This window comes from Aethalodelphis obliquidens, unplaced genomic scaffold, assembly GCF_003676395.1.
Source record: "Aethalodelphis obliquidens isolate GAN/ISIS:26980383/991018 unplaced genomic scaffold, ASM367639v1 scaffold128, whole genome shotgun sequence".
NCBI classification, from domain to species: domain Eukaryota; kingdom Metazoa; phylum Chordata; class Mammalia; order Artiodactyla; family Delphinidae; genus Aethalodelphis; species Aethalodelphis obliquidens.
Window position 1 is genome coordinate 47,223 of NW_020838072.1, and position 128,423 is coordinate 175,645.

At 40.6% G+C, this 128,423-nt stretch overlaps 5 protein-coding genes and 2 pseudogenes across 12 annotated transcripts in view; 4 read left to right on the plus strand and 3 right to left on the minus strand.

Annotated features, from left to right (window-relative positions):
• LOC113615974 (putative ALMS1-like protein) overlaps window positions 1–10,864 on the plus strand; it is a 28,046-nt gene extending 17,182 nt beyond the window's left edge. The window contains exons 3-6 of the mRNA XM_027099068.1: window positions 1,072–1,301; window positions 2,357–2,540; window positions 4,696–4,759; window positions 10,750–10,864. Of these exons, the coding sequence (XP_026954869.1) occupies window positions 1,072–1,301; window positions 2,357–2,540; window positions 4,696–4,759; window positions 10,750–10,864 (593 nt within the window). The remainder of the gene's footprint in view (window positions 1–1,071; window positions 1,302–2,356; window positions 2,541–4,695; window positions 4,760–10,749) is intronic.
• Window positions 10,865–13,398: 2,534 nt separating this feature from the next.
• On the minus strand, window positions 13,399–14,047 carry LOC113615999 (putative N-acetyltransferase 8B; annotated as a pseudogene).
• A 7,486-nt stretch (window positions 14,048–21,533) lies between these two features.
• Window positions 21,534–29,041, minus strand: TPRKB (TP53RK binding protein). Of its 4 annotated transcripts, none has more exons than XM_027099129.1 (5): window positions 28,913–29,041; window positions 26,588–26,747; window positions 25,558–25,680; window positions 24,038–24,214; window positions 21,534–23,127 (listed from the first exon to the last, which is right to left on the minus strand). In XM_027099129.1, the coding sequence occupies exons 2-5, from the start codon at window positions 26,726–26,728 to the stop codon at window positions 23,041–23,043; spliced, it is 528 nt and encodes a 175-aa protein (XP_026954930.1). In that variant the 5' UTR covers window positions 26,729–26,747; window positions 28,913–29,041; the 3' UTR covers window positions 21,534–23,040. The 4 variants fall into 4 exon arrangements, with proteins under 4 accessions (XP_026954930.1, XP_026954927.1, XP_026954929.1 ...); XM_027099126.1 differs by lacking the exon at window positions 28,913–29,041 and adding an exon at window positions 26,952–28,872; XM_027099128.1 differs by lacking the exon at window positions 28,913–29,041 and adding an exon at window positions 28,642–28,871.
• Window positions 29,042–37,667: 8,626 nt separating this feature from the next.
• LOC113616003 (RNA/RNP complex-1-interacting phosphatase-like) lies at window positions 37,668–64,918 on the minus strand. 2 transcript variants are annotated; one of them, XM_027099124.1, is made up of 9 exons: window positions 64,700–64,918; window positions 63,231–63,306; window positions 62,136–62,267; window positions 59,025–59,148; window positions 55,569–55,629; window positions 49,309–49,355; window positions 48,618–48,693; window positions 48,207–48,395; window positions 37,668–38,159 (listed from the first exon to the last, which is right to left on the minus strand). In XM_027099124.1, exons 1-9 carry the CDS (start codon window positions 64,798–64,800, stop codon window positions 37,964–37,966), a joined length of 1,002 nt encoding a protein of 333 aa, XP_026954925.1. In that variant the 5' UTR covers window positions 64,801–64,918; the 3' UTR covers window positions 37,668–37,963. The 2 variants fall into 2 exon arrangements, with proteins under 2 accessions (XP_026954925.1, XP_026954926.1); XM_027099125.1 differs by having other exon boundaries at window positions 48,207–48,389; window positions 64,700–64,916.
• Window positions 51,887–53,073, plus strand: LOC113616006 (RING finger protein 11-like; annotated as a pseudogene).
• A 7,515-nt stretch (window positions 64,919–72,433) lies between the features above and the next one.
• CUNH2orf78 (chromosome unknown C2orf78 homolog) lies at window positions 72,434–76,486 on the plus strand (the record flags this gene model as incomplete). Its single annotated transcript, XM_027099121.1, is given in 7 exon segments — window positions 72,434–73,117; window positions 73,119–73,170; window positions 74,459–74,737; window positions 74,740–75,108; window positions 75,111–75,599; window positions 75,602–75,961; window positions 75,964–76,486. Coding segments are annotated over 7 exon segments (2,727 nt in total), but the record flags the coding sequence as incomplete, so codon positions are not given.
• A 10,690-nt stretch (window positions 76,487–87,176) lies between these two features.
• STAMBP (STAM binding protein) lies at window positions 87,177–121,562 on the plus strand. Of its 4 annotated transcripts, none has more exons than XM_027099150.1 (10): window positions 87,177–87,217; window positions 89,084–89,301; window positions 108,972–109,047; window positions 109,360–109,455; window positions 110,618–110,981; window positions 112,028–112,152; window positions 113,035–113,172; window positions 118,530–118,642; window positions 119,241–119,340; window positions 120,900–121,562. In XM_027099150.1, the coding sequence occupies exons 2-10, from the start codon at window positions 89,099–89,101 to the stop codon at window positions 120,954–120,956; spliced, it is 1,272 nt and encodes a 423-aa protein (XP_026954951.1). In that variant the 5' UTR covers window positions 87,177–87,217; window positions 89,084–89,098; the 3' UTR covers window positions 120,957–121,562. The 4 variants fall into 4 exon arrangements, with proteins under 4 accessions (XP_026954951.1, XP_026954950.1, XP_026954953.1 ...); XM_027099149.1 differs by having other exon boundaries at window positions 87,209–87,291; XM_027099151.1 differs by lacking the exon at window positions 87,177–87,217 and adding an exon at window positions 87,311–88,954.
• Window positions 121,563–128,423: the final 6,861 nt, after the last annotated feature.

Below are 128,423 nucleotides of genomic sequence, written 5' to 3' on the forward strand. Positions count from 1 at the left end.
CCTTTCATCTCTGCTTGCGTTGTCTTTTGCATTCATTCAGAGCACTATCTTCAACAAATATTTTTACATAACGATACTTGTTAAAAATGTGTCTCAATGATGGTTTTGAATATTTTACCAGATTTATTTATTTATTTATTTATTTTGCCACACTGCACGGCACGTGGGATCTTCGTTCCCCGACCAGGGATCGAACCTGTGCCCCCTGCAGTGGAAGTGTGGAATCCTAACCACAGGACCACCAGGAATTCCCTATTTTATCAGATATAGATATGAAAATTATAGATCTTCTCAATTCGTTTTCTTTGCAGAATAGAAAATAAATTATTAATTTTTTTTAAGTTTTCATTTACTGACTTGAATATACCTGTCAATCGAGTCTCAAGGCTCTTCCCAGAGATAGTTGTGATCGTTTCCCTTAGGTATCTTGGAGATTGTGAATGGTGTCAGAAAACACACTCGAGATGTTGGAATGACTTTCCCAACTCCAAGTTCTAGCGAGGCTACAGTAGAAGAGGACAGTGATGTGACTTCTTGGTCAGAAGAAAAGATAGAAGAGAAAAGCCTCCTTACCAGTTATCCTGGGGAGAGAAAGTTAAGGAAGAATAAGCAGAACTGCTGGGAAGGTCAGTTTCTAATTCTGCTTTCTTAGTAGAAAAACTAGTGAATTTCAAGTCTTTTGCAAAGCTAAGATTCTTTGTTTCTAAAGGATTTAATGTTGACCCTATCTTTCCCCAGCACCACCTTGGCAAATTTTGAAAGTACAGTCATCCCTCCGTATCTGCAGGGGATTGGTTCCGGGACCACTCATGGATACCAGAATCCATGGATGCTCAAGTCCTTTATGTAAGATGGCATAGTACTGCCTCCTGAACCCAAGGATTCTGTGTACATGGATACAGAGGGCTGACTGCATCCAACACTACAATTCCTGAGTCACACCTGCAGTTAAGCAGACTCCAGGGCCTCCTGGTGGCCGCTGACAGCTGAGTCCCTGAGAGCCTATATTATGCACGTCTCTGATGAAAAAAGTGAAAAATCTTCTTTTTTTCTTAAAAATAATTCCTATAGGAGTTTCATGGTTTGTTCCTGTGGAAAATGTGAAGTCTGGTCCTAAGAAGGAAAACCTGCCCAAGTTTCATGGCCCTTGTGTCTCCTGGTTTGTACCAGTAACCAACACCACACCTTGGAGGGAGCCACTACAGGAAAAGAACTGGCAAGGACAGCACATGGACAGCCACAGTTCACTAGCAGGCCCAGGCAGAGATCCACTGAAGCCATTTGTGAGAGCAACCCTACAGGTACAATGACATTGAGTTAATTTTAGCCATATGTTTAAGAAGGAAGAAGGGGCAAGATACAAAAGAGTTAAACCTGTGACTTGGCTTTCTGAAGTATAGTCAACTGATCCTCGTTTCTAGCACCTCCACAGTTCATCTGTTCTCACACTCATTAATCAAAGGCTGCCTTACTGTTAGCCGTTATAAATTGTGCATCACCCTCAGTATCTGGGGCAAGGCACTAGAAGGGAGGATGTTGTGTAGCTGCTCATTCGGTTTGTATATACACAGCAGCTCGTGGAGTGCAGTAGAGGCCTGATGTTTGCGTCAGCCTTATATTTGTTCCTGCATTTACATAACTCCTATTTCTGCTTAACACAGGGTTTTAAAGGCACCAGCTCTCTTCTTTATAAATACCTGGGGAGCTAAAGGAAATGTTTTTGTTTTGTTTTTAAATTTCATTTATTTATTTATTTAATTTTTGGCCGCATTGGTTCTTCACTGCTGTGCGCAGGCTTCCTCTAGTTACGGCGAGTGGAGGCTACTCTTCCTTGCTGTACACAGGCTTCTCATTACGGTGGCTTCTCTTGTTGCAGAGCACAGGCTCTAGGCGCGCGGGCTTCAGTAGTTGTGGCACAAGGGCTTAGTTGCTCCACAGCCTGTAGGATCTTCCCGGACCAGGGATTGAACCTGTGTCCCCTGCATTGGCAGGGGGATTCTTAACCACTGCATCACCAGGGAAGTCCAGAAAATGTTTTTTTTTAATGACGTATTTCTTTGAAGGGAAATTAAAAATAGCACAACGGGCCAAGGTTTATCCCATCAACACTGGGGAGAGTTGTCATTGCCACAGTCTTAGTTCTTGGCTTATTCCAAAGGCATTTCTCTGATCCCTCTGATTTTCCTACTGGAGCTTTCCCGCACAGGGAGTTGTTAGATAATTCTTCAACTCTAGATATTTTCTATAAGTTACAAACAGGCTTTCCAAACCTGTTAGGCAGGTACTGTTTTTTCTAGGCCCTTGGAGAAAAGCCTATATCATTAATGTGAGGTTGGGGGCTTTTTCTCCTCCTCAGGAATCACTGCAACTTCACAGACCTGACTTCATCTCCCGCTCTGGGGAACGGATAAAGCGCCTGAAGTTAATAGTCCAGGAGAGGAAGCTGCAGAACATGTTACAGAGTGAACGGGAGGCACTGTTCAACACTGTGCAAGAATGGCAGGGCCACCGGGACGCCATGCACCTGCTCCCTAAGAGAGGTATACTCTTCCTGTTCACTTTCCTATGACTTGGTAGAGAGGGCAAGGTCTGCTTCATGCAAGGCAGCACTGCTCAGTGCCAGGTTAGTTACAGGTCAGAAAGTGACCTTTTGCTTGTTGAGACTCAAATCTCCTTAGGTAGCAGAACTTACCCAATTTAGCTCTCAGCATTTTCACAATCCAAATAAGCCCAGTTACTCTTGCCCTGTCACTACACTTTAAAAGTGAGAGTGTGCAGTGAGAATGGTGTTTGGGTTTGTTTTTGTTTGGGGGGTGCCACGTGGCTTGTGGAATCTTAGTTCCCTGACCAGGGATTGAACCCGGGCCCTCAGCAGTGAAAGCACAGAGTCCTAACCACTGTACCGCCAGGGAATTGCCAAGAATGGTGTTTTTAAAAACCAGCTCTGTCACCATGAGCAAGTTAGTTCCAAACGTATAATGTTTTGAGGGGCTTGGGGCTGATTCCAGGCTTGCCTTCCTCATAGGGTAGCAATAATAATAATAATAAATACTTATATAGCCCTTATGTTTTGTCCAGACATTGTTCTTGTTTAATGCTTCCAGAACCTCTCTGAGGTGATACTATGAATATCCCTATTTCACAGATGAGAAAACTGGGCCAAAGAGAGATTAAGTACCTTGCCCAAGATTTACACACCTGTTAAACTGGGATTTGAACCCTGGTGTGCTGGTGCTAGAGTCTATTCTCTTAACAATTACGCTAGATGTAAGATCTCAATAAAATAATATGTGAAATCCATGAAAACTATAAAGTACTACCTAATGCTTTCATCACAGCCTTACCTGTAAACTGGTCAGTGTTTCAATGCACACTGTCTAGTCTGTGCCACAGTGTTGTGTCTTCAGAAGCCTCAAGCTGCTATCATAGTCATCATAGTCTAACCCTGGCCTTGGCCTTGGCCATTACTCACCACCCAGCACTGCCAACTCAGGGTAGGGGTGCAAAGTCCCAGCAGCTCCCTCTCACAGTTCTTGAGCAACACAGCCTTCCTTATTAAGGCACAATCCCCTGTTACTGATCCCCTAAGTGTCGGGGACCCCTCAATGGGTCCTCTGCCTAGAGTCACAAATGTCAATTGGATGAGACCAGGTTCGACATAGCAGAGCATAGACTTTATTCATTGATCAAGGAATGGAGAAAGGAGAGCTCATGTTCTAAAGATACTTTCTCCCTGAAGGGAGCAGAGTAAGGGATTTTAAGGGTTAGGAGGCAGATAGGTCATTAGGGCTTGAGGAAAGGGGTGGAGATTTTCAGGGGCAGCCGGGGGCAGCCAGGGCATGCACAGTCTTCCATGGTCCTTTGCACGTGGCACAGATTGCGCCTAGCAGAGTACAAATGCCCCCTTTGAGCAGAGATCATAGCATGGTAACGAAGCAAAGGTAACTTTTGGACACTTCCAGGTTTCATCCGCGCACGCTTATTGTTATGGTCAAGTCAGAACTGGTTTGGGGGAGTTCACCACTATATATCTCTCAAAGCATGTATCTTTCAAAGTACAGCTGCAAAACACCTCTGCCAAATGCCAGGTACTTTTGAAACGAACACAAAGATAAATCAGGGCAAGTGTCCTTCAGCTCTCAGGGGCTGGTATGGAAACAGAGAGATAAATCAAGTCACAGGTCCTTCAGTTTTTAGGGGCTGGTATGGGTGACACCACCACTGCTACTCAGCCATAAAAAAGAATGAAATTTTGCCACTTGCAACAGCATGGATTAACCTGGAGGGTATTATGCTTAGTGAAATAAGTCAGAGAGAGAAAGACAAATACTGTATTACATCACTTATATGTGGAATCTAAAAAATACAACAAACCAGTAAATATAACAAAAAGAAATAGACACACAGATATTGAGGACAAACTAGTGGTTACCAGTGGGGAAAGGGAAGGGGGGAGGGCCAAGATAGGGGTAGGGGATTCAGAGATAAAATAAATAAGCTACAAGGACATATATTGTACAGCATAGGGAGTATAGCGAATATTTTACAATAACTATAAATGGAGTATAGCCTTTAAAATTGTGAATCACTATGTTGTACACCTGAAACTTATGTAATATTGTAAATCAACTATACCTCAATTAAAAAAAAAAAGACACAGTCCATTAAAAAAAACCCTCTTCTTCTTTTGCTTAGACTTCCTGGCTGCCCAAAAGAAAAGGCCTGTTGGAAAGAAGGAAATGATTCAGCGGTCTAAATGGTATGGCCAAAAGAATAAGTAACTATAAAAGTATAAATCAGGCCACCAAATGGTCAGGAGCTATAGCTTGGCCCCAGAATAAAGGCATTATGCTCTAGGTAAAACATTATGAGAGATAAAAAAAACAAAAAACAATACATTATGAGAAAATTAGTTATAAAAATAGTTTCTCACTTATGGCACTAAAAAAGAAATGAAAAATAGGAGATCATGGTATGGATGCCTCATATATAAAAAAGACAAAGAATCGCCACTAATTTGTTTGCCTTAATCAGGCTTGTGTTTGTTAGAAACAAATATAAATAAAAAATATTTTTAAATAAAAGTAAATATCTGGGGCCTTACATCTAGGCAATCCTTTTACTAGGAATTGTATCCAGTACAATGAGAGATAGGGGAATAGTTTCCAAGACACAGTAAATTAGGCTTAAAAAAAATCAAGTTTCAGAAGCATGTGTACGCTGCCACCATTTGTATAGTCTTTAATAAAAAAGTATTTGTGCTTACATAGATGCATATACTTGTATATGCATAGACTATCTCTGGAAGGATACCCAAAAAATTGGTAATAGTTGTTGCCTTTGGGACAAGGAACTGAGTGACTGGGGTACAGAGGTTGGAGAAAGACTAATTTTTTACTTTTTTAAATTTTGTGCCTTTGCATTTATTAGCAATTAATTAATTAGAGATATGCATATATTGCTCATGAGACTGCCATAGAATAACTAAGTTAATGGTTGGTTACCTCTTAGGGGGTCATTGGAGACTTCCTTTAATAAGAACAGTTTTATAGTTGGCATAGTGCTTGAAAACAATTTATCTTAGGTAATTAAAGCATTCCTCTTGAAGTCTTTTTACTCTCCATTTAGTAAACCATTTCCTTATAGGTATTTCAAAGGGATGCTTTAATCAAGTGGTTCTCAAAGTGTGGTCCATGGGCCTCTGGAAGTGGCTGAGGCCCTTTCAGGGAATTTGCCAGGTCAAAACAAATTTCAAAATACTACTAGGATATTATGTGTCTTTTTAACTGTATTGACATTTGTACAGATGATGCAAAAGTAATGAAGGGAGGACTAAAACTGCTGATGCCTTAGCACTATTTGGGACAGTGGACCAAACTGCTAGTCTAGTTGGCATTTTATTCTTCACAGCCACATGGCAGCAGTGTAATGGAAGTACACATAAAGCACTTCTGCTGCATACCAAGATACGATGATTGGTTCAAGGAAAAGCCTTGGTTTGTGTACTGAGCTGAACTAGCTGCCTTTTTCATGGAACTAGGTTTTACTTGAAAGAATGACTGATAAACTAATTATTCCAAATTTGGTATATGACAGATATTTTCTTGAAAATGAGGAAGTGAATCTGTCACTTCTCCAGGAAAACAGCTGACAGTATTTATTGCCAAAGAGAAAATCTGAGCTTTCAAGCAAAGACTAGAATTCTAGAAAACTTGTGTCTACTAATATGAGATTGACTATCTCCCAGTACTTAGACTTTTCTGATGAGATCAGCAGTGACATAAATAATTGTAATATTTTTCATATTATATAAGTAAATATGTCAACATTTAAACTACCACTTGTCAAGATTTGGTATAGTATCAAGAAAATCAGGGAATTCCCTGGTGGTCCAGTGGTTAAGATGACGCTTTCATTGCTGAGGGCGCAGTTTCAGTCCCTGGTCGGGAAACTAAGATCCTGCATCCCGAAAGCTGAGCGGCCAAAAAAAAAAGAAAATCAGCAATTATCTGAAAAGAATATTAAAATACTCTTTTCTTTTCCAATGACATATGTGTGTAAACTGGATTTTTTTAATGTACACTTTAACCAGAACAACATATAACAGCAAACTTAATACAGAAGCAAATATAAGAATTCAGCTGTCTTCTGTTAAACCAGACATTAAAGAGATTTACAAAATATGTATAACATGCCACTCTTCTTATTTTTGTTTTGAAAAGTATATTTATTTTATATGTTAGCATGTAACAGGCTTATTTTTTAATAAATTAAGAAAAAAGTTTTTTTATTGAAGTATAGTTGACTTACAATATTAGTTTCAGGCATAAAACATAGTGATTCAATATTTTTATAGGTTATACTCCATTTAAAATTATTACAAATAGTGGCTATGTTTCCACATGCTATACAATATATCTTTGTTGCTTATTTATTTTATACATAGTTTGTATCTCCTAATCCTATACCCCTATTTTGCCCCTCCCTCCTTCCTTCTCCCCACTAGTAACCAGTGGTTTGTTCTCTGTATTTGTGAGTCTGTTTCTGTTTTGTTATATACATTCATTTGTTTTATTTTCTGGACTCCACACATCAGTGATGTAATACAGTATTTGTCTTTGACTTGTTTCACTAAGCATAATACCTTCTAGGTCCATCCATGTTGTTGCAAATGGCAGAATTTCATTCTTTTTATGGCTGAGTAGTATTCCATTGTATATACATACCACACCTTTATCCATTCATCTGTTGATGGACACTTAGGTTGTGAAATAAGTATTTTTTAAATTCTTTTTAAATGTTTTAATTTCTAATACAGTAAGTATCAATAGATAAAGTCCACATTCACCAAAATTGCCCTCAATTTTTAGGAGTATAAAGGTGTCAAAAGTCCAAAAACTTTGAGAATTATTGCTTCATTCTGAATGTCACAAAATTTAATTAATGGACATTACATAGTGTTCATTGTGTGGCAGCTAATAACACTCTCACCTCAGCAAGAGGAGTCCTTGCTATATGGGACTATGAAGCTTGCCTGCAAGAAGGTAGGGCATCTTCTGAAAGGTATCTGTGCTTTAAAATATAAGTATAGTTGTAGGGGTGGATTAAGTACCCATCTTCTAGGAAGAGACATATTTTAAATTGATACATTTTCATTAGAGTACTTCTGTTCCATTTTATTTCTGATATGGCCCCCTTTCAAAGACGCCATCTACTTCCATGTGAGAATCATAGAGTTGAATGGGATCTTAAAGATCATCTAGTCTACCTTTAACTTTTAGGAAACTGTAACCCAGAGAGAGGTTGCCAGGAAGTCAGGGCCAGAGCTGGGGTTAGAGTCCGGCAGCAGGCTCCCCACCCAGTACTCCTTCAACTGTATCATGTGGCGGACTTGGAGCTCTGGAGCTCTGTGTTACTCATCATCTTTTCCCAACACCTACCTCTACCAAAGATGTTTAAATGTTTCTGATAAGAGAAAAGATTTGGAGAAGAGAGAACCTGACTCTCTTAACTTGAAGCATTTCTTCCAGTGTGTCCTTTAAGAGAAGTGTTTTCACTAACTTATTAATGCGTATATTTGGGTATGCGCCAGGCACTGGACTAGGTACTACAAATGAAAGATAGTTGACTCCAGACCATGAGCAGACAGACAGTTCCAATAGTATGTAGTAATTGCTTTCAAGGATCCATTTACAAAATGCAATTTCTGGCTACTCTGATTAGCCCGACTCCCAGCTTTCCAGCCCTAGAATACAACCTTTACTGGCCCAAGCGGATTTTCTCTTCACATCACATGTTCTCCTTGGGATAACTTGTCTTTTTCCAATGGACTTTGTTATCCCTTCTCTCACCGTGACTTTTTTTCCAGCTTTACTGTGATATAATTGATATTTAACATTGTATAAACTTAAGCTATGTAATGTGATGATTTGACATACATGTGTATTGCAAAATGTTTACCACAATAAAGTTAGTTAACACATCCTTCACCTCACATAATTACCATTTTATTTTTCTTGTTGTTGTTATAGTGAGAACATTAAAGCTCTACTGTCATAGCAACTTTCAAGTATACAATGCAGTGTTGTTAACTGCAGTCACTGTGCTGCATATTTGCTCCCCAGAACTTATTCATCATAAAACTGGAAGTTTGTACTCTTTGACCAGTATCTCTCCATTCCCCCATCCCTCAGGTCCTGGCAACCACCATTCTGTTCTCTGTTTCTATGAGTTTGATGTTTTTAGATTCCACATATAAGTGAGATCATACAGTTTTGTCTTTCTCTGTCTGACTTATTTCATTTAGCACATTGCCTTCACGGTCCATATATGTCGTTGCAAATGGCAGGATCTTTTTCTTTTCTTATGGCTATTCCATTATATGTATATATATCACATTTTCCATTATATATATTCCATTATATGTATGTTCCATTATATGTAGATATATATATATCACATTTTCTTTATCCATTCATCCGTCGATGGACACGTACGTTTCCATGCCTTCACTATCGTAAATAGTGCTGCAATGAACATGGGGGTGCAGATATCTTTTTGAGATCATGATTTCATCTCCTTCAGCTATGTACCCACAAGTGGGATTGCTGGATCATACGGCAGTTCTATTTTTAATGTTTTGAGGAACCTCCACACTGTTTTCCATAGTGGCTGCACCAGTTTACATTCCCACCAACGGAGCACATTCTCACCTCCTCACCAGCATTTGTTATCTCTTATTTTTTTGATAATAGCCATTCTAACAGATGTGATGTGCTATCTCATTGTGGTTTTCATCAACAGTGACTTTTTAAAATATATGTTTGTTCTTCTTTGATCTCTTTCCTGACCTCCACTTTTGTGTTTTCATTTAGTGATTATCCTCACTGTGTCCAAAGTGGAACTGCCCATTTTCCTCTCCCACACTTACTTGGGCCACCCACTCACCCACTGGAAAAGCTGGGGAGCTATTGCCTCCAGCTCCGTGACCCCGCACTGTACGTGCAGCCGGCTAGTGCATCCTGGAGACTCGCCTTCATGATCGCTCTGGAACCCATTCTCCTCACTGCCTTGATGCGGGCTTAGCCTCCTTTCTTGGAGGACTGCTCTTCTCCCCCTTCTGCTCTTTATCTTCTCTAATCTCTTTTCCACAGAGCCGCTACATCATTATCAATGATTTCTTTTTCAGATTATAGAAAACTTTGGAAAATATAGAAAAAATCAGAAAGAAGAAAATAAATGTCATTCATAATTCTTCCATCTAAACATAACTAACACTAGTCCTGTTTCTATGGGGATTTTGCAGAGACCTGTGTTAACACACTTCTTTCTCCCCAGATTGTTTATCATACTATATATACAGGTTTGTAGCCTGCTTTATTTTGCTTAACATTGTATTGTGAACGTTTTCCCATAGCATAAAAACTATTTGAAACATTTTATGCTTTGTAATAATTTTATTATAGCCCATAATTTGTTTAACTATTCTTTTGTTGGAGATTTACATTATTTCCAGTTAGAGTGTATTTATCAAATGAATGTTTGATCATGTTCCTCCCTACTTAAAATCAGTGGCATCCAGTCCCTGATAGGACAAAGCCCAAGGTTTTCACATGGCTATGAGACCTTCACCCCATCTGCTTCCCTCCTGTTCCCCTACACTATCTCCGTGAAGCCTTGACTCCATTCTTACCAACACTCCCTTCTCCCCACCTCCCCTTTCTGTTCCTAACTATTCTTCAAGACCTACCTCAAGCTTAGTCTCTTCTCTGGTCTTCCTTGACCTCCTTCAATCAGAATAAGTTCTGTTTCTTTTCCTATAACTCTATGTAGCATTTTGTAGATATGATGATTATTGTATTTTCTTTTCCATTATTTTTCATGCTTAAAAATATGGTAGTAATACGAAGTCATTATCTTATATTGAAACCATACATTTTTCCATATAGAGTGAAAAGAAGTTCATCTCCACCCCTCATTCCACTTCTTTCCCATAAGTAACCACTATTAGCAGGATTTTATTATGTTTTTTTCTGTATCCCTTTTCAGATCATGAGCACTCCAGGCCAGGGTTCTTTGTGTCCAAGTGTCTAACAAGAAGCTGGGCACACAACAGGCCCACAGCCTGTCTGAGGGACTGAGTGCCTGGAGAGCAGTAGAGCTTAGGGAGATGTGGGGAGGAGTGATCGTGTGCCTCTGTGGTCAGGTGGCCTCACTGCTTTCTGTCTTTCCATCGGTGCCATTTCTAAGGATTTATGAACAGCTTCCAGAAGTACAGAACAAGAGAGAAGAGGAAAAGTGGAGATTGGAATATAAGCCATACAGGCTGCAAGCCCAGCTATATAAAAAGGTCAGTCAGTCCTAGAGCAGGATTGATGAGATTTATCAGGGGAAAGAGAAATTGAGAAAAACACATCTGACCTGCTTGAATTAACCACATTTGGAGAGTGAACTTAAGCTCATAACGCATTACACCACTACTAAAATTTAGAAGATAAAAGCACCTGTAACTAGAGTTCAAATCCAAAAATCTAGAAAGGCAAATCTGAAAAAGGCATCTTCCAGGGACTTCCGTGGTAGTCCAGTGGTTAAGACTCAATGCTTCCACTGCAGGGGGCACAGGTTTGATCCCTGGCCAGAGAACTAAGATCCCACATGCCGCATGGCACGGCCCCCCCAAAAAATTGTTTTAATGTTTTAAAATTGTTTAATAAATAAATAAATAAGGCACCTTCCAGGCATACATTTGGAATGAAACCAAATTTCATACTTGGGTGTCAGTTTAGACGCCATGCTGGAAATGCCCACACCTTTCAGAACTAATGAGTTTTCATCCAGAGTCCCAAATGATAGTTTTATGCCCCTTATGGGTGAATCATACACCACTAGAACTTTTTAAATAAATTGGAAAATGTCCAAGTGTAGCATACAAGTTGGCAGTTTGGGTATTCAGAGCCTTGAAGCCACTACCATTTCCTGCCCACAGCCCCAGTAGAATCAGTGGTATTGCAAGTTTTAGAACCTCACAGGCCAGGGGACTTGCTACCAATTAATTCCTTGAGAAAGCAGATGGGCCACTATGCCTGAAGGTCCAGATCCTTCAGTGTTCTCATTTCTTTCCCAGCCCCCTCACTTCACCCCCAGAGGACTCTGAAAGTCAGAAACCAAGAGACGAGTTCATACCAGACTGATGTGGGATTGGAGAGCTGCTTCTGGAGCACATACTGCAGCTCAGGCTGGGCTCCCTCAAGTGAGGACACCCCAGGCACTACATGGCCTGTCTGGTGTGTCAGCATCACAAGGCCAGGCCTCTTATTGTGCTTGTGTGTTTGTGAACTGATGGATGGATTAGTCTATTAGGATTATATTAATATTATATTTCTGTATAGACTATAATAGACTACAGATCATCTTCGCTAAACACTTCAGGAAGTATTTTTTGTATAATTACCATAGTTTCTGTAGCTGGGAAAGAGAAACAAGATTTGGGGAGAACGACACTGGTCTCTTCAGCAACATGTCTGGGGTGAGGAGTGGCTGTCTGCCTCTAGTGGCAAGAGTATCTAACCTCTTTCCTGCCTTTCTTTTCTTCCACAGAAAGTGACCAATCAATTCTTGGGGAGAAAAGTTCCTTGGAACTGACATAAGTATTTTCCTCAGAGCCTTGGAATTATATTTTATCAGCCTGGAGGAGCACAATCCTTACTTTTATGAGTCTGGTTTAATAAAACTTACCTTGTTGTCCATGTGTAATTTAGAAGTAGTAACCTTCTGAAGAGTCTTGGGTAGAATGATGACTAAGATTATTAATGGTTTAGGAGCAATACTTTCTCCACAGTGGCCTTGCCCACAGGGATGTTTGTTTCAATGGTATTATCTTAATTCTAGGCAAGAGTAAGTCCCTTTTTGTTTGTGTTTTTATAGAAAATAACTTCTGATTGACTCATAGTAAAGCAAGCAGCAGAGGGTTATTTATTTCCCATCTGTAGAGGTGCAGGGAGCTATGCAGTGTCTCCCTGAGGTGTGTGGGGAACTTCAATCTAAAAGCACCAGTCAAGGAAAAGAAATACAGCATAACACGGTGAGAGCCCTTTTGTTGACTTGGTGTCAGACAGTGTCTGGTTAGGGTAGCCATCAGGTGGGCCCAGAGACTCTCAGCAGACACAGGTGCCTTGGGTCCAGAGATACCGCCTAGCCTCATTCCAGCTTCCTTCGGGAACATTAGCCTTTAGTAGACACAACTCAAGAGGCAACAGAAGCTTGACTTAAATCATGACCTGGCCCTGGCCAGTGGGATGTGGGTTGTGCCACTTCTAGGTCTAGTCCATGTCAAATCCCACACTCTGCCCCTGGCTGCCTTTCTTGCCCTTCAGCAGCGACCTTGGGGGCCATAGCAGACTGATGGCATCATTGGCCCTGATCCTTCTCACGTGGATTCTTCTCACACTCCTTCTCCACGCCCTTTCCACATGACTTCGCATTTCCTCTCACTGAAGAGGCAGGGCATGACACCTGGAGATCTAAGGGGCGGCCCAGCTGAGCTCAGCCTAAGCTGCTGACCCACAGACTCATGAGCTAAAAAAATGTTTATCATTATTTTGTGGTGGTTTTTTATGCAGCATTCTCGTGGCACTAGATAAATGAAACAGTAGCAACCCCAAAAACTGAATGGAGCAGAGCCACCCCACCACCAAGGCCATCGGGTTCCAATGTGAGCAAGCAGTAAGCTTTTACTGTGTCGTCGCACTGAGACTTCAGGGTTTGCTTATTACTGCAGCAGAGCCGATCCCTCCTAACTAATCCACAACGACACAGATCATAGGCCCCCTTCTTGCTCCAGTGCCTGAGAGACCTGAGCAGAGGGGAGACGGTAGATAAATTGAATTGCAGGGACAGCAACTAGCCTATAGCTTGTGGAGAAGAAAAACTAGCCCATCTTCCAGAAGCCGAGGCGCTGGTAAAGGGCCAGGGCAGAGTACTGCAGTGTGCTGGTGCTGTAGCCCTGGTGCCACACAGACTCAGACAGTCTTGACCAGGGCTTTTACTTATCACCTGACCACGGTGCTCCAGGGCCACACGTAGGTGAAGCAGCTGCAACTGCTCATTCCACAGGGTGGCCTTCTTAACAGGTAGTGCTCCCACCATGCCCACCACCTGCCCCCCAGACTCAACCACCCAGAAGCAGGAGCCACTCTCACTGAAGTAGGATTTGGTGATGTCAGACATGTCTGTGTGCAAAGACATGACCTCAAACTGGATCCAGGGGTGTTCGGCAAGAAACCTCAGGGCAAAAAGGAGGGCGGGGCTGGCCACGAAGTCCAGGACCCAGGAGCGAGAGACCAGGAATAGGGCAAGGGGCCCCCGCAAGCAAGAGCACAAGGGTTCGGGGCAGCTTTAGGATGTTGTGGAAGGTGGTGGGAAGGTGCTCGGTCATCACCTTGGAGGACAAACCCACGACCCATTTGCGATAATTTTCCTGGTATTTGTGGATTTGATAAGGAGCCATGGAAGACTTCTGTGTCTGGATCTCAAAGTTCAAGAGAGAGGTAGGAGTCCCTGTATGACTTCCTGGCAGCCCTGGGGGAGAGAGAAGAAGCCATGTGAGTGGCTTATCCTCCCACCCCCCAGAACCGGGGATGACCCTGCTCAAGGATGTGTCTTTCTGCTTCTACCCAAGAGGAAATAGGCCACAACCACTGGGAGAAGGTGTAGAGTCAGCAGAAAGGTCTGCATTTGGTCCTGTCTCCATGTGTGACCTTGGGCATGTTCCATAATCTTCTCCAAGAACCTGCCTTCTGAAGTTGTTTAGAGGACTTAATAACATATACAAATCTCTGGTTATGAAGTACCCTCCCCTCTCCCTCTTTCCCCTTTCCCTGGCTCTCAGCTTCTCCATACATTGGGGTGGCACCATGCAGCAGCCAAGCATGTGTCCCTCTCCCAGGGACCATACACTGCAGTGGTCCTGTGTTTCCAAGTACAAGTTTCAACAAAGGCTTCTTCCCACTTGTTTGCAAATTTTCAGGCTGCTGAGGTAGCATAAGAGCCAAACACCAAAAATAGACCAGCCTTGAGAACCAGAGGAGGGTCCAGAGCTCCAGGCCACACCTAAGAACACTGTCCTTCCACCCATAGCCTCTCACCTGCTACCACAAGAGCCTTGAGTGTCCAGGGCAGCCGCTGCCCTCAGCCTCCAGCTGGCATCCAGGAGAGACTGCAAGGGCACACTCCACTTCCAGGCCCTGGATGGTACCTCATTGGCCAGCTCCTGGATATTCGTTCATCATAAATCCCAGGCTCAAGTAGCTGGGCTATGATGGAGCAGGGAGTCCATTCTGCACTCTCTGATCACTGGGGAATCAGCCTGGAGGGGGCACGCAGAGTCTGGAACAGCTCAGGAATCCTTGCCCTTGTGGACGGCCTACACCCCACACCATGGCAGTTCACCCAGCACCTTGGTGCTCCCTGATGTCCACCCTCAGCCCCTCCACACAGCTGCTATGACCCTGGGGAATTTGCCCCTCACCCTGTGCTCTGTCATCACAGACCAGAGTCCAAGTCCCCTGGCTCAGCACACAAGGTGCTTCACAGCTGGATGAGGGCAGCAGGGACCTGGCTATGCAGGGCCTATCATCCAGGTTAGGAAGTTTGGACTCTATTCCAAGAACACCAGGAGGCCATTGCTATGTTTTTAGCTGGGGAGTAACATAACCAGAGGTAGGGGTGGGGTGTGTGGGGTGTGTCTATTACTCTGGCTACATGTGGAAAATGGATTGGAAGAGCCAGGAATGGAAGCATATATCCCCCTGCCCCCAGAGGCTAGCACAGCAGTCCAGGCAAAAGAAGGGCCTCCAGATACAGATATGCAGGCTGCTCGCTGTAAAAGAGCACCTCGCCCAAGAAGGCTAGTGGGAACTAAAGTCCATGAGCCCTGGCACAGAGCTGAGCCTGACCAAAGGAAAAGGCACCTTTTTCTTATTTGCTCAAAGGTGTCGCTGCTCACTGAACTGTGTTCCCAATAGGTTGTGTCTTTGTGAAAGGGGTGCCTTGTTCTATGTTCACAAAGGAGCCATCTAGGCTAGCAGGGGTCCTACGAGAGAAAGCAGTGACTTGGACTGGAGTTGGGCCATGGGTGTGACCTGGCCCACTTGGAGGTGCACTTTGGGGGCAGAAATGGCAGGAGTGGATGATCTGAGGATGAAGAAGTGGTCAGAGATGACAGCCAGATTTCTGGCGAGAGCATCTAGGAAGACGCTGGAGAGAGACCAGACTTGGAGAGACAGATCATGACCACCCCAAAGGTGCCATCCTGGCAGCTGGAATCCAGGGCTGGTGACGGAGACTGCTGAGGCCCAGATCTTTGGCACGCAAAAAGCCCACAAGGGTTTAACTAACATGAAGGGAGGGTGGTGAGCCATGGGTGTGTTACATTGTTTTCAGTACATTTTAATATTTTTTTAAATGTTAAGCAAAACTTGAAGTAAGAATCAAAAGAGAATAGAAGGCTCCAAAATACAGCTGAGTATCCCTAATGAGTCTATCTAATAACAACTAGTCAGAAACCTAATAGTCCAGCTGAGGGGCCAGAGGTCCTTGATCTGTCCCTGCCCTCTCTTTCCTGTATTCTCACCAGCTTCTGTGGCTTCCTCAACACCCAATGGCCTTGGTTTACATTCAAGCTTTTCAACCTTCCTCATAGCCATGAATAATGAGGAGGATTTATTGACATGAAAAATAATTGTCAAAATATAGCACCAACCTATAAAGGTTATAAAACAGTATGTTTTCATTCATTTTTGGAAAAATATAACAAAAGTAACTTATACACACAAGCATGCAGAGAGAAAAGTCTGAATGGTTACACCAAACATTGGCAGCATTTGTCTCTGGATAGAGGAATTATGGGTAATTCTCTGTGTAAGAAATGAAGTCTGGAAGTCTCAGCACATTCCAGACTCTTGGCCCTGCATGCAGATGATGAAACTGAGGCTTGGGAATCTACCTGTCTGCCTCAGCCAACTTCTTTATTTTATTTTAAATTTATTTTATTGAACTATAGTTGATTTACAATGTGTTAATTTCTGCTGTGCAGCAAAGTGATTCAGTTATACATATATGTACATTCTTTTCCAGATTTTTTTCTACTATGGTTTATCATAGAATACTGTATATAGTTCCCTGTGCTATACATTAGGACCTTGTTGTTTATCCATCCTATATATAACAGTTTGCATCTGCCCATCCCAAACTCCCAATCCATCCCTCCCCCACGCCCCCTCCCCCTTAGCAACCACAAGTCTGTTCTCTATGTCTGTGAGTCTGTTTCTGTTTCGTAGATGAGTTCATTTGTGTCATATTTTAGATTCCACATATAAGTGATATCATATGGTGTTTGTCTTTCTCTTTCTGACTTCACTTAGCATGATAATCTCTAGGTCCATCCATGTTGCTGCAAATGTGCCTCAGCCAACTCTTTTTTAAAAAATATTTATTTATTTTTGGCTGCATCGGGTCTTAGTTGCGGCACGTGGAATCTTTTGTTGCAGCGCACCGGCTTCTCTCCAGCTGTGGTGCACAGGCTCAGTAGTTGTGGCGCAGACTTAGTTGCCCCACGGCATGTGGGATCTTAGTTCCCTGACCAGGGATCGAACCCTTGTCCCCTGCATTGGAAGGTGGATTCTTAACCACTGGACCACCAGGGAAGTTCCCTCAGCCAACTCTTAAGAGTCTAAAGAGACCCAGCTAAGATTGTGAACTCCTAAAGGTAAGGCGGGTGTGTTATTTTATTCTATTATTTTAATTAACCATTTAAATGTGTACAATTCAGTGGCATTTAGTACATTCACAATGTTGTGTAACTACCACCTCTATCTAGTTCCAAAGCATTTTCTTTACCCCAAAAGGAGACCTGTTAGTCAGTAGGTAGTCACTCCCTATTTCCACCGCTCCCGAGCCCCTGGAAACCACTAACCTGCTTTCTGTCTCTATGGATTTACCTATTCTTGATGTTTCATTTAAATGGAAACACGTAATATGTGAACTTTGACGTTCAGCCTCTTTCACTTTTGTTCTCAAAGTTGACCCATGTCCTAGCATGTATCAGTTCTTCACTGCTTTTCACGGCTGAATAATGTTGCATGGTATGGACAGACCACATCTGTTCATCCAGTCATCCACTGATGGACACTTGAATTGTTTCCGCCTTTTGGCTATTGTGAATAGTGCTGCTATGAACATTCTGCACAAGTGGTTGTTTCAACGACTGTTTTCAATTCCTTTGGTATATACCTAGGAGTGGAATTGCCGGGCCATATGGTAAGTCTATTTTAACATTTTGAGGAGCTGCCAAACTGTTGTCCAGAGTTTTCCTTTCCCACCAGCAGTGAGTCTTATTTGGTTTTACTATCTGCCTCGGCACTATGCAGGTACATACAGGGAAGGAGAGACAGCCGTTATTCACTGAGATATTAGATGCCTGGCACTGTGAGAAAGCACTTTTCCTACGCTGTACTATTTGATATTGGCAGCAACCTAAGAGCTAAGGTTGATACTGTTTCCATTTTACAAATGGGAAACCGAAGCCCACAAGCCTGAGACATCCAACCCACAACCCCATAGAAAATGGCAGGGTGGGACCCAAGCCTTGGCTGCTCTGACTTGAAGGCCTGAACATTTTGCTTTTTCAGTACCACAGGCTGACCCCATCAGGCAGCTATCTGACAAGTGAATTATTAAGTGGTGTAAAGCACTGTATTCCAGGAGAACCAGCTCTGTCTGCTGGGATGCAAGAGTCACCTACAAGCCTCATTACGCCCCTATCACCAGCGGTCAGACCATACTTGACCAAATTCCAATACGTGACTAAGGCTCTGTTCTTTCTTCAAGATCCAGTTTAGTGCTACCTTCTCCATCAAGACTTCTGACCCCTCCCAAGCAGATGGATCTTGTATCTGCTCCCTCTTTGAAGCCTTTGCACTTCTCATTAAGCACTTATATCACTGTAAATTTGTTACTTGCTTAACAAGTAACTGTTAACTTATTACAGTTAAACAGTTACAAGTAACTGGATAAATTATTTTATTTTTATATTGCCTATAGGAGCCTGATTATAATAGGTAATTATATTTTTGAAATCACTGTTATTCCCAGAGTTGTGGGACCTGAGAGCAGCATGTCAATGAAATCCCATGCTTGCATTTATGAAGAACACTTGCCTAATAGACCAGCTCAGTCCAGAAATGGGCCAATGAAATGGAAGGTAGACAAGACTCATAGTGTTTTAGAAGCCTCAGAAAGAGAAGGAAAATGACCTGGAAAGAACATCATCTCCCCTGATCTCTCATCGGGGCTCCCAATAACCTAGCCTCAGGTCAATGCCCTGGTCTCCCACTGAGAACTCATAACTTAGACAAATGAGAGGAAATAACAGCAAATTATTTCAAGGGGAACGAAAGTGGACTAATAGGTCCTTGGCAGGATGTTCAGAAATCCTAGAACAATGATGCAGATCTACAGAAATGTTTCTAATCTAACCTAACCTTTTAACAAATTTAGCAAAAGGGAGATGCTATCAGCACTCAAATTAGGATAACTCGAGCTGATTTTACAGATATAGATCACCAGAGGGCCAAATTATGAAGGTGTGGATGGGTAGAGGGGAACCAGACGTGTTATTGCTCAGAGGCCTGAAGTGAGGCGGAGGGAGAGGTGACAGGAGCCTGACCCAGGAGTTGAGTAGCACAGACCGCCCTGAGAGGTTCAGGGCCAAAGCCAGCCTAGGGGTCCTTGCAGGGAGGGGCCAGGAGAATAAATACCCTGGCCTCGTTCTCCTGCTAGCCTCCCCCCTTCACACACACTGGCCAAACCCAAGTAGAAGCCATGGGGAAGGGAGGACCTCTTGCTGGGTACATGGTAAGTCAGCCTCCAGGGCAGAGAGAAGAGTGGAGAAAGATGAAGGGTTACCTGGAGGGAACAATGGGAGACTACTGGCACAGAGGATATGAAAACAAGAACAGGCAAATTTGGTGAATACAAACTTTGCTCATTGCACCCAATCAACCTAGAGATCTGTGCTTTACTCAATATTGTAACATGGAGTACAGATGGCATGTCAGTCAGCAAAACAAAGCCAGGAGCAGAGAAGCAGCTGCAAACCCAGCACAGGTTCCAGGGCAGAGGAATTGACTACTGTAGTTTGCAGACAAGTGGAAAGGTCATCAAGGGGAAAAGCAGAATGAGAATGGCAAAAGGAGGCCTGAAATAACCTGTGAGCCATGAGGCTCCTTCTAAAAAGAAGGTGCAGGGCTTGGGAGCAGTTCTTGTAGTTCTTCTGAGTGTGTGGTGGGGAGGGGAATAGGGGATTAAAGACGATTTCACTGTAGTTACAGCCTTAGTTGTTCCCAAGACTGGGGAGATGGGGAGCAACAATGATTGCCTGGGTAACAGAGCCCCCTTCCCTCACCTTATCCCAGAAACAGCTGGCTTTTTACTTTAATATGTAACGCTTGACTAGGGAGCCAGATAAGGGTGTCCTACCAAACTGCATCCCTTTTCTGCCAGCACCAAAGTCCCTATAATTACAGCTTGCTTTTGCTGGGGAGCCTTTAGGCTCTGAAGCAACCTGGTTAATTTAGGAACAAAGAACGTTGTTCCTAAATTGCATCAATTATTTTAGAGAAAAAGCTTACGTTACCTTCTTTCCCAGGAAATGGCATTACTTTTTCTTCTTTCTTTTTCAGCCAAAGGCTCACAAAGAGTTGAAAACATTATAAATAGTTACAGAAATAACTATTTATAACACTTTCAAAACACTCTTCATAACAAACTAATAAACAGTTCAACTTCACCAGTAGTCTGACAACTCAAAATGGTGAAAGTGTTGAAAGGTTAAAAGGCATTGTTGGCGAGTCTGCTGAGACTGGCACACTTGTGCCAACTACAAGTGCAAAATTGCACCTTTCTGGTATTAAAAAATTTATATCCTCTTCCCTAATAACTCCACTTCAGGGAAGCTATCCTAAAGAAAGAGATGTGTACAGAGATTTATTTGCAAAAGCGAAGTGAAAAATTGAAAGCAATGTCATTGTATAAAAATAGAATTACATATGTGATGTTTCACATGGATAAAAACATGTTTGAGAGTGATGGCACGGGAAGAAGCAGTGTGATGGAGTCATTAGGAGCATAGAATCAGGGGTCACTCAGATCTGAGTTTTAATTTTGACCACAAGCACTTTGAGCTTTACAGCAGCTTTGACTCCCTAAGCTTCAGGGGAAAAGATGCCTTCATAATGGAGAGGTCCGGCAGGGGGTGGGGACCACCTTAATGAAGTGACCAAACTGTTATCACCAATGATGAGGCCAACTGACATGATGTGCCTCCCAACAATACACAACTGGAAGGACACGAAATCTATCTACTATCATTCCCCCAAATTTTTAAACTGACTCGAATCATGAACAAACTCATTCTGAAATTCTGAAACACGTCTAGGGTACTCGTCAAAGAATGTCAACATCACTTAAAAAAAGAAAGAAAGAAAGAAAGATTGTTCTATGGGACTTCCCTGGCGTCCAGTGGTTAAGACTTTTCCTTCCAATGCAAGGGGTGCAGATCTGATCCCTGGTCGGGGAGCTAAGATCCCACATGCCTTGTGGCCAATAAACCAAAACATAAAACACAAGCAATACTGTAACAAATTCAATAAAGACCTTAAAAATGGTCCACATCGGGACTTCCCTGGCGGCACAGTGGTTAAGACTCTGTGCTCCCAATGCAGGGGGCCCACGTTTGATCCCTGGTCAGGGAACTAGATCCCACAGGCATGCTGCAACTAAGGAGCCTAAGTGCCACAATTAAGGAGCCCACCAGCTGCAACTAAGACCCGGCACGACCAAATTAAATAAATATTTAAAAAAATAAAAATACTTATGAATAAATATTTATAAAAAATGGTCCACATCAAAAAAAATCTTTAAAAAAAAGATTGTTTTAGATTAAAGGAGACTAAGAGACATAACAACTAAACACAATGTAGGGTGAAGTGCCATGAGGTCTGCAATTTACTTTCAAATATTTCAGAAAAGCAAACAAATGTAGCAAAATGTTAACAAATAGTGAAATCACATGAAAGTCACATGGATGTTCATTGTATTATTTTCAGTTGTTCTGTAGGTTTGAAACCTTTTGAAATAGAGTTCAGAGACTAAATTTGCTTCCTTGAAGGTGGTAAAATCTCTTAGGGTTGTAGAGAGGACTATATGAGGCAGTGCATATAAAGAGCTTAGCGCAGCACATGCAAGAAACGCTAACGATGTGCTTTGGTACCTTATTATTTATGAGCACAATGGAAATACATGTTTGGCCCCTAAGGATTTCTACCTCTCCATTCTCTATCATGGTGCAGGATCGCACTCCCCCACCCCTTTTGATGTTGGCATGGCCATGTGACTGGACAGTGAAACATGAGATAAGCGATATCTGTCACTTCCACATGGGAGCTTTAAGAGCCACCATGTAACTCACAGCGTAACTTCCAGCTGCGCAGTGACCCACAGAGCACATGCTGACATAAAGCCTTTGGCTGACTGGATTCCTGAGTCACTGCAATGAGTCTTCCTACTGATTCACAGTGGCTATGTGGAGTGAGCAAGACAATCTTTTGTCGTATGAAACCAATGAGCTTTAGGGACCCTAAATTACAGCCCAATCTAACCTAGGAGTCCAGAAACTACTGCCCTCTGGTCAAATCTTGCCCATCACTTATTTTTGTAAATAAAGTTTTACTGGGATACAGCTGTGTGTATCATTTATATACTGTCTGTGGATGCTTCAGCGCTACAACAGCAAGAGCTGAGTAGGTGCAACAGACAACATATGGCCTGTAGAACCGGAAATACGTACTACCTTGTCCTTAACAGAAAAGTTTGCTGACCCCTAACCTACTCTATCTTGACTGACACAATCATATTTTAAGACAAAATAGAAAAAAAAAACCAAAAAACCAAAGCATTTATAAAACATGACTTTTAGCTGTAAAACCTCGGGCAAGTTATTTATTACTTCTACAACCTTTTAGTTGCCTTTGTGTAAAATGGGAGTATTAACAGTATCTACCTCATATGATGCTGTGATAATTAAATGAATTCTTGCATGTAAAAACTTGGAACCAGGAGGCTTGGAACAGCAATGCTGGAGTAGCCAGAAGGAAGTGCAGGAATATGAGCTGAGGGATATAAAGTCATGAAAACAAGAACTCAGTACATTGTAGACACCCAATAAATGTTAGCAATTATTCCACTTACATAAAAATAAAATATATTTGAACAGAAACAGAAGACTAGAAGGCAGTAACAAATAACAGTAACCATGGTTATCTTTTAAAATATTAAGAGATAGGATCAGGAATGGTTTTATTTTTTTTCCTTTGTTACCATTCTGTGCTTTAAATTTTTCTACAACAAACATAATAGATTTTATAATCCGGAAAAAATAATGAATGGTTTTTATAATTGCTGAAAATTTTTAATATTTCTGTCATTTCACAAAACATCTTTTGTTGACATCCTACAAATGATACCATCCAATAACGTCCCAATTCTTTCTTCTTGTGAAGATAGTTTATATATCTGTAAAAATAAAAGACAGATTATGACATGCTGACATATTCATGTACTACTAATTTTCATTACACGAGCATGTATATGTGAATTAACTTATTACTCAATTATTGGGATAATGGTGTAAAATCACAATGTGTTTAAAGTTTGGAAAATAGATGACAATTCATCACTTACATCAAAAGTTTCAATTGCAGTTATGGTGATAACTCTCTAAACATAGAAATACATTTGTACCAGTTTTAAAAGCATACATCTAGACATTAACTTCATACTACATTGTGTAAGATATAGATATTTAAATGTACTGTGTAAGATATAGATATTTAAAATTATCTATTCTTTTAAAAAGAATGCATTGGGCTTCCCTGGTGGCACAGTGGTTAAGAATCCGCCTGCCAATGCAGGAGACACGGGTTCGAGCCCTGGCCCGGGAAGATCCCACATGCTGCTAAGCAAATAAGCCCGTGAGCCACAACTACTAAAGCCTGTGCTCTAGAGCCCACGAGCCACAACTACTGAGCCCGTGTGCCACAACTACTGAAGCCCGCGTGCCTAGAGCCCGTGCTTGGCAACAAGAGAAGCCACCATAATGAGAAGCCTGCGCACTGCAACGAAGAGTAGCCCCCGCTTGCCGCAACTAGAGAAAGCCCGTGCGCAGCAATGAAGACCCAACGTAGCCACAAATAAATAAATAAAATTATATATATACATAAAGAATGCATCAACTAAGTTTTTAATTATGTTACATAAACCTGCATTTCCAATTCTTTGCATCTATAATTATTTTTCAAGTAACTTTTAATTATATTAACCTTTCTTAAAAGTTAAAAATATATATAGAAGCATTGGCGTTCAGTAAACAAACAGTATTATTCCACATCTATCATGCTCTTTCTAAAAATACAGGCTTACAAACCTTTTTGACTTCCGTAATATTTGTTATTTCAGGGAGATTTCTGAGAGAAACTTGATGACCTTCTACCTGAGATATTAGGTATTCTTGATTTATTTGTTTTTCTCCCTCTTCAATATAAGCAATCAGAACTGAAGTGTCATTTGCCGAGATACCAAACTTTTTCAAGGCCTCTGAAATCTAAGGGGGAAAAAAAGACAATAAAACCAGTAGTTTCAACATCTGAAATCTCTCCCCATTTGTGCTCTTTCCTGGTCAGATTCTTATTTTTCATATCCTAATGGTTTTCTCTGTCTACAGTTTTTCAACAATCCCTTCCTAATATCTACCAGCTCTGCCTCTTGAGTACTCCCTGCTCAAAGCTGCACTTCATTCCCATAGAGTCAAGCCTGGACTTGGCATGGCGCACAAACACCCACTCCCCCTGGACCTAAGTGACCCTCTAGCCATGCACTCCTGCCCTCTAGCCAGTCGGGACTGTTTGGGGCTCCCGTCATTTCATACTTTTTTGCCTGGGCTCACACTTTGCCCTCTGCCTGGAGTGCCCTCATCTTTCAAGGTCCAGTTCAAATGTCACTCCCCTTGCACTTTCCTCCTTACAGAATGAATTGCTTCTTTGTTCCCACAGATTTGCATTATTATTCCCATTATATCAATTATCTTAGGGCATTTGGACTTTGTCTTGTTCATCTGCCTTCCTCAGAAACATATTTGTTTCTTCTGCCCCTACAGCTGGAACAGACACAAGCTCAACAGATGTTTATGAATTGTACAGTCTCCTGAGTTATTTCAGTGATCTCAAAGAAACAATAGTAACCCAGTAATTTTCCCCCAGGTACTGGGGAATTCTATCACCACACATTTTATAAACTTTTCAAACATCTGTATTTGAAACTATGCCATGGGTTTCCTAACTTTTCTCTTGATGTCAGCACTTGATTGTGTTGTTAATAGTAGTAGTAATACTAAAACTTTGTCAGCAAAATTACATTTTTTTTCAAATGTGCCCCAGGTAGAATATTTTAAACTCAGTAACTTTGATTACTATCAGTATCTCAAACCACAAACTCTTCCTATGCACTGGGTGTGTGAGCATGTGTTAAAGGGCTGTTCTAGGTCCCAGGCAGACTTCTGGTGTATGGAAAAGACATGGGTTCTATCCTCAAAGAGTTTATGGGGAGAACGAAAGATACACATGATAACACACAAATATCCATGCCTAATTTTTATCATTAGATTTAAATATCACTTAGAGTGATCTTCCTGACTCTATATGGTCAGGAAGGACAAATAAAACTATCCTCACTTAATTTAGCTAAACTTTAGTTTACTCATATGTGAAGTGACTCCAAAGCTTATTTGTCTAGTAAGAGGCAATACTAAACCTCAACTCTCTGTCCAGCATTCTTTCTTCACTATTATTTTTGTTTGTTACTAACAACAGGCTCCAACCCAACAATAAGTACAAAGGCTACCATGACAAGGTCAAAAGATATAAAGTAAGTAAATTCCATATTAATTACATTGTTATTTGGGGAAAGATTGAAAATAATTTCAGTAGATAGAGTTCTTGTCTTCATTTTTCCCAGTTTGTAGAGGTGAACTGCTTTGCTTGCTGCCACAAGTATCTGAAATGGATCGACAATCTATCAAAGAGAACAAAAAGAATTACATACAGAGAATCTGGAGTACTCTGAAGACATATGCCCTATATCATGGTAACTCCAGTGTCAGGCTGTTTTACTTCATCACAATTCCTACGGACTACATTTTCAAAATTTTCAAAATCTCAAGGGCCTACGGTGTTTAGAAAATCACAGAATTTTACAGCTGCAAGCAACTTAGGTAAATAGTAAAAAGTTTTAAAACAACACTTATTGAGGGCTATTATTATGGGAAAGGCCATATTCTCAACATTTTACCTTCATTTTCTATACTTCTCAAAACGACCCTATGATATCTTTATCATTATTCACATGCAATAGATGAGGAAACCAAGGCAAAGGATGAGTTGGAATTCCAGTTCTGTCACTTACCACCGAGGGAACCTGGGCAAATTCCTTAGTGTTTTATCTGTAGAAGCAGATAATCACCATACTTACTTCACAGGGTTGTTATGAAGATTAAGTGAGTTAGCGGTATATGTAAAGAACTTAGAACAATGCCAGGAACCAAATTAGCACTATATAAAGGTTGGCTACCACTTGCTCAAAGTCATAATAAATGGCATATCTGGGATTTAAGTCCTGCTGATTCTACCACTATGCAATGTCTCCTTTACAGAGATTTTCTAGTTCAGAAGAGAAGATGGAGATCCAGGCATCTGCCATCACATCAGAGCTAGACTACCTTTCACATCTCCAAGGGCAGGCCCTGGCACTTCGGCTTCTAGTCACTGTTAAATTCAAGGCTGGCCAAATCCGATTCCACTCTACAGCTTGGACAAGAACTTTTTACCTGAAGATAACAATTTTAGGCTAACCTATAACGTCATGAAAAATCATCATATTCTTAAACTCCCCATGTAGTTCACTCATTCCCACGAGTACTTACCACTGTAGGATTTATTAATGAGCCATCAATGGCACCTTCCATGGCCTTTTTTCTCAAGTCTCCAGCATTTTTTACATCTTTAAATAACAGAAGGGTCACCCTGTATTCGGGAAATAGGTCCAGCTGATGTGTTAACTGCATTTCATCGATAAGCAAGATTCTATTGCACAAGACCAAAAGACCAAAAGTTAACAACTGTAAGTCACTAACAAACAAATATCCTTACTAACAATTAAATATATTAAAGTAACTTGAATAATGAGATGTAGAACTGTTAAACTAGAAAAATCCACCCCAAAACATTTGGCATTCTCATGAGACACTGTCTTCCTAACCCTGCTGAGCTGTTTCTAGCTTCCTTTACCATTCCTGGGAAAGGATCAAGGTTGACACCTGGCCCCCTGGCTGTGCAGATAAGGCAGGCTCTGATGCATGGAAGAAGGGCAGCTTCCCAACAGACAACTAGGAGCAGAAAACCAAAAATTGTTTAGACCACAGGTTACTTATAGCATTAAGGAAACCTCACTCTAACTTGGTCTTTTTAGCTTTCTGATCTCACCATTTGTTTATATTTTAGCAGAACCTAGACACAAATATAAAGAAAATAATCTTATAGAAGAAAGTATGACACAACTCAAAGATATTCATTTCACACATGGGAATTTAGCCACGAGGGTACAATTCTTAAATAATAATACTGACCCTTTATAGACGTAAATTTAACAAGGACATAAAATACAAATAACTGGAAAGACATAATCTATCTTTGAAATGGAAAAACTAAGCACTGCAAAAATCTGATCTTTAAAACAATTTCAATTACAGTCCCAATGAGATATTTGGGTGAGGCAATTTTATAGGTTCATTTTATCCTTTCACCTAGGTTCCATTGCTAGCATTTTTCTTAAGGAATAAATTGGCAATCTGAAGATTTATGTAATAAGATGTCCTTCTCATCATCCTAAGAGTAAAAAGTTGAAAACCTACCTAACTAGTAACAGGGGATTGGTTTTTACTAAACAACCACTAAAAACTAGTCTTGAAGAGTAGTTAAGGATGTGTAAATATAGCAATAAATAACATTAAGTACTTCACATCTGATTGGAAAACAAAACACAAAATGTGACACAAATTGTGGGGTTTTTTAAAAGGTACACAAAAAGAAAAAATATTGAAAGAAAAATACAACAAAAAGTTATCCTTGACTTGCTGGAATTACATCTGATCTTTTCTGTTACAATCAGGAAAGAATAAAATTTGTGAATAACGTCCTAGCACACAGCAGTTCAACCTTTATTATCATGATAATGTCCAATGGAAAAAAAAATAGATACAGACAGAATGTATACCCAATTATATAAAAAGATGCACTCAGAAAGCAAAAACATAAAGGAAGCACACCAAAGTACGGCCATCTTGGATAGCAGAATTGCAGGTAATTTTTATTGTTTTCTATAAAAAATATTTTTGTGTGTATGTTCTGAATTTTCTGCAGTGTGCACACAAAATATAATGAGTACATATAACTAGGGAGGAAAAATCTTTTGTGGTTTTTGTTTTTACACTAGGGGAAAAAGGCCCCCTAGCAAACGTCAAATTGGTTTGTTTTGTTTTATATAATTCACTCAGGTCAGAAACTTCGAATCATCGTTGGATACTAACCTCTCACTCAAATCCCATATCTAATCCAAAAGTCTTGTCAATTTTTAATTATCATCTCGACAGCTCCAATTTTCTCCTATACCCACTGCCACCACCGTAGGCCACCATCTCTCATCTACATCTGTGACCTCCTAGAAGTGGTCGCCTCACCATTCCTGCCCTCCTACCATCCAACCTCCACCCACGGGCGTTCCAAACTCTATGATCTGAACCCTTCCTCCCTCTTCGGCTTCCTAGCGCACCCCTCCCCTGATCGCGCTTATTCCGCCACCGCCGCACTTGACTTCTCAGCTTCAATTCACCAAGATCCCGCCCCCACGCGCCCTCTAGGACAGGCAGTTCCCCTGATGCAATCCTCCCTCCCTTCAACTCGCCGGTAAGAGCCCATTTACCAGCACGCCCAGAACCCAGGACTAGCTCCCTATTCTACGAGCTCCTCTGTCACAACTCTGATGAGTCGCGGCCTTATCAGGATGATGTATCGTCAGCTGATACATCAGGGAGAGACTACGCAGATCATTGCCGGGCTGCATCCTAGGGCCGGGCCTCGGGAGGCGCTCGATAAACGAGGAAGCCGAGGATCACACCCGTTGTCTAGAAAATGGGTGCCGGGACTGCGTCTTCCGTTCCCGCCCGGCCAGCTCTTGCTCGGCGAGGACTCACCGTCGCGTCCCTGTTCGTCTCGTAAGATCTTCCCCACGGAAACAATGCCCTGAACTTCCGGAAGATCGCCCTCAGCTGCGCCCCTTCTCCGCCCTCCCGGCACACCCTTCTTCCCTGGCTTGAATCGCATCAGCGGACGCGAAGGAGAGCCGGGGCTCCGTCCACCACTTCCGGCGAGGGAGGAGGCGAGACTCCTCCGGCAGGGCCGGAAGCTGGGGGATCTGTGGGCTCCGCCCGGTCCTTAAGCACCTTGACTTTGGACGAGACGTCCTCAGTTTCTTCCTGTGCAAAGAAAAGTATTGGCTTCAATGAGCTCTACGTACGTCTCCGCTGCTCGAGATTCAACAGTTTTTCGAGGCAGGCGGGATTTAGTTTGCTTCTTGTTCTGGGTACGCTCACTGGGGAAGGATCTCCTGGAGCCGAACGCAGTCGGCGACCTACCTGAGGTACTTCAGAGAGAGGTGACAGTACGTTAATGGAGTCAACCTCTTCATCCAGCAGGCTCACAGATTTGACTTGTCATCCTTAAGTGTATCAGCCTCTAAAAGAGGAGGTAATCCGCTGAACAGGCTGTAGAGAATTATTTTCCATGTTTTTTATGCTTGGGGCTCATGTTGGTCAATACTTTTCTTTAAACAAAAAGACAGGTAAATAACAAATAGGGTGGATATATGCTATGGAGAAAAAACCAGAGGAAATGAGGTAATGTCAGGCCGTGGGTATTACTATTTTAAATAGGATGGTTAAGAAAGATCTCACCGAAAAGGGCCATTTGAACAGTGACTGGAGGAGGTCTGGAAGGAAGTTCTGTGTGTATTTGAAGAGCAGCATTCCAGGCAACAAAGAGTGTTCAAAGGCTGAGACAGATACGGCCTTAGCCTATTTAAGAAAGAGCAAAGAACCTTGTGGCTTGAGCACAGTGGGAATGTATATGAAAAAAAAATTGTTCTGACAGAAGACTGGAATCCAGATTATGTGAAGAACTCCAACTCAAAAATTATGAGCCAACCTAATTAAGAATAGGAGACATTTTTGAACACACTTCACAAAAGATATATGAAAGGCCAATAAAAACTTGAAAAAATGCTCAACATCATTATTCATCAGGGAAATACAAATTAAAAACATAATGAGATACTATTACATACCCGTAAGATGACTAAAATTTAAAAGACCTTAAAATTTTTAAATACCAAGTGTTGTCAGACATGCAGAACTAGAACCCTCACATGTTGCTAGTCCGAGTATAAAATAGTATAACCACTTTGGAGAAGAGTTTGGCAGCTTCTTAAAAAATTAAATGTGTTCTTACCATACCCAGCAGTTTCACTCCTTGGTATTTACCCAGAAGTGAAAATGTGTCCACACAAAGGCTTGAACGTGAATGTTCATAGTAACTTGACTCATAATAGCCCCAAACTGGAAACAACCCAGTGCCCAACAACACATCAATAGATAAACAAATTGTGGTAAATTAATGTCATGAAATACTATTCAGTAATAAAAGAAATGAACATACTTGCAACAATACTTGCAACATGGATGAATCTAAAAACATGCTCAGCAAAAAAGCAAGAAACTAAAATTATGTTACTGTATGATTCCATTTCTATAACTATAGGAATTGCAAATTTATTCTAGAGTGAATGAAAGCAAATTAGTGGTTGCTAGGAATGGGCAAGTGGGAGACACTGAAAAGAACCCCCAAGGGAACCTTTGCATTCACATGAAGCCAATGTTCTGTATCTTTTTTTTTTTTTTTTTTTTTTTTGCGGTATGTGGGCCTCTCACTGTTGTGGCCTCTCCCGTTGCAGAGCACAGGCTCCGGACGCGCAGGCTCAGCGGTCATGGCTCACGGGCCCAGCCACTCCACGGCATGTGGGATCTTTCCGGACCGGGGCACGAACCCATGTCCCCTGCATCGGCAGGCGGACTCCCAACCACTGCGCCACCAGGGAAACCCCAATGTTCTATATCTTGATGTGGTGTTAGTTAAAAGGGAGTATGAATTTGTCAAAATTCATTAAATTATGTACTTTTAAAGAGTACATTTTATAAAATTATGCCCCAGTAAAGTCAATTAAAAAATAGACATAGAAAAAAAAAGTTGTCCCAGTTCAGTGACTTGTCTGTGACCACCAAAAGCTGGAAATGACCCAAATGTTCATCAAGTGAATGGACAAACTGTATATCCATACAATGGAATACAACTTGGCAGTAAAAAGGAAATCAACTATTGCTACATAAAATAACATGGATAAATCTCAAAATAGTCATGCTGAAAGAAAAAAGCCAGACATAAAAATAGTGTATACTGTATGACTCCATTTATATAAAACTAATTTATAGTGACAAAGCAAATCACCAGTGGCTTGGGTAGGGGGCCTGGGGTGGAAAAGGAGAATTACAAAGGGGCACTAGGAATCTTTGGGGTAATATCAATAGATGTGTTCTATCTTAATTGTGGTAATGGTCTCATGGATGTATACATGTCAAATTTATCAACCTGTTCACTTTAACAGTTGTACAGTGTATCATATGTCAATTATATTTCTAAAGCTGTTTTAAAAATCACAACACTACATCTGTATTAGAATAGCTCAAAGAAATGAAAAAACTGACAATATAAGTGCTGGTAAGAATGTGAGCAACTGGAACCATTCCTGTGTCATGTGAAAATAACCCCCCAAATGAAACTGTATTTCTTGATAAACTGTTACTTGATGTCTCTGTATTCCTAAAAGGTATAAATATTTGTAGGATCTCAATGTCAAGTCAGTGGAAGAGCTCTGGTACTTCTTGGTCTCATATGTGTGGTTGAAAAATTAATAGCTATGACTGCCAGATTTATTAACAAATAATAAATTTATGAATTTTATTATTTTAAAATTTTATTTATTTACTTTTGGCTGCATTGGGTCTTTATTGCTGTGCACAGGCTTTCTCTAGTTGTGGCTTGCAGATGCTACTTTTTGTTGCAGTGTACGTGTTTCTCATTGCACTGGATTCTCTTGTTGTAAAGCACGGGCTTTAGGTGCACGGGCTTCAGTAGTTGTGGCTCACAGGCTCTAGAGTGCAGGCTCAGTAGTTGTGGCGTACGGGCTTAGTTGCTCCATGACACGTGGGATCTTCCTGAACCAGGGCTCGAACCTGTGTCCCCTGCATTGGCAGGTGGATTCTTAACCACTGTGCCACCAGGGAAGTCCCTACATTTATGAATTTTAAATGTGTTACATTTGTCTTGCTGAGGTCCTCTAGAAAGCAGAACCTGAGGCAAGGATTAAAATGCTGGTATTTTATTTGGGGTATGTAGGAACAGAGTTGTGAGGGTGAGGAACAGGCTTCACAATGAGACAAAAAGCCACACAGTTGTTTGGTATATGTGTTCACTCAGCAGGCTGGACTTTCTTTGGGAGGCTTGAAAGGAAAAACCATTCCTGAGAGTAATCCACAGAAGGGAGAAAGAAGCGGGAATTTGCCTGCCAGGCTTCCTCCTGTCTTACACGTCTCATTAATCAAGGCTCCTTCCATGGGAGCCAACTCCTCTACACTTCTGTTCATCATCTCACCCTTCTCTGGCAGCTCAGAAAGCCAGAGTTGTGGCCTGATATGTAGCATTTCCTCCAACTCTAACATGGAGGGATGGCTGAGAATGGAGAGGGCTTGGTATGGAGGCCCAGAGTTTAACTTGGGCTCTAGTCAGCTTAGAGAGTGTTAATTAGGTTTGCTGGCAAAGGCAAGACCAGGGAGTGTGGTCCAGGTGGCAGATGGCATCTTCAAGGAGGAGGAGGAGGTTGAGGGAATCTGAGACCATTCTTAGAACCTGTGTTTCACATAACAGGAGATATAAATGAAATAAATGCTAAATAGTGATACAAGGTACCTTGTAGAAAAAGAGCATAATCCAGTAGGGGGGTAGGGCTGGGAGAGAAGGCTTTACTGAGGAGAGGGGGCTTCAAGAATGATTTGTTCACAGAGGCTGTAGGAGAGCCATTATAGCCAAGGGAACAACCTGAAAGACAAAGATACCGTGGCATAAACATGTACAATGTTGTGGTCAAGAAACGGCTGGCACACTGAAGAATGGAGTGGAACACAGCAGAGGCTTTGAAAAGTCAGCTGGGAGGCAGATCACACAGGGCTCTGACAAGGAGTTGGAAATGGATTCTGAAGGCCGTGAGCCATCAAAGGTTTCCAAGAGGGGAATAACATTAATGAGCTTGTTTTAGGACATAATTCTGGGGCAGTTGTTAGAATTACATTAGAAAGGTGGCTCAGACAGGATCTAGATAGGGCCTACCTCCATAGCAGGAGTGTTTGTAGTTGATTTTGTGGGTCCAAATCATGACTTAGGGCACTGAATGGCCTACACTCCTGGGACATGAGGCATAAAAATCAAGCTTACCAGACTAAGGTTAAACCCAAAACCAACTTAAGTGGCAAAGTCTCATTACACTGGCTAGATTGAACTCATGCCTGTATCTCTACTTTTTACTTAAACCCTACCAAGAAGATAAGACTCCTAAAGATTAAGAACTCACAAGAGGATGGGAGGGATGATGAATGGTAGACAGAGAGAGAGAGAGAGAGCAATAAAAATTTCAAATATATTAACTCTCAGAATGGAGAAAAATAAAACCTAATTGTGTGCAGCAAGGGGAAGCTAAACAAAAGTCAAGGTGACTGACCACCTTATTACAAGTCTACCATACACTTCCATCAGCTCTGAGTGCCTCAATCGTAAGTACTAAATGACAGGCAAAGATCACCAGATATTTCAAGATCACATCTAACAGGAGAGAAAGGCATCAACAAACAGGAAAAAACAAAAAACAAAAACAGCTGACACAGGGAACAGAAGAAACTTAAAAATTGATAACTTCAGAGAGAGAAAAGATAATGCATTCATTTAAAAAATAAAAGAATGAAGTGCCTGGGAAAAAAAACACTCAGAAAAGAAGAGCTAGCTCTTGGAGATTAAAAACATATAGCAGGGGGCTTCCCTGGTGGCGCCGTGGTTAAGAATCCGCCTGCCAATGCAGGAGACACAGGTTCGAGCTCTGGTCCGGGAAGATCCCACATGCCGTGGAGCAACTAAGCCCATGCTGAGCCTGCACTCTAGAGCCCACGAGCCACAACTACTGAGCCTGCGAGCCACAACTACTACTGAGCCCACGCGCCACAACTACTGAAGCCCGCGCGCCCTAGAGCCTGTGCTCGGCAACAAGAGAAGCCACCACAATGAGAAGCCCGCATGCCGCAACGCAGAGGAGCCCCCGCTCCCTGCAACTAGAGAAAGCCCATGTGCAGCAACAAAGACCCAGTGCAGCCAAAAATAAATAAATAAATTTATTTAAAAAAAAACATATAGTAGAAAAAATATGTATATAATATGTAGCAGAAAACCTAAACAATCAACAGAAGGGTGGACATAAAGCTGATAAAATTCTTGTGATTTAAAAAAAAAAGAAGGAAAGATTAAAAATGGAAAAAATATATATATATAATTAACTTAGAGGTACATTTCAGAAAATCCAATAGTCAACTAATAGAAGTTTCCCAAAAAGAAAATAGAGAAGATAAAGTGAAAAGAAAATTTCCCAGAACTGATGCACATAGCCTGCCAGACTGGAAGACCTCACTTAGTATCTAGCATTATGAATTTAAAAAATACCCACACTAAGTCCTATCATGAACTTTCAGGACACCTGAAACAAAGATCCTAAAGCTTGCAGAAAGAAAAATTACAGGTCACAAATAAAAGTTCTGGAATCAGAATAGCACAAGGCTTCAAACAGCAACAATGAACTATGGAAAACAATGAATAAATGCATTTTAAAGTGCTTACCTACAACTGTACATTCTATCAAACTATCAGTGCAGTGGAAGAATAAAATAAACCCATTTCAGACATGCAAAAGCCTCAAAAAATTTACATCCCATTAATCCTTGGGAAACCATGGAAGGATATGCTCCACCAAACAGGGAAGTAAACCATGAACGCAGCAGCTGTGGATCCAGGAAACAGAAGAGGGGTATAAGAAAGGACCAGGGTGAAGGCAAAGAGAAATCTCAGGGCAAGAGCTATGCCCCAGGTGTAGAGAACAACCAACGTGCCTGTCATGTGTTGAGCTGTGCTCCCGCAAAGTCATATGTTGAAGTTGTCCTAACCACCTGGACTTCAGAATGTGACTGTACTTGGAGATGGCGTCTTTAAAGAGGTAAGTTTAAATGAGGTCATTAGGGTGGGCACTAATCCAATATGACTGGTATCCTTATAAGAAAAGGAAATCTGGACGTAGACACAGAGGGAAGACCATGTGAAGACCAAGGGAGAAGATGGCCATTTACAAGTCAAGGAGAGAGGCCTCAGAAGAAACCAACCCTGCCAACAGCTTGACCTTGGACTTCTGGCCTCCAGAAGTGAGAAAATAAACATCTGTTGTTTAAGCCACCCAGTCCGTGGTACTTTTTTATGGCAGCCCTGGCAAACTAAAAACAGTGCCCAACCTAGAACAGGTCAAGAACAAGTCCAATCAATCCAGGAAAGATTTCAAACAAAAAAGAATCTGATGTGTTTACCCTATCCACACTGAGAAATGTTACAGAGATCTGGAGGATGAATTAGTGATAGGTTCATAGGAAAAGACACAAACAAAAATGAAGGGGACAAAATGGTGTAAGAATGGAAACATACTCGTACACGATGGTTCAGAGGTGAATGATACTTACCTAGCAAATAACATAAACTTAGAATATTGATTTAACCAAAAGTTGGGAAATAACTATCCTGAAAAGATGAGGGGAACAGAAGTGTGTATGTGGACAGATGATGTGAAAGAGCTAAGTTCTCATCTTCCACAGTAGGAAGTCAATAGATAGTATCAGAAACTGAAAAATCAAGACGTGGTAATATACGCCTAGTATTTAAATATGGAGGCAAATATTAGAAAATAATGCTAAAATATTTTAAGTGGTTGCCTTTGGGTAGAAAATAATGCAAAAATACTTAAAGTGATTGCCCTTGGGGAGTGACAATCAGGGGATAGGGCAGGGGTGCTGATGGGAAGACTACTCTTTTTCATAGAAATCTCGGTAGAACTATTTGAATTTTAAACTATTGGGTTGGCCAAAAAGTTCGTTTGGGTTTTCCGTAACATCCTGCAGAAAAACCCAAACGAACTTTTTGGCCAACCCAATACTTACCTGTGTTTTTTTAATAAAAATAAAAAATTTAAAAGCTTAAACAGACCACTAAAGACCTTTAAAAAAGGTTGCTCGTCCCTTTACCCAGAGGACTTTCAGTGGTGTGATGTGAGCAGAAGCCGGGAAAACAGTGTGTTGAAGAATAAATGAGACACGAGATAGCAAAAGGAGACTGGTTTTCAATAAGCTGTGTTGATAAATGAAATGGGATGGGGACAGAGAGGACAACACGATCAAAGAAGTTTTTCAAAGGTGGCAGTGCTTAAGATGACACTTCTGCTGGCAATGTCCTCCTCAGAAACTGCTTGCCAAGGAACTCCTTAAAACTATTAGATTAGCTGGACTCTGGTGGTTCTTTTTTTTGCCTCACCAGTTGTCTTGCTGCGCCAGTATCTTTCCAAGGGAGAGTTCACGATGTATGCGAAGGAACAAATTCCACAGAGCAGCCTTCTGGCAAGAAGAACTCTTGTATCTCTGTTAAATGTGGCTGGCAGAAAAAAACTTTCTGAGCCACCGCCTAGATGAAAGGTAGCAACCTGACTGAGCTCATCAGACACAGACCAGGGAGTAGCTGAGTTAGAGAACTTCATTAGGGTCAGGTTCCACATGATGTTCATTTATAACACAGAACAGAGAAAACAACTATCATATGCAGTATCAGACTTTCCACGATACAATGCTTCAAAATCAGAGACTTAAAAAACGAAGCCAATTTGCCCAAGTATTCATCAAATATTTACCAAGGCTTATGATGTCATGACAGTTAGACCCTTTCTTGAGCAAACAAAGGTTTCTGGCTTCCTCTGCAACTAAAAATAATTAACACCTCCCACATGATCCAGCTGTGTGTTCCAGAGGTAAACTAGCAGAAGGGGCAACTTAGAAAAAGTCAAGGTCAAGACACCATTCCACCGTGAGAGGCAAGTGGAGAAAGACTGCAGCAGGTTACGTTCAACAAAGAAGCAACAACACAAGGAGCTATGCAAGTCTCCCCAGATATTCCAGGCTTTAAATGTCGCACCCTATTCTGTTCATCAAGCAACATTTATAGTCTATAAAAGTTTTCAAGTTTTCTGAGTAGCTCCACACAGTTGATAACAATTACCCTGTCAGGTAAATTACCCAGCATTTAGCATTTACGCTTATCAGTTTGTCTCTCCTGCTCAATTGACAATCAATCCCTAAAAGTTTATCCAGTGTTAGATGGCGTATCTGACAATTCAGTGAAAGGAAATTGGTCAAATCCAACAATAGACTGCCAAAAGAAAGAAATGTCTAATCACAAAAATACTACAACTAATTACAGATAGTGATTAGGTTCTAAAGAGATTATCTCCTAGGTAGATTTTAATAGAAATCTTGAACAGTTTGGGGCCGGGGTGGTGGGGGGGAGATACCCTGATGATTGGGTAATAACAGAACATGACAAAAACACTATAAATTTTCTGCACACACACACATACATACACACACACATACACACACACACACACACACACACACTAACATTACAAGTCTAGTCAGAAGGAAATACACCAGAAAAGGAAGATAGAATTTTTAAAAATAATTTACAAGGGATGTTCTTTATTACTTTTACCAGTTCTAAAATATCATCCTCCTTTAAAAAAATTTAAGACTGGAATGACAGATTATTTCCTTCACTGTTGTAAATACTGCAAATTTATCAGCGGAGCTAAGTATCAATATAATTTTTCCTTAAGCTTGAACACATAAGGGAGCACTAAAATAGATTGTAAACCTCATTTGACCTGATTTTATAAAAAGTCACTCTGGCTGTCTTCGGTCCTGTTCTGTCTCCAGGTAGATTTCCAGGGTAGGCTTGTGTCACTTGGTCCATCTATAATAGGTCGGATAGGGTAGTCTGTAGTAACTGCCAGGATACCACCTTCTGTTCTGCGCTGCTTGACTGCCATTTGGCTTTACATTCCAAGAGTACCTCCTGTGTAAACAGTCCTCTCCGTGGGGACCAGGAGGAGGAATATGGCCTCTCTGGTAAATGTTCTGATTCTGTGAAAATTTTCTTAAACAAAACAAAAGTAATACACCATTATTAGTTTAATAAATATGTATAATAAGCTTTATAAAATTATACATAGATACTCTGGTTCTACTGTTTTCTACCTGCGTGATTTTAGCAGATAAAATTGCTTAATCTTTGGATTTTGTAGTTCTTTATAAAATAGAGCTAATAATACCTTCCATCTTCATGGATTGTTTTGAAGGTAAATTAAGATGATATACTTCAATTACCCACCACAATGCCTTGGCACACTGTAGGTTCCCAGAAGCCTTTCCATCTTTCCCTATAAATGCCCATACTATTCTAATCAGATACATTCTCTCCAAGTGTGGCAGGGTTGACATGAAACAGAATAAGCTATTTATTTTTGAAACCAGGAACCTACTTTCACTTCATAAGTAAATACATATATAAATTAATTATAAAATGTAGAAATTCTAACCTTGGCACATGCAGCAAATTTGGAAAATTAAAATTTAATTGTTTCAAAAGCAACATCAGTAAATCTAATACAATCATACAAAAGAAAATTTGGAAATCTGAGAAAAGCAAACACCCCCCAAAACCCCTCAATCCCACTTAATCTAAGTAAACTGGTTAATATTTACTTTTGGTCTTTTTCCCCCTAGCATCTTTTTTTGACTGCTGAATCATAACCTATTATTTTCACTTATCATAAGTAAGCTATCACTTTCAATGGTTTTATAAAATATCATAGTATGGATATAATAATTTACTTAGCTATTCTTCATCATTAGAAATGCAAGCTGCTACCAATTTTTCCACTACTGTAAATAATGCTGGGATTAACATCCCAGAACACATACAACTGTATCCTAAGCATCTAGTCCAGAGTCTGATACATAGTAGGGAGTTTGAGAAATGTGCTGAATGATTAAATGCACGTAGATTTTTCCATATTTTTAAGTATTTCTGTAACCTCATGGTGGAATTACCAGGTATGAACATTTTTATGGCTATTACAGTTATGTTTCAAAAGGGCTATACCATTTTTTAGTGCCCTGGCAATACAAGCAACCTTTTTGAAATGTTTACATCTGCTAAAAATGCCAAAATATCTTTTTGAAAACTGAAAGTTTACAATGTGCTAAAGTACTTTATTAACTCATGTAATAATCTACAACAATCCCAAGGTATATGTTATTAAAATTTTATTTATAATATTATTAAAATTTCCATCTAACTGATAATAAAATAGGAATTTAGAGATCTTACTCAAGAGCATATACAGGGGGGCTTCTGGGAAGATGGCGGAAGAGTAAGACGCGGAGATCACCTTCCTCCCCACAGATACACCAGAAATACATCTACACGTGGAACAACTCCTAAAGAACACCTACTGAACGCTGGCAGAAGACCTCAGACCTCCCAAAAGGCAAGAAACCCCCCACATACCTGGGTAGGGCAAAAGAAAAAAGAATAAACAGAGACAAAAGGATAGGGATGGGACCTGCACCGGTGGGAGGGAGCTGTGAAAGAGGAAAGGTTTCCACACCCGAGGAAGTCCCTTCGTGGGTGGAGACTGCGTGTGGCGGAGGGGGGAGCTTCGGAGCCACGGAGGAGAGCACAGCAACAGGGGTGTGGAAGGCAAAGCGGGGAGATTCCCGCACAGAGGATCAGGGCCGACCGGCACTCACCAGCCCAAGAGGCTTGTCTGCTCACCCGCCGGGGCAGGCGGGGCTGAGAGTTGAGGCTCGGGCTTCGGTCAGAGCGAGGGGAGAGGACTGGGGTTGGCAGCGTGAACACAGCCTGCAGGGGGTTAGTGCACCACGGCTAGCTGGGAGGGAGTCCGGGTAAAAGTCTGGAGCTGCCGAAGAGGCAAGAGACTTTTTCTTCCCTCTTTGTTTCCTGGTGCACGAGGAGAGGGGATTAAGAGCGCTGCTTAAAGGAGCTCCAGAGATGGGCGCAAGCCGAGGCTAAAAGCGTGGGCCCCAGAGACTGGCATGAGACGCTAAGGCTGCTGCTGCCGCCACCAAGAAGCCTGTGTGCGAGCACAGGTCACTATCCACACCCCACTTCCGGGGAGACTGTACAGCCCGCCACTGCCAGGGTCCTGGGATCCAGCGACAACCCCCCCCCCCCACCCCGGGAGAACGCACGGCACGCCTCAGGCTGGTGCAACGTCACGCTGGCCTCTGCCGCCGCAGGCTCGCCCCGCACTCCGTGCCCCTCCCTCCCCCCAGCCTGAGTGAGCCAGAGCCCCCGATTCAGCGGCTCCTTTAACCCCATCCTGTCTGAGCGAAGAACAGACGCCCTACAGCGACCTACACACAGAGGCAGGGCCAAATCCAAAGCTGAGCGCTTGCCAGCTGTGAGAACAAAGAAGAGAAAGGGAAATCTCTCCCAGCAGCCTCAGAAGCAGCAGATTAAAGCTCCACAATCAACCTGATGGACCCTGCATCTGTGGAATACACGAATAGACAACGAATCATCCCAAATTGAGGAGGTGGACTTTGAGAGCAAGATTTATGATTTTTTCCCCTTTTCCTCTTTTTGTGATCGTGTAGGAGTATGCGTCTGTGAGAAATTTTGTCTGTATAGCTTTGCTTCCACCATTTGTCCTAGGGTTCTATCCGTCCGTTTTTTCTTTTCTTCTCTTAATTATTTTTTTATTTTTATAACTTTATTATATTTTATCTTACTTTATTTTATTGTATTTATTTTATTGTATTTATTGTATTATTTTATTTATTGTATTATCTTCTTTCTTTCTTTTCTTCCTTCCTTCCCTCCTCCCTCCCTCCCTTCTTTCTTTCTACTTTTTCTCCCTTTTATTCTGAGCTGTGTGGGTAAAAGGCTCTTGGTGCTCCAGCCAGGAGTCAGTGCTGTGCCTCTGAGGTGGGAGAGCCAACTTCAGGACACTGGTCCACAAGAGACCTCCCAGCTCCACATAATATCAAACGGCGAAAATCTCCCAAATATCTCCATCTCAACACCAGCACCCAGCTTCACTCAACGACCAACAAGGTACAGTGCTAGACATCCTATGCCAAACAACTAGCAAGACAGGAACACAACCCCACCCATTAGCAGAGAGGCTGCCTAAAATCATAGTAAGTCCACAGACACCCCAAAACACACCACCAGACGTGGACCTGCCCACCAGAAAGACAAGATCCAGCCTCATCCACCAGAACACAGGCACTAGTCCCCTCCATCAGGAAGCCTACACAACCCACTGAATCAACCTTAGCCACTGGGGACAGACACAAAAAACAATGGGAACTACGAACCTGCAGCCTGCAAAAAGGAGACCCCAAACACAGCAAGATAAGCAAAATGAGAAGACAGAAAAACACAGCAGATGAAGGAGCAAGATAAAAACACACCAGACCTAACAAATGAAGAGGAAATAGGCAATCTACCTGAAAAAGAATTCAGAATAATGATAGTAAAGATGATCCAAAATCTTGGAAATAGAACAGACAAAATGCAAGAAACATTTAACAAGGACCTAGAAGAACTAAAGAGGAAACAAACAATGATGAGCAACAAAATAAATGAAATGAAAAATACTCTACATGGGATCAATAGCAGAATAACTGAGGCAGAAGAACGGATAAGTGACCTGGAAGATAAAATAGTGGAAATAACTACTGCAGAGCAGAATAAAGAAAAAAGAATGAAAAGACATGAGGACAGTCTCAGAGACCTCTGGGACAACATTAAATGCACCAACATTCGAATTATAGGGGATCCAGAAGAAGAAGAGAAAAAGAAAGGGACTGAGAAAATATTTGAAGAGATTATAGTTGAAAATTTCCCTAATATGGGAAAGGAAATAGTTAATGAAGTCCAGGAAGCACAGAGAGTCCCATACAGGATAAATCCAAGGAGAAATACGCCAAGACATATATTAATCAAACTCTCAAAAATTAAATACAAAGAAAACATATTAAAAGCAGCAAGGGAAAAACAACAAATAACACACAAGCAAATCCCCATAAGGTTAACAGCTGATCTTTCAGCAGAAACTCTGCAAGCCAGAAGGGACTGGCAGGACATATTTAAAGTGATGAAGGAGAAGAACCTGCAACCAAGATTACTCTACCCAGCAAGGATCTCATTCAGATTGGATGGAGAAATTAAAAGCTTTACAGACAAGCAAAAGCTGAGAGAGTTCAGCACCACCAAACCAGCTTTACAACAACTACTAAATGAACTTCTCTAGGCAAGAAACACAAGAGAAGGAAAAGACCTACAATAACAAACCCAAAACAATTAAGAAAATGGGAATAGGAACATACATATCGATAATTACCTTAAATGTAAATGGACTAAATGCTCCCACCAAAAGACACAGATTGCCTGAATGGATAACAAAAACAAGACCCATATATTTGCTGGGTACAAGAGGTGCACTTCAGACCTAGAGACACATACAGACTGAAAGTAAGGGGATGGAAAAAGATATTCCATGCAAATGGAAACCAAAAGAAAGCTGGAGTAGCAATTCTCATATCAGACAAAATAGACTTTAAAATAAAGACTATTACAAGAGACAAAGAAGAACACTACATAATGATCAAGAGATTGATCCAAGAAGAACATATAACAATTGTAAATATTTACGCACCCAACATAGGATCACCTCAATACATAAGGCAAATACTAACAGCCATAAAAGGGGAAATCGACAGTAACACATTCATAGTAGGAGACTTTAATACCCCACTTTCAACAATGGACAGATCATCCAAAATGAAAATAAATAAGGAAACACAAGCTTTAAATGATACATTAAACAAGATGGACTTAATTGATATTTATAGGACATTCCATCCAAAAACAACAGAATACACATTTTTCTCAAGTGCTCATGGACCATTCTACAGGATAGATCATATCTTGGGTCAAAAATCAAGCCTTGGTAAATTTAAGAAAATTGAAATTGTATCAAGTATCTTTTTCGACCACAACGCTATGAGACTAGATATCAATTACAGGAAAAGATCTGTACAAAATACAAACACATGGAGGCTAAACAATACACTACTTAATAACGAGGTGATCACAGAAGAAATCAAAGAGGAAATTAAAAAATACCTAGAAACAAATGTCAATGGAGACACGATGACCCAAAATCTATGGGATGCAGCAAAAGCAGTTCTAAGAGAGAAGTTTATAGCAATGCAATCCTACCTTAAGAAACAGGAAACATCTCGAATAAACAACCTAACCTTGCACCTAAAGCAATTAGAGAAAGAAGAACAAGAAGAACCCCAAAGTTAGCAGAAGGAAAGAAATCATGAAGATCAGATCAGAAATAAATGAAAAAGAAATGAAGGAAACGACTGCAAAGTTCAATAAAACTAAAAGCTGGTTCTTTGAGAAGATAAACCAAATTGATAAACCATTAGCCAGACTCATCAAGAAAAAAAGGGAGAAGACTCAAATCAATAGAATTAGAAATGAAAAAGGAGAAGTAACAACTGACACTGCAGAAATACAAAAGATCATGAGAGATTACTACAAGTAACTCTATGCCAATAAAATGGAAAACCTGGAAGAAATGGACAAATTCTTAGAAATGCACAACCTGACAAGACTGAATCAGGAAGAAATAGAAAATATGAACAGACCAATCACAAGCACTGAAATTGAAACTGTGATTAAAAATCTTCCAACAAACAAAAGCCCAGGACCAGATGGCTTCACAGGCGAATTATATCAAACATTTAGAGAAGAGCTAACACCTATCCTTCTCAAACTCTTCCAAAATATAGCAGAGGGAGGAACACTCCCAAATTCCTTCTACGAGGCCACCATCACCTTGATACCAAACCAGACAAGGATGTCACAAAGAAAGAAAACTACAGGCCAATATCACTGATGAACATAGATGCAAAAATCCTCAACAAAATACTAGCAAACAGAATCCAACAGCACATTAAAAGGATCATACACCATGATCAAGTGGGGTTTATTCCAGGAATGCAAGGATTCTTCAATATACACAAATCTATCAATGTGATAAACCATATTAACAAGTTGAAGGAGAAAAACCATATGATCATCTTAATAGATGCAGAGAAAGCTTTTGACAAAATTCAACACCCATTTATGATAAACACCCTGCAGAAAGTAGGCATAGAGGGAACTTTCCTCAACATAATAAAGGCCATATATGACAAGCCCACAGCCAACATCGTCCTCAATGGTGAAAAACTGAAAGCATTTCCACTAAGATCAGGAACAAGACAAGGTTGCCCACTCTCACCACTCTTATTCAACATAGTTTTGGAAGTTTTAGCCACAGCAGTCAGAGAAGAAAAGGAAAAAAAAGGAATCCAAATTGGAAAAGAAGTAAAGCTGTCACTGTTTGCAGATGACATGATACTATACATAGAGAATCCTAAAGATGCTACCAGAAAACTACTAGAGCTAATCAATGAATTTGGTGAAGCAGCAGGATACAAAATTAATGCACACAAATCTCTGGCATTCCTATACACTAATGATGAAAAATCTGAAAGTGAAATCAAGAAAACACTCCCATTTACCACTGCAACAAAAAGAATAAAATATTTAAGAATAAACCTACCTAAGGAGACAAAAGACCTGTATGCAGAAAATTATAAAACACTGATGAAAGAAATTAAAGATGATACAAATAGATGGAGACATACACCATGTTCTTGGATTGGAAGAATCAACATTGTGAAAATAACTCTACTACCCAAAGCAATCTACAGATTTAATGCAATCCCTATCAAACTACCCTGGCATTTTTCACAGAACTAGAACAAAAAATTTCACAATTTGTATGGAAACACCAAAGACCGCGAATAGCCAAAGCAATCTTGAGAATGAAAAACGGAGGTGGAGGAATCAGGCTCCCTGACTTCAGACTCTACTACAAAGCTACAGTAATCAAGACAGTATGGTACTGGCACAAAAACAGAAAGATAGATCAATGGAACAGGATAGAAAGCCCAGAGATAAACGCACGCACATATGGTCACCTTATCTTTGATAAAGGAGGCAGGAATGTACAGTGGAGAAAGGACAGCCGCTTCAATAAGTGGTGCTGGGAAAACTGGACAGGTACAATTAAAAGAATGAGATTAGGGCTTCCCTGGTGGCGCAGTGGTTGAGAATCTGCCTGCCGATGCGGGGGACATGGGTTCGTGCCCCAGTCTGGGAAGATCCCACATGCCGCGGAGCGGCTAGGCCTGTGAGCCATGGCCGCCTAGCCTGCGCGTCTGGAGCCTGTGCTCCGCAACAGGAGAGGCCACAACAGTGAGAGGCCCGTGTACCCCAAAAAAAAAAAAAAAAAAAAGTATGAGATTAGATCAAATCCCTAACACCATACACAAAAATAAGCTCAAAATGGATTAAAGACCTAAATCTAAGGCCAGAAACTATCAAACTCTTAGAGGAAAACATAGGCAAAACACTCTATGACCTAAATCACAGCAAGATCCTTTCTGACCCACCTCCTATAGAAATGGAAATAAAAACAAAAATTTAAAAATGGGAACTAATGTAACTTCAAAGCTCCTGCACAGCAAAGGAAACCATAAACAAGACCAAAAGACAACCCTCAGAATGGGAGAAAATATTTGCAAATGAAGCAATTGACAAAGGATTAATCCCCAAAATTTATAAGCAGCTCATGCAGCTCAATAACAAAAAAACAAACAACCCAATCCAAAAATGGATAGAAGACCTAAATAGACATTTCTCCAAAGAAGATATACAGACTGCCACCAAACACATGAAAGAATGCTCAACTTCATTAATCATTAGAGAAATGCAAATCAAAACTACAATGAGATATCATCTCACACCAGTCAGAATGGCCATCATCAAAAAATCTAGAAACAATAAATGCTGGAGAGGGTGTGGAGAAAAGGGAACCCTCTTGCACTGTTGGTGGGAATGTGAATTGATACAGCCACTGTGGAGAACAGTATGGAGGTTCCTTAAAAAACTACAAATAGCGGCTTCCCTGGTGGCGCAGTGGTTGAGAGCCCGCCTGCCGATGCAGGGGACACGGGTTCATGTCCCAGTCTGGGAAGATCCCACATGCCGTGGAGCGGCTGGGCCTATGAGCCATGGCCGCTGAGCCTGCACGTCCGGAGCCTGTGCTCTGCAACGGGAGAGGCCATAACAGTGAGAGGCCCTTGTATCACAAAAATAAAAAATAAAAAAATAAAAAAATAAAAAATAAAAAACTACAAATAGAACTACCATATGATCCTGCAATCCCACTACTGGGCATATACCCTGAGAAAACCATAATTCAAAAAGAGTCATGTACCAAAATGTTCATTGCAGCTCTATTTGCAATAGCCCGGAGATGGAAACAACCTATGTGTCCATCATCAGATGAATGGATAAAGAAGATGTGGCACATATATACAATGGAATATTACTCAGCCATAAAAAGAAGCGAAATTGAGCTATTTGTAATGAGGTGGATAGACCTAGAGTCTGTCATACAGAGTGAAGTAAGTCAGAAAGAGAAAGACAAATACCGTATGCTAACACATATATATGGAATTGAAGAGAAAAAAATGTCATGAAAAACCTAGAGGTAAGACAGGAATAAAGACACAGACCTACTAGAGAATGGACTTGAGGATATGGGGAGGGGGAGGGGTAAGCTGTGACAAAGTGAGAGAGAGGCATGGACATATATACACTACCAAACGTAAGGTAGATAGCTTGTGGGAAGCAGCTGCATAGCACAGGGAGATCAAGCTCAGTGCTTTGTGACTGCCTGAAGGGGTGGGGTAGGGAGGGTGGGAGGGAGGGAGACGTAAGAGGGAAGAGATATGGAAACATATGTATATGTATAACTGATTCACTTTGTTATAAAGCAGAAACTAATACACCATTGTAAAGCAACTGTAGTCCAATAAAGATGTAACAAAAAAGAAAAAAAAAAAAAGACCAAAAGACAACCCTTAGAATGGGAGAAAATATTTGCAAATGAAGCAACTGACAAAGGATTAATCTCCAAAATTTATAAGCAGCTCATGCAGCGCAATAAGAAAAAAACAACCCAATCCAAAATTGGGTAGAAGACCTAAATAGACATTTCTCCAAAGATATACAGACTTGCCAACAAACACATGAAAGAATGCTCAACATCACTAATCATTAGAGAAATGCAAATCAAAACTACAATGAGATATCATCTCACACTGGTCAGAATGGCCATCATCAAAAAATCTAGAAACAATTAAATGCTGGAGAGGGTGTGGAGAAAAGGGAACACTCTTGCACTGCTGGTGGGAGTGTGAATTGGTACAGCCACTATGGAGAACAGTATGGAGGTTCCTTAAAAAACTACAAAGAGATCTACCCTATGACCCAGCAATCCCACTACTGGGCATATACCCTGAGAAAACCATAATTCAAAAAGAGTCGTGTACCAGAATGTTCATTGCAGCAATTATACTCCAATAAAGATGTTAAAAAAAAAAAAAAGATCACATACAGGGTGAACAGCAGAGCCAGGATGCAAACCCAAGTCCGGCCTGACAATCAATACACTGGACTACCTTGTCAAAAACTTGCTAAATTAATAGCAAAATAGCAAAAAGTATTGTTTAATTGTACTGAGGTTTTTCCTGTTTCCCATGTAAAAGTATGTTTGTGATTTATATGTTCAACCCCTTTGCAAGTTTCTCTACTGGAATTTTACCATTTTCCCTATAATTTGTATTTACTCTTTAAATAAAGCAACCTTCTTTATTCTGAAAACTATACCACTATTACTGCAGCCTAAGAATGTAAGATCCTTTCTGACACTCACATCAAATTATTGGCTTAAACTAAGTTTAAGAATCAATGAAAATTTCTAAGTCCTCTTCCCAACTGCCTCTGAAAAATCACCTATTCCCCCTCCTGTACTTGATTTTCCAGCCCTAAATGCAAAATATGGAACAAACAATACCTCCTGGTTGACACTGATCAGCAAGAAAACACCAGTTCTTCACATTATAATGTGTTTGCACTAATTTATAATATTAATTTCTATTTCAATTCTAGAAAAAGGGAAAGCAGAGATACCTTTCTGATTGCTGCGAATCTTGGGTCTGGGTACGGAAATGCCGAGATGTTGGGTAACCTGGGGTCTGACGTAGGTTATACTTCAGTCCTTGGTTAACAGACTTATTAGCTGTGTGAACTGGTTCCATCATACGCGCTGAGCCTTCAAAACCACTTGTTCTGGATACACTGGAATCCCGATTCCTCAAACAGAATGTTTCCACAAAATATTACTGGTCTGCAAATTCAGTAGCCAATTTAGTGACTATATTTTGGCCCGTGAAAATAACAATTCCATCCTCCCCCCATTCCTATTTGTTTAGGCTTCCTCGAGCAAGTAAACAAGCTATAAGAAGAAGGGATATGTGCAGCTTAAATTATATAAAAATAGATCTTCCTAACCACAAATATCACATATAAAATGCAACTTACTTTCTGATGGGACCATTCCGAAGGTCTTCAATGTAGTTTTGTCTTTCTAAGCAATGTCCACGGCTCCTATTGAATACTGAGGAACGGATGAATTGTTAGAGATAACTGTACAAAAAGCAAATCTTTCCCAGAGAAAGCAGATTAAAGATGAAATCCAGGGACTTCCCTGGTTGCACGGTGGTTAAGAATCAACCTGCCAATGCAGTGGACAGGGGTTCGAGCCCTGGTCTGGGAAGATCCCACATGCCACGGAGCAACTAAGCCCATGCACCACAACTACTGAAGCCCACGTGCCACAACTACTGAAGCCTGTGTGCCTAGAGCCCATACTCCTCAACGAGAAGCCACTACAATGAGAGGCCCGCGTACCGCAACAAAGAGTAGCCCCCGCTCGCTGCAACTAGAGAAAGCCCGCACAGCAACGAAGACCCAATGCAGCCAAAAATAAATAAATTAATTAAATAAATTAAAAAAAGAAAAAAAATGCTGAAATCCACTGACTAATTATTCAGGCTGTTATATCTCGCTATTTCCAGATACATCCCTTTCAAAACTTTTGGTAAACGGTTATCTTATGTCTGAACAAATGAATTACAAACTTTTCTCTTTTTCCAAAACTTAAGAAATTCCCCTACACTTCTACCTTCAAATTTTATAAAAACGGAAAAGTAGTGACAACCCTTATACTTACATTCAATTGCATCATCTGGCCACATGCCTTCTACATCAATCAAATATCTACAAAACAACAAAATTCGAGTCATTTGTAAATAAAAAGAAAAGAAAATCAAGGTTTTGCAAAAAAGGTCCAATTTCGCTTTACAAATATAGATATAAAAATCCTAAGAAAGTATCAGCACATCTAATCAATAATTATTAAAGAATGATATATACCATGATTACAAAAAGGCTTTATTCCAAGGATGCAAGGATAACACAACTTTAGAAAATCTATTAATATAATTATTTACATTAATACAATAATTTAATTAATAAATGAAAGAGAATAAAATACATGACCAAACTGGCAGATGTTAAAAAGTTATCTGATAACATACAACACTCAGTTTTGTTTTTTTTTTTAACACTCAGTTTTGATCAAAATGCTTTGTACACTCAAAACAGGAGACTTAATATGACAGAGTATTCATCAAGAACCAACAAATAACAAAAGACAAATTAGGATAAATATTAACATCATATCTAAAAAACCCTATCTAACCAACCATAGGAGCCAGAAACTTAGGAATCACCATCACTGACAGCTATTTCTCCCTCGCCCTCATCCTCAACCCACCACCAGTGCTAACAAGGATACTGCCTACATACCTCTAGAATCTGTCCACATCTTTCCACCAAAATGACCACCATACCCTGGTCCAAGCCACCATTATGCCCAATTTCTACAAAAGTCTCCTAACTTGTTTCCTCGCTTCCACTTTCTCCCTGCGGTGTATTCTCCACTCGGTAGCAAAATGATAGGTTGAAAATGCAATTGGGTATGTTCCACACACTCACCTTCAACAAAAAAAGTTCAATGGTTTTCTATTAAAGTCTGAAACCTTAAACATAAGCCTGCACAATCGAGCTCCTGCCCACACTTGTAGCTCCATTATAATCACATGCTCCCCCAACAGCCCCACCTTCCTGGCCAGTTCCTCCAACACACCATATGCTTTCCTCTTATAGGGTCTTTTGCTATTCCTTATGCTCAGAAATCTCTCTCCAACGTCCCTATCTGCTTAATACCTACTCATCCTTCAGATATCAGCTGAAACATCCCTAAATAAACCTTCTCTAATCTCCATGATGAGATCAAATCCTCCCTAAAATATGCTCTCATGGTACCATGTTCCTCTCCTTGGCACTTGTCAGAGTTGTAATTCTACATGCAGAGTATGATTCTTGAATATCTATTCCCTCTCTGGACTGTTAGAATTCACAAAGGGCAGGTCAAGTCTCTTTACTCACAAAATGTCACAAGTCTTTTTGCTAGCACCCAGCACAGTGCTTAAACATAACACATGCTCAATAAGTATTTCCTGCATGAACAACCATAAATTGGTACAGTGTAGCAACAACCACAAAAAGCATAAGGGCACCAACTCTTTGATGCAGAAGTCCCATTCTGAGTGAAGTTAACTGAGACAAAGCATATATATTCAAAGGTGTTCACACAGCAAGGTTCATTACTTTGATGTTTTATAATATCAAAAACTTCGGACTTTTATATGTTCATCAGTAAGCAAAGGAAAAATGCAGCCTTAAAAAAAAATAAACAAATGGGACCTAATGAAACTTAAAAGCTTTTGCACAGCAAAGTATAAACAAGATGAAAAGACAACCCTCAGAATGGGAGAAAATATTTGCAAACGAATCAACAGACAAAGGATTAATCTCCAAAATATATAAATAGGTCATGCAGCTCATTATTAAAAAAACAAACAACCCAATCAAAAAATGGGCAGAAGACCTAAATAGACATTTCTCCAAAGAAGACATACAGATGGCCACAGGGCACATGAAAAGCTGCTCAACATCACTAATTATTAAAGAAATGCAAATCAAAACTACAATGAGGTATCACCTTACACCGGTTAGATGGGCATCATCAGAAAATCTACAAACAACAGATGCGGGAGAGGGTGTGAGGAAAGGGAACCCTCTTGCACTGCTGGTGGGAATGTAAACTGATACAGCCACTATGGAGAACAGTATGGAGGTTCCTTAAAAAGTAAAAATACAATTACCATGACTCAGCAATCCCACTGCTGGGCATATACCCAGAGAAAACCATAATTCAAAAAGACATATGCACCCCAATGTTCAATGCAGCACTATTCACAATAGCTAGGTCATGGAAGCAACCTAAATGCCCATCGACAGATGAAAGGACAAAGGTCCGTGGACGGACCTAGAGACTGTCATACAGAGTGAACTAAGTCAGAAAGAGAAAAACAAATATTGTATATTAATGCCTATATGTGGAATCTAGAAAAATGGTACAGATGAACCGGTTTGCAAGGCAGAAATAGAGACACAGATGTAGAGAACAAACGTATAGACACCAAGGTGGGAAAGCGAGGCAGGGCGGGGGTCGGTGGTGGTGAGATGAACTGGGAGATTGGGATTGACATATATACACTAATATGTATAAAACAGATAACTAATAAGAACCTGCTGTATAAAAAATAAATTTTTAAAAGTCAAAAATAAATAAAAATAATAAATAAATTAATTAATTAATTATTTTAAAAAAGAATGAGGTTGGAAGACTGTCAAAACAGCACACAGATCACACACTCAAGCCCCGGAAGATGGGGAAATGCCTTAAGTCCCCCACTTCGGATGACATCTCCCTGCCTCACAAGTCTCAGTCCGACTGGGCTAGCTTCGGCAAGGGGACGGAGCTGGATCAGGAGCCGCTGCTGTCGTATCTGGATCAAGTTCCAGTTTTGGTCTATCATCCAACACCTAGCCAGACTCGCCTAGCAACTCAGCTGAGAGGAACAAAATAGGAAAGAATAGGCCTCATACAGCATCAGCCTAAAGGAGTTTATGACCCTGGAAGAAATGGATCAGAAAAAAAGCCTCTCTCTAGTTCCCTGGTGGTGCACTGGCTAAAGACCCCACTCTCCCAATGCAGGGGGCCCGGGTTCGTTCCCTGGTCATGGAACTAGATCCCACACGCATGCCGCAACTAAGAGTTTGCATGCCACAACTAAGGAGCCCACTGCCTGCAACTAAGACCCGGTGCAACCAAATAAATAAATAAAATAAAATAAAATAAAATAAATATTAGAAAAAAGATCCGGGAGTGTGTGATCTGTGTGATGGACTTTGTTTATGACAACCTAATTTGATTTCTGCTGTGTATGCAGATCACCTGGGCTGTACAGATGACTGGCTGACGAGATCCTTCACGGGCCCCTCCTGCATGGAGACAGTTGATGCAGCACTGCTTTTGTCCTACGAGACTAACTGAGCCAGTGTCTCTCACCTGACTTCAAGTGAACCATCATTTTTGGTGGTTTTGATCTTTTCTCGTTGAGCCCAAAGATCCAGGGATTAGGAATTAAGATAATGCATGAAAGTTTCCTAAAAATTCCTAAACGGCTGCAGATGTTGGGGAAAAGTACGTGATATTTTAGAAATTTATGGGGAAAAGTAGGATGCTATTTTTATGTAAAGCCTTCACCCAGTGTTTAAAAATATAATTGTATTTAGATCTTATTATTGCTCTAGTACATAGGAATTGTATAAAGTGTTACAGCAGCTATATATGTTTAAATTGCATCGAAGATTAGGATACAGATAGTGGTTGTTTTTCCTAAGTGAGATAACTTTCTTCTTCCCCCTACCCAAATTCTTTTCTGAAGTTGCTGGCATTTGGGTCAAGGTTTTATTAAAAGCTACATTTTATAACATTGGCACAAAAAAAGTAGTTTTAAGCTTGTTTGCACAGTTCTTTTTTTTTTTAGAATAAACATAGAGCATTTATTTTTTATTTTATAGGAACTCCACAAGTTAAGGTCCCATTGTTCTTTTGCTGTGATTGTTGTTACTATTGATGTTGCTGTTTTCTGTCTTTGCTGGTTCTTTCTAATCTACCATTTGTCGTTATTGGCATATAATCACCTCATGGTCACAAGATGGCTGCGGTAAAACCAAGTATCATATTCTCACAAAACAAGGAGGAAGCAGAAAAAGAGTCCAAATGGTCATTTTCCTAATGCATATTTATCTTTCTTCAGAGAAAAATATCATTCTCATAAGCACAGTAACAGCCTTCCCCTAATTACTCATTTGCCAAAACAGACTGATATGACCATTCATAAGACAATTCATGGCAAAGAGGCATATAATAATGACTGTCTTAGGCTAACAAGGATTTATCCACTAAAGCTGAATGCTTCACTCCTCTAAAAAATCATAAAGTTCTATGAGCAAGGAAGAACTACTAAGTGACTGTTAAGTAAACCATCAGAATTGTTTGTCCAAGACCATATGATTCATTTTTTCCATTGGAAATGGAATTCATTGCCTTAGGTCTTTTTAAATAGTGTACTATTACTGTTGGGGCTGGCTCTGTGCTTGAAAACCAGTTTATTTATAACCTGTTACAAGTGCTATATTTGTTTGCAGTTAAGAAATGCAGAGTGATCTCCTAGCTTGTAAGCAAACTGAGATTCATTGTCCCTCTTCTATAAAAAAATGAGTTAATGTGTCCAGAAACTAACTCTAGTAAAGTGGGGTTTAACATTACCCTTTCTTATGTGTTTCATCTGATTATTTTGGTTATTAACATGGTGATAATTAAAAGTTAAGGTAAATTTTAAATATTAAGAATTCTGATGTATTGAGCTTGAGTTATGCCAACATGCTTATGTAAAAATGAAAGTGGCACCATGGTTAAACTGACAAACGTTTCTCAGTTGTAACAATTTTGATTTATTCTTTCCTGTGACCTCCTTCTCTGTTGTCTTCAACCACAGCAAAAGGATACTGCATGTCTTCTTATTGTAGTGCTGAGGTTACTGAAGTTATATAAAACACATCTGTCTGTTTCTTGGAAGGAAAAGTCCTGCTAGTTGACTGACAATTGTAAGCAGGGAGAATTAAGATAAATGTGTTTCATGTTTTGCACACAAATGCAGAATTTGTATAATCATGACTTCACAGTTGTGATCTCAAAAAAGAAGGAATTTCTCCTTTATACTTTTCTTGCAATTAATGTAAGAACACTCTGAATCTCTAAGCTTCTGAAGTGTTAGAAGTACAGATGGGCTACTAAAGATGTAGTTGTAATGTTTTACCCATTTAGCATGTGTTTATTTTTCCTTATGTACTCAAAGGTGACATATTTGTTCAGCTCAGTGATATTATAGCTAAAAAAATCATTCATTAGTAAAAGGAGAAGCAATCTCAACCTAACAAATCAGAAGTGTTTCTTATTATTTTATACTGAGTTGAATATTTGACTCTTAACACTTTTCTACATACAAAACACAAGTCTCTTGAAGGGTTCTTCATAAGTGCATTATAGAAGAATTTAGTATGTCATAAGCACTTAAAGATTTGACATTCAACTGTAGTAGTATCCATGTTGGTTAATTTTCTTACAAGCCCCATGATGAGTTTGAGAAAAATTGAAAGAATTAGAGTATCAGGTTCTATTAAATTGTTACATGTATCTTGCTTAAGTTTTTGTTCATTAATTTATATCCAACTACATAAAGCAAATTTGGGAAAAAACATATTAATAAATAAATAAGAATGAGGTCTCCAAATATTTTCATAGGAAGATGTCCACCATATATTAAATTATAAACCAGAATATCTAAATACTATACCATTAAATCACATGCACTGTCAGTTCTGTATATCCAACCGTTCCATATCCTGCAGATATGGGAGGCCGACTATACTACACCATTTTACATACAGGACTTGAGCATCCGAGGATTTTGGTATCTATGGGGAGCCCTAAAACCAATCCCCTGCAGATACCAAGGGACCATTGTATATGCTTATATCTGCATTTTTTACGTCTGAAAAAATATGTGCTAAATTATTACTGGTGGTAACCTCTGAGTAGGGGGCAAAATTGCCTTAAACTTCATACATTTCTCTGACTGCATTTTTTTTTTTTTTTTTTTTGCAGTACGCAGGCCTTTCACTGTTGTGGCCTCTCCCGTTGCAGAGCACAGGCTCCAGACGCGCAGGCTCAGCGGCCATGGCTCACGGGCCCAGCCGCTCCGCGGCATGTAGGGATCTTCCCAGACTGGGGCACGAACCTGCGTCCCCTGCATCAGCAGGTGGACTCTCAACCACTGCGCCACCAGGGAAGCCCTTCTGACTGCATTTTTTGCATTCAGCTTACATTAGCTTACATTACTATTGCAAACAGAACAATTTAAACATGGTCTGCCTCTTGGGGTTGCAACTCACCTGCAGATGAGGTAGCCAGTCCTGTTTAAACCATGGGTACAGTGGACACCAATGAGTCTGTCTATAAAACAGGGAATATGGAATTAAGTAAGCGAAGTAGATACACTACAAAAAAGTTATACAATTTTTCTGAAGAGTAGCATTTATTAATTACCACAACACTACCACTATCCTGAAAAGGAAAAACTCTGAAGAAAGGAGTGTTTTTGAAGGAATGTACTATGAAGAATTAACTACTATAAAGTCAAAATTCATTGTCTCTGGGAAATTTTGCATAGCCTCCAATCAGATGCCATAGTGTGGACTGGAGAATGCCCATCAGGAACTGATTTGACTATAGAAAAAGGGGGTGGAAAAAAAAAAACAGGCTATCAGAAGAAGAGAATTTGTTTTTGAGTGAAACAAATGGAATGCCTTCACTTTTAATGCTCAATATTAAAAAGTACAAACGGTTTCTGAAGGGCTCTTGGGGTCCCAAACCACTTCCATTCCTTCTCTCATTCACTGCTCCTCACACGCCACGGGTCTATGTGCCTGTGGAGACCTTGGTTAAGTAGCACCGTTCTTATTTCACAATGAAAAAGTAAGGCTTGAGACGTAAGCCCAAGCTGCACAGCAGGCCAACAGAAAAAAGACTAGAATCGAGTCTCAGATTTTTCCAACTACGCCACAGTGTTTCGTGGTCCAGCACTTAAAAAAAATTATAAGAGAAAGTAAATAAAAAACAACAACACGTAGCTGATCTCTGCAAAAGGTATGTCTGTGACTAGGTGGTGTCTGGCATTTGTCATCTCCTGCCTGGATTACTACCGCCCTGCAATTCTAGCAATCTCTTTTATTTCAACTGATCCTCCACATGGAAGATGTTATCTTTCTAAAATATAAACTTGGCTGGATTGCTCTGTTGCTTAAAAATCTTCACTTAGCACAGAATAAAGCCCAAGTTTTTAGCATAGCATTGAGAACTCTTTATAAACAAATATCAGTGTGTCTCTCCAACTGAATTATAAGTTCAAACTATGACTTACAAGGACCTACATCATCCACCTCCCTCCTTTGCCCCACCAGTCTCCCCTGATCTCATTCTCTACTGCCCTGCCCTCACTCACTTTCCCCTGTCCAGCCACACTGGCTTCCTTACTATTCCTCAAACATGCCAAGCACAGTCGTGCCTCAGGGACTTTGCACCTACTATTCCTTCTGCTTCAGAACACACCCTCCCACCCCATCTCCACTCTCCCAGAACACACCCTCCCACCCCATCTCCACTCTCCCAGAACACACCCTCCCACCCCATCTCCACTCTCCCAGATAGCCAATGGCTTGCTTCTCACTTCAAGGCTCTGCTCAATCGACATCTTAATAGAGGGGACTTCCCTGATCACCTACCACATTCCCTCACCTCTTCATCTTCTTTTGTTATTCTCCAAAGCATTTACCGCCACTTGACACTCCATGTATTTACTTATTTATTTATCTCTCTCCCCCACTAGAATGGAAAGTACGTAAGGGCAAGAACTTTGTTCTGTTCCTACTTCCTAGAACAGTTCCTTCAACTTAGAAGGTGTTATACAAATATTTGCTGAAAATCAATGTATGACTTCTTTGCCCTTTCACACTACCCTCTAGTCACACCAGAGGCTGCCCCTCCAGAGCACAAGTTCAAGCCCTGTGCCTTCTGTACCTGTCCCCAATACCTGGGCTGTCCTTTCCTCATTCCGGCAAAATCCTCTTCCCCCAAGCCCAGCTCAAACGCTGTCTCCTCAGTCAGGCCTCCCTCAATTTCTCCTCTATATTGCTGCTGCACTTGATTCTTCTATTATAATTAACCCACTTATACTCACTACATGTTTATCTTCCTAGATAACTGTAAGTTGCTACTGAACAAAGACTTCTACTCACCTCTGTATCCCCGTGCCCTAACAACAAACCTATGAGGCTCTCGGTGTTCACTGAAACAATTTATTTTCTGAGTCTCTACCAATTCTAGGGAGTGCATAGTATAGTCTCCTCCTCATTATCAGTGAGCCTGGCACCTGTGGGAGGGCCTTACAGCAGAGGAAAGTCACCAATGGATCATAACTAAGGTCCTGAGACTGCAATGGCAGACAGCATGGTGAAGTTGGCCCACTGCATGCAGAAGACCCACAGAGGAGTCAGCATATGCAATGGACTACACTTGGTATAACACGTGAACAATCAAGGTTTACAAACGTGTTCTCATGCACTTGTAAGGATCTTCTAGCCGACGCGGAACAGACAGAACACACACAAAGGAGGCTGGAGGAAGGGAGTAGGCCAGCAGCTGCGCCCTAACATCTTAAGAGGTAACATTTCTGTGACTACAGTTTAAACAAATCAGATAATTTGCCTCCTTTCTAGACACCCTGGTTATCACAGGCAAGACCAAGCCTCTCAAGTTTTAAAGCTAAAGTATAGGAAAGATCTGTGAATAGGGCTGAAGATATTTAAGAGCTAGTACCTGCATTAAGCAACCAGGTTACAGAATGAAAATTTATCTTGAAATTCCAGTCTCGCCCTCCTCTCTCACCTCCTATCCCCTATCTTCCCACCTCCATCTCTATTCCTTCTCCCCTACTCCCTGTTTTATGTATATATGTGCATCCTTTTATATATACATGGAATATTTACTGTCTGTTATATTTATTTAATAAAGTGCACACTCCTCAGGCTAAATTTAGAAAGAGGACAAAATGAACACTTTCACATGGGCGTCAGTGGTGTTCCAAAGACAAAAGATTCCTCAGTCTTAAAACATGGCAAACACCACGTTCCTTCTGATAGTTAGATGCTAGAAAAAGGCAAGTGGATCCTTAAAATTCACACGCTATTAAGACCTACTATCAACAGAGTAGATCTTAAAGCAGAAACAAGAAAACACCAGCCTTTTAAGTTCTTCCTGTCTCAAGATAAGAATAAGAGGTGGTAGTGTTCTTCCTCACTTGCACCCGAAGTGTAAAAGCGGCAAAAATATCTTAAACACATATATGATGAGGAAGCCCCTCTTCTGGTCCACTCTCTTTTGTTTTGCTTCTAGGGATCTGTCTTACTCCAAAACTTCGCTTTTGGTTTTCTTTTTTATATACGCTAAGAACCTGAGAGTCTTAACCTTTTCTTCCACCTCTCAACCAATAAATAGGACAAAAGAACATTTTTTTAATGTATTTTTCCATTCAAAGTTTTAAAAAACAGATAAGTAAGCTAGTTCAGTTGATATTTCTCACAAAAATCACTTTCCAAACTAAACTAAATTGTGACCATAAACAGGAAAAACACCGTACTCTATTAGCACCATCTGACATTTCCACCTTAATGTTACCAAACACAACTTGACACTAATGTCAGAACTATTAAAAATGTTAAAAATCCCCAACCCCACTCAAAATGCATACCAAAGTTCAGGTAAAGGAAAAAAAAAACAAACCAACAACTCACCATTATCTTTATTTTCCTTCAAAAACCCATTAACAGCACACTGGAATTTAAAAATAGTGTCATCATCTGGCACCTGATGCCCAATTGTACAAATTTTTAAATAAGGAATAGTTTCTGGTAAGTCCTATAAGGCAAAACCATGAAAATATGTATTATTTCCTTTGTAGGGAAAGAATAAAAAATTAATTAGAGAAGGCAGAATATAAACCAGGAGAGTACATTAAACTTAGTATGTCAGTCATTCTGATAAGAGCCATTTTTTCCAAAGCTGCTTTAACCAGTAATTCTCACTTGGTTTTCATTAAAACTGCAGAACGGACAGTTACCAGGCATGCAAAAGGAAAAGCAAATCTATGTGAATGAATGTACATGTAACTCAAAATGATATCAACAGTTCTACCTACATTTATGTTCTATCTTACATTTCAAGGGCATAAAGCGGCTGTGATTTAAGTAGAGTAGTAGAATACAGTCAGAAGAACTTGGATTCGAATTAAGAAACAGAGCAAATTTCAGGCATTGTTGAGAACTGGTATTCTTGGGGTGGGAGAAAGTAGACTATCAATAGAAGACAGAAAAGGATAAGTGAAAATTCTGTAGTTCTGAAAATAAATGGAAAGTAGCAGTATGAACCTATGATATATTTTATATTAAAAACAAACATACGTAATTCCTAGCTCTGAGCACTGAAAAAGTCTATAAAGAACTGATGTCATTTCAAAAGGACTCAGGAGTCACTGAGAAGCTCCAACTGGCCAAAGATAGGGCCTCAGTTAGAATAATAACTGTAACGGAGTCCACGGTGATAGGAATAAATAAAATTTTACAAAACTGGTCACCACTGGAGGATATTTGTGAATCAACTCATTATTTTGAAACCTGTTAAATAAAAGAAGAGAATCATGCCTCTACAACTGGGCAACCAAACAGCTGATGAGGGGAATCTTCTCCTCGTACAAATATACCCAGCTAATAAGTGAAAAAAAGAACAACAGAATTCACCATTCTTTGAAGCCTCAACTGAATTAATGGATGTAGGTATGAATCATCAGTGACTGCTAATACCACAGAAAGACACAATTATATATGTCTCCATGGAAGAACACATCATCACCTATGAAACTGTCTTGCCAAAACAAAACATGCAAGCTTCATTCAGACCAACTACCAAGTTACAGGAAATAAAGGGACTGAAGAATATGTTACCAACACATGGAATGTAATCATCAACATCTAGATGGGACAAATTACCTGGTTTCTTTAAAAACAAAATTCAAGGAGGAAAAAAAAAGTGAGAGAGACATGGAAGGAGAACCTATAGATTAAACAAGACTTCAGAGACCTAACCATCCACGGCAAAGTGTGGACCTTATTTGGATCTAATTCAAAATTCTTATAAACAATTTTTTATGACGTTTAGGAGACAACTGCAAATTTGAGCACTCCCTGGGTATTTAATATTAAAAAATGATATTAAGGAATAAAAGTCCTATATTTTAAATGCACATACCAAAAACGTACAGGTGTAATTACATGCTGTCTCGGAGCTGCTTCAAGATAATATGGAATGGGGTGAAACAGGTGGGGGTATAGATAAAACATGACAGCCATCAGTTGGTAAATAAGAAAGCTGGATGAGTTCATGGGTATACAATGAACACTCACAGTATTTTTATACTTTTGTATATGCTTAAAATTTGTGATAATTGTTTAAAAACAAGACGACACTGTAGAAAACAATCTGGCACTTTCTCAAAGGTTAAGCGTAGAGCTACCGTATGATCCAACAACTCTGCTACTACCTACGCTGCACATCTAACAGAACTGAAAGCAGGGATTTGAACAAATATCTGTACACCAATGATCATAGCAGCATGATTCACAATACCTACAAGGTGGAAAACAACCAAGTGTCAATCAACCGTTGAATAACAAACTATGGTCTATATACACACAATGGGATTTTCTAAGCCAAAAGAGAAACGGCATTTCGTTACGTGCTATAATATGGATAAACCTTGAAAACATGATGTTTAGTGCAATAAGCCAGACACAGAAGGACAAATACTGCAGATTCCACTTACACGAGGTACCTAGAATAGGCCAATTCACAGAGACAGAAAATGGAATAGAGGTTACCAAGGGTTGGTGGGAGGGAAAATGGGGTTGTTACTGTTTGATGGTTACAAGTTTTTGTTGAGGATGATGAAAAAGTTTTGGTTATAGACAGCGGTGATGGTTACACAACACTGTGACTGTACTTAATGCCACTGAACTGCATATTTATAAATGGTTAAAACAGATACTATTTCTCTATATTTTACCACAATAAAAATAAAGAGGAATAACTGAGTTGAAATTTCAATTCTTCCTTTTCCGAGAGTCAGTTTCATCGTCTGTAAAATTAGTAATTGTAGTTGTCTATCCTCTGAGCTTAGTGCAGAGTAAGCACTCAGCAGGAGATATCAGTACTACTTCCACTTCAACAGCAAAGGATTGTTGTGAAGATTAACTAAGTCAATGCATGTGAAAGAACTTTCTAAATGGCAAACTGATACAAATATTAACAAACATTAGGTGTTACTGTCTCCCAAGGCCATGGAACAGGTCAGAAGAAGGATAATTCTTTTGCACTGGAATGTCCTACATGGGCCAAGAGAATATATGGGTTCTGTACTATATCAGAAGGTATTAGGAAAAGAAAGCATAAAACTTAGAGAACAATTGTCTTTTACCGTGATGCTTAAACGTGCTCAGGCAACTGCTTAAAATAAGTGCTAAAGACATAATGGACATACCTTTCTTTCCTTTTAGACTACTACTATTTTTACTAAAAGTTTACTTCATTTTCAAAATATAGAACATGGAAGCTTATAGAATTTCTTAAGCATATCTAGAGCCTACTGCCAAATACTACAGTTCAATTCATATCTTTAATCTCATTTTGAAACAGCAATTACAAATGTGTATTTAAGGAAACCACTAGCTTCCCTTTTTGAACCCATGAAAGAAGGCCAGGATTCACCTTAGCATAAGATGATAACTACTGAATTACTATCAATTATTACAGTATCAGAAAGAAGGTCATTTTCAATTACGGGTTCCATTTACCTCTGGCTTATAATAGCGGCGAGTATATGTTAAGTCAATTATCAGCCCAAGTTCTTCATTCTGTTCTTGGATTTTGTTAAAAAGATCCAAGGGGGAAAAACATTCTTCTGGAGCAAGATTCTTTTCAAAACTCTGTCAGAAAGAATAAAATAAGAAAGAACATGTGTTTAAAATCCTTTATTATATTATCCATTTATTCAAACCATGTGATGCTAACATATGAGATTAAAAGTAATGTCTCCTCCTCTGGAATTTACAAGCGATATTACAATCCTTTCTTCCAGAGAGATTAGAAGGAAAAAAATAAGTTCACTTCTATATATTTATTTCTAGGTTTGTTTATTTCATGTTGGTCTCCTAACCAGACTGTAAACTCCCAGAAGGCAGGGACCACATCAATTTTGCCTACCACTGTATTGCCAGCTCCAAGCAGAGTGCCAGAAATAAATACTTCTTGAATATCTACATATAGGAAGGATGGCTTTCACTGCTAAATATTCTTTCATGTATTTGGCTTATACATGTACCCTGTTCCATTGATCTCTTTGGTTATTCAAGTGTCAGCAACACACACTTTTTGTTAAATTAGTAGACTAGTTTTAGAGCAGTTTGAGATTCACAGCAAAACTGAGCAAAGAGTACACAGTTCCCACTTATATCCGCTCTCCTTCATCCCACACAGCCTTCCCCATTATCAACATTCCATATCAGTGTGCTTCAATTGTTAGTATTCATGAACCAACACTGAAACATCATTATCAATCAAAGTCCATAGTTTACTGCATTCATGGTACAAGTAAGTGACTATTTCTTTATTTCTAGTATAGTCATCCCCAAACATTTACATACTGAGATATCTATTACTTTCTTAGAAATTACTTTATTCTTTATTTATAGTTAGGGCATTACATTGTTTTTTTAATTAAGTACAAAAGTAGGTTGTATTTATCTATGAATTCCATTCTGGATAGTAAAGGAGGTATTAAAAAGTATTCGCTAAAAAATAGGGAAAATGGAGTACGACGGGGTTGAGAGCTAGGGATCTATATGGTGAATTCAGATTTCTGGAAGCATACGGTATTAACTTTTGCTTACCTTTTTTAAAGGAACTTTGAAAGCAATGAAACGAGTCCCAGGCATCCGCTGTCCAACTGGGAGATAGTCTTTCCACCTGTTAATATATTTTTTGTTAGGCAAATTTTATGTTAGGCTGTCTCCCTGCATAGGATGAATGCGCCTTGAAAATGGAAATCATATCCCTCTAGGGTAGGTCCCTGTTCTTTCTGCTTTGCATTTTGCTGCTCCACTTATCAACCCCACCTAGTAATAACCTATACTTCCCTTGTTCCTGTTGTCCCATCTTGAAAACAGATAAAAGGTAACAAAACAATGCAAAGGTCTCAACAAATAAGGGATATCTAAAACCAGAGATGACCAGAACTTCTGTATCACTAATAAAACCTAGCCCGATGTTGGATACTAAGGTATCATTAATACATGAGTGTTGACTGAAATAGTTTAAACTCAATTTTTTCACTTCACAGTTTATTTTTAGTCCTCATACAAAACCTGATAATAAAATTCCTTAATGCTAGGAATCACAGTGAAAAATAATATCTGAACTGACTTCTGTAAGATGAGTTAGAACTAAGGTTAATTCAGTGTATCTGAAGCATTGAAAGTGAGGGCAAAAGTGGCACAAGATGGGGCCAGAGAAGCAGAGGATTCTAGACCACGCAGAGTCTTAAAGGCCAACAGTTTGTTTTCTCTTCTCAAAACAATGTTTCTGAGCGATGTTTATGAGCAATGTTCCAACTTGCTTTTAAGGTTTCTTGTATGAAGAATGGATTGGAAGATATATGGACACTAGTTAGGACCTCCTTGCAACAGACAGGCAAGTTCAGTATTAGGATGTTGAGGAAGAGCTGACAGATTCAAAAGAAATTCAGGAGATAAACTGAAGCGGGCTTAATGGGGTATGAGATGGAGGAAAGGAAGGTCTTAGGGAATTAAAGGGTTTACTGCACACATGAGCATCAAAATTAATCATTTGAACGTACAGAGGTAGATCTCTCAAGTAACACCGGTTAGGAAGCAACAGTACGCCCTTTATAATTCCTAGAGACAAAACAAATCAACTGTTTCAACGGAAAATTCGGCGGTACCGGTGCGTTTTTTCACTCAAACTTAGTTCCAGTTCCTATTACTCACATTTTCTGTGCCTAAACAACACAGCTTGAGGAACTGAAGGGGATTCCATCCTGGTAATTAAGGAGGGTCCCCAACACTGACAGTCCCATCTTAAAAAGCAGTCCCCCTGCATTTTACCCGAGGAGCAATGGCCAGAGCCTCCCTTTTAAAACGATGGGGAGAAATCAGAACATCACACACTGTCCCTTTCAGCTACTGTGAACTGAGCCGCGAGACGACCAGTACCCCCCCTAGCACAGCGCGGACGGGCCAGCGCGCGGGGGCCACTGTGACAGGCGACAGCACAAGAGACGAAGCCCAGGCCCAGGGGCTCTGAGCTCCACCGGCAACGCCCAGGGGCCAAGGCGTATTACCTTTCCGGGATGTGGTTTCCGCCCTTCTTCTTGGCCGACGAACGTCCAGAATATCCGCGACCCTGACCCCAGCGCCCGCGGGCATGATGCCACTGGCTCATGTGACCCCCAATATGCCGCCCACCCAACGCCAAGAGTGCCAAAGTCGCCAACCCGGCAGCCCCGGTGCCAGCACAAGGCCACGAACCGCAGGCACCTAGGCGTTACCTCACGCAGCTCTCGGACCTCTTTCTACTGCGCATGCGCCACCGCTCGTCGAGATGACGTCATCACGCCGGCCGACTGAGGCGCTTGATTAGTAAAGAGGATTCTGATGGCTGCAATTCCCGCTTTAGCCGGAGGGTGGTAGCAGAGGTCCATTAGTTCTTGTGTGAACCCTTCCGAATTCCAATAATAGGGGACATGGAAAGCTGTCCAACTCTCCCAGTTTCTTGTGTGGTTGTTTCAGATATTTAAGTGCTTACATTCACACTTTTTGTATCTTGTCTGTATTTGTACGTAACGGATATCCTGTATTTTATATAAGAGCAGCATACTATACATAGTCTACAATCTGTCTTGGATAGTGATTTTCCCAGTCAATTTTTGCATACATCCATTCTATTCTCTTTAATAGCTGCATAACATTACATAATTTATATGACCAGTCCAATATTGATGGACTTTTAGTTGTTTTCAGTTTGGGGTTTTGTTTTTTGTTTTTGTCCTCTGTTACAGGTAGGCTGCAATGTGAACATCTTTATACATGTATACAGCTATATATGAATTTCTAGACATAGAATTTCTGCAATGAAAGAGATGCGAACTTAAAAAATTGAAAGATTTTTAATCAATCTAATCTGCCTAATCAACCTTGCAAAAATATTCTATCTGGGTGGACCAACTGAGATAACAGTTACGAAAGGGTTTTCCAATGTTTAAAATTCTCTTCCCACTTCAGAAATAATTACAATAAAATGTTACTCACTGGTGACAAAAAAAAAATTCTATCAACTTATACTCCACTCACAGTGAAACATTTATTGGGTTTCTATTATGAGCCTGGTATCATGCTGGAGGTTGACAGTATGGATTTACATTTTAGACAATACCAAAAAATGCCTGAGAGAGATAAGAGTGGAGCTCAAGTATAACATTTCCTCACATTATCAGGCATAGGGATCTGTACCTGTTAGAAAACCTATGAATCCTGCCACAAGTGGAACGGCAAAGAACAGCATGTCCTACAGTAGGTCTGAAGGTATAATAGCATACTAAATTCCATTGTTATTTATAATAACAACTGTTTTTTGTTAGTTTTAGTTTCTAATTTCTGAAAGTAACTTACATACACTGTTAGTAATCTTCACAACCATTTGAGCTGGGTCAACTGAGTCAGGAAGGTCAGAATTATTGAATGAATGAATGAGTAAAAAGACCACTAGCTTTAACATATCTGGGACAGTTATAGTCTAACCAGATTTCAATCCACAAGCATTTATTTACAATTCTGAAAACTTCCACGTAATTACTAATGGGACAAGAGTAGTAAATTACTATTTGGATAAAAAAAGATACAAGTTAGCACAACATAGTTTACAAACTTACAATTAGGCACATTCAATTTGGTGCTAAGTCATAAAATATTCTTTTGCAATTTATGAAAAATATCCAATAGGCATGTAATGGCCAAAATGTACAAATGATACAAATATCTATAGACATGACAGTGTACAAATTGTGACATAAATCTATCAGAAACTAGAAAATCTATGTTGGTCCTGCTAAAAGATACAGGCTTTGGGTGGGAACACAAAAAAATCCAGACCTGGCCATAACAGGGTTTCCAGAAAGTATGAGAACTAGCAAAGAGTAGGCCTCTGGATGGGAGTGGGTCGAACACGAAATAAAACAATGCCTTAATGGGTATGTAGTAGGCTGGGATGGAAAATATAGGAGCAAGGGATATTTGGGGAATCAGGGAGCTAAGTATTTGACAATAACAAAATCTACCAGTATCTGATAGGGCCTCAGGTACCATGTAAGGGTTTGAGGGATTCCAGTATTTAATTAAATCACAATGTGACAATGGGAAGAATTAAGGACAGCCTCAGGGATAGATGAACTGGGGATGTTACACAAAGACATGTCTCAGTTAACCTGATGGGTTCAAAATGCAGGAAGTGGGTATACGGGACAAGACAATACCCTAACTGTAAGAATAAAGGTTTAGGTCAGGGTAGGGCCTGATGTTGCTAAGTGTTGAAATAGAGCTCTTTAGTTTCTTCCTCCTATATGTAAGATTCTTTAGAGGTTAAGACGATGCTCAACCTGCAAGCTAAAGTTAAATGGCTGGAACTAAGGAGAGAAAATAAGTTACATAGGCTCGGAACCAGGAAAAGCCTAACTAAGGGTTTGCCTAAATAAAATTGAATGTTGGGACTGAATATTTTAATATGTAAACATTTTACTGATACCAAAATGTGTCTTACCACACTTCCCCCAATCTCACACCACCCACCCTAACCTGCAGTAGCTATGGGTCCCTTGATTTCCATGGAAATACAGAGAAAAGAGACACTGATCTGGCTTGCAGGTATTCAGTAGTTGTTAGCCTCACATCACATACTAGCATCATGTGAGTAGGCCATCTGAAGTAGGAAGCTTAGGGGAAAAACCTTGAAAAACACTTAAAAGCTTAAGCCACATCTCTATACTACAACACCTTTCACAATTTCTTCTCAGATAAGCATCATCCCCATCAGTGAAAAAACTCATATCTCATAATAGGAAAAACAGGCCTAAAAATTAAATGTGTGTCTTTGGAGGTCCCATCTATGGGATATCTTCCTGGTACTAGAAAAGTCCCCAGAAAGATCAATCTTTGCACCCCTCCCTGAAAGCTTACCACCAAGGAAAATGACTAGATCCATAGATTTCCTCCCTCAAACCAGCTTACCTCACATATAAATCATTAGCAACTCAGCCCTTACTCACATCACCACAGTCACAAGAGTGGTTAGGGAGCAAAGCACCAACCACGGGAACTAAAACAGAGGCAACCCAGGCCAAGATGGGCTGATGGCAGATGTCTGCTCCTTACGCTTGGGTGCATAATGCGACTCACCGCAATGCCTTTTTCACAGACCCTTTTTCAAGTTTCTCCACAAAATCCAGCAGGTCAAGTTCGTTCATGATGCTTCAAGATAAACGATCGTCAAGAGAAAAATATGCAGTATGTCTTACAATGTTGGAGTCCTTAAAAATATGACAAGGAAATAACCATGCAGACAAAACCAGAGCATTTTAAAAAATCTGTGTTCTACAAACATACCAGTGAATGCCATTAATAAGGTACTATGACATAAAACAAAATGAGAAATATATGTAAGACTGTTCCCTTTAGTGTACAGAATTCATGGCAGTTGCCGCACTATTGAGCTACTTACATCTATGACTGTCTGTTCTGGTAATACTAAATGAGGCCAAAGTGTGTCAACTTGTTTCCCACAGAAACCAAAAAATCTACATGAATCTCTTTTCTCCTGTGCCCTTTCACCTTATCTGCTCCCAGTTCTCCATGAATGTCCGCTTCCTTCTCTAATTATTCTCCTCTTCATTTTGCTTGGCCTTGCACCCACGCATGCAAGACAGAGAATCCTAGAGGTCCAAGATTCTAGAGTGGCTGTTTGCAAGGGGGTGGAGATTACAGTAACTGCCACACTGTATATACTTCTGTGCAAAGAAAAAGGGACAGTATTCAGAATGTCTCTCACATATAAAGGAGCTGGATGGCAGGATACCTGTGTGGCCCAAGGAACTAGAGGCAGCAAATTATGGGCAAAAGAACTGCAACCAAAGGCTGGAAGAGGAAAGCTTTGCAAACAGCTGTCTCTAGCTCTTTGGTATTTGCTTCCAGTGGGCAGAGTCTGTTTTGAGAAGCATCAAGCACTGAAAAGAAGACTCCTGCTGCTGGAAGTTGACAGAAAGTAGCATCCATGAGGGTAAGAATGCAAGATCAAGGCTTGTCCTAGAAACAATGCCCATAATGGAAAAAAAAAAAAGAAAGCAGAAGAGAAATGTAAGTCACAAGTCCAACCTGGCCCAGCCTGGCCCAGCCCAAGGAAGATAGGAGTCAAGGAGACTAAACTGAAAGAGAAGAGCCTTGGACCACAACACTCTCCACAAGGTACACGCAACAAACTTCACCCTACGCTTTAACCAAGTTACAGGAAGAACTTCTTAATCCCTACTTTTTCTCCATAAAAGTTGCTATAAGTTCACTAATTAGACAGATATGTTTTCAGAACAACTGTAATAGTTCAACTAGATGGCTCTTTCCTTCCTAAGGATATTAATTAGTTACATATATATATAGCTCTAAGTATATGATACATAGAATATAATACTCTATAGAATATAAGTAACTGTTAGTTAATGATATTAATGAACGTCTGTAAGAAATGTTGCAATGATTTCCCTAATATAAGAGCCTGGGGGAGGTAAATCTGTCTTCTAGGATTTCCTCCCCAGAGCTCAGAAATTTAGGTGTTGTTTTAGCTCTGCTACACTCTCTCCACCCATCCCCGCCTTCCTGTTGGGGATCGGACCTCCCTATTGGCTATCTCGTACCTGTAAACTGCCTGCTTTGTGACATCATTCTCCTACCAAACCTACTACCACTTGGTAGAGTCTTGGGGTTTCCGTGGACTTGTCTGTAAATAAATTTGGATCATCACAAGTGAGCGGTGACCAGTGACAAGTGACCAGTAACCAGTGACCTTTGTACTGGACACATGCGCCATTCAGCTGCAGCCACTCAGACATCCTCTGGTGTTGTCTCTTCATCCCTCGTATCTGCAGTTGATGTTTCCTTTTCTTCTAGGACCATGTCAGGTAAGAAAAGAAACTTTTTAATTTTTTTCGTTAGATTTATTTTGCCCCTAAATTTACTAGTAGATTCAAAATAGCATGGAATAATGAGGGAAAGTATTGAACTAGAAGTCTGGAGACCTAATTTCAGTTTTGACTTTGGCATTTACTATCTGTGTGACTTTGGACAAATCATTGACTGTCTCACAAAGCCTGATATTTTCCTTATCAGTTACGTTAGAACACTACATTGCTTGATCACTCTGATCCCTTTCTTTTCTAATATTGAGCCTTAAAGGGTACCCTTGTAGAAAATGAAATCAGAGACTTCTCAAGAGTGTTTCAACAGAAACATAGAAAAGACAGGTGACATAGAAAACTAGCAATATATAGCAAGATGTTTCATCTCTAAAGGTCTCCCTCCACTAATATTTCGACTAGTTGTAAAGAGAAAATAGGGAGAGAGGATGGAGAGTACTGGGCTATAGGGAGGCACAGAGTCAAACGTAAGGAAGTTTAGGATTGTTTTCATCAGCACAGGCCAACAGGAAAAAAGAGATAGGAAAAAAAATAAGAATGAAGAGGGAAAGCATAGAGGAGCTCTCAAGAAAAATGTAGTTTGCAATGGAATGTTGATGGGAACCAAAGATTTTAAATTAAAGCAGAAAGAGCATAGAGTGAAATCTGCTCAGAGCAGGGCAAAACAAAGTTTATTGTAGCAAATCCTTATTTTAACAGACTAAGAGGAAAGTAAGGACAGAACAGGGTATCACCAGGAAAGGCAGCTTACCAGAAAAGTCATACTCAGTATTTTTTCTTTTATTGCCTCTCTGAATACAGTTGGCACTTGACAGTTTTGAATATAAATATTTTAGAAATATGTCCTGGAAATGATGCTTCCTATAAACAGGAGACCAAAGTGGTTATCTAGGGGTCTGCTTTTCAATGTTTGATTCTTTCTAATTTTTAAACTATGTAGACATTTTACTAATTAAAAATTTTAAATGATATCTTCTAAATTGAATCAGAAGGACTATTTCCCTTGTGTGATATGTAGGTTCTAAGGCAAGGTTGCTTTTCATCTTTACAGTTCTTTCCTTCCTAACACAGAGAGCACATTGATCAACAGCCATCGTTCGTTTTTAGATCTTAGCTACTTACGAAGAAAAAGATAAAGTCAAGCCCCACATGCCTAATTCCACATGAGGGAATTCGCTGGCGGTCCAGTGGTTCAGACTCGGTGCTTTCACTGCCAGGGCCATGTGGCGCGGCAAGAAAAAAAAATTCCACATTTATCTAGAACAATATTGTGGAGTCCTTTTGATGTTTTTACATTTGAAAATCTTTTTTAATTGGATTCTAGTGATGATGGTTTTTTTAGGTTTTGGGATGTCATCTTCTTGGATGTTGAAGATGATTATAATCTAAGTTCTAGGATAAATAAAAAAACCATCTTGATACTTTTTAAGCTTCCTTTCTGCTTATTGTATATTTCTATTCTTTGAAATATATATTTCTACCAGGCTTAATACCTGTTATTGCTGGGTAAAAATATGAATGAGAACAATGATGAAATTCTTTTACACTTATTATTTTGCTGTCTGCTTTGTACCAGTTTTCATTGAAATACTTGTCTGCATATATTGTGGCCCCCTATACATTCACGTTGATTGAATTTTGTTGCTTGTTGTGCATTTTTACTGATATATCTTCTGTGTCTGTATGTATTGGCTAAAAATCCATTCAAAATCACATTCTACCGCGTTTTTTGGTTAATAGTATTCACTAAAATAGAGTGGGCAAAATTCACTTTCATAATATTGCATGTATGGTACAGAATGTCATTTGTTAGTAAACTCATTATGCTTTGATACTTGCCACATACCCAAGTTTTCATTAATATCTATGTATTTCTTTTTCATTATGTAATATGTTTTTCATGATTTTTCTTTCTAGAACTTATTGTATCTTCCTCCATATAAATCATACGTTATATATCAGCTTATTCATGTATTAATTATTACTGCTATTATTATTGGTGGTGCTGTTATAACCACTTTATAGATGAGTAATCTGAAGTAAGCAGATAACTTTTTTGTTTCCAAAAGCACTTAAGAAATTCACTTTCAGGTAATCATTTTGAGGTAGGATGAGAAACCAGGCTTTAAGAGGGTAAAAATGACTCTTTAAATTTACCAGTTGGACTGAGCTATATGTGAACTCTAGGTAATAGCATGGGAACTCCACAAGCAAAGTGAGACACTAAAGATGACAATGATAATAGCTGTACTATTTTCTAACGGACAAAAAAAATGCCTATATTATAAGTTCTACTTCTCCCGCTTTCTGGCAGTATCATGCTCAGAGTAGCGTCCTGGCAAGCAAGTCAGGATACTTAGGCTCTGAAACCTGGTAAGGATACTAACATAATGAGAGAAGTTGAACAAGCCAACCTGACCTCTCTGAGTCTCAGTTTCCTTCTTCATGAAATGAGACTGTGAAAATAGAAGTTCTCTAAGACCTCCTAGTTCTAAAATGCTCCCAGTCTACGAAACAGCATAGAAGTCCATACTAGTTCAGGCTGAAAGGAAAGATAGGGCAGGAAGAAGGTTGCTTCCAGCCTAGAGAATAATGTCTGAGCCATACCACTTGGGTCTTCTGTGCCCAACATGGGAGCACAGGCAGCTAATACAGAAGAGTGTAAAACTGCTCAGTCCTTGCCACCATCATAACGGTCTGATTTTTGGTTTCTCAGTAAGTATTGACACTAGAGGTATCCGGATAGCAAGAAAATTAAGATAATGCTGTTCCTCAAACATAGTGAGAATTTATCAATCTCCCTGATGTTTTCATTACCCTCTTGTTCTTACAAAAAATTTCCAAAATCCATCTCTACTTGGAACTCTGAATTCTCTGCAGCACTCTCTTCCTGGGGTGAGCAATGCAACTTCCCTAACAGGAAGTGTCTGCAACTTCTCCAGAGTCTCTGCTCCTGCCGTCAGTTTGGCATCAACTATGGCTACCTCCTTCCAGACACTCATGGGTAGTGCCTACCTTCACCAACAGTCTAGCACAACTATGTTATCTGGAGTTACTGACCAGAGCCAGACGTCCACTTCAGCTGCTTCCTATCCGGGTGTTCTTGACTGGGACATCACAGGAAGCACTGAAAAGAATTCTCCTTCACTCGGAGACTTTACTCTGGCAGTCACTGACCAGCACACAGCTGCTTCTTCCATGTTTACGGCAGCCCAGTATGATAAAACTGCAGACACCAATAACATGGTCCCTCTATATCCATCACCTTCTGCCAGGCTTGCTCAGGGAACACCATCTCAGATTCCAAACTAGGGACACAGCCTGTCACTTCCCTACCAGGAAGGAAGCCAGGTATATTACTATAACCAAGGCACATTGGGGTCTTTACTGAATGGAGAACTTGGCTCCTGCCTGCAATCCTATGGCTCTGTGTCATACACAGGAAGTAGGGCCTCTGTGCAACCAAAAGTGGTAATGGTACTAAAGGAGATTCAGCCCACAAATATCCAACCACCAGCTTCCACCTCTTGGAATCTACTACCCTGTGTCTGCTCAAGCCATCACAGAAACAAGTTTTCAAGGTGAGTACAAACAGCAAGAAAGTTGAACAATGAGGTCAGCATTCAAAAATGGGGTCAAATCTACAGCTGGGAAGTGGTGTACAGACAGGTAGAATTTAGGTCCTGAGCCTTTAATGACCACTACCTTTGCTCAGGGCTCTCTGGTTTTAGACTCATATAAGAACACCTAGGGTTTCCCTGGTGGTGCAGTGGTTAAGAATCCACCGGCCAATGCAGGGGACACGGGTTCGAGCCCTGGTCTGGGAAGATCCCACAGGCCGTGGAGATACTAAGCCCATGTGCCACAACTACTGAGCCTGCATTCTGGAGCCTGTGAGCCACATCTACTGAAGCCCACACGCCTAGAGCCCGTGCTCCGCAGCAAGAGAAGCCACCACAATGAGAAACCCACACACCGCAACCAAGAGTAGCCCCCGCTAGCCGCAACTAGAGAAAGCCCGTGCACAGCAATGAAGACCCAGTGCAGCCAAACAAATACATACATAAAATAAATAAGTTCAAACAATAAACAAATTAAAATAAATTAAACAAACCAAAAAAAAAAAAAGAACACGTAATGCATGGGGGAAGGTGGGAGGGACACTGTAAAGGTCATCTATGCTACACGTACAAGAACCCCGAGAGCATACTAATAGGTACCACATTTTTCACTGCTGCAGCCAATCATTCCCCCTGTACTACCACACTGTCTCACTCCCTTTCCTGTTCTACTGCTAGAGTCTCTTTGGAAGGTGTTTCAGAACTCTTGTTATGATAGTGACAGTTTAACTGTCCTCACTTCCTTAATTTATACCAGAATTTAAGAACTTGTGGTCCGAGATCCTGTCCAGAGCAAGCAGGCTAAGACTCTGTCTTTGTTTATATATTTCATCATGAAGGGTCTACTCCCTCTCCTAATTCATGGTGTGAAGTGTCCTTAGCCTCTCAGGAAAGTGGGGAGAATTGAAAGGACTCTATATGAGAATGCTAGACTTTGTAAAACATTTCATTTTTTAAAAATAAGACTCATTTTTAATTGATTTATAACAATCTTATGAAATACAAAGAAAGCCAAGAATCAGTGACATGAAATGATCACCAGTAAGAATTACAACAGTCACCCCTTATCTCATAGCATAGGGCACTGTCCATGATCCTTAAGAAGAGTTACTAGAAATGCCTTGCCCGTCTTGCCCCTAAACACCAACACAGCAATCATGTACCTTGAAAGGTACATGATTGCTGTGTTGGTGTTTAGGGGGAGCATCTCACTTACCAGGGACTGACTTCTACCTTGATTCCTTTGTAGGGATGGAGACTTCCCTGGTGATGAAACATTCCCTGGGATTGCAACCTCCAAGCCAGACATCCTGTGTGACACAAACTCAAGAACTCCCTAAGTCCTCCAGGAGCAGAAATATTCAGATACTTGAGAGTAACCCACCACCTGAACTTGGGGACATTTCAGGGACAGCTCCAGTCCAGAGTGCCAGTAGTCTCCTGGCCCTGCCTCCAGCTCCAAGCCAGAGACAAATAGAGAGTGAGCACTTGGAGGATATTAAAACAAAGCTTTCAAAGCCTCTGGATGCCTACAGATCCCAAGAGAAAACCAAGTGCCTCCACTACTCCCTTTAGAAATCCCTGATATTCACCAGCTCCTGGCCTGCACTGATGCATCCCCTTAGCCAAGAGGAGCAGCTGCTTCTGAAAATGCTGATCTGGGAAAGAACAGCCTGAGTCTTGAGGACCCAGGGACACCTGAAAATGGGATGGAATCTAGCAGTGGTTTTGCAGACATTACTACACTGGTGGAGGATATTCACCTTCCCCAGCTCTTTTTTTCTTTGAAAGATCTTGATCAATCCAAAGGTCCCAACGTGATCAAAGCCAAAGACACCAGAGCCATTAAGGTGAATCAGGTGCAGCAAAAGCCAAGTGTCATAAAGGTTCCCTCTGCTCAACCAGGAAGAACAAACATAAAGCCTCTGAGCCTATCAGTGGTGCTCCCAAGGCCAAAATCCAGCCAAAGAATCCAGAGTGCCTGCTAGGGGGAGAAGTGCTTCTATGCCATGCTGCAGTCAGGGACAGCGCTCCTGTGACCACGGCCAAGCATTCCAAAGGCAAACCTCAGAAAGCTGCATCCAGAAAGATCAGCAAAACGAAGAGCCACAGGCAGGAAAGGACCACAAGGACCAGAGGAAGGAAGAAGGCTGATGAGAAAAAGCAGTCAGGGAACAAAGTCAAGGCAGAAGAGAAGCCAACAATTCCCCAGACGAAGCGAAAGGAACACCAAACTGAGCTTATCCAAGAGAGCTTTAAAAAGCCTCGAACCTCCCTAGGCATGTGCAGGCTGGCGTCTGTGAAGGTTTTTCATGCACTGGGGGAGAAGAATGATAAGAAAACTGGGCTCTCTTCCTGTCGGGTCTTGGGAAATTCAAGCAACCCTAAACACCCCCAGCTATCCAGCCATGGAGGTATACCCCACCTGAGGGCAAGAGTCCTGAGAAAACTCAAGTCGAAGCCCAGAAACCAGACAGCAGTGCTGAGAAAGAGTGTCCCTCTCCATCCCAGTAGGAGCTGCCGCCTCCTGGGAAGGTCAAGTTGATACCTCTGCCGTTTTCTGCCTGGGACAAGCCTCAATCTCGACCTGCTCCGCGGAGGCCACAGTCTCTGGCCTCACATCGGCCTGCTGTGGCTGAGTGTGCCCAGCCTGCTTCTACTAACTCAGCTCAACCTCCTGCAGTGAGTTCATCCCAGCCAGCTCCTGCCTCTTTGCCAGGTCCTGCCAAACCATCTCAGCCAACTATGACTAACCAACCCAACCGGGTTGGACCGACCATACGCAGCCTAGTGTCCCTCAGTCTGCTGCTCCTAGGCCTGCACCCTATGGAACTTCATCTTGCACTTCTCTCCAGCGGGAGCCTGTTCCCCCTGCTGTGACTAAGCGCCAGTCCCCACCCAAGCTCCAAACCCCATTTCTACTCCAAGACTTCAGCGAGCAACCAATTCCATGGAGGGAACCCAATGTTCCTGAGCCAGTAATGTCAAAGCCCATCGAACATGAGCAGAGGCCAGAGCGGGAGGCCATGAAGAGACGGGCTCAACAAGAACGTATTGCTGCCAAATACACCTCTTTGGGGAAAGTGCAATTTTTCATTGAGAGGGAAAAAGAAATGGAAATTGCTGACTACTACGGATATGTAAAGTCAGAGCTGCTAGGAGTGTGGGTGCCACCTTGGGGACCAGCTGCTCTTCCATATACAGATAAGACAGGTATAAATTTCTCTATTTATTCTGATATATTTTAAAACAATAAAACTGAATAAATAAATGTAATAGAATTAATAGATGAGTAATAAAGCTTTTGAATCTTGAGATGCTGCTAACTGTGGTGTGTTATAGCTTTTTGGTTTGTTTGTTTTTGATGGGGTTGGAATCAAAGTCTGCATGAGAAAGGAAGGACTGAAAGTTGGATGGGAGAATGAAGGAAAGGGGAAAAAAGGGGTAAAAACTGAGGAAAGAGGAAGGAACTTGGCCCAGGGCTAGGAAGGCCAAAAGAGATTTATGGATTTATGAAAGGAAGCAGGAGTGAGGATGAAATGGAAGAAGTAAAAAGCAGGGTCAGAGGTCAGGGTTGAAAGAACCAAATTTGAGTAAACTTGAAGATGACGGAAGGTGAGTCTAGGTTTACTAGGAGAAACAGAAAAAGTCTCTTGGGGAGGTTGGCCTTAAGTCTCACAACCACCAGATAGGTATTTAAGAAAACAGGAGGTTCAGGACACATCTCTGAAAGGTTTGAGTTGCCTTATCCAGGTGTGATTATAGTGGGGGGACAGGGAAATCTACCAGAGAGATGGCTACGGCTCAGAGTTATCCTAGGGGCAGCTGACGACAGGGGCAGAGCCAAGGAACTGCTGCATCACGAGGCCCACGAGTAGGCCCTGGTATGTTAATCACGATGTACTCAACATCTAAGCTCCAGGGCAGCCAATGCACTCTTCAGTTAATCTTGGCAACAAAAGGCAAGGCCAGTATTCCTGTGCCACTTCACTTAGAGAGGTGCAGCAGAGGGCTGAGGTCACATCGTGTGTGCAGGTACAAGGCCTCAATTTGAGGCCCAAATGCCTCCAAAGTCCTCAGTATTTGTAAGTGCCCGCAGGCGGCCAACCTGGCTTTCAGAGGACAGCATCCTGAGGTTACTGGTCGACGAGATCAAACTTCTGGACGGGGCCTAAATATTAACTTGCGGGGCTTCTTCCGTTGACCAGGGCGTGTGCCGCCTTCTGTAAACATCACCATCTACTGAAACGCATGAGAAAATCCAACGGAAGCATCCACTCTCACGGGTGAGAGCGGTGGGGGCACGCACACTGGGCAGCTGCTCCAACAGCCACAGGACCCAGGCGCCCAGTGGTTCACGGGCTCCCTGGGAGGCCTCGTGGGGCAGGTCGAGGGAGTGAGGATGGGAGAGAGCGGCAGGGGTGGGCGTCAAAAGGAATGCAGTGGGGAGAAGGGAGAGATGGAGACAGTGGATAGTGGATAGTGACCATGGGAAAACTGGCAATTTTCATTTTCAACATTACTTTTTTGAGATGTCATTCACATGCCATAACATTCACCTTCTGAAACTGCAAATTCAGCGTCATTTCATACATTCACAAGCCTATGCAACCATCACCGTCATCTAACCCATCACGTTTTCATCACCCCACAAAGAAGCCCCTGTAACCATCAGCAGGCCCTCTTCATCCCCTCCTCCTTCAGTCCCTGCAACCATTAATTTCCTTTCTGTTGCTATGGTTTTGCCTTTTCTGGACATTTCATGACATAATACAAATGGGACCACTGTGTGTGGCTTCTTTCACTTAGCATAATATATTCAAGTTCGTCCATGTCGTAGCATGTGTCAGTACTTCATTCCTTTTTATGACTGTAATATTTCACAAATACACCACATTTTAAAAATCCATTCATCCATTGATGGGCATTTGGGTTTTTTACACTAATAATCTCCATTTATTGACAGTTTATTCTGTGCCAGGCAGCACCAGGCTAAGTTACTGACCTTATTTCACAGATAAAGAGGCTTGGAGAGTGTGAAGAGTTTGCCCAAGATTAAGAGCTAGCAACTGGGGGAACTGGGGTTTGAACTCAGGCGAACTTCAGAGGTAATAAATTCACATGACAGAACATTAGAAAAGGTCCACAAGGGTATTCAACGAAAAGTCACCCTTTTCCCCACGTGCCCCAGCCACACATTTCCCTCCTCAGAGACATCTGCTTTTGCCGTGCTGTGGATCCTTCCAGAGAACTATTTATACCTCAACGTGTATGTATCACAATTTATTGACTAATCTGTCCCACTGATTTGAAATGTCACTTTTATGGTATAATAGATTCTTATACATATTTATGTTACTCTTTTCAGAGCTGTCCTGACTCTTTTTTGCCTATCTTTTATGTTTGCCATTTCTCTAAAATTCTTTTTATCTTCTTTTTGATTAAAAAAAAATTTTTCCTTTTCTTGTTTGTTTCTCTTAAGACATTATCCATTATGTTCATTCACTCGTATTATTTAATTTATTTATTTATTTATTTATTTATTTTTGGCGGTGTTGGATATTAGTTGCAGCATGTGGGCTCTTCCTTGTGGCTCGGGGGCTCTCTAGTTGTGGCGCATGGGCTCCAGAGCACGCGGGCTCAGTGGTTGCGGCATGCGGGCTTAGTTGCCCTGCAGCATGTGGGATCTCAGTTCCCCAACTAGGGATTGAACCTGCATCCCCTGCATTGGAAGGTGGATTCTTAACCACTGGACAACCAGGAACTCCCCACTCTTGTATTATTTTAAATTTAGTCTTCATTTCTGAAATTTTTTTCTTTTATTTTGAATTCTGTCCTGAGTTCTATCATCTTACCTAATTCTGATTTATGCTGTTCTTTCACGGTTTTTTTTATTATGGTAAAATATACATAAAAGAAAATTTATTATTTCAACCATTTTCAAGTATACAATTCAGTGACATTAAATACATTCACAATGCTGTGCGACCATCACCACTATCCAAATTCAAAATAATTATGTCTAAAGATTGAGCAGGACCTCAGAAAGATGGAGGCAGCAGCATAGTTTCTGAATCTCTCCAAACCCTTTCATGGAAGAAGATCAACTAAAACCAAACACCCATAGGTGGCATTTATCAGCATTTACCTTTTCCAGAACTTTTTCACCATCCCAAACAGAGACTCTAGAGCCATTAGACAGTAACTTCCCATTCCCTCCTCGATCCATGTTCTTTCATCTTTTCCATTGTTTTTCCTAACATCTTTTAGCCCACTTTGAAATAATAGGTTACAGTTTTTTTTTTTTGTTTTGTTTTGTTTTTGCGGTACGTGGTCCTCTCACTGCTGTGGCCTCTCCTGTTGTGGAGCACAGGCTCTGGATGCACAGGCTCCGATGCGCAGGCTCAGCGGCCATGGCTCACGGGCCCAGCCGCTCCGCAGCATGTGGGATCTTCCCGGACCAGGGCATGAACCCATGTCCCCTGCATCAGCAGGCGGACTCTCAACCACTGTCCCACCAGGGAAGCCCTAGGTTACAGTTTTGATCTGTTTTGTGGACCTGTCTTTTCCAACTTGATTTTATTGTCTGAAGAGATGCTATTCTGCTCCTTATTCTCCTTTTTCTTACACTACCTCTGTACGGGATTTGATCCCAATCCTATTTTTTTTATTGATTTTTGGATGAAAAAAGTTTTAAAGCACTTTGAAAAGGAGGTGCAAGGCCATGTGGAAACGTGTTCCTCATGGCTGTTTCATCAATGCTTCACTTATACTGTTTTGAAATAACTCTTTTCCAGGAGGCATAAACCAGTGGGCTTTATCATTGGACAGAGTGCAGAGAAAGGACCCCACGAAAGCTGATCACCTTAGCAAAAATGATTTAGTTATGATTTCACCCAAGATTGGTCACAACCAGCCTGGGAAACTCAATGAACCAGAGACAAGGTATAATGCCATCTTTCCTTCTCTCTGCCTCAGCTCTCAAGGATTGTTCACCTACATGTTATTCGTAATTATTAGTTGGTTTCTGTTCATAATTACTATCAGAAGACACAGCACTTATGGGCCTAATTACACTGCCCAGCTACGCACCATTCTTCTTCATTTTGGCTTCCTGTCCACCAGCAGGAACCTGATTTATTTTGTTCTCCCCTCACCACAGCCCAGTAATTTTTGTGAATGACTCTCAGTCTCACCAGAATCTGTATCTCTCACTCTGCCCCAACATCCCACCCCATCATTCGCTCCCTGAAGTGTACTCTAGAAATTTAGGTAAACTGGATATTTTAACACTATTCACCATCTCTTATGAAACCAGAAGAAGAGCAGCTCTCTTATGGAACGACGGAGAACTTGTAAGGATAAAACACCAATCTGCAGGAGAAAGGGAAGAAAAGAATGATGGAAATAGTTTCCTGAAAACTGTTTTTACATTATGTTTTGTTTGTTCCTGGTAAATAAATTGAAATCTTCTAAACATTAAAAAAAATCTAAACCACTAAATTCAATAATACAGGAATATAACTTTTTAAAAAAAATTTCTTTGGCTGCGCAGCATGTGGGATCTCAGCTCCCCAACTAGGGATTCAACCCTTGTCTGCTGCATTGGAAGCACCAAATCTTAACCTCTGGACCATCAGGGAAGTCCCAGGAATATAACTTAAAGGAGAAGTTATAAACCCCTTGGTTATATGAACTGGAGATTTTTAGTAAGAAGTCATGTATTTTAAATGACTTGGAGCTTTAAAGAAAGGAAGGAAGGAAGGAAGGAAGAAAAAAGAAAAAGGGAGTTCCTTAGTGGGCAGTGGATAAGACTCCAAGCTCCCAATGCAGGGGGTCCCGGGTTCAATCCCTGGTCAGGGGCCTAGATCTCACATGAATGCTGCAACTAAGAGTTCGCGTGCCACAACTCAGGAGCTGCAACTAAGGAGCCTGCCTGCTGCAACTAAGACCCAGCACAACCAAATAAATTAATTAATTAAAAATATATATATTAAAAAAATAAAAAGGAGGTGTGATTGAGAATTGCTTTTCTAACTTCACAGAATTTCTGTTTGTCTGTTTTTTTAATGTAGTATTCAAAAACACAGTGGCTTACTTTCGGAGGTTTCCTGGCTCTGCTGCCCTCCCTGACTTTTACCAAGACATTTCCCTTTGTGCCTGTTTTTCCTCCCAAAAGTTTCTCTTCTGTGTGGGTCACATCCTGGAAAGGAGCTCTGGCTGCTCAGTTTGATGATGTAGAAGGGCTAGACTGCTCCATCCCTTTAGACTATTCTGGGCCCCTTGTCCTTACTCACGTTAGAGTTTGGTAAAATCTCTCCCAGTCAGCTGCTGTTCTCATATCGGCCCACAGTGCTTTCCAATGAATACCTGCTGGCATTTTGAAGGACTCCTGTCTTCATGTCCATCAGATGCTTGCTCCTGTCTGACACTTCCTTTGGTGCAGATGCTGGGACCAGGCAGGTCTCTGTGGGTGGTGGTCTGACACACCCTCTTGTTTTGGGGTTTCTAGTTTCTCGATAAGTGTTACCCATGGGCACTTGGTTTTGGTTGATCTAGTTCCATGAGAAGGTTTGGTGAGATTCAAATGATGTGCAACTGCCTCCATCTTTCTGAAATTCTGCTCCATCATTTGCCATAATTACTTGAAATGTGGGTTCCTATAATTTTCAGTTTCCCGAAGCAGAGCCCCATTTACACTACCCTCGTTAGGACTCTGGGTCAGAAGAGGCTTTCTGAGTCTCCTCTGTCTGATGTCTCATGTGTGTATTTGCTCAGTCCATGTTTTGAATAGGAAGTTAAAACACAACTCAAGAGACTCTGAAGGGAGTGTAAATCCTACTGACACCTTAATTTTGTCCCAGTGGTATTGATTTCAGACTTCTGGCCTCCAGAACTGTGAAAAAATAAATTTCTGCTTTTTTTTTATTCTATATATTTTAATGAATTTAGTCACAGAAATTACTCAGTTGCTGACAATTGCTACAAATGCACCTAAAGCCCCTTTATTTATAGCAATTTAACTAGGACAAAACATAAGTAGAAATACATCAGGAAAGTATCATTTCACATTGTTTGACTGAATACACAGCACTTTGAAAATTGAAGAGTATGGCTCTGTTCAATGTCACCTTAAACGTGTGTGAACAAATACCTTATAGTATATCTGTAATTTATGATTTTCACTTATGTTCCACACTTGTACCTTATTAGATTTCTGTCACCCTCAAAGAATGCAACAGAATATTAGGAAGAGGCAGTTCCAAACTCATAATAAATTTTTTAAAAGAAATTGAAATGGTCCCTTGTTTAATTTATACTATGAAATACAAGTGAATTTTCAAAGGCAGTGGAAAACTTAATGCAAGAAAAATATGAAGAATACTCCAAGTTTTGACTTTGAAAATGTTTAGGTAATGTAAAATATAAAATGATTCACAAACAATACCTTAACTTTATTGTACCATACATCATGTAGTGCATGCTGTATTTATCAAAGCATATTTAATTTTGAACTGAAGCTTAGCATTTCATTATTTTTCTGTACTGTACAGTGAATAATACTGATAAACTTCTGCTTTTTAAAGCCACCAGTTGTGGTGACTTGTTAGAGCAGCCACAGGAAAAATGCCCCATTTGCACAATGATACAATGCTCCAACAACTAGGTAGATGTTTGAAAAATAATACATGTGAATTAAAAGGAAAATATTTTTATTTCACTCTGAAATAACCACAATTACTTGCTAATGGAATGTGGGGGACTGTTGGGCACTGTACAACATCTCAAACCTTAGAATTAAATTGGGTGCTGCCAGACTCATTTCCTGCTCCACACTGATCTTCAATTAGTACTTGACTTTTGTTACAACTACTGCCCAAAATCCCAGGTTCACAATCATATGACAGCATTGAAAGGAATATAGCACAACCTAATGCTGAAACTGTGAACTACCTGCCAGCTAGAAGCTCACGTGGTATCTAACAGATGTCAAATATTGCTGTGAATCCTTCAAAAATTTTAAATATCCTGCTATAGGCTGGTGAATTTATGTGGTGTCCTGGGGGGCGCCCCAGTGTACCTTGTGAACCACAGTCCTGACTGGCTTTCCTATTCTCACCCTTGCCTGCCTAAAATTTGTCAACACAGCCACTGTAATGATCCTTTCAAAACATTAGTCAGATCCTGTCCTTCTTCTGCTTGAACCCTCCCACGGCTTCTCATTTTTCTCAGTGTCAAAGCCAAGGTCCCTGCAATGGCCTATGTGGCCCTACCTATATCGGGGGTCAACAAATAAACAGCCAGACAGTAAAAATGTTAATCTCTGTGAGCCAGATTGTTTTTGTCTCAACTATTCAACTCTGCATTGGTAGCATGAAAGCAGCCATAGAAAATATGTAAATGAATGGGCATGGCTGTGTTCCAATAAAACTTCATTTGCAAAGACAAGTAGTTTGCTGAGCCCTGATGTACATGATCTATTGCTATGTTCCCTGTCACTCATTCCACTCCCATCATGCTCAGCCCTTGCTGGTCCTTAAGTACATCAGAGAGCTCCTGGCTCAGGGCCTTTGTACTTGCTGTTCCCTGCCTGCTGTTACCTCCAAGTCTTTACTCAAATCTTTCCAATGAGGGTTTATCTGACTACACTATCTGAAATTACAACTGTCCCCCTGCACTTCTCCTTTCCTTCAATCTGATTCCCTTTACAGAGCCCACTTCTCCCATGGTATTTAGAATCTTCTAATATACTATGTAATTACTTATTTATCACATAATTGCTTGTAATCCATCATTCCCTCACCCATCGCTAGAATATAAGATCCTTGAGGGCAGGGTTGTGTTTCTTTTTGTCTGCTTTGTTGGCTAATATATGCCCAGTGCCTTGAACAGTGTTTGGCACAAAGTAGGTACTCAATAAATAGTTGTTGACTGAATAAATGAATGAATAAATGAATGTTTTTCAAGGAGTATAAATACAGCAGTATGCAATTCTTTATCTTGCAATCAAAGTTATAGTGGTTGGTCATATGGCAATATTTTTGTAAATAAATATGTAAACCAAATATAAAATGATAAAATCCCTCAACCCAAACTGTACAACTCAAATAGTCCTAAAGTTTCTTTTCTCATTTAACTCTTGTTGAAATTTTCAACCTTGAGAATGGCACTCTTACTTAAAACAAAAGGCTCTCAGCTATCAGGAATAAATCGTATAACTCACAGCTAACTAGCAGGTAACAAAGGAAGAAAATACGTCTAAAATAAAATTGACTGCTTATGCACAAATTTAAGCATTAATTGTAATAATACACACACATTTAAAACCTTTACAAGCATACATTAAAAACTCATTTTCCTGGGACTTCCCTGGTGGTCCACTGGTTAAGAATCTGCCTTCCAAATGAAAACAAAAAAGAATCTGCCTTCCAATGCAGGGGACACAGGCTTGATCCCTGGTCTGGGAACTAAGATCCCACATGCTGCGGGGCAACTAAACCCGTGCCTCAGCTACTGAGCCCACATGCTCTGGAGCCGATGCATCACAATTAGAGAAGCCTGCGCACCACAACGAAGACCAGGGCAGCCAATAAATAAATAAATAAATAAACAAACATTGTGCTTGCATGATATATCTTTAAAAAACAAAACAAAACCTCATTTTCCCAACTAGATATTTTTCTTGGTGACAGGAGACACTATTCTTCAAAACAAACTACAGGTGGAGCCCCAAACCTCAGATTCACCTCAATGTTACTAGTTTTACTGTAGCCTTCTCAAGGAACAACTTCTTCATGAGGTAATTCCAACTCCAACTGAAAAGGAACATAATTTCCATGCATTCATAATATACACATGTGTCATACATATATTTTTGTCCCCATTGCTTTTCACAGTGACCCTTAGAGATTAAACACTCATTTTCAATACAATTTTATTGGCATTGTGACATTAAAAAGTTAGTGTTATGTCCTTTGCTAGGCAAAAAACAGTTGTCTAATATCTCAGGCCAACAATTTTGTGTAGAAAGTAACATAAACAAACTGAAATTTTCAGAAGGAGCTTTCTTTTCCCTGATTTAGAAACCCTGGTAAGTTTAGCCAGGTTTTCAGATCAGCAGTCCCTCTTTGAATGTTGGATTTATGTGGGTGTGATAGAGGGGCTATCTGGCAGGAAAATCCTACTCAAAATCAAAATAGTAGTTCTTTCATAAGATTCAAAATTTTAAGTTAATAAGACAATGAGGCAGAAGATCTTTTTTATTATAGCAACTATTTTTAGAGTTTAAAGAAATTGTGGGTATTCTTCTGGACAGCAGTAGGACAAAGCAATTCAATTACTGGGTAATACAATCAGACTCCAAAGCAAACGGGTTTCTATTTCAGTTTTAAAGCATTTAGTACTTGTTAAGCACACCCATTTATGAAATAGTATGTGTAGATAAATAGAAAAGTACTTGCCAATTTTGCAGAGGTCAAAAGCAAGCAAATTCATTGATATTATATAGTGGTCAAGAACAAATGTATATTGATATAATATTTCTAGACAATCTTAAATATTAAACTTTGTTCTTTAGTCTACTAATATTTTTTAAAATTTATAAAGCTGAATACTATACATTGGAGCAGGGACAAATTCAAAGGTAATATTTAACAAAATTCAGACTAGAAATTGAAACAGCTTTAAATATTAAAACATTTAATGAATATTATGATGACCAAGAACTAATATTGCTAAACTAAAACAAATGTGCACCTGCTTCTTATGTGATGGTAACCCCATGAACAGAATCAGTTAATCCATGAAAACATACAGAGAAATTTCTAGTAACAAGCTGATGAAGTCTTTTCTTAATGAAGATTTGAAAGGCTTTCAGTTTGAAAAGGTAATAGTTGTAGAAGATATGCTTTTCAAATTTACGGGTAAAATTTTGTTGTAACATATGCTAAAAAAAAATTAATGATTTAACCAGTATTCAAAAAAGAACGTGAGGGGCTAAAGTGGTGTGCTAAAGTCTACAAAATGAAATTTACTTTTAGATCCTACTAGTGGAAACCACTAGAATGCTTGCTCCCCAAATACTCTTCCTCTGGAAACCTTGCCACTAACAAGGATGGACCCTAACAGCCAATGAGTCTAATGTGACCTACCTCTCTGGCCACAAAGATTTAAAACAGAACTGGACATTGAGTTTCTGAATGTGGCAATGAACAAAATTAAGGTGAAATCAAGAGCTGAGACTTGAGTAATTTCTAAAAAAATAAGGGAATGGAAATTTAGAGAAAGTAAATTTCCACATAGAGAAGACCCGAGGATATGTATTTAGCAATAAAAATAAAAGTAAAAACACAGCTCATCTCCTGGTTTTCCAATGACTTAGTAGTATATATAGGGCATTGATAGACTGGTGGGATAGTGTTCAACACCCAATCAATTCTGATAAACCTCATACAGTTTTCTCCAGAGAACTGGGACAAGGTAGCTTTTTAGGACTGACATAATCATTTAACATACCTCACAAATGTGAAGGACATGAAGGCATGGGGTAAACATGAAAGTTGCCAGTCTAATTCCAATAAATGTATGATTTATGTAATAGATTTTATCTGATTCCATACTTTCTAAGCTTTTCTAAGGGATGTTGTATTACAACTTGTGTAGCCTTTCACATGGTGGAATGCATCGGTGGTTAGTGCAGACATTTTAGGTTAGCGCAGACGTTTACTGTGTCCGCGCTAACCTAAAAATAAAAGCTGGCTTGGTCGTTGGGTTCTTTAACTATTTGTTTCCCCTTTCTTCCCCGTTGGTTTTGTTTTACCAATGTGGCCGCCGACCCGCTCTCTCCTCATTGGTGGGTTTTTCCGCAGGTGGCAGCTCTAGCCCCGCCCACCAGTCTCCGCCCCTTGCCCTAAGTTCTTGAGAATTAACCGATAGACCAGAGGGAGGGGGCGGGGTGGGCGCCGGATGTGACGTTTCCGGAAGCGCCGAGTGTCGACCGCGGGGACAGGTGGGGAAGGGTACCGGGAGTATGGTGGGGCCGGGCTGCTGAGCGTGGTCGGACTCTGGCGGGGAGCGGCCACCGTGAGTGTGGGGCCTGCAGCCTTCTCCTCCCCGCGACCCCTGCCCGGCCTGCCGCGCGCGAGGCCCCTGACGGCTCTGGTTCCCAGCCGGGCCCAGCGCGTCCCCTCCTACCGCACGCGAAAGACCCGAAAACCTTTGCTGATTTTTGCCGGGTGTTGACAACTTGGGCTTGAGTGCCTTCGAGAAGGGGGCGTCACGCAGTTGTCAGGAGGTCCCTCTCCACTGTATATGCCTCCTTCGCTCGTTCCTGCTACTTCCTTTCGCCTCCTCCTCATCTTTCCCCCTCGGTTCTTTACGCCACCTTCCCCCCTTATTTACGGATACTGCATCTCCTCCCTGGAGTGTTGCTCAGCTTGTAGCTCTGGGCACCACTTCCTGGCCTCGGGAGGGGGTTCCATTCTCTACCAAAAGATCCTCTACCAAGAGGGACTGAAGAGCAACAAGCTTGCTCTGCTTCAGTTAGCTTTGATGGGCTTGGCCCTGAGTTTAGTAATTAGACAACTTGGGGAGGTTTTAGATTTGCTAGTAGCTTTCTGAGCCCCTATAAAAGCTCCCACAGGAGATGGAATACCTCTACATCCCTGGTAGTCCCCACAACTTTTGTACTATTAGGGTGTTTGAGAAGAAGGTCGGTGGAGGAAGTGTGACCTAGAGATAGAACTGGCCCGGAGAAGACCATCTCTGAGGGAGGGGTTGGAATGGAAAACAAAAGCAGTGGATAGACAAATGAAACTGAAATGTCAGGATTTCTGGGCAGATAAGAATCCCGACTGAAGCAAAAGATCTCTGTTGGGAATGAGTAAGGTTTAAGATTAAAATGAGGCCAGTTGACACAGAGCCTTGAATTCCAAAATCTGCTGTAGCTTGTATATTCTGCAGCATGCTGGTTAGGATGTGCTGTAATTCAGTATGTATCCAATTACCAGAATCTTTTTGGAAATGATCGTAGAGTGGTATCTGATTGGAAGTTGGAGTCTGATTCTAACAGCAACAATATCAAGAAAGATTATAGAATGACTGCAATCTGAGACCCAAGGAGGGAAAACTTCCAGGGTTTTTTGTTGGTTTGTTTTTTGCATTTCAAGTTACCTTTGTGTCCTTTTGTTATTCAGAGAGTACTTAGTCTTTGAAGATAGATTTGAATAAATTGTTTTCTAGGTCTAAATTCCTTGCCCTGAAATGGTGAATGATGTTGTAGGTTGACTGGAATAGTGGTTTCATGAGCAGAGTTGGGATAATGAACATTCATTCCCACACCATGTCCTCTAACTAACCGTGTGCTCAAGTCAGTTACCCTCAGGTTAAATGATCAGCTTGAAGTCAGTTATCATCATGAAAGTTCATTGAGTATACTCTGCCAGGTACTGGGGTGGATGGAAGTGGGTAGCTGGGAGGAGAGATAATGGAAAAAATATAAGATACTGGCCCTCTTTTTGTGATGCCAAGGGCAGGGCTACCTAATGACATGGAATGATTAGCATTAAGAGAGAATTGAAACGCTAGTGGCTCATTATAGTTATACTCTTTGTACCACCTAATTACGGTGCAGGGATTATGGGTTTTTGAATCTGCCAATCCTTTCGTCCTTGTGATGTGGGCTTCCTTGAGGGTCTCAGGCTTCTTGTGGGAAAGAGACCTTATTTGATATGAGCTACAGCATGTGGTATGTTTCTTTTAATTTCTTTGTAAGGTAGAGGTTTGTGGGAAAAACACAGTGTACTAGGCTGTGCTCGGCTAATGGGGGCCTTGGTGTTGATGCCATCTTTTTTTTTTTTTTTTTTTTATGTTTCAGAACTTCTTGGTCCTGATGTCTGACCGTGGAGATGTGAGCCTCCCACCCGAAGACCGGGTGAGGGCTCTCTCCCAAATGGGTAGTGCAGTGGAGATAAACGAAGACATTCCACCCCGTCGGTACTTCCGCTCTGGAATGGAGATTATCCGAATGGCATCTATTTACTCTGAGGAAGGCAACATTGAACATGCATTCATCCTCTATAACAAGTATATCACGTAAGACGCCTCCAGTTTCCTTTTTCTTTTCCGGTGACTGATGCCTCACTCATTCTGTCCTTGTGCTCGTTTATTTCAGCTCAGAATTGCTAAAACTAGAGAACTTTACAGCATCATTATCATTAATCATTTTTGCTAGCAGCTCCTACATATTGGTTGTCCTTGACATTCAAAGACATGAGTACTGAAAGTGTTATTTTCATGACTCAGTAATTTCATGAGTAAGAGACCTAGCTCTTTGGCTTGTGCCCACATGGCCCAGCTGTTAGACAAGAGAGTTGGTGTTTAAACTATACATGTTTTGTATTGATGAATGTTTTTCGCTGTCCTCTCTCTATTAAGACAGCCAATCAGAGAATTATTGTTGAAGTTTAACAGAGCCCAAATTCCTCACCTCTGCTTATTTTGTAGCAAATTGAATGACTCAGGAAAAAGGTTTTTTCTTACCCTTTATCATAAGCATAAAAATCATCAAATAAATAGTGATCACCTACAGTTTGTATAGCTCGTCATAAGACCTTTCCCTTGAGTTGCTTAGCCTCTTGCAGCAGAAATTAAAGATTTCAGTTCAGTTAACAGGAACAATTGCTAAAGCCCCAGTGATATTGGAAAAGATGTCTAATTTAGGAAGGGAATAATGTTAAAGGGTCTCATTTATAATTTCTAGTTTTGTTCTTTCATGATACCAGGATCTTAAAATAATAATAATTACAGTGTATTTGTATGGCTCTTAAATAGTTTGTAAAGTATTTCACCTGCATTATTTCACTTGATCTTCACAGTTCTGCGTACATTGAGTAAGGCACATCATCCTCCCATTCTGCATAGGAGGAAACACCCTCCGGATTTAGTGATAGGCTTTGTTCCACAGTTTGGAGTGACAAAACCTGGATTTTCTTAACTCTTAATTCAGGATTCATTCTACAGCATAGGTCCTGTTCTTTTTGTTTTCTTTTTGGTAATGTGTAATAAATTGAAGGTAGTCTTTTGAGATCATAGTCTTGAGCCACACTAATTTTTGGTTATTTTTTATTGTTTTTGAATAGGTAACATGTATGTGTAGTACAGAATTCAGAAGGCACAAAAGGGTGTATATTTAAAAACTAAATCTCCCTACCACTCCTCTTTTCCCCCAAACCTTTAGCTCCCCTCCCCAGAGACAATCACTCTTATTAGTTTCTTTTTTTTTTTTCTTTTGCGGTACGCGGGCCTCTCACTGTTTTGGCCTCTCCAGTTGCGGAGCACAGGCTCCGGACGCGCAGGCTCAGCGGCCATGGCTCACAGGCCCAGCTGCTCAGCGGCATGTGGGATCTTCCTGGACGGGGGCACGAACCCTTGTCCCCTGCATTGGCAGACGGACTCTCAACCACTGCGCCACCAGGGAAGCCCCTTATTAGTTTCTTATATGTTCTTCCAGAGATGATGTATGCCTATCAATTATATGATATTAAGTTTTTGATCACATGCTACTCTAAAGCAGAGTCTGTCACCTTTGGTGTTAATGACATTTGGGGTTGAATAATTCTTTGTTGTGGGGAGTGTTCTGTGCATTTTAGTGTGTTTAGCAGCATCTTTGGTCTCTCTGCTCGCTAGATGCCAGTAGAACCCTTTACCCCCTAGTTGTGACAACCCAAAATGTCTCCAGATATAAACTAATGCTTTTTAAGAGGCAAAACTGACCCAGTTGAGAACCAGTACTCTAAAGAAGAGTAGGTGTAGGAGTGGATTGCCTAGAATTCATATTGTAAATTTAGAATGGAGAAAAGGGACTGCTATTGTTTTCTTGTTAAGTTTAGAGATAGTGTCTGTTTCCTCAGAGATCTTGCATCCATCCATACCATAATGTCCTGTTATGTGGCCTCAATGTTGATAAAGTTTCGTAGAAGTATAATTATATTTCTGCCTCTCTTTGCTTTCATGGTTTTTCACTCCTAGGCGCAATGGGCACAAAATTTATTTTCCTGAGAAGTTTCTTGCTATTGTCCCACTCTTCATATACTCTGCTGCTGGTAGAATTAGTATTCTTGTATATTTCCAGTATTCTTGTAGGTAGTTCTCTCAGAATGAGGGGCACAATTCTTTTGGGAAATCGTAGTTGAGAAAGTTCAGTAGAATCATGGAATCACTCTACCAGGTATTTTCTGAAGGGCCCTCTGGGTCTTGTTGTCCCACATAGAAAGTGCTTTGAGGGTGAGGACCGTATTCATTCAAGAAATATATATTACATATACCTACTATCTACTTGACACTGCAGTAGGTCCTGAATACGTAGTAAGTAAACTGGCCCCTGCCCTTTTTCTTCTTATGGGAGAAGACAGTATACAGGTAAGCAAATAAATATACAGTTCACAAAATGCGGAAAATGCTGTGGAAGCAACAGAGAGTGCTGGGACAGGGAATAACCAAGGTTATCTAATTAAATAGAGTAACATCTGTCTGAGAAGGTAAGATTTAAACTGAGACTTGAAGGATGCCATAGAGTTGGTCATTCCAAAAGCATAAAGCAGAGCATTTAAAACAGATACAGCTGTGTATTCAGAAGCTCTCAGGTAGGAAAGACCTTAGTGTGTTCTGAGGATTGAAAGATCATTGTGTTTGGAGTGTAGCAAGTGAAGAGGGAGAATGACTGCAGATGAAGTTGGAGAGGCAGGCGGGGCCAAATCACGCAGAATCTTATAGGCCAGTGAGGAGTTTACATTTTATCTTGAGAGCAATAGAAAGCCATTGAAAAGTTTTAAGTGAGGTTGTGACCTAATCTTACTTATATTTTAAAAATTAAATTTTGGCTGCTATGTGGTAACTGGTGGAGGGAGTGTCAAGAGAGAGGCTGGTAGGTTGAAGGAACATGGTGGACTGGAAAGGAGCAGACGGATTTGGTATTCTGGAGATAGAGTCCATGGAACTTACTGATAATTTGGGAAAGAAGATGGCATCAAGATTGACCTCAGTTTCTGCCTTGAGTAACTTAGGATTTGCTGGTCCATTTATTGAGATGGGGAGAGTGGTGTTGAAAAGGGGTTGGGTAATGGGAAGATTCAAGAGTTCAGGCCTGATTTTTTGACCTGTTAAGGTGTAAAGTTTAAGTTATCTGTGAGATATCCAAGTAGAGATGTCCAGTAGGAGGTTGGATGTAGCAGTCTGAACTCAGAGGAGAGTTCTGGGTTGGAGATACAAGCCCAGGAGTACTCAACATATAGTTGGTTCTGAAGCCATGAAAACTGCTGAGACCTTGTAGTGCAGTGGTTCTTAATCTGGGGTCCAGGAACCCACAGGGATTCATTGATAAAATTCAGGGTCCATGAACTTGGTTGGGAGAAACTTTTCTTGTTTTTACTAACCTCTAACTGAAATTTAGCACTTCCTTTAATTTTGAATATAGGCGTCAAACCACAGTATTACTAATATTTGTAGTTTTGTCACCAGTAGAAATCAAGATATTTTTATATTAAATTATGATTGTTGCTGGTATCTCAAAATAACATTTATACTTATCACTACTTCAGAATTACAGTACAGAGTTATTAAACCCACAACTACATCCTGTTTTTTAATGTATTAACAATGCATTAATAAGTAAGCACATATCACAATTTTTTAATATTTTGAAAACTGCATTACAGTAGAATTGGGATTTTTGTAATGTTTCATAATTTATATTATATCTTTAAAAAATTATTCTGAGAAGGGTCCATAGGCTCATTAGATGCCAGAAGGATCCATGGCGTATTAAAGTATCAAGAAACCTTTCCTCGAAGGAAGGTTTGAGAGGTAGGAGGAAATCTAGGAAATCCATCACTTTGTCATGGGAGCCAAAAGAGGTCAGTATTTGCAGGACAGTGGCCAGCTGTGTCAGATGGGCAAGATTTGGGTTTGATGTCATGACGTGGTCAGTAATCTTGGTAAGCAATTTCACTGGAAGGATTAAAGATTGGAGTGGGTTGAAAGGTGAATGGACAGTAAGAGAGTAGAGACTGTGAGTATAGTCCAGAGATCAGAGAACTTTTCCTGTAAAAGGGCCAGATAGTAATTTTTTTTAATCATCTTTATTGGAGTATAATTGCTTTACAATGTTTTGTTAGTTTCTGCTGTATAACAAGGTGAATCAGCTATACATATATTCCCATATCCCCTCCCTCTTGCATCTCCCTCCCATTCTCCTTATCCCACCCCTCTACACCTAGAGAAAACACCGAGCTGATCTCCAACTGCTTCCCACTAGCTATCTGTTTTACGTTTGGTAGTGTATATATGTCCATGCCACTCTCTCACTTTGTCCCAGCTTACCCTTCCGCCTCCCCGTGTCCTCAAGTCCATTCTTTACGTCTACATAGAGACTAACCCTTGGGACCAGAAAGTAGTGGTCTATTTAGTGGACACATCGCTGCCAGACACAGATGTCTGGATTCATGATTTTATGTCAGAGTATCTGGTAGAGCTTTCAAAAGTCAATTAATCACTGCTTCTGAGACCTTGACAACTGATTCAGATTTTTTAAGCAATAACAAAATGTAGTAGGCTTTAAAAAAAAAAAATCTTACCTCTGCTACATAGGTCTGACTGCTGTGAGGGATTGAAAAGAATATGCCTATGTTGATGAAAGATATTTAACAAGTATTGTTTTAACAGAGTTGACTTTTCAAAGAGAACTGCACTTGAATTATTACTATAATATTAGAATAAAAATGTTTATCAATAAAAAAATACTTCAAGCTTTTTTATTTGTGTCCTGCCCCTATTTCTTCAGAACCTTTTTTTTTTTTTTAGATTCCATATATATGTGTTAGCATACGGTATTTGTTTTTCTCTTTCTGACTTACCTCACTCTGTATGACAGACTCTCAGTCCATCCACCTCACTACAAATAACTCAATTTCTTTTCTTTTTATGGCGAGTAATATTCCATTGTATATATGTACCACATCTTCTTTATCCATTCATCTGTCGATGTACACTTAGGTTGCTTCCCTGTCCTGGCTATTGTAAATAGAGCTGCAGTGAACATTGTGGTACATGACTCTTTTTGAATTATGGTTTTCTCAGGGTATATGCCCAGTGGTGGGATTGCTGGGTCATGTGGTAATTCTATCTGTAGTTTTTTAAGGAACCTCCATACCGTTCTCCATAGTGGCTGTATCAATTTACATTCCCACCAACAGTGCAAAAGGGTTCCCTTTTCTCCACACCCTCTCCGGCATTTATTGTTTGTAGGTTTTTTGATGATGGCCATTCTGCCTGGTGTGAGGTGATACCTCACTGTAGTTTTGATTTGCAGTTCTCTAATTATTAGTGATGTTGAGCATCCTTTCATGTGTTTGCTGGCAATCTGTATATCTTCTTTGGAGAAATGTCTATTTAGGTCTTCTGCCCATTTTTGGATTGGGTTGTTTCTTTTTTTGATATTGAGCTGCATGAGCTGCTTGTATATGTTTGAGATTAATCCTTTGTCAGTTGTTTTGTTTGCAAATATTTTCTCCCATTCTGAGGGTTGTCTTTTGGTCTTGTTTATGGTTTCCTTTGCTGTGCAAAAGCTTTTAAGCTTCATTAGGTCCCATTTGTTTATTTTTGTTTCTATTTCCATTTCTCTAGGAGGTGGGTCATAAAGGATCTTGCTGTGATTTATGTCATAGCGTGTTCTGCATGTGTTTTCCTCTAAGAGTTTGATAGTGTCTGGCCTTACATTTAGGTCTTTAATCCATTTTGAGTTTATTTTTGTATATGGTGTTAGGGAGTGTTCTAATTTCATTCTTTTACATGTAGCTGTCCAGTTTTCCCAGCACCACTTATTGAAGAGGCTGTCTTTTCTCCATTGTATATTCTTGCCTCCTTTATCAAAAATAAGGTGACCATATGTGCATGGGTTTATCTCTGGGCTTTCTATCCTGTTCCATTGATCTATCTTTCTGTTTTTGTGCCGGTACCATACTGTCTTGATTAGTGTAGCTTTGGAGTATAGTCTGAAGTCAGGGAGCCTGATTCCTCCAGCTCCGTTTTTCTTTCTCAAGATTGCTTTGGCTATTTGGGGTCTTTTGTGTTTCCATACAAATTGTGAAATTTTTTGTTCTAGTTCTGTGAAAAATGCCAGTGGTAGTTTGATAGGGATTGCATTAAATCTGTAGATTGCTTTGGGTAGTATAGTCATTTTCACAAGGTTGATTCTTCCAATCCAAGAACATGGTATATCTCTCTATCTCTTTGTATCATCTTTAATTTCTTTCATCAGTGTCTTATAGTTTTCTGCATACATGTCTTTTGTCTCCTTCGTAGGTTTATTCCTAGGTATTTTATTCTTTTTGTTGCAATGGTAAATGGGAGTGTTTCCTTAATCTCTCTTTCAGATGTTTCATCACTAGTGTATAGGAATGCCAGAGATTTCTGTTCATTAATTTTCTATCCTGCTACTTTACCAAATTCATTGATTAGCTCTAGTAGTTTTCTGGTAGCGTCTTTAGGATTGTCTATGTATAGTATCCTGTCATCTGCCAACAGTGACAGTTTTACTTCTTCTTTTCCTATTTGGATTCCTTTTATTTCTTTTTCTTCTCTGATTGCTGTTGCTAAAACTTCCAAAGGTATGTTGAATAATAGTGGTGAGAGTGGGCAACCTTGTCTTGTTCCTGATCTTAGTGGAAATGGTTTCAGTTTTTTCACAATTGAGAATGATGTTGGCTGTGGGTTTGTCACATATGGCCTTTATTATGTTGAGGTACGTTCCCTCTATGCCTACTTTCTGGAGAGTTTTTATCATGAATGGGTGTTGAATTTTGTCAGAAGTTTTTTCTGCATCTATTGAGATGATCACATGGTTTTTCTCCTTCAGTTTGTTAATATGGTGTATCACATTGATTCGCATATATTGAAGAATCCTTGCATCCTGGGATAAACCCCACTTGATCGTGGTGTATGATCCTTTTACTGTGCTGTTGGATTCTGTTTGCTAGTATCCTGTTGAGGATTTTTGCATTTATGTTCATCAGTGATATTGGCCTGTAGTTTTCTTTTTTTGTGACGTCTTTGTCTGGTTTTGGTATCTTGGTAATGGTGGCCTCGTAGAATGAATTTGGGAGTGTTCCTCCCTGTTTTATATTTTGGAAGAGTTTGGGAAGGATAGGTGTTAGCTCTTCTCTAAATGTTTGATAGAATTCGCCTGTGAAACCATCTGGTCCTGGGCTTTTGTTTGTTGGAAGATTTTTAATCACAGTTTCAATTTCAGTGTGTGATTGGTCTGTTTATATTTTCTATTTGTTCCTGGTTCAGTCTCAGAAGGTTGTGCATTTCTAAGAATTTGTCCATTTCTTCCAGGTTTTCCATTTTATTGGCATATAGTTGCTTCTGGTAATCTCTCATGATCCTTTGTATTTCAGCAGTGTCAGTTGTTACTTCTCCTTTTTCATTTCTAATTCTATTGATTTGAGTCTTTTTCCCTTTTTTTCTTGATGAGTCTGGCTAATGGTTTATCAATTTTGTTTATCTTCTCAAAGAACCAGCTTTTAGTTTTATTGATCTTTGCTATTGTTTCCTTCATTTCTTTTTTATTTATTTCTGATCTGATCTTTATGATTTCTTTCCTTCTGCTAACTTTGGGTTTTTTTTGTTCTTCTTTCTTTAATTGCTTTAGGTGTAAGGTTAGGTTGTTTATTTGAGGTTTTTCTTGTTTCTTGAGGTAGGATTGTATTGCTATAAACTTCCCTCTTAGAACTGCTTTTGCTGCATACCACTGGTTTTGGGTCATCGTGTTTTCATTGTCATTTGTTTCTAGGTATTTTTTGATTTCCTCTTTGATTTCTTCAGTGATCTCTTGGTTTTTAGTAGTGTATTGTTTACCCTCCATATGTTTGTATTTTTTACAGTTTTTTCCTGTAATTAATATCTAGTCTCACAGCATTGTGGTCAGAAGAGATACCTGATATGGTTTCGATTTTCTTAAATTTACCAAGGCTTGATTTGTAACCCAATATATGATGTATCCTGGAGAATGTTCCATTAGCACTTGAGAAGAAAGTGTATTCTACTGTTTTTGGATGCAATGTCCTATAAATATCAGTTAAGTCCATCTTGTTTGATATATCGTTTAAAGCTTGTGTTTCCTTATTTATTTTCATTTTGGATGATCTGTCCATTGGTAAAAGTGAGGTGTTAAAGTCCCCTACTGTTATTGTGTTACTGTCGATTTTCCCCTTTTATGGCTGTTAGCCTTTGCCTTACGTTCTGAGGTGCTCCTATGTTGGGTTCATAAATACTTACAATTGTTATATCTTCTCTTTGGATTGATCCCTTGATCATTATGTAGCGTTCTTCTTTGTCTCTTGTAATAGTCTTTATTTTAAAGTCTATTTTGTCTGATATGAGAATTGCTACTCCATCTTTCTTTTGATTGCCATTTGCATGGAATATCTTTTTCCTCACTTTCAGTCTGTATGTGTCCCTAGGTCTGAAGTGGGTCTCTTGTAGACAGTATATATACGGGTCTTGTTTTTGTGTCCATTTAGCCAGTCTATGTCTTTTGGTTGGAGATTTTTTTTTTTTTCTCATTCAACAAATATTTATTGACCATATATGTGACAGGTCACTTGGGATATTACAATGAACGAAACGAAGTCTTAACTCTCATGGAGCTTTTATTCTAGTGTTGAAGACAGATAATAAAAATACATTTTTCAAGTGTTATTAAGTGCTATGAAGCAAAGAAGGGAGCAGAGTGACTGAGAGGTTCTGTTCAATATAGGGCAGCCAGAGAAGGTGACAATTGCTCTGTTAATATTAACAGTATTAATCAATATTGTGCAATAAAATTATCAACTATTAAGCACTTTTTTTGGTGCCTGCAAGAATAAAGATAACAATATTTGAGTACTTCTAGTTCAAGGCATTATTTAACTTACCCTTACAATAAATCTGAGGTCGGTATTATTATTATTTCTAATTTATAGTAGGCAAAAGTGAGCCTTAGAGAGGCTCTTTCAGTTATCTGTTGCTGTGTAACAAAGCATCTCAAAGTTACCGACCTAAAACAACAACTTATTTGCTCATAATTCTGAAATTTGGTCAGGGCTTGATGGGGCCAGCACATCGGCTCACATAGATGGCTTGACTGGAGCTGAAGGATGCACTTCCAAGGTGGCCTCATAAATATGGTTGGCAAATTGGTGCTGTAAACTGGAAGCTTAGCTGGGACCACTGGCAAGGGGCTTCACTTATCTTCCACATGGCCTCTCCAAATAGCAAGGTTGGGCCTCTCACAGCATGGTGGTCTCAGTGTACTTAGACTTCTTAAATGGCCACTAACTTCTTAAATGGGCACCCTAGGGCACAAATGTGGGAGCTACCAGGCCTTCTTAATACCTGGGCTCAGAAGTCTCAGAATGTTTTTCTTGCCATATTCCATTAGTTAAAGGTCACAGAGCCAGCCTAGATTAAAGAGGAGGGACTACTCAGGGTCATGAATGCCAGGAGGCTTGGTTCACTGGGGGTACCAATGTAATTGAATACTACAGTTTGCCCTTTGGTCTCTAATGATTTATGTTCCTCCTACACGTGCAATTATACTCACATATCCCACTACTTCCAAAAGTCTTGTTCCACTTTTACATTGGCTCAAAATCTAGGATCTACCTGTAATCTTAGCTCATGGTACTAAGCACCTCCCTGTATGTTTAGGCCAGAATCACTCATTCTCCTTAATTCCTCTCACTTTCTCCTTCCACTTCAACCAAGCAACCTATATCATTGACTTTACTTCCTAAATATCTCCCTAATCCCTAATCCTAACCCTAATCAGTTCACTTCCTTCCTTTTCCACCTCCTCAATTCTAAGCTACCATAATTGCTACCTGGGCTACGGTGAAACCGGCAGTTGTCTCCGTCATTCTCTCTTGCTCTTCCTTAATTCAGTGATTCTCAATGAGGGTTGATTTTGCCCCTTGGGGACATTTGGCAATGTCTGGAGACTTTGGTTGTCTGAACTCCATGTGTGGATACGTCTAGCGTGGAGATGCCAAGGATGCTGCTAAACATCCTATAATGTATAGGACAGCCCCCCACACAAAGAATTACCCATCGCAAAGTGTCAATAGTGCTGAGATTGAAAAACCCTGCAATCTTTTCTTCACCAAGTATCCAAAGGTCTTTTTCAAATGTAATCATGTCAACACTCAGCTGAAAAATCTTTGCAAGTCTTCCTACTGATTTTAGGTTAAGAATGTGAACCCCTTTTTTTCTGGTGCATAGGGTCCTCTATAGGGTAGCTCCTACCAGGCTCTTTAGACTCAGCTTGTGCACTCATCTCTTTGCTTTCTGTGCTCTAGCCACTTGGGCCTTCCTTCAGTCCTATACATATTGCATCTCACTATGGGACCTTACTCACGCTCTGTCAGAATGCTGTCCCTCCTAACACCCCCCATCCTGACCCTAATTCTAACTGTAACAGAAGAACGAGTGCAGGTGTTGGGGGGAGCTGGCATCTGGGAGAGATTCAGAGGCTCCATATTGATGATTCTGGAGTGCTGAGTGAGGCCACTAAATATACCTCTCTGCTCTCCACTCATTATACAGAATCTTTTTAAAAAGGCATGATGGGACCCAGTGGGGAGGCTTGCAGCTGAATGGAGCAGTGAGGTGGGAGCCTGGCATTGCTGCCCTGAGAGGTGCACTGAGCAGTGCAGGCCCTGGTGGCTCCCAGGCTTCTGGTGCTCCCTACATGGGAATACAGTGATCCTGTCAGAAGCAGAGACTCCCAGGATCTTTGTTAACATTACCTGGCCTTTGGTTGGAGAATTTAGTCCACTTACATTTAAGGTAGTTATTGATATGTATGTTCCTGTTACCATTTTATTAATTGTTTTGAGTTTGTTATTGTAGGTCTTTTCCTTCTTTTGTGTTTCCTGCCTAGAGAAGTTCCTTTAGCATTTGTTGTAAAGCTGGTTTGGTAGTGCTGAATTCTCTTAACTTTTGCTTGTCTGTAAAGGTTTTAATTTGTCCTTCGAATCTGAATGAGATCCTTGCTGGGTACAGTAATCTTGGTTGTAAGTTTTTCCCTTTCATCACTTTAAATATGTCCTGCCACTCCCTTCTGGCTTGCAGAGATTCTGCTGAAAGATCAGCTGTTAACCTTATAGGGATTTCCTTGTACGTTATTTGTAGCTTTTCCCTTGCTGCTTTTAATATTTTTTCTTGTTATTTAATTTTTGATAGTTTGATTAATATGTGTCTTGGCATGTTTCTCCTTGGATTTATCCTGAATGGGACTCTCTGTGCTTCCTGGACTTGATTGCCTATTTCCTTTCCCATATTAGGGAAGTTTTCAATATAATATATATATATGTATAATCTGTATATATATATATGTATAATCTGTATATATATATGTATAATCTGTATAATATGTGTATATATATATGTATAATCTCTTCAAATATTTTCTCAGTTCCTTTCTTTTTCTCTTCTTCTTCTGGGACCCCTATAATTCGAACGTTGGTGTGTTTACCGTTGTCCCAGGTGTCTCTGAGACTGTCCTCAATTCTTTTCATTCTTTTTTCTCTATTCTGCTCTGTGGTAGTTATTTCCACTATTTTATCTTCCAGGTCACTTATCCGTTCTTCTGTCTCAGTTATTCTGCTATTGATTCCTTCTAGAGAATTTTAAATTTCATTTATTGTGTTGTTCATCATTGTTTGTTTGCTCTTTATTTCTTCTAGGTCCTTGTTAAACATTTCTTGTATTTTCTCCATTCTATTTCCAAGATTTTGGATCATCTTTACTATCATTACTTTGAATTCTTTTTCAGGTAGACTGCTTATTTCCTCTTCATTTGTTTGGTCTGGTGGGTTTTTGCCTTGCTTTTTCAGCTGTGTGTTTCTCTGTCTTTTCATTTTGCCTAACTTACTGTGTTTGGGGTCTCCTTTTTGCAGGCTGCAGGTTTGTAGTTCCCACTGTTTTTGGTGTCTGCCCCCAGTGGGTAATGTTGGTTCAGTGGGTTGTGTAGGCTTCCTGGTGAAGGGGACTGGTGCCTGTGTTCTGGTGGATAGGGCTGGATCTTGTCTTTCTGGTGGGCAGGACTGTGTCCGGTGGTGTGTTTTGGGGTGTCTGTGGCCTTATTATGATTTTAGGCAGCCTCTCTGCTAATGGGTGGGGTTGTGTTCCTGTCTTGCTAGTTGTTTGGCATGGGGTGTCCAGCACTGGAGCTTGCTGGTCATTGAGTGGAGCTGGGTCTTAGCGTTGAGATGGAGATCTCTGGGAGAGCTCTCGCTGATTGATTATACATGGGGCAGGGAGGTCTCTGGTAGTCCAATGTCCTGAACTCAGCCCTCCCACTTAAGAGGCTCAGGTCTGACACCTGGCTGGAGCACCAAGACCCTGTCAGCCACATGGCTCAGAAGAAAAGGGAGAAAAATAAAATTAAATTAAATTTTAAAAAGTTATTAAAATAAAAAATAATTTAAAAAATATTATTAAAGTAAAAAATTATAATAAGTAATAAAAAAAGAGAGCAACCAAACCAATAAACAAATCCACCAATGATAACAAGCATTAAAAACTGTACTAAGATAAACATAAAAATCAGAAACTAGTCTGTTCCATGCAGCAAACCCCAAAGTCTACAGTTGCTCCCAAAGTCCACGACCTCAGTTTTAGGATGATTTGTTGTCTATTCAGGTATTCCACAGATGGAGGGTACATCAAGTTGATTGTGGAGATTTAATCTGCTGCTCCTGAAGCTACATGGAGAAATTTCCCTTTCCCTTTGTTCACACAGCTCCCGGGGTTCAGCTTTGGATTTGGCCCCGCCTGTGCGTGTAGGTTGCCAGAGGGTGTCTGTTCTTCACCCAGACAGGAGGGGGTTAAAGGAGCGGCTGATTAGGGGGCTCTGGCTCACTCAGGCTAGGGGGATGGAGGGGTACGGAATGCAGGGCGAGCCTATGGTGGCAGAGGCTGGCGTGTGTTCTCCTGGGGAAGTTGTCACTGGATCACGGGACCCCGGCTGATTAGGGGGCTCTGGCTCACTCAGGCTAGGGGGATGGAGGGGTACGGAATGCAGGGCGAGCCTATGGTGGCAAAGGCTGGCGTGTGTTCTCCTGGGGAAGTTGTCACTGGATCACGGGACCCTGGCATTGGCGGGCTGCAGAAGCTCCAGGGAGGGGAGGTGTGGATAGTGACCTGTGCTTGCACACAGGCTTCTTGGTGGCTGCAGTAGCAGCCTTAGCGTCTCATGCCCGTCTCTGGGGTCCGCGCTGATAGCGGCGGCTCGCGCCCATCTCTGGAGCTCGTTTAGGCGGTGCTCTGAATCCCCTCTCCTCGCACACCCCGAAACAATGGTCTCTTGCCTCTTAGTTCCAGACTCTTTCCCAGACCCCCTCCCAGCTAGCTGTGGCGCACTAACCCCTTCAGGCTGTGTTCACGCCGCCAACCCCAGTCCTCTCCCTGGGATCCGACCTCCGAAGCCTGAAGCCTGAAGCCTGAGCCTCAGCTCCCCGCCCCCGCCCGCCCCGGCGGGTGAGCAGACAAGCCTCTCAGGCTGGGGAGTGCTGGTCGGCACCGATCCTCTGTGAGGGAATCTCTCCGCTTTGCCCTCCGCACCCTGGTGGCTGCGCTCTCCTCCGCAGCTCCGAAGCTTCCCTCCTCCGCAGCGCCGAAGCTTCCCCCCTCCGCCACCCGCAGTCTCCGCCCGCAAAGGGGCTTCCTAGAGTGGGGAAACCTTTCCCCCTTCACGGCTCCCTCCCACTGGTGCACCTCCCATCCCTCTTTTTTTGTCTCTGTTTTTTCTTTTTTCTTTTGCCCTACCCAGGTACGTGGGGAGTTTTGCCTTTTGGGAAGTCTGAGGTCTTCTGCCAGCGTTCAGTAGGTGTTCTGTAGGAGTTGTTCCACAGGTAGATGTATTTTTGATGTACTTGTGGGGAAGAAGGTGATCTGCCATCTTGAAGGTCCTCCCTGTCAGTAGCTTTTCAGTCAGCGATACTTCGTTTTCTTTTCCTTCGTGCTTAATCTAGTTTCATTTGCTCACAGGGTGTCCCGTGCAGAGGTCTTGACCCCAGCACTTCAGACCAGAGTTCGTAGGGCAAAGTGGCTGCACCCAACACCAGTAAATATTTTTGGCTTTGCAGGCAATTTGATCTCTGTTGCAACTTCTGCTTTGTAGTGTGAAAGCAAGCCATTGATAATACACAAATGAATGGGTGCCGCTGTGTTCCAATGAAACTTTATTTATAAAAACAGATGGCCAGCTAGATTTGACCCGCTAGCCGTAGTTTGCCAAGCCCTGGCATAGACAGCTCTTTGGAGAAGTTGGGCAGGAAGTAAAGTGGAAAACTGAGGAAGTAATTGAAAGGGACAAGGAGTACATGAATGTGCGTGTGTACATGTACGTGTGTGTGTGCGTGCGTGTGTGTGTGTGTGTGTGTTTTAAGATCGGAGATTCTAGAGCATACTTTTTGCTGATGGAAAGGATACTGTGGAGAAGGAGAGGCTAACGGTACAGAAAAGAGAGTTTCAGTGTAGAAATAAACTCTTATATAGGCAAGAGGGAGTAGGATTAATGGTACACGGATGCTTAAGAAGTTGTTTTTTTTCTGTGATTTGGTGTTACTTTGAGTGATATGAGTATCAGTGTTAACAACAAGACCGATACGGGGAGTCTGTTCCTGTATGTGGTGTTCTGCTTATAGGACCATTTAACATGATGAACTAGGCCTAGAGGAGAGTTGAGTGAGAGGAGGGTAGAATGTATTACTTAACTTGTTAGATTTGGGGTTTAATTTGGGACTTTGTTGGATTGGCTAGACCTGGATCAATAAATGTAGCTACCTTCATTTTTCCTGCAGATATCTTCAAGGCCCTAACTCTGATTCTGTGAACTGACAAGCCCTAGGAGTTGCAAAAAAACTAGCTCAGTATTCTTGGTCAGTTTTTCTACCGCAGTTTACTTGGTATATTCCTGTCAGTTAACAACGGCTCACTTTGGCAGTTATTACACTGAGGAGAGAGGAGGGAAGAGGGTAGGCCTCTACCTCACCACTCTTCTGCCTCCCCCCCACTATTGAGTCATTGTTCTAGACCTTTTGCATACTTTAGCTCAGGATTTTAAAGGCATGTTTGTTCTTTTCCCTTGAGCAGTTCAGGCGTCTTAATTATCTCAAGCACATTTCCCCCCTCAGAGGTTTCCCCTACTGTAGGAATGCTTTGCCTTTTGCAGACCCCAGTATAGAAGAAGGATCTTCAACATATTAAATCAGTGCATATTTTCATGGTGAGCACAGACAGTAATCCAGGCGGTGGATTCTTTCGCAGCTTTTTATGGTCATCGACTAGGCTGCATAGAAGAGAGTTACAGAGGACTTAGGATATTCCTGTCTGCTGTGTGAGCCCCCTACAACACAGACCTGCTTTCTGAAAATGGCCTGTCACCTGTGTTGAAAATGTTTACCACCAGGATTGGGGCTTATGGACTGAAGAGGGTTTTCATTTGTGCTCATGCTCACTTTGCTGACTAACTTTTAAGATTGGAAGAAATTAGAGCCCTTAATACATCCATGTTATAGAATTTCTGTTTGACTTTTTAAATTATTTTTACACAAAAGTAATATTTGTTCCTGATTAAAACAAATTTTTTTCAAACCATACAGCAATGGAAATATTAAAGTGAAAAGAAAATTCCCATCCGCCAGAGGTAATCACTGTTATGTTTCTTGTGTGTTTATGTGTTTGTTAAGAAAATATGCCCATGCAAACACATGGGCTCATGTCTTTATCCTTTTTTCTTAAAGCCTGAATGAGATCATACAATATACTATTTTCTACAATTTGCTTTCTTAACAGTCATATCTTTCTGCGTCAGGACACATTGATCCAGCATCTCATTCTGCCTTAGGGCTGTTTCTTCTGCCTGGAACAGTCTTATCCCAGATATTGTCATGGCTTACTCTTCCAGTCCTTACTTAACTGGTACCTTCTCAGTGATGCCTTCCTTAGCTGCCCTATCTAAAAGCTCAATCCCTTCTCTGTCACTTCTATTCCCCTTCCCTATTAGTGACTTTTTCCTAGCACTGATTATCTATAATACTTTTTATTTTGTCTTATTGTCTGTTCCCCCACTGTAATGTACACTCTCTGGTGGGGAGGAATTTGTGACTGTGACATTCACTGCCAAATTGCCAGCCTTTATAATAATTCCTGACCCCACAGTAGATTCTCAGTAAATATTTGTTGAAGGAAAGAGTGAATGGTTATGTTGTTTTTCCACATTTGGGTACACCATAATTTATTAAATAATCCCCTAGTGATGGTCATTTAGGTTTTCAGGTTGCCCTACTTTTATGAACAATGCTGTATTGAACAGTTTTATACATATATTTTTGTATTATTATAGGATAAATTCATAGAGGTGGAGTTGTGAGTTTAAAGGATATACTTTTTTTTTTTTTTTTTTGCGGTACGCGGGCCTCTCACTGCTGCGGCCCCTCCTGCTGTGGAGCACAGGCCCCAGACGCGCAGGCTCCGCAGTACGTGGGATCCTCCCGGACCGGGACACGAACCCACATCCCCTGCATCAGCAGGCGGACTCTCAACCACTGCGCCACCAGGGAAGCCCTAGGATATACACATTTTAAATTTTGAATACTTGGTCTCCCACTCCCCTTCCTCTCCTAAGGAAAAAGGTATTATCAAATTACAGTCCTGCTAAGAGTGTGTAAGGATACCCATTTCTCTATGCCCTTGCCTACACTGATTGTAATCAACTTTTAAGCCTTTGCCAATCTGATAGATGAAAATGATATCTCATCTTAATTTGAATATCTTTCATATGTAAGTAAAGTTGAGTACCATTTTATATAATTATTTACCTTTTTATTTACTTTTCTGTGTACCTCTTTTTTTCTATTGTTCCATTAGTTTGTTTTGCTTGTGTTTCGCCAACGCATCTTTGTTTGCTTTGGTACATTTCCTGTCTGTAGGCTGCAACCAGATATAACCCAGAGAACAGTATACATCTGGGCCACAGCTATTCTCTGCCTAGAAAATTTCTAACCCTGGTGTTAACATCTTCATCTCTTCTTCTTGCTCACGTTTTTATTTATTAGTAAAAGCAATCATATAAACATATAGCAGATGTTGGCTATGTGCTAGGCACTGTGCTCAGCATTTTATTTATTTTTAAAAATCTATTTTAATGTCATAGCAGCCCTATCAGGTAGTACTAGTTTGTCTCTGTATATATAATTTATATATAGAGAGAAACTGAGGGATAGTGCTGGAGATCACACAGCTAGTAAGTGCTTAAAGCCAGGATTTGAACCTAAGCAGGGTGGCTCCAGAGCCTGCCCTCCTAACCACCAAGCTCTGTTGCCTCCAGTGTGGGCAGTGGGTTATGCTGCCCATTCTGTTTTCAGGAGATGCTTCTGCCCATATGTCCCTATTCAGAAAATTGACTACAGTTACTGAAACAAGAGAAAGGTATTCATGTTCAGGTCTGGGAGTTTTATCTTATAAGTTAGTTTTCATTACATGGTTCAAAACCAAAATAATAAAATGAAAGGTATATAGTGAAAATTTTCACTCCCACTCTTGTCACATCTACTCTATTTCCCCTGTTCTCTATTTTTGCTAGTTTCTGTATATACTTCCTGTGTTACTTTATATACTTATAAACAAAATAAATGAATATATATACATGCACACAGGCATACCTTGTTTTATTGCACTTTACAGATAGTGCATTTTTTACAAATTGAAGGTTTGTGGCAACCCTGCATTGTCAGATGATTCTTAGCATTTTTTAGCAATAAAGTATTTTAAATTAAAGTGTATATGTTTTTAGACCTAATGCTATTGTACACTTAATAGAGTACACTGTAGTGTAAACATAACTTCTTTATGTACTGAGAAATGAGAAAACTTATGTGGTTCATTTTATTGCAACATTTGCTTTATTGCAATAGTCTGGAACCAAACCCACAATATCTCTGAGGTGTACCTATATATAATTTTCCCCTTTCTTACATATAAGGTAGCATGTTATATATACTTTTTTGCACTTTGTTTTTTCACTCAGCTCATCCAAAGGTTTTAAGACAATTTATTCATCAGATATTTTTTCAGTGCCTCTTTATACAAGGCACTGTGCTGGCTTTAGAGGAATATACAAAGAAGCATGAAACAGAAATCTCTGGCCTCAGGGACTTTACAGTTCTTCAGGCTGAGAGCATAAATAAAAATAAAGTGTGGTGTTTATATGACATGTTACTTTCTTGACTGATTGAGGCTTCAATACAAAGCACACTTAGCCTGCTGAAGGTAGTGAACGTGTACCTTGGTCTTTCGAGTTACTGAATAATAGGTCTCTTGAGCACAAGATCTATGCCTTATTTATCCTAATATCCTCTTCAGGACTTTATGGTTGAAAAATGAATCTGTGCTTGTTTTAAGTATAGACTTCAAGGAAACTTTTAATTCATTTTTCATGAACCCAAAGGACAATTTTTAGAATTGTTTTGATTTTGGAATTCATCCCTGCCTGAGGGGTCTTATGAAATTGGATTGAAATGAAATTTTCATGTGCCTAATTAGAACAGAAGGAGGATGGTTCATCTATAGACGGTGTGTTTTGGTGGGGATCTTCTTTTCCCTTTACTGAGTTTTCCTCCTTTGTTTCCTCCTACCCATGGGCAGAAAGTGAAAAAGAGTCCGTTAATCCCAACTACATAACAGTGTTTTGTGGCTGTGGGCAAGCTACCCTCAGTTTATTTGTTTTGGGTCTCAGCTTGTGTTTATTACAACGTAATTCTATTGAAAGACATCTTTGTTCAGAACCCCTCCAACAGTTCTGGACATTCCAGGAGCCATGAGGAGGCAGTACGATATAGTGGTTGAAAGAGTAGACTCTGGAACTGGCCTGCTGGCATTGAATTCTGAACCCTCCGTTTTGGCTATGACAAGTTACTGAACTTCTATTATTTTCACCATCCCCAAGTAGACATCATAAATGTTAGAGGTCTATGAATTGATTCAGTTTATTTTTCCCACTGAGCTTTACAGCCAAGGACAAGAACTGAAAGAGGAAATCTAGCACTTAATGTTTCTCTAAGCACTTTTCATCAGAGATCATAATACACGTTACACATGGAACATGCACATATGACACACATATAACACATGAACTGTCTAAGCATCTCAGTGCTTAATCTGGTGCAAGGAATATTCTTCTTTGATGGAAAGAAGATGAATCCCAAAGAAGAAAAGCCAGCATTAAAGGTCACACAGAGTTAGAAGTAGTAATAGAATGTGGGTTTTCTCTTAGCCTCCTGTCCTTGGCTGCCAAACTGTTCTCTGAAGAATGATTTGTGAGAGGCCTTTTCCTTTGGAAGCCTGTTACTGTCACAAGAAGAAAAGAATCTCTTTGGAGGTGTATTTTGGGGCGCAGGATAGGCTTTCCTCCCCATCGTTTTTGTTGTAGGAGTCTGGTGCTGCTGCACATCTGATTTGGGAGAAGAGGGAAACACTCTGTTGCTCTTTACAGGGCTAGAGATGAGTGGGGAACATGGCCTGTCAGGGTGTTCCTGTTATCCCTGCATGCCTGGAAACCCATCAAGTAGTCTCTGCAGGGTAAGGGAGTTGCATTGCTTCAGAGTCTTTTGGACATTTGGACATCTTCTTTGCATCACAGTCAATCTGATCTGTTCCCTTAGGCTCTTTATTGAGAAACTACCAAAGCATCGAGATTACAAATCGGCTGTCATTCCTGAAAAGAAAGACACAGTAAAGGTGGGTCTTCACTTTAACTGTTGCCCATCTAAAAGCTTCAGAGAAGCACAAACTAACTCCAAAATATAAGTAGCAGTATCTGCATCTGAGCATCATATCCTGCAAATAGGAGATAAGGCCATTTCACTAGATCAGTTACGAAATATCTGGTATGGTAGGAGGTATTTTAAATTAAATTATTTAAATTTAAATTATTATTTAAATGTTTTTAGAAACATTGTTGCCATTGCCAACTTGACTTCAGTCTTTTTACTTCTGTACTTAATTAGCGGGCAATTGTTCTAACTCCCAGTTTTTGATTTTGTGTCTCAGAAATTAAAGGAGATTGCATTTCCCAAAGCAGAAGAGCTGAAAGCAGAACTGTTAAAACGATATACCAAAGAATATATAGACTATAATGAAGAAAAAGTGAGTATGTAATAGCAAAAAAAAAAAAAAAGGAAATTATTTTGGTTTCTTAGGCTGTGGCCTAGGATTCTAATAGATATTTCAACAGATCTTGTGATTTTAATGTGATATTTTACTTTATTGGCAAAGACCAGAAACTCAAAAAAGGTGTTTAGGCTGAGGATTCTAATACAGATTTAGCCTGTTTATCTAAGAGGATGACTTGAGGGACAGAATATCTATTGCTTGTCTGCTATGTCTAGAGCTAGAACCTAAGAACAATGAAAATCACACTAAAGTATAAGGTTTTTAGATCAGAGAATTTGGGATATTTGATACACATTTGATTATATCCAACATAGGATATACCTGTTTATAATAATTGGGGTTTTTTTTCAAGCTATTTTCAAATGATTCTTGTTAGGAAGAGTCAGTTAAAACACATGAGAAGCTCTGAGACAGTGTCATTGGTCTGTGTCAGGTGAGAACACACACTGCAAGCACTTGCACATTCTTTTGTACACTCTACTGAATTCTGTTCTGGACTCTGATGTTGAAAATTAGCAGAGAGGTGAACAGCTATGTATTTCTACGGTACCCTTAGAGTACCTTAGTGAAATGAGTGAAAATGAGTGAAAACCTTCATGAAGGAGATTATTCCTTGATGTTTCTTAGTAGTTTAAAATGTCACTCTATATTGGACCAATCACCAGAAAAATTTCAGAGGCTTCATTCAGGGTCAAAATTCAACAGAGACCCCCAACATGGCAGTTGTAAGTTTAGATTTGGTTCTGTTTCACAGCCTTACTTGGGATACAGAATGTATACATGGCACACCAGAGGCTAAAATTGTATGATACAGATTATGAGGTGCAGACAGTAAATTGCCTTGAGATTTTGGTAAAGAAGAAAATGCATTAGTTAAAGTCATTGGGAAAGGGTACCAAGAGGATCAGGACTTTAACTGTTTTTGAAGAATAGGTGTATGGTAGTTAGATAGACAGGAGCAGCAGCTGTTCCATGGGTGTAGAGGTACTAAGGGAAACATGAATTCTGTGTTGGGAACTCACGCTAGAGCAGAAGTACATTTGGGGCAATCTCCCTGCTGAAAAGCCTTGTCCTTCTAAGATGTGAAGTCACTTGAGTATAAAGTGTTAACCTAACTCGTATTCATTCTTTGTAGAAGAAGGAAGAGGAAGAATTTGCCCGAAACGTAGCCATCCAGCAAGAGCTGGAAAAGGAAAGACAGAGGGTGGCACAACAGAAGCAGCAACAGTTGGAGCAGGAACAGTTCCATGCCTTTGAGGAGATGATCCGGAACCAGGAACTAGAAAAAGAACGACTGAAAATTGTACAGGAGTTTGGGAAGGTGGACCCTGGCCTGGACGGCCCACTGGTACCTGACTTAGAGAAGCCCTCCCTAGATGTGTTCCCCACGGCACCTGTTATATACACACAGCCTTCGGACTGTAATACAACTGTAAGGCCTGCCAAGCCACCTGTAGTGGATAGATCCTTGAAACCTGGAGCATTGAGCAACTCAGAAGGTAGTGAATTCATTTGCTTCCATACTCTTCTATCTCAGCTGCAACCAAACAGGGTGTCATTGCAGGAGATTCAGCTACAACTACCTCCATGATACCACTCATTAGGCTCTGGTCACAGAAATCCATTTGATTAGTATTACCATACTGTGTTCTATCACAGCTATATTATAAAGTGGACTTTGCTTAAGACATATAGTTTACCTGGGCCAGGTCGATTTTCTGAAGAGCTAATAACATCCTTGAAAGTCAGACCCTCAGCTTTTAAGGGTTATACAGAGATTTGAAATGTTCAGTGAACTAGAGACCACTGTTGACCTTTTGTAAAGGAAATTTGAGATTTATAGTACCACTTTACAGTTCAACCACTGACCTTTAAATAATAAAAAAGAGCTACTGAATTGTGCTTGCCCTGCAAATGTTCCTAATTGGTAAGGAGTTTAGTCAAGGTAAGTATTGTATGTAGTCAGTGATAATTCAGTCTAGCCATAAAAAACTGTTGAGTCTTTCCTCCTCTCACCAATGTATGGCTATCTGAGAAAATAACAATAGTGGCAAAATGATGAGTATGCCTTGATTAATAGAATAGATCTTTTTGTTAGGAATTGTCTTTCAAGTAGTCATGTAAGGAGTTCAGCTTCGCAGAAGATCCACTTAAAAGCACAAGGTAAGAGTGGGCAAGGGGTGCTGGACTCTTGAAGCCTGGCCTTCAGGTTTCTCCCCATGTACTAGGCAGGATTGTCTCTCACTATTATTCCTGAATAGCTCAGAAACTTCTTTTAAGCAGTAGTTTACCTTTGTGTTAACTTGAATGATTAAAGCCTCTTTTCTTTTCTTGAAATAACATACTCCCAATGGCTGTAGCAAGAGGTTGGAGAAAAGACTTTACAGCCCTTTTTCTTCTGCCATAAGGATGAGATCCCCATGCGCTACCTACAGTTGCGGGACCCCAGTGATTTAGCATTGCTCTTCCAGGGCTGCCAACTCTGAGGTCTGCTTGGGGAGGCTGTGCCCCATGATCTCAGACATTTCTTCTTTCTCCATTACAGCTCCTACAATCGATGGACTGCGCCACGTGGTGGTGCCTGGGAAGCTCTGCCCACGGTTTCTCCAGTTGGCCAGTGCCAACACTGCCCGGGGAGTAGAGACATGTGGAATTCTCTGTGGAAAACTGGTAAAAGACAAATGCTTTCCTGAGCTGAGACTGTTTCTTCCCCCTTGGCCTCCTGTGACTCTCAGAGAAGATACCCAGGGTCAGTTACTCTTTGTGCCAATCCTTCTGCCAAAGAGCCATGGGCAGCGTAATGCAATGTCACCTTGATTTTAGTGACCCTGTATTTGATTGATTTTCAAAGTCCCTTGAACTGAACTGATTATTTTAATGCCAGTGGTAAGAAATACCTAATTCTAAACTTGGTAGGAAGATCCTGTGTATTAGCTTTTGAACACCGACTTTATGGCAGGACCTGGGAATATGAAATATGTAAGGCACGGAGCATGTGTCCGCAAAAAGTACCCCAGCACTTTGGAGAGATGGGAGATATACACCAAAAGATAGATAGTATGTTGACTAGTATGTACAATAAAGGCACTAGGAATTATGAGGAAAGAAGGATCATTAAATGGAGGTGCTTAAAGAACCCATTACTAACTGCTGAATAAATAAACACCTAAGGTGGAATAGACTTCAACTGAGCTTTAAAGGATGGGAAGGGCTTAGGGAAATAGTAAAAGGAAACTACTCTAGACATGAACAAAGGAAGAGAAATGGTACTATACCCAGAGCTTCTTAAGAGTCATGAGTAGACCTGTTTGGCTGCAGCAGGAAATTCCCACAGGGCTGTGGGCATCTGTGGCTTTGCAGAGGGCCCCAAGCAATGTACTTGGGCAGTCAGGGTCGTGAACATGACTGACATAAGGGACTCACCTCACTTAGAAGACTCATGCTGGGGGGAAGGGCCTTCGCTTGTATAGATGTTTAACTTTCCACTGCTGTGACAGAGTGGGGTTGCCTAAGTGCCAGGGAATTGTGATGAGCTGTTTTCTCATTTGACAGATGAGGAATGAATTTACCATTACCCATGTCCTCATCCCCAAGCAAAGTGCTGGGTCTGATTATTGCAACACCGAGAACGAAGAAGAGCTTTTCCTCATACAGGATCAGCAGGGTCTCATCACACTGGGCTGGATTCACGTAAGCAATTCCGAGCTCTCCAGGGGTTCGTCTCCTCTTCTCACATGATATTATAAACACACTGCTTATTTTTGGCTTGGAGCAGAGTGAATTGTATCCAGACTATTTAGATGGTTGTACTTCCCTCTGTTGGATGCAGACTTGACTTCCCTAGCATACGTAACTGCTTGCACCACAGTATTGATTTCCGGGCATTACTTAGGGCTTTTTAACTTAAAATTTTTTAATGGAAATGAACCTGTTTCCCTAAAGTCCCAATTCCCCTGTGAGCGTGAACAGTGATAGGATGCTAGCCTCGAGTATATGTGGACCTTAACGGTAGAGGCTATGCCTTACTTCGTACAAATGATGTTCCTGAAAGGTATATAAATCAAAATATTTTAAATGAGCCAAGGAAGTTAATTCAGATGCCTCCATTTGGTCTTTCTTAAAGCAGTCTATACCTTTACATAAATCAGAAGGGCCACGAATATAGGAGATTTTCAAGTGTCTGTATGTCTTAACAGTCTTCTGGTAATATTCAGGTAAAATATAATTCCATCCCTAAAGATTACTTCTTAATTTTTCTTTCTATTCCTTTTCAACCCCTCATTCTCATAGACCAAGCTGTTTTCCATATTGTGTGACAGGGTTACATAAAAACAAGGCAGCTCATTTCTGGATTTGGGAAGATTGCACACACTTGTATGTTAGAATTTGGGAAATACTGACCTGTGAGGCAGTCAGTGTGCCTCTGTCCTTTCATAAATATTTGCCTTTTATTGTGTATCCCCCATTATCTTACATGGGGAGTAGAAAACTTGTACCTTATCCGCCAGGGGATACAAATTTGAGTAAGATATGATTTTAGTCTCATAAAGGAGACTGACATATAGACAAGTCATAACTCTTCATGTGAGGCAGAATGTGCCAAGTGCCTCAAGAGGTGCAAACAGCCCTGTGGAATTCAGAGGAGGGAAGGATCACACCTGGGGTGATTTTCTAGAATTTTGACGAGGTGAGCCAAGGGAGAGTTCCATATGGAGGGGACAACACTGGAATAGGCAGACTGTGATCCTGCAGCTTTGAGTGGTCCAGTTTTCTGGGGCTTATTGTTCATATCAGGAAACAGTTGTAGGTAAGCTTTCACATGATACTTTAGGAGCAGTGTTCTGGAGGGTTTTGGGTGGACAGGCAGGATAGTTCTGCTTTTTAGTGAGGAGGTTGAAGCAGGGAGATCATTTAAGAGGTTAATGTGATGATAAAGTCTAATAATGATGAGAGCTACGGTGATAGCAGTGCATTTGGGAAGGAAGAGATAAATGTAGGATTTCAGAGGATGTGGGGAATGAGTAAGAGAGGATGATGAGTAAGTGATGACTTAGAGATTTCAGGCCTGACTCATGGGGGTGGCAATGATTAATCATCTCATAAGCAGAAACAGAGGCTCCAGCAGGAGAGCTTACTTGGAAGTGGGGCAAATGGTGTCTTCCGTTGTGAGTATTTGACATTATATTGGTGGAGGTAATTATCAGGCAGTTGGAACTTGGGAACACGGTCTAGGTGGGAAAGAGAACCGGGAGACCTCTGCATACAGCTGACCTTGGAAGCCTTGGAACTGGAGGAGGGTGGAGAACAGGAAGAGATTCACTGGCAGCTTGAAGGACAGGCCACTTAGGGGAGCGTAAGGAGTAGTCAGTCATGAAGCGAGATGTCAGAGAAAGGTGAGGGGAGTGTTAAGGCGCAGATGCCAAAGGAGGAGGAACATCTTAAGAAGAAGCTTCAGGATGTTAACTATGTCACATGCTGCAGAGAGATGAAGACTTGTATGAGCCCTTCGGATTTAATGAGGTCATTGATGACCTCAATTTAGTGGGTTTTATGCAGATTAAAAAGGTTTAAGAAGTAATGGGTATTGAGGTTGTGGTGATAGTGAAATATATACTGATTTTTTGAAGAGCTTAGCACTGACTAAAGGAAAGGAAAGAGATGGAATGGTGGCTTAATGAATAGCCAGGTTGAGAGAGTTTGCTTGATTTATGGTTTAGTGTGAAAATGTGTTCTGTTTTTATTTTGTTTTTTTTTTAAACCTTTATATTTGAAATGTGTATAAGAAAGTACATAAAATAAACGTGCACTTTAATGAATCATTAAACAAACATCTGTGCGCATACATTACCTAGGTGAAGAAATAGAGCGTCGCCAGAAGCACACTCCCACCTCCATGTCCTGCCCAGTTACCCTTCCTCTCTGGTATAGATAGTCCCTCACTTGACATTTCTGGAAATTCTTTGCTTTTCTTTATAGCTTTACCACCTAAGTGTGTATCCCTAAACCCAATAGTTTAGTTTTGCCTGGTTTTGAACTTTATGTAAATAGAATTGTATAATATGTATTTTTTTGTACTTGGCTTCTTTTGCTCAATTTTCTTTTTTTTTTTTTTTTTTTTGCGGTACGCGAACCTCTCACTGTTGTGGCCTCTCCCGTTCTGGAGTACAGGCTCCGGATGCGCAGGCTCAGCAGCCGTGGCTCACGGGCCCAGCCGCTCCGCAGGATGTGGGATCTTCCCAGACCGGGGCATGAACCCGTGTCCCCTGCATCGGCAGGCGGACTCTCAACCACTACACCACCAGGGAAGCCCTTTTACTCAGTTTTTAAGGTTCATCTGCATTCTTGTGTATAGTTGTCTGAACATTTTTTAAAAAAAAATATTTATTTATTTTTGGCTGCGTTGGGTCTTCGTTGCTGAGCGCAGGCTTTCTCTAGTTGCAGCGAGCAGGGGCTACTCTTTGTTGCAGTGCATGGTCTTATTGCACTGGCTTCTCTTGTTGCAGAGCATGGGCTCTAGGTGTGCAGGCTCAGTAGTTGTGGCACACAGGCGGGCTTAGTTGCTCCGCGGCATGTGGGATCTTCCTGGACCAGGGCTCAAACCCGTGTCGCCTGCATTGGCGGGCGGATTCTTAACTACTGTGCCACCAGGGAAGTCCCTGAACATGTTTTTAAGCCCAGTGAGCTGGTGGAGTATAGTGGAGCCTGTGCAGCAGATGTCAGAGGTCAGGAGAGACAAGGTAATGGAAGATAGGAAAGTATTAAATCAGAAGTACAAAAAGGGAGTCATCTTCATATGGGGGAGAAAACACTCACTCCTCTGAGACAGAATTGAAGGAAGAAAGAAAGATACCGAGAGATTTTTGAGGTTATAATTGGAGGGGTTGAGGGAACTCATTTTAGGTGATCTTGCTATCAACAAGGTTGAAGTCTAGATCCACTGCTCAGCAGGAGGAGACAGATAAGTTTAAAAACTGGAGAAGATGGGGAAAGTTTGGAATAATTTCTGTTTAGACTTCAGGTAGATCTTAGCCACAAATGAGTAAAAGGATTTTTAATATCAGTGGGGGCCTAGCTAGGAAGAAATTTAGAGCCTAAATTGATAGTATTCCAGCTTTTTTTCCCCATGATATTTCTGTAGCATTCCTTCCTAACTTGGGATTGAAAGCAAACAAAAGCAGACCATAACGTTTGCTCAGATCTTAAAATTGGCAAGAGGAGAAGGCAAAAGGTCAGTTCTTCCTTCTGTACCTTGCCAGCTATATAAATCAGGTTCCCTGGTCAAAAACTTTGTATGGTCATGTTTATCACCAACTATTGTGTAACCCCCAACTCAGTATTCAAGGCACTCCTTCACCTTGTCTTACCTGGCATTGCTCTCCTGTGGCTGCCCTACTCATCCAGGCACCCAGGCTACCCTGGGCATTCACTCTCCTCACTTACTTCTGCTCCTTTAGTGTATTGTTTTCTCTTCATAAAAATGCCTGCCTCTGTCACCAGCATGGTGGACACAGTGAGCATAACTGTTTTTTCAAGAAACTTGACTGTAAAGGGAAGGAGAGAAGGTACAGTAGTTAGTGGGGAGCAGAGGCTCAAACAAGATTTTTTGGTTTAGTTTAACAATTATTTATTGATCCCCTGCTATGTATCTGTATATCATCTTTCTAGCTAACGCAACTTCAGATTGGAGGCCTTCATCAGCTTGTGTAGGTCTTATTTGTTCTCAGTTAAAATTTCAGGCTGTAACCATGGGCTGTAGGGTGTTGGCACAGGCTGTCCCTAACAGTCTATAGGATCATATTCGTATTAGGTAGAAACTGTTTCTCCCTTGTGGTCATGAAAGTTCTTTCCTTCCCCATGCAGACCTGTGTATAGATTTACTGTCAGCACTCAGCTAACATGTTCCTGTATTGCAGACCTCTTCCACAATGAGCTGGTCACAGCATTCTATGCAGTTGTGCTTCTCAGATGAGGCTGCACATAAGAATCATTTAATGAGCTTTAAAGAAAAAAATTTCCTTCTCAGGATGGATATTTCCAGGGTGGGGTGCAGGAGCCTGTGCTTTTGACAAGTTCCTCAGAAGCTTCATTTTTTGCACAACAGGGTTGAAAACACTGGTCAAGGGCACATATTTCTTTTCTGTGCTTTTCTGTCAGTAAAGATTGGTGGTCTTTTTGAGTCATATTGGGTTTTTCTTTTTCCATCCTTGTTATCTCACACCCCCTCTGAGATGAACGTAAGTCATTATATGGTCCATTTGTGTACAAAGAGTGTGATCAATGAAACATTAAATAACTGTGGGATTCCAGTGGTTAGGACTCAGTGCTTTCACTGCTGTGGCCTAGGTTCAATACCTGGTTGGGGAACTAAGATGCCACAAGCCACGAGGCGTGGCCAAAACAAAAACCATTAAGTAACTGAAAACAGATGAGATAAACAATGTAATTTAGATGGTGCTTTAACTGATTACCCTCAAAATTCAATATCTTGGTCTTTTTCTCAAATAAGACAGGGTCCTTTGTGTGATTTAACTACCCTTCTGAAATCCCAGTAACCCTCTGCCTCTCATATCCTTGAAAGATATGCTTTAACCACAGGACAGCTTTTGCTACTTTTGCCTATAGAGCCCCAGACTCATGCTTGACCTTTTAACCCCTCCATCAGGAAGAAGAATCATTCATCTAACTGTGCTTTGTTAAGTCCTTGACTTCTACTAGGTTGTTGTATTGGGCAGCATGTACTGTCTGATCCAGTATGGGAGACGCCATTGTGTTGAGAGAGCTTGTGAGTAGCCAGATAAGTCTTGATGGTCAATTAGAAATTGAGTCTCTTCACATACTCATGTTACACTATACTCGTTTACAGTGCTGGGAAGGAGGTTCATTACTTATTATGAACTTCAGGCATATTCCTCATGGCTGCTAATGGCTTTGTACGTAAGGAGATCGTAGCAAGTTATTGAGAATTACTTGGCTCTACCTTCCTTCATGGGCCAGGCTTGACTGTGTATTCTCGCTGAAGGGGTCCCTGCCTTTTTTTCTCTTCTCAGACTCATCCCACGCAGACCGCCTTCCTCTCCAGTGTTGACCTACACACTCACTGCTCCTACCAGATGATGTTGCCAGAGTCGATAGCCATCGTTTGTTCCCCCAAGTTCCAGGAGTAAGTACATAGGGTGTGGTTCAGGGTTTTGCAAGGAGATAGCCGGGGAAAAGCCTCAGAGGAAACATTCTCCATTCTTAAGACCTTGTTCTCTATAAAATATATAGATTGTGGTATTGATTGGCTTTTTAAAAAGGCTTCCTTTTAAGTCCTATATCCTGATAAACCTACTCTAACTTGTTTACAAAAGTATCCAAGCAACAACCTAGATGCTTTTATAAGAAAAGGACATAAAAAATTTGAAGTGTTTGACTTGAAGCAGTAGGAATTTCAAGAGATTGATATCAGATTAGAAAATTTCAAAATCCAACAGATTATCTCCAAAAGTTACTTTTTCATTCTAAATCCTGTTATTTACTATGAATTCTCCCAGTAAAAGTAGCGTAGTGGCGGTGATGAGTCATTCTCTAACTGATTCATTCACCAGAGAAGAGACCTATGAGCCAGCATACTTTTGAGGCTGTCTCAAAGTGAGCTCTTCACTGCTCTGTGTGTATGTTTGTGTGTGTGTGTGTGTGTGTGTGTGTGTGTGTGTGTGTGTGTGTGTGATTGAGGGGACACCTTTGCTTGATTCTAGATCTGCTTTTTCTTATTTCAGAACTGGATTCTTTAGACTAACTGACCACGGACTAGAGGAGATTTCTTCCTGTCGCCAGAAAGGATTTCATCCACACAGCAAGGATCCACCTCTCTTCTGTGTATGTATCTATGTAGAAGAAATCGGAGCTGTGCTTTAACCAGGGAGGACAGTAAGAGCTGATGAGGCACATTGTCCTTTGTGACACACATAGAAGATCAGCCTTGTCACTTATTTTTCCAAATCTTCCTAATAAAAACATACATGGGAAGCGGTGTGGGATAGGAAGGAGTTTGAGTCTTAGCTCTGCTACTTAAGGACTGTGTGTCTTTGATCAAGTTACTTAACCTTCCTGGGCCTCAGCTTTCTCATCTGTAAATGAAGATGATAATAATAATAATACGTACTTGAATAGGGTTATTGACAGGATTAAATGAAGTGATGCACAGAAAGTACCAAGTGCAGTAGCTTGCTTATTAAATGTTAGGTTTTTTCCTTCATCATCATCAGTTGCTAAGCCTGCACTTCAATAAGAGATTTGAATTCAAAAGAAAAAGCCACTTAAGTATATTTAATTGTGGAATATTGCTTTTAATTTGATTTTAGATAACAGGGATTTTTATGACCTTATTAGAAAGTTTTTTTCCCCAAGTGGTATTCCGTGAGTAAAAAGTTTCAGTTGCTGATAAGTATGTTTCAATTTTTCCCCTCAAATCTAATGTGATAGTATTGCTTCACTCCATGCTGGCCATGGAGTATTATTATTTCTTTTGGGTTTCCTGAAAAGTGACCAATATGGAAAAGGGAGTCAGACCCTTGTCACATAAAAGAAACTGGGGGTGTTTAGGAGAGAACCCCAGGGAGCATCTGAGAACTGACTATAAGTGTTAGAAGAATTGTTGTATAAAAAGGTATTGGGTGTGACTCCCAGAACTAAAACTTAAGATCCTGTGGGATGACAGTTTTCAGCTGAGTATGAGAAAGAACTTTCTGACAGACTTGTTCACAAATAGGTTAGCCTGCCTTGGAATATAATAAATGTCTAGGTACCAGGATGTTGAAACAGAGGCTATACAATCCCCCAGAAATGCCTAGGCTTTCAGTTAGGATGAACCCTTATGCATGCCAAGAGGGAGTATTCCCCGTGTGAGAGTAGGTGTACTTTATTATCTGGTTGACATAATAACCCAAAAAACTGCAATGAATTCAGCAGTTATTTAAAATAAATGTATATTTTACGAATGACTCTAGAATATACATACATTTGAAAAATAAATGAAGGTATATGGGCCCACATTGATTCAGGCTACAGCCTATTGATTCTGGGTTGGTGGAAGTAATAATTCCCAGACCCCTTACCATAACAGCCATTTAAGTAGCAGTCTGGCTGCCAGCCTGGGAACCACTAGCCAGAATAAGCATTGTAAATAGGAGTTTTGTTTGTTTGGGTTTTTCTTAAACATATATATTTATATATCATGACAATATACAAAAGATATAAGAAGTTAGGCAGTGAACTGCTTATTGTAAATAGCTTTTAAACTTGCTTTTCAAAGATAAGAAAACACACAGGAAGTTAAGTAAAAGATATCTTCCATGACTTCAACAAGTAAGGAGTTTTAAAGATGACTTTTCAGAATTTTCCAGGACTTTCCCTTTCTTTCTTTTTCCCTGTTGCAGAGCTGCAGCCACGTGACTGTTGTGGACAGAGCAGTGACCATCACAGACCTTCGATGAGAGTTTGACTCAGACACTTCCCAAGAACTATAAAACCATATCAGTGTACTGGTAGCCCCTTAATTTAAACTTTCCAGAAAGCTCTGGAAGCTTTTTAAAACAGAATAGAACGTATCACCTGGGGGAGAACTGATTTTCTATTTCTGGTTTGAAAAGAAATAATTGAATATGTTTTTTAGGCACATCTGGAAAATAGCATGATCATGCTAAAGCAACTTTTCAGTCTGCCTGTAACTAAAAAATTAAGTTGAAAAAATGTTGTAATGAACACTTATATACCCTTTGTTCTAGATTCACCAATTGTTAACATTTTTTCCCCTCTCAGAGATCCTTCTAATTTCTCGGCCAACTTGTTTATTGTTTACCTTTGGACTAATTAAGGGCATCTATGCAGAAATTTGGAAGCCATTTAGAAAATCTTTGGGTTTTTCTGTGGTTTATGGCAATATTAATGAAGCTTATCATAAGGCTGAGGGAGAGCTTGCTGTGTTTGACCAGATGGTGAGGCCCAAGAACCCTGAAGAATGATTTTGTCAGGAGTTATTGTTATTTAACAAATATTTAGGGATATTTTTTCTTCTACAATAAAATAACAACTATATATTTTTTTGTGCTCTAGAATGATCTGTTGGATCAAGCATTGTCTAGAGAGGTTAACTAAATGGTCTGGTTATTTGGGGAAAGGTGAGGGGAAAATGGAATTTGAGATGTACCAACATTGAAGGTATGTCCCAGTTCACTTTTAATTGTTCAGTCTTTTCTCTCTGCCTTTTGCCATCTTCCAGGACTGTGAAGTCATCTCTGTTCTTTTGGTGCTATCTCAAGTCGGTCATCCCATTCACTTCCTCCTTATGCCCTAAAAGCTTTCAGCTGAGGATAATAGAGCCTTTGTTTGGAGTACCAGGTTACACTCCAAATAAATGATTATATTCCCATGCCACCCCACCCTGCTGGTTTTATTGTGTTGGCTCTTCCTTTCTGACTTAGGCAACATCTAGGAAGATGTTTGAAGCTGCAGTTGATTCTGTATTTTTTCTATGAGCTGAGCCTAGTGTTATAAGGTGGCCCAGAAATTAATGGTATTGTTTGTGTCCTCTCTGGTCAGGGCAGGAGAGTAAATGCCTTGGATAGGAGAATGATTTCTTTTTGTATCAAAATTCTGTGGTAAAGAAAATTTGCAAATGTATGAAGTTTTGCTTCATCTTAAAATTTTGTGTCCTGAATATATTCAGTCTTTATTGCTTAGGTTAGCAGCCCTTGAACTTTTCCCCCAAAAGCCAAGTGTCTATATTCTTGTTTTTCTCATAAGTTCTTAACTCCAAAGATACTAGAAGTTCTTTGTTCTGCAGTTTCAGAGTAGGTGGGAATGTGGAGGTAGGTGGGTCTGGGCAAGGGAAAGAGAACCTCTCTGGTCACTGCCCTCCTTTCCTGCCGTAGCCCCAGAGGCAGCCTGGACTGCTCCCTTTGCCCTTAACAGTCCTACAATTGCCTGGCCCTGCACTTTCCAGGAAATTCACCCCTTCTTTCCATTCTCAAGGCTGCTGCTTAGTTTAGGATCTTATTACCCCTTACTTGAACTATTGCAATAGACTTTTTACCAGGTCTCTTTGTTTTTAGTGTTTCTTGACTCCAGTCTTTTCTGCCCAGTACAGTCAGGAGAAGTTTCCCACATTACAGCCATCCTCATGTTTCCTCACTTGCTCAAAAACCTACAATAGCTTTCCACTGCTTAAAATCTAAATTTAGCCCTTATTCCAAACCTTCTACATATGGCCACATAAAGCTCTTACCCCTGACTACACATTCAAACACCTGGGGAGCTTTTTAAAAAATACTGATACTCACACTCCACCACGCCCCAACCAGTGAAATCCAAATCTCTGGAGAGGGACCCCAGACATTGTTTGTTTCTGTTTTTGTCTTTTAAGCTGCTAGGATTCTCAAGTGCAGCCAGGGTTGAAAACCACTGTATTAGTCATTTATACTGGGGAGTTTTGAACTGATTCATCAGTCTCTGCACATCATAGACATTCAGAAAATGTTTGTTGAACCAAAGTGAACTGTATCATAGATTGCAACCACATTGATCATTTACTGTTTACCAGATCGCCACATTTTCTTGCCTCCACACCTGTGCAGAAGAAATCTCAGTAAATGGATGGGTGCAGGAAATCAGTCTGCAGTTGTCCTCTTCAGACCTGCTACAGTCTAGCCACGAAAGTGGTACTTTGCACAGGCCAGCTTTAGTGTCTCACTTCACCCTACATCTGTGGAAGAGACATGCTATCAAGCCAGCTCACAAGGAAGCAGGGAGACTGGATAGGGCAGTGAGAGAAAAGGAGCCAGAACTGTAGGGAAAGGAGGAAAGGAATATTGTGAATAAAAGGAAGTCAGACCACAAAACCTGAGGAAAGAAGCTTGTATTGAAAGGGTAAAAACTACTTGATAAAGAGACTGACTTCTGGGCTCCTGAAAGCCTTTCCACTCTCCCAAGCCACACAAGTGCGATACTTGTCTGGACTGAGTGGGGAGAGAGAAGCAGTATCTGATTGCATCCCAGCTGGCCTCAGAGGCACAGACCCTCCAAAGTGCCGTGGGCCAGGTGCAGAGACGCTGGTGAAGACTCTGCTGGGGGTCAGGGCAGGCCTGGGTTTTTTCAGCTGATTACTTCCACGTACTCCTAACTGAATACCACCAAAGAGGAAGAAAAAAACCACTTAAGCCTTATAATGCTCTCTTGGGTGCCAGACACCTTAAAAGCCATGGTGGGAAGCATTCACTAGTGGGGGGGATCATTCCCTAGTGTCATGGTGGATACTTGTTGTTTGAGAAGCAAGGGTTTCCACTTCCATTTGGCACCCCAGAGTTTAAAATCATAATGCCTATCCCCTTTGACTTTGGTCACCTCTGGGTTTCAGTTACCCCAGTGGAAGGAGCTTTTCATGTGGGGGTTGACAGGACTGGAGACCGCTAGGAGCAAAGCCTCAATGACATGAGGGCCCAGTGAATCCTGTGACTTTGGTCTGCTTCAAGTGGATTTTGAGAACAGTTTTCAGATCAGACCAGATGTTGTTCCCTAGAAAACAGTCCAGTTTGTATTGTGCCTCCCAGCCCCTCCCCACTATATCTCAGTATATTAACCCCACCTGGGTTTGGAGACCAGTTTGTTCAAGGATCTTTCAAGTGCGTGAGCCCGGAGTGGAACTTCAGAGGCAAGGCTTCTTTCTTTTTGTGAGGAGCTTTGCTTGAGGCCCTGAGAAGGCCTGTTTGGAACACTGGAGCATTATCCTCTTGAGAGGAAGTGCCAGGCTGAACATTAAAGACTTTGCTTCTAGGCTCAACTGTTCATTCACCAGGAAGTCACTGAACTTCCCAAACTTCTTTAAAATTCTGTGAAGTGGGATCAGTCTAATATACCTACCTCGAATGAGGATAGAATGAACTCCATATGCAACTATGAGAGTTGTAAAGATGCTATTCAATATAAAGATTTAAGCTACTTGTTATTTGTATCTCTGCAAGTGTTAGAGTTGAGGTACCGTTACTTCCACCTGCGAGACCTCTACCTCCTCCAGCTTCCAGCTAGAGGACTCCTCAGATAGATTCACATTCTTTATCACTAACAGAGCCTCAGCTCCAAATATCTTTTCTGGTCTGCCCTGATGTTCTGAACTGGAAAACTGAGAACCTCAAGAATCAGAAGAAACATTCCAAATTTCTACTCATTTCCCTTAAGACCCAGAGCAGAGCCAGGACCTAAAGAGATTGCACCGTATCTTTTAACCCTTGGTTCCATCCCACTCTTGTTTGAACCTCCCACTTTTGTTGTTCCAACTATTTCTTGAGGTGAAAGAATTGGAAGAGAACTTTGATCCTCTTCACAGAAGTCTTTATTCTTTAGTCCAGGGTTGAATTTTTTGTTAACCTTTGCCTACTTGGGGTTAGAAGTGGGCCTTACTCTTACAGGATAAGCCCCGCATCATTCATTGTGCCTGTTGGATCCAGAATCCAGCCCTGTCGCACTGAATAACCATGGACTTTTGTGTCCTTTGGTGATTAAACCTGCTTCCCTGAGGGCTTGGTTCAAGTTCTACCATCAGTGTCTTCTTGAACTGATAAATTCACTCAGGGCTTCCTTCTTTGAGCTCCAGTGGCACTTGTGGCCTGTTTCCCACAATTTGGTATGTGTTTTTTTGCTGTTTTGCAGTGTTTTCTTATTGTTTTATGTGAGTCAGGTCACTGAACTGTCATGTAACCTCATGTCATGTAAGGATAGGACCATGTTTGCTTTCTAGCACTGTGTTGAGTGCCTTTCAGTCAGCACAGTACTTCCTTACTTTCTTTTACTGAGCCCTTCCTTGAAATAATGTCCGTGGTGTTGAGCCGTGTGTTAGAAAGCCAGGTGGACTTGTGACCTAACCTCCGCCTTTGGGAAGCCATCTTACTGCCTTGACTCAGACATTGTATCCTGAACCTGTGCCGCCACCCCAGTGTCACCTTGTGCCAAAGGTCTGAATACAAGCAAGAGCTCTCAGAAGAGGGAGCCAGCATTTAAGCTCCTCTTCCAGCTGCCAGGACAGATGACTGTGCTACCCAGCAGGGTGGGTGGGGGAAGATGTGCCTGGACTAAAGTCTGAAAGGCGGAGGTCAGAGACGTAGGAGGAAACCAAGAGACAGTGGTGACAAAGTCACTACTATCTCGTCACAGAAACCAAGGAAAGCAACAGTTTAAAAAAGGGGGAGGTGAGTGGTACCAAATGGCTCAGGAGAGGTTTTCTGGGCTAAGGACCAAGATGAGTCCATGGGATCTAGCAGTTAGCAGAGGTCTTCCCTGACAACCCCATCTAAAACACCTCCACCCCGGGACTTCCCTGGTAGTCCAGTGGTTAAGAATCCACCTTCCAATGCAGGAGACACGGGTTCAATCCCTGGTCGGGGAACTAATATCCCACATGCCGCAGGGCAGCTAAGCCTGTGCACCGTAACTACTCAGCCCATGCGGTCAGGAGCCCATGGACCGCAACTAGAGAGAAGCCCGCGCGCCACAACAGAAGATCCCACATGCCTCAGTGAAGATCCCGCATGCCACAACTAAGACCTGATTCAGCCAAATTAAAAAAAAAAAAAAAACTATCTAAAACCAAAACCAAAAAAACCGTCTCCACCCCATCATTCTACCGCATCTTCTTTACTGTCTGCATACTGTCATTAGCTAAAATCATCCTGTTTATCTCTAGCATATATATATATATATACATATATATATATATAGAGAGAGAGAGAGAGAGAGAATACTCTGTGAAAACAGCAACTTTTGTCCTGTTCACTCTTGTATTCTCAGCTCCCAGAACAGTGCCTGACCATAAGATAGGAATAAATGCACAGACTTATCCAAAGTCACCAGCTAATAAGTGGGACAGCTTTGGTTTTTTAAGGAACAGAGCAATAAATATGCACACAGTTTGAATAATAATTTTAAAGATTTAAAATTTAATTTAAAACTTAACAAATTTAATTTATTTTAATTAAGTAAATTAAAGTTAATTTGTTTAACCTTTTATGATTATAGAAGGTTACCTCTTAGAAGGTAAAAGAAGAAAAGCATATGAGAAAATAAAAACTACATATGTAGCCATTTGTCTTTATTTAGAGATGAGTGATAATGCAGTATCACAAATTGAAACTTCTGAACTTTCTACAAATTATACAGAGAAGAAAATTTAGAACCTTAAATGCTTTAATATTTAATAAGAAAGAATCAAAAGGTATGAAATAAGCATTTGACTCAAATTAGGAAAAAGAATAACAAAATATGCTAAGAAAGCCAGGAGGAAGGAAAGGATAGCAGATATTGCTGAATTTATAAATAGGAATCTTGGTAGATAAATTCACAATGTTATTCTTTGAAAAAATAAAGTAAACAAAGAGGAAAAAATATATATACAAAATTAGAAGTGAACAAAGGGATACAACGAATGCATATTTTAAGAAAGTCCTATTATAACTAAGCTAATGAATTTGCATCTCAATGAAATTGTTAAGAAACAGATCTCCAGAACTTTTTCATCTTGCAAAGCTGGAACTCTGTACCCATTAAACCACAACTTTCCTTTTTCCCCTCCCCCGAGCCCCTGGCAACCACCCTTCTGTTTTCTGTCTCAATGAATTTGCCTTCTTTAGATACCTTATATAAGTGGAATCATACAGTATTTGTCTTTCTGTGACTGGCTTATTTTACTCAGCATAATGTCCTCAAGGCTCATCCATGTTGTAGCATGTGTCAACATTTCCTTCCTTTTTAAGGCTGAATATTCCATTGTATGTATATACCACATTTTGTTTATCCACTCATCTGTCAGATGACACTTGGGTTGCCTCTACTTCTTAGCTAATGTGAACAGTGCTTCTGTGAACATGGGTATATAAATATCTCTTGCTGTTTTTAACTGCTGCAGAGCATAGGAAAATAAAAAAACAAGCATATTTCATTTTTGTGAACACAACCTAATAAATCATATACACATATATTTCACATCAACCTCAACAATACAGATGCAAATTTCCTAAATAAAAGCATTAATAAATTCATCAATATAGTGAAGGAATAATGTATCATAACTGCCAGCATTTGTTGTGCATCCCCATTTAGAACTTGTACATGACCCCCCAGCTAGTAAGTGGTGGGCTAGGATGGCAGCCCAGGTCTGCCCAACCCTAGAGCCCATGATGTATTTGATGAGTTTGTTGAGAAGGTAACGTTGGCCCCACAAAAGAAGTCTACTAATATAATACCTCACAGAAGAAGGTCAAAAGAAAATAAAGACCCAAGACTCTTTCATAGATAATAATAAAGTATTTGACATGAGAATCAACATTTATTCTTTATTTTTCAAACTCCCCTAATAAATTAGGAAAGAAAGAAGCTTTGTTAACATGATAAAATATATCTTCTGAAACAACACCCAGCATCATTCTTAATAAAGAAATAATGTTAGGGACAAGACAAACCCTTTCTAACTACTGTTATCTAACAGTGTTCTGAAAGGATAATCTAGCCAATGTACTGAAGCAGAATAAAGAGTATACTGGAAAAGAGACACAGTTTTTGGCTGCAAACTAAGTATCTACCTAACAACCTAAGGATAGGGCTTCCCTGGTGGCGCAGTGGTTGAGAGTCCACCTGCCGATGCAGGGGACATGGGTTCGTGCCCCAGTCCGGGAAGATCCCACATGCCGCGGAGCGTCTGGGCCCATGAGCCATGGCCGCTGAGCCTGCACGTCCGGAGGCTGTGCTCTGCAACGGGAGAGGCCACGGCAGTGAGAGGCCTGTGTACCTCAAAAAAAACCCAAAAAACCTAAGGATAATCAATCATTAAAAATGGTTAGGCCTAATAAGAGCAGCAAAATTGTCCACTAAAAGATATATATATATATATATATATATATATATATATATATATATATATA

What these genes read in the sequence shown, in the direction of transcription:
- TPRKB (XM_027099129.1), bottom strand. Translation starts at nt 26,728, where the DNA reads ATGCAGTTAACACATCAGCTGGACCTATTTCCCGAATACAGGGTGACC. An exon ending in ATCTTTCCCCAAATAACAAT is followed by an intron (nt 24,215 to 25,557) that starts GTAATTAATATG and finishes TTTCCCCCTTAG; the next exon opens with ATTTCAGAGGCCTTGAAAAA. An exon ending in ATATTACGGAAGTCAAAAAG is followed by an intron (nt 23,128 to 24,037) that starts GTTTGTAAGCCT and finishes TTATTTTTACAG; the next exon opens with ATATATAAACTATCTTCACA.
- LOC113616003 (XM_027099124.1), bottom strand. Translation starts at nt 64,800, where the DNA reads ATGAGCCAGTGGCATCATGCCCGCGGGCGCTGGGGTCAGGGTCGCGGA. An exon ending in GGAAACCACATCCCGGAAAG is followed by an intron (nt 63,307 to 64,699) that starts GTAATACGCCTT and finishes ATATATTAACAG; the next exon opens with GTGGAAAGACTATCTCCCAG. An exon ending in CGGAATGGTCCCATCAGAAA is followed by an intron (nt 48,396 to 48,617) that starts GTAAGTTGCATT and finishes GGAAACATTCTG; the next exon opens with TTTGAGGAATCGGGATTCCA.
- STAMBP (XM_027099150.1), top strand. Translation starts at nt 89,099, where the DNA reads ATGTCTGACCGTGGAGATGTGAGCCTCCCACCCGAAGACCGGGTGAGG. An exon ending in TAGACTATAATGAAGAAAAA is followed by an intron (nt 109,456 to 110,617) that starts GTGAGTATGTAA and finishes CATTCTTTGTAG; the next exon opens with AAGAAGGAAGAGGAAGAATT. An exon ending in TGTTCCCCCAAGTTCCAGGA is followed by an intron (nt 118,643 to 119,240) that starts GTAAGTACATAG and finishes TTCTTATTTCAG; the next exon opens with AACTGGATTCTTTAGACTAA.